The following is a 103,064-nucleotide window of genomic DNA, read 5'->3' on the forward strand; positions in this document are numbered from 1 at the left end:
TAAGATACAAATACATAACCAATGCGAACACTTGAAAATATTACTTTATGAGTCCCGCCAAGATATGAACACGTAATAAATGCGAACACTTGAAAATATTTTCAGGTCAAATTTGTTGAAATTCAGCGTGGCCTTCCGCATACACAAAGCTTTGTGGGTCAGATTTGTTGAAATTCAAGAGTCAATTGAAGAAAATTGAAGAGAAAGAAGTAGACTCGACAATGAATTTAGGTCGTCACACTTTAGAGATTAAGTGTGAAGTTGAGAGCATCAACATCCATGGATTTGGGGCTCAATCTTTCTTGAATTCGAATGGTAATGGAAGTAAATCCAGGAGGAGGAAGAACACATGATAACTTTATAAATATATCCTTCTATCTTTTGCTTGAATACACGCAACGTAAGCAATATTTCTGCCATGTCAGCACATTTTGTCACATTTTGACTTAATAGACAAAATCTCAACAAAATACAGTGAAAATCAAGTTTCAAGTTACAAAGTAACAATATTTTCATTACACGTGAAGTGGATTATGGTCTATTTGTAATCGTGTAAACATACAAGGTGGTAGGTAAGATACTAAGATTCAAACATCTAATGATTTTATGATTGAATTAGGATATATAACAATATCTCATAGCACCAATTATATAGTTGGTGATAGTAAAACAAGAAATTATTATAATCAATTGCAAATTCAACAAGTGGGATTAAAGAACAATAAACAAAATGAAGAACACAAACACAAGGATGACGATGTATTTATCATTTCTACTTTTATGGTGAGATTTTCTTGTCATGAGCAGGACTAAAACAATATATATATATATATATAAATTATAATTAATGTATAGGGTCGTCTTTTTCATGCAAAATTTAAGCCAATAAACAAATGAACGACAAGCATGCAACGTTAGTCTCTCAACTTGAAAAGCTTTAAATATGAGCCAAGTAAAACACAACATTCATTAAGATTGCATGAATCTCCTCATTTGCTAGGACAAGGAGGAGATCTACAAAATATTTTTAGTGTGATTGGAACTTGGTTATATCGTCATGTGTCATTACACAAGTAGAGAAATAATTGAAAAATCAATTATTTCTCTACTTGTACAATAAAGTATGACGTATCGCTATGTGTTGCGGACAAGAAAACCTCTTAATCAATTATTTCTCTACTTGTGTAATAAAGTATGACGTATCGCTCTGTGTTGCGGACAAGAAAACCTCTTGTCATTTAGAACTGGTATAATATGCTAGCAGAAAAAAAAAAAAAAAAGATATTTAGAGTTGTTTATTATTATTAATGGTAAATTATTCTACTAGGACAATGAGTCATGACTCCGAGCACCAAACATCCATCGATTGTCGAGAAAATTGGATGTCGGCTGGCTACTAGGTTCGAAGAAAATTTTCATTATTTTGGTAACACGTTTCGGTACATTAAATTCAATAATATAATTAATTAGATTTTTTAAAAAAAAAAAATTTGTGTTATTACATTTGATGTGTCCGGAATCTCTTCTAAATTCAAGGTGATGGTATAATCGAAGCAAATTTGAATTTGGCTGAAGCCGATTGGTCGGCTAACACAACCTTACCATCAACTTACTATTGAAGAAGGCAAAAACTCTGACATCGACATATTGACAAAACAAAATACAATATATAATAATAGTCCTACTTTTAATCAATATTCTGAAAATTGGTTTAGGCGATGCCTAGGCGCTCCACGGTGGTCACCCGCCGCGATTAATCAATAGTCGGAAGAAAAAGCGACAAAGAGAATAGGTGAGCAACGAGGCGGGCGACTGGGTGGCCTAGGTGGTAGTTTGGGCGTTTCAGATATTTTTTGCGAAACAGCTGGTTCTCTTTCTAGGTTCTGGTTCTGCATTTCAAACTCCTTTCCATCGAAGAAGACGAGAGGAAGAAGAAAGAGAAATGAGTTTCTCTCTCTTCCCATTCACACCCACATGACGGACAAGACATAAGACCACCCAACATTTTTGTTTAGTTGTTTTTTAAAAGTGATTCCAATGGAATTAGGAAATGCAACTGACATAAACATATATTAAATATTCATGTGGTACGCCCCACCTCCCATTTCTGTTGCATGTTATCTCACTTAAAAAATGCTTTCAACAGACTACAAATTTACACTACATATTTTTACTTTTCTTTTAAGTTCACTATATATTTATAATCTTTGAAAATATTTAGTAAGTACTACAAGCTTATAATCCTTTAAACTTTCATCTCATATTATCAAATTCACCAAAATATTAATAATATAAAATAATTTACTCAAATCCACCTTGTTTGCCTAGGCCCCCGCTTAGGTGATAGACCCCAGCCCACTGCCCGACTAACGTCTAACGTCTTTTAGAACCTTACTTTTTACATTTTATCATTAGTTTTTTATCTTATCCATGGGTTTCATACAAGTTTAATTTTTTATAAGTATCAATCGGCACTTATTTACAAGATATACAAGAAGTTTATCTAAATCCACCTAGCCCGTCTAGACCCCCCGCCTAGTCGTCTAGGCGCTAAGCGCCAGCCCGCCACCCAACTAACGCCTAGCGTTTTTTAGAACCTCGCTTTTAATTGCATTGATGCATTTTGTTTGATGACTCTATATTCTTCTCTGTAGTAATTGTTTCCTAATATATTATGTAATTGATATGTTGTTCTTAGTATAGGTTTCCTACTTAAATATGTATTGTTATAAGCTTATATATATATATATATATATATATATATATATATATATGGATATTTTACCAAAAGCGATAGAGTGATATTTCATTCAATATAATAAACAAATAAAACGGGTATCAATTAGGTACATAGCTCAGTGATAAAAAAAAAATTAATCTCTATATTATATAGAAGGAATTATATGTCTACACACTTTGTGATAAACATGCACAGTTGTTGTGTTCATATGTGGTATAATTATGTTGTATAGGTTACAGGTTCAAGTCGTGGAAATAACTTTTTTGCAAAACCAGGATAAGATTGTGTACGATAGACATTTCCCCAACCCCTCTTCAACTCTCGAAAAACAGAAAGCCTTGTTGGCTTAGAATCATCCTTTTAATTGATAGCTGATGAAATATGAACTTCACTAACGTTAAGATCAAACTAACCTAAAGATAACATAAGCTATTAATATTTATACTTATGTACGAATTATATACATATATCGGTCTCAACCTATATGATCATCATTTACCACGTATTGACTGATTGGTCATGGAAACAGTGAAACAAAATGTACAATATGTTCATGAATATTATACCTTGAATGAACTTGGAAAAAGACATCCCTATTTGGCTCTCTGGTTTTTTTTTTTTTTTTTGTTTAGTCAGAAGAATAAAAGTTCTTAAATAATTGAGTACGATCACCAAATCACCAATGCTTTCAATCCAATATTGCTCTACGTATCGATGCCTCTTGGTTTCAATCCAATTTTGTTGTACGTGTGTGCGATGTGTCGATCCCTTGTCGATGCATTGAACAATGCCTTTCGGTAAAATGAAGGATGGGAACTCCTACTTTGACTATCATCGTGATCTCTAAGCGAGATTTTTAGTTATCTATCCCCTTTAGCGTCAAAGCAAACCACTAGTCTCACACAATTATCACAAAATTTTCATCAAGTCTCATTAAGCATCCTTGACCTTACTGACGCGACTGCCTCTTGTCTCGGAATTATTTGGGTTCCTCATTTCCAAATAAATCATCATGCACTACTCATTGACAAAAAACAGAAGCTCGATCAAATCACATTTCCAAAATTAAAATGAGTTTTCGTGTCAATAACAATTTAATTCTTATTTGAAAAATACGTAAGAGGTTAACACTTTAAAAAATGGAGTAGGAATGAGACACTTCTACTTGTCACTATGTTAGTCACGATCAATCTTCAAATAAGAGAGGACTATGGAAAATGATCATCGTCGAATCCTTTTCTAGGGATCCCGTGATCGTTCATTGTACATCGTGCAATCAAAATTCATTTCAAAATTTAAAATTAAATATGAATAACACTTAACGAAAACTGACCGCACGATATACAATGAACGATCGCAATCACGGGATCCCTAGGATCTTTTTTCGAGGATGATACCAAATGGGTTTGATCGAATATTCTTGTACATGTGTGATGTATCGATCCCCCGTTGATGCATTGAACAATGCCTTATTGTTGTTTAAGGAAGTATAGTAGTTTCTCGACTTCAAAAAAGTTATTATTTACTTATTTGCAATACAACCGAAGTTAGAAAATGGTATTTTAAATTATGAAATAAATTTTGAAGTACTAATAACAGTTTTCGATTTATGCAAATAAAAATAGCAACGCCCTTTCGTTGTTGCAAAATATATTCAAGATTGACACTACAACAATCGTGCCTTTTTACTGGATTAGGCTACGTTTTCTTTTGATAAAAAGTTTAGGAGAAGGGGGTGCTATCCCATCTCAAGATCAAAGTATACCACAAGCTTCTTTGAAGATTTATAGAGGAGTCTTAGCTCATTCTTTGGTTTTTACATATCGCCTATTCAGAGAAATTATCAGTAACAAGACTCAAATCTAAGTCTTGATCTAGCAAAAAAAAGGATATTTACTAGTTCAATCAACTCTCGTTGGCTAGGCACTTTTCAAAGATTATCTCAAGTTTTTGATTTGAGAATAATCATCGTCAACTTCTCTTCAAGAAAAATAAAAGTTCGAAGTTGCACTTTTAGACCTGCAAAATGACTTCTCGAAGTACCAATAACAATAGAAAGGTTTTCGGATTTAACACTTACAGTTACTGTATTCCAGGTGTGTTCTAGGATTAATCAAAAGTTATATTCACCAAGTCAGTTGGTCACTCACAATTATGGGATGTATTCACGCCAAACACAAACAGCCACTCGTTACTTTTCACAAGCAACAGCCACTCATTACTTTTCACAAGCAACTGAGTTGAGATACTTTTTAGATCTAACTTCTCAGAGCCTACGGTCATCTCTAATCAAAGGAGAGTCAGGTAGCTCGTTTTAACCTTATAATCTTTCGAGAAATTAATATTTTAGTGAACATTGCCATATCATATTTCTTACTATCTCTAACCGAGGGACCAAAGGGTCATAGACCAAACATAACCATGTGACAAAAAATCATCGCCAACCAAATGGAACAAAGGATCATAGGCCAAACATAATTTATTATTTTAATTGAATTAATATGATTACTTAAATTAAACTACCTCAATAATGTTTCGAGATGTAATCTTAATAATTTTTCGGATAGAATTTCAAATAACACGTGCAGTCAGTTTTTATCAAATATTGTTTATGTTTAATTTTAAATAAGTATATTTAAAATGATTTCTAATTACACAATGTAGAATGAATAAACACGATTAATAGATCTCTAGAATTCTTACAAAGAGTATTTGACGAAAATCCGGATTCCTCATTCCAGAGGAAAAACAATTTAATAGACAGAAGAAATTCAATTCTGGCACCAATAATGTAGTCTCTGAAGTCTGAACAGTGTCACAAGTAAAACCAGTATATTATTATTTAAGAAAAAAAATTATTATATTTTAAAATAACAATTGGATGTGACTGTGAGTGTGACTGATGAGAGAGATTCTCTCTTTCTTCTTCAGACGGACATCCGAAATATCAGAAACCCAAATTGGAAAATCTGTGTTCTTCTCCTTCCTTCCTTCCAAAAAAGGGAAAAATCCGTGTTCTTTGCAAAGTTTTCACTGTTGAGCCCCTGCGCTCTTTGCAAAAAGCTTCAACTTCTCAGTTTTTGGGGGTTTTCTGTTTGGCTTCTTAGAAAATCCAGCCTCAAGTTTTGTGCTTTACTGTTCTCAGGTCAGACAAAATCTTCCATTTTCACAGCAACCAAACAGGAAATACCATTTCTTTTTTGCTAATGATTGGTGGGAATGCAACTGTTAATCCAATTGTAACTGAATCTTTCATTTTCACGGCAACCAAACAGGAAATACCATTTCTTTTTTACACTGTACGGAATGTGTTTGGGAGATGGAGGAAGTCGGCCCTAGCTGGCTGACTCCTTTGGCCAGCCTGTTGGCCTGATTCCTATTTTTTTGACCTGGTGGGGTCTACAAACTTTTTGATCTAATCCTTGAAGATGATTTTCATGTTATTTCGGATTATTTTCGACCATCTAACCTTCTGATCGGATCGGTTGAAGATGACCTAAGAACTAGAAAATTTAAACCCTTTAATAGAGATCGGGGTGTTTATTTTATGTGAAGTGGGATAATGAAATGATTTAGTGAAGATTGTCGTATTTAATTTGAGTGATCGAGATTTCTTGGTCTTTAGGCTCCGAATAATTAGATCTGGAAACGTTCTCAGTTTGTCAATAATTTTTTAGGACAAGGATTGTTTGCCCTCTCACTTCCCGTGCTCTCCCGTGCCCTCCTGTTTGTGTGGTCACGATTAAGCCACGTCAACATTTTATATTACTATTCATTTTTTGTCTTATCATCTTTATAAAAAAACAATATAAAATATTGACGTGACTTAACCATGACTATACAAAATTGGAGAGTACGGGAGGACACTGGAAGTAGTAGGGTAGACAATCGTTGTCCAATTTTTTATCCTAAAATACTGACAGACTGCAATACCTATCAGATTTGTCAGGGCAGGATAAAGGCAATTAAAGTCGCAGATATTCACAGATATTTTAGAAATAAAAGTCATTTATTTTGTTTTTAATTACATTTATTAATTTTATATTTCAACGGCTGACAATGCTGCCATGGCAAAACCTGATAGGACAGGAATTGTGTAGATTCCATTTACCTTTTGGGAGCATTTTTGATCATGTTTACCATCATATTTATCACTGTTATATGAGTTTGAATTTCGAGATTCTTGTAGTGAATAAGCAAATTTCAAAATTCAAACTCATTTAGAGATAATAAATAAGATGGTGAACATACATCACATAAATGCTGAGCAAAAATGCACTCTTTATCTTTTTTATGATTGGACATTGAATGTGCTTACTTTGTTTGCTTATATAAAACGCAGCAAAATGTTGCAAGATCGTGTCTTTTTCTGCATTCTACTTGCATCACCAAACTTCTGAGCCAAAGGCTGGTTTGGAGTAGCTTTTGGGATCTGGATCTGGGGTCTGGATTCCAAGAGGGATTCATCTTTAACACGAAGACTTCGCATGTGGTCATCCATCCTCTGATGCTAGTCCTGCTCTCGCCTAATTTCGCTTTTAACTTCGTAGTTCCGATGGAATCATGTGTAAGTTGGTATGATCACAACCTCATCCTGAAAGTTTGAACTTTGAGTGGTGAAGTACAGAGAGTAATCAGATTTTTTTGTTTTCAAAGGCGGATTCGGTACAAGAAACCGGTATCTGGTGGTCATATAGGGTTCTAAGTAGCCAAAATCTTAGGGTTCCAAGTAGTTGATCATATCGCAACGGGGATGGTTGATGCAGGCATGACAATGTCCTTCCACACACAAAACCGTCCACCTCTTCTTTTCGGACTTTTGACCAAAAATAGGACACAATACAGAACCAAATCAAGCTCTTTTGTAGCCGCAGTGCAAGTATCTTCAGTTCTGCAAACCAATGAGAGCGGAAATCTACCTGAATCGAAGAAAGTTCGGAATTCTGGCTTACCTCTAACAAGATGCCACGTACTGAGCCAACCAAACACCGTCGGCATCATTGGAGGGGTGTCTGTTTATTCAAGCCTCCTTTTCTTGGAGAAGCTTGTGTGGTGGAGTCTAAAAGATGGAGGAGAATGCCCGCCTTTCATCGTGTGCAGCGATCCAACGTTGTATAAGGAGCTTCCGATTCGCAGTTTGTTGCATTCACTCAAACGAAGTACTAGTAGTGCTCAAATCCTATCAAATAACTGGCCTGTCATCGAGAGTTTGTGTCGCAAGAGGGCGTTCCTCGAGCACTCTGGCGCTCGATGCATAGTCATGCCGTGTCACCTGTCTCATGCGTGGCACGACCAGATATCTGAGGACTGTTCTCTGCGCTTCCTTCATATCGGTGAGTGTGTTGCCCGGGAGCTCAGGGAAGCAAAGTTGAAGCCACTGGAAAAAGGAAGTAATGTAAGGATTGGAGTGCTTGCTGCAGATGCAACTTTAACGGCTGGTTTTTACCAAGAAAAGCTACAAAGTCAGGTACACATTCATCCTAATTTTGTTTTTCTTGCTAATTTATCAAATTATGTGAAAACCATGAAGATAACAATTCCGATTTTCTTCGAAAACATTACTTGTATTTTAAGTCACCCGCGAAAAACATATTTCGGTGCAATGGCAATGGACAGGGGTTTGATGTTGTGGTACCTGACAAGCAAACCATGGAGCATTTGGTGATTCCCACAATTGAAGCGATAAAAAGACGGGACATGGAGGGGGCACGAAACCTGTTAAGCATTGCAGTCCAGGTCCTGCTGGTGAGGGCGGTGAACACCGTGATCATTGCTTCGGACGAGTTGCAGGGCGTTCTGCCTCCGGACGATCCTCTTCTTAAGAAATGTATCGACCCCATGGACGCTTTGGCTAGGTCGACAATAAAATGGGCAAAGGCTACAGGCAAAAGTGGATAAGAGGTCGTAGCAACATGGCTAAATAAAATGTACAAAATCTTCGTGTCATTGCCATATTTCTCTTCATTTCTGAAGATATTTGCAAATCTTTAAATCAACTCAATTGAAACTTCTTGTAAAATCAACTTCTGGTTTGAAACATATACACAGATTTATGAGTTACAAGTAGATAACCAAAATGTCATCAGACAAGTTAAACAATACACTTTTACAACGATCGAATTATGTGAATCTCGAAGGGAATAACATCCAAGTCAACATATATCCAAGCTTCTTTTATTATCGAAAGACAAGTGGTCCAGGAATTTGGATCACGGATGAAATGAATTGAACCACGCTACAAATTCGAAGTGGAACCGCTAGTTTGTTTTAGACGTGCTGTGACACCATCTGTTGCATCCTGATAGACCCAAGAAGAGATGAGGTGATGGGCAATTGCGAATGGCCCGGGTATAAACATGGGTGCGAGTTCACCACTTTCAACATTGAAGTCGGCAGAGAAGTTCTGCCCTTTCTCAACTCCTTTGCACATCTGTTCCACCTTTGACGCCGCTGTTGTCTGCGCCTTCTTGTATTCAGCAAATGCCAAAGCTCTCTTTACATCTTCTCTACTGTGCCACTGAGCATCTGGTTGGACAAATTTCAAAGAAGAAAATTAGCACTCCATTTGATCGGATGCGTACAATGCAGCTTGTATTCAGAAAATATAATTTTTGTACTGAGTTCTATTACTTTTCATACAAAAAATAAATTCCAAAACAGAGCACAAAGTGGCCTCAGGAAGTCAAATTCATTATGAAGAAACGGCAAACGCAGTTTAGTTAAAACTGCAACGACAAGCTAATTTCCTGTGTACCTTCCAACTCTTCCTTGTCCACATTTATTTCCAGTGATTTTGCGTATGCAAAGAACCCAACCATCAACTGACATGGCATGCTATTTGGTCCAACTGGAAACAAAACCAAAATTGGAACTCAATCAATTTATTGGAAACAAAGAAAGAAACCCATATGGTGTGTGCAATTATCTGTAGTGAAACAGAACACAAACTTCGCAACATTCATACCAGGCCATGGCTGAGAGCTATGATAGACAACTTCTCCTACTTCAATACCAGTCTCTTCCCATGTTTCCCTCCTCACTGCTTCTTCTAAGCTTTCCCCTGGCTAAGGACGAGAAAAGGATCAAACTAATGAAACTGTTACACAACCCCCGAAAAGGAGTATAAATACTAATACCGACTACTATACACAATTAGCAGTGTCTGACATATTCCATAGAGTTACCTCTATAAAACCAGCTAAGCAACTCCACATTCGAGGTACAAATCGAGATTGTCTACTTAATAGAGCACGGTTGTTCTCTCTATCAATGACTAACATTATGACAACCTGTTGAAATGACACAATATGAGCTATACAAGAGAAAAGCACCAACTTGAAATGCAAACTGATGAAGCATAATCATACCGGATCAACACGAGGGTAGACCCGCTTTCTGCACAGCTCACTCGAACATTGCTTCCGCCTCCCAGCTTCCTTGGGGACTGTTTTTTCTCCACAATGTCCACAAAATTGTGATATACTATGCCATTCTAGCAAAGCCCTGGCCTGATCACACACCAAAAGCATACAACAATTCGAAACTATTTAGGAAAACGACTGAGATCATCACCAACTATTGCGCGCCAATACGAAAAAAGTTCAAAAACTCAATTGCTTCATTCATTAAACACACCAAAGACATTCACATTGCAATTCAAAGAACTTGATCTCACTAACATGTCAATTTTAGAATATTACACATAGCAAAGTACTAAGTGCTTTGGGCAGAAGCACTTACATGTCCAGCAATAGCCAATTCCCTCATAGCCCTGGCATCACCCCAATCAGTAGCCACCATAAGCGTCCTCAGCTCAACAAAACACAATCGTTTGCTACCCAATTCAGCGACCAAGCTACTCTCACTATCAGCGGAAACATCAATGGCCCAATAAACGAGGTCGTCTTCGGGCCGGGAACCCAGATACACCAGCGATTCTCCACTCAGCTGGACCCCACAATTAGTCAGGAAACCTTTACACTCAAACAAACTGATCCAACCCAGATGCCAATTTGGCGCGGAATCGCCGGCACCACCGCCGGAGGAAGCTAAAGGCCTGCCCTTTCTGAAAGGCAGAACCTTGAAGCTGAGGGAAGAGGGCAATTGGGCACCTTCCAAAAGTTGGGTCTTGAGGGTCTCGAGCGCTTGGGATGGTGAAAAAGGGTCGCTGGGACTTGGGGTCTTGGTTAGCAGGGGATTGCCGGCGAAGGCGTGGGACTGGAGGTTTATGGACATCGTGTCGGCGGCGGCGGTGGAGGCGGAACAAAGAGCTCTTCTGGACAGGATGTGGAGAGTGGATTTTCTACAGAAAGAAAGGAAGTGAGTGGAAGAAGAGAGGAGAGAGAACTTGACCATGCTTCCATTGGGTGGTGGCGGTTTTCGAGGAGAGAGAGGGAAAGCGAACGGAGGTAGGTGGTGACTACGAGGCTGGAGTGACGACAACTGTCACTGATTGAGACGCACAGCTGCCGAGCTGCCGGTGCCCGGTGCCGTCAGATAAGGCCACACACACAATGAGAATTTACAGAAAGCCCAAGTGGTTAACGGGAGCCTTCAATGTTTGGACTGGACTCTGCTTCGGGCCTTCTCAGAAACAGAGTTCTTCTTGATATTTCATGACCGATTTACGTAATTTTGAAACTATGATCGAAACGTTCATACTATAAATCTCTATAAAATCACTTTTACAAAAAATTATAAAATATGAGATCGTTTAGTCATTCAACTTTGTAAAAACAGATGCACGAATTCGATAAAAGAATTACGAACTGTCTTATTTATTTGCTACAATTGATTGAATATATGGTATTGTTTTCAATTGATTTTTTTTTTTGTTGCAAAGAATATTAATTTTTCTTTACATAGTAATTTAAAATATCAATGGTTCTAATCATAAGCATAAAGTTCCGTGAATTAGTCAATAGATATCTTGAGAAGAAACTCCTCCACAATCTTATGGAGGTAAGTTAATTCCTTTGTAGATACGAGTTAAGTAAGTGCGAGAGGTAGTCGAGTTTGAGTCGTCTTTATATTTTTTGGCTACAAACAAAGTGGGGGAGTTAAGTAGCAATCACATCTACAATCAAGAGCTCTTATTTGATCTTTTAAAAAATTAACAGAAAGTTTTGCGACATTATTACAACAATATCTACGAGGATAGAGGAACCAATACTACAAATAACAAGAAACAGAAACCTATAGACCTGACCAACAAACAATGATCAAACTCTGCAACCAAATCATCCTCAAGAGCAAAACTTTCGAAACTCGACAGCACTCTGGATTTTTTGAACCAACTCAAAAATGGCGCCGAGATAAGAGCTTGAACTCAAATTTAGCTCTCCACTAAGTTGTGCTGGTGCACCAGCGGGACATCATCAAGCCAGTCCGCATATATGCGATTGATCTTCTTGGACCCTTTCCATTTTAGCATGCCCTTCTTCTTCTGCCCCTCTTCTTCGTTTAAAGCAGGCAGTGCGGCTATTGCAGTTGCAGATGAGTTGACAGCAGAAACAACTTGGGGTGTTTGAAAGGGAAGGGGACTTAGAAATTCTGCCTCAATGGTGCGTCCACCGGGAGCTTGCAACTCTGAAATTAAAACTTCAATATTAGAAAACCAATATTAGCAACAAAAGGGCAGTTCCCACATTTTCTTAACCTTCTCTTTATTCACGTTCTTTAACATTTACAAACTCGATACACAAGTATTCTTAAAAAAAATCCCTAATCGTCTAATGACATGCCAATCACATAAAACAAATAAACGCTACACATCCATAGAAACATCTAATTACAAAGTACCTCTGTTACACGAAACATCTAATTACACGAAACATCTGTTACCCTGCATCCAAAATAATCTCAATCTATACATAACAACATTGCCAGTCCGGCTTATGTGTCGTTCAATTAACCTACGTACTTTAAGTAATAGCAACATTGGTCCTCTAATCAAATCCACAAACTGGAACAAAATGCCAGTACTCCTATTGCACAAGCTCACACTGATTCAGTTCTAAATACGGTTGTAAGCCTAACATTTAAAATTGATCATACTAAGCAGAGCAGCAAGAATAGTGATAATGTAAACTTAACATGCTTAGCACGAGGACTGAGAATTACCTGTTAGCCCGTGAGCAAAGTGACACTTCTCGCCGAAGGGGCATTTACCCGTTGTCTCCCATTTATTACATAACTTTGTCTTCCAATACACTGGCTTCACATTTCCCCGCAAAGCATCCATACCCACGTTTACAAGCCTATTTTCCTCAGGATGATTAGAGCCACCCCCATGAGGCACTGGTGGTCCTGTAGTTCCAATGCTTATTGCTGTGTTCTCCCTAAACCTACCAGAATCATCCCTAAACTTTGCCGGATCTTCATGAAGAAAGTTACACCTATCTCCATAAGGACACTCCTCCCCATTATAAAACTTTTTGCACAGCTTCATCCTGTGGATTATTTTCTGATCATCATCCCAATTACCAGACAATGGTCGATCTTCTTCACGCACAGAAACAAGTTCTTGCCAATTGGGCGGGGGATGGCGGATATCTTCAATGCCATGTGCATAGTTACAATTCTCACCATTCCTACACATACCGGATTTAAAATTTACACACAAACGGGTCTTATAGAAAATGTTGCTTGCTCCCTTGTTAACCGGCGCATTCGGCTGCTGCACCCTGATATTCATGGGAGGGTATGGCATCGGATTTGATTGGCTTTCTTCAGAATTCCTAGCCCGTTTAAAAGGTTGCTGCTCAAACTGAGAATGCTGGTCGTCCATGTTCTCAGAAAATGCAGGCGGCCAGCAATTAACTGCGTCACTGCCACCGCCATTGTAAGGCGTTTGCGGCGGCATAAATTGTGAGTGATCAGAAAAATTCATACCTCAGAAAACTACTCTATAGCCTAAACTTGCCTCTGTAAATCAATCAAATAAAGATCAAAACTTTCAAATCCCCCAACAAATCTTAAACAAATTCAATGTATGGTAGCAAGCAAGAATCAAAGAACTGTAACAGATAACAATCAAATCAACAAGCAGAGTCTAATTCAAGAAAACCCAAATCACAAAACCTGTGCAGAATCCAAAATTTCTTCACAAACCCACCAATCTTTGATTGATTCTGATGAGAGGGAGGATCAAAGTTCACAGCTTGGAGTTCCAAATTTGATCAAGACACCCAGATGAGAATTGGGGCTAAAAAACCAAATTGGAGTTGAAATTTGGAGGGAAGTGACGGAGTTCAAGAACTCTTGAGATATTTATATCAAAGGACAGGGAAAGAAGAAAACCCGGAAGCAATATGATTTGCAGAGAAGATCAAACCCTAGCCGCCAAAGAAACCCTAATTTGAAAACGAAAATCGATGACACTACCGACTCTCTTAGTCCCACCCACGACTTCTGAGTGGGCGAGGAGTCGTGTGAGAGAAGCCCTTAAAGCTTAAACCCCTAAACGCGTCCCAAAACCCTGCGATTTTGGGGTAATTAACCTTTGGTAAATGCACGTCACTGAGGAGAGGTGGGTACGTCACCCGCGGGGACTAGTTTTGTGGGCCATCCATCTTCGGCTTTCCACGTGCGTCTTCCTATGTTTCCACTTTCTCTTTCTTTTTCCATGTTTTTTTTTCTTCAAATTTACCATTCTTTACACTCTTGACCCGAGGGTGAAATAAGTGGCTCCACGCTAAAGATGGCAACAGATCGGTTTAGGAACAGAAGTATTATATCTATCTCCATAACTACGAAAATTAATCATATTCATAACCGCAAATTAATCATCTGATATTATTTATAATCATATCCACTTGATAACGGATTTCTCATCGGTTAACTGTTATATTCATCTTCGTTAATACAAAATATATTCGCCCAATTGACGCATGATAATTTAGTAAATATTAATTTCGTTATTAAATCTTTGATGTATAAAATGATTTAATTAATGGATCTTGCGGAACATAAAAATCGACGCTAAACATTGATAATGTTGGTTGATATTTGATATCTCGCATAAATACTATTAAATTCTCATAGATTTTTATTCATATAAAAACTTTTGATCTTTGCCACAAAATGCAACTCACACAATGCAATTTTTGTATTCTTAAAGTAATGGATTCGGTGAATAATAAATATACACATATATACATATAATTATATTATATATTATTCGGTTCAGATTCGGGTACGGATATGGATTGGGGACCCTTATAATCATGTTTATACCATATTTAAGGCCTCGTATATTTGGGCCTTGGGCCTTGTATTTGGGCCTCACACTAAAGCCCATACTTTGTAAAAGAGGAGGAGCCCCTTATTCTATAAAAGGGGACTCCTACCCTCATTCTAGGAGAGGCCTCACTCTCACTCTCGGAGGCCAATTCCTAGGCCTGAGATCCCCTCTCTCATCCTCAGAAGCTCTCAGAAGCTTTCACCCTCTCCCTCTCTATTCCCTCAAATAAATACATAATCAGTGTGGACGTAGCCCAAACCTTGGGGTGCTCTAGCTTCAAAAGCTTCATTTACAAAAGCTCTAGCTTTCAAAGACTTCATTTACAGAGCTCTAGCTTCAAAAGCTTCATTTACAAAAGCTCTAGCTTTCAAAGACTTCATTTACAGAGCTCTAGCTTCAAAAGCTTCATTTACAAAAAGCTCTAGCTTTCAAAGACTTCATTCACAGAGCTCTAGCTTCAAAAGCTTCATTTACAAAAGCTCTAGCTTTAAAAGCTTCATCTACAAAGCTTCACCATCAAAGCTTCACCTCGAAAGCTTCATCTACAAAGCTTCATCTACAAAGCTTCACCCAGAAAGCTTCATCTACAAAGCTTCACCCAGAAAGCTTCATCTACAAAGCTTCACCATCAAAGCTTCACCCAGAAAACTTCATCTACAAAGCTTCACCATCAAAGCTTCACCCAGAAAGCTTCATCTACAAAGCTTCACCATCAAAGCTTCACCCAGAAAGTTTCATCTACAAAGCTTCACCTACGTAGCTTCACCCAGAAAGCTTCACCATCAAAGCTTCACCCAGAAAGCTTCATCTACAAAGCTTCACCATCAAAGCTTCACCCAGAAAGTTTCATCTACAAAGCTTCACCTACGTAGCTTCACCCAGAAAGCTTCACCATCAAAGCTTCACCCAGAAAGCTTCATCTACAAAGCTTCACCATCAAAGCTTCACCCAGAAAGTTTCATCTACAAAGCTTCACCTACGTAGCTTCACCCAGAAAGCTTCACCATCAAAGCTTCACCTAGAAAGCTTCATCTACAAAGCTTCACCCATAAAGCTTCATTTGCTAAAGCTCTAGCTTTAAAAGCTTCATTTACAGAGCTCTAGCTTCAAAGCTTCACTTGCAAAGCTTCACCTACAAAGCTTCACCTACAAAGCTTCAGTGCAGGGTATACAAATACCGCCTCCGAACAACCGCCACTTCGGCCCATACATGGATTCAATTTGAAGTCTCCAGCCAACAGACTCTATTGACCGAAGACTTGGGGGAATACATTATGTACCATATATTGGGCCTCAACTGGGCCTCATAAAAAATACTTGGGAGACTCTAGCCCATCACTTATGTATTGAGGAGCGAGCCCTTATTCTATAAAAGGGACTCCTTCACTTTTAGAGAGCACTCATGAAAAATACTTGGGGGACTCTAGCCCATCACTTATGTATTGAGGAGTGAGCCCTTATTCTATAAAAGGGAATCCCTCACTTTCATTAGAGAGCACCCATTATTCATGTACTGAGGAGTGAACCCTTATTCTATAAAAGGGACTCCCTCACCTTCAAACGCCACAAGCCAAGCCAACCAAGGCAACATAAGCTACAAGCAAAGCGGCCTCACAACATGTGCTACTTCTAGTTGAGCATCATTTCAGATTGGGCACCGCCTCATATCGAGCATCAGTTACTTCGGCCCACACATGGACTGAATTTCAAGTCTCCAGCCAAAAGACTCTCTTGACTGAAGACTTAGGGGACTACTGTTTATACCATATTTAGGGCCTCGTATATTTGGACCTTGGGCCTTGTATTTGGGCCTCACACTAAAGCCCATACTTTGTAAAAGAGGAGGAGCCCCTTATTCTATAAAAGGGGACTCCTACCCTCATTCTAGGAGAGGCCTCACTCTCACTCTCGGAGGCCAATTCCTAGGCCTGAGATCCCCTCTCTCATCCTCAGAAGCTCTCAGAAGCTTTCACCCTCTCCCTCTCTATTCCCTCAAATAAATACATAATCAGTGTGGACGTAGCCCAAACCTTGGGGTGAACCACGATAAAATCCTTGTGTTCTTTGTGTTCTTCGTGTTCTTGAGCGTTTGTGCAGATTCACGGTCGGATTTACGTTGTACCAAGACCATCCGGTTTTGTGCATCAACAAATCATATCCAAAACCATAACCGAATAATATTCACGGTTTTTCCCCATACCCAAAATACACCCGAATTTTCATACCCAAATCCAATCCATTCGAACAATTACTTACGGTTATCGGATTTAATAGTTAAAATTGTCATCCATATTCCACACTCAACGTGCAAATAAAAGTAGAAAATGATAAGAAAAAAATAAATTACAAAACTTGAAAAATCACTTAATTTACATTAGAAAGTTTCACAACAACATAGTCACACTCCAAAAACTCTTTATACTTCCCATGAAAGTCGACTACTTTTTCAAATCTCTAATTCAACACCTGTCAAATAATTGATAAGGGGTGAGCCTACTAACTTTGTAGGACAATAACCACAATGCATTTAGCACAATAGATGCATGAATGTAGTGTTTCCTCGTCATCTATTATGTTCTTTTTAGTAAAATAAAATTAGCTAAAATAGGGTTTAACTGCTATATCGTCAATATTTGATCGGTATGTTATCAATTTTAAATCACAATGTGGTTAATATTTATTTGGATGAACTCAACAATTAAAATTTGAAGTTTGATCATTTTAACAATTTTTTCAAGCTTGTTTGGGAAGTGCTTTTGAAAGAGCTTTTAGAGAATATTTTTACATGCATGAAACACTAACTATGTGTTTTTACATGATTGATTTTCATTTTTATTGAAAATTAATTTCAAAAATATTTTCATTGAAAGTACTTTAAAAAACAATAAAAATAAAAATCGTTGTTGGCTTTTATATGCTCTGTATTTTTTTTTTTTTTAATATTCTAATATTATAAAACCTGCACCCTACGAAAATGGGGTTTTGGATTCAGGTGTTAGAGACATACAATCTATCATGATCGATTGACTTATAATCCACATTTACAATTTTATGCACTTTTTTTTGAGAAAAAGTCATTACCTTGGACCAAAATCATGAATACTACGTACATACGTTTTGCATATTTTAGTTGTATTTTATACGTAGTAGTCATTCCGTTTATATTTTAGGTATTTTAAATTAGGGTCTAATTTGAGTTGTAATGAGGGTTTAAACTAGAGAAAAAATAATTCAAGAAAATAGCATGGAGCATGGAGTTTCAGCCCACTCGACTCACTACGAGTCAAAACCTCATATGAAATTACAAGCGTGGATTTGCAGCAAAAGCCTGAAGGTTAATGCAACATTTCTTTGGCTATCACATCACGGTTGATCAATAATTGTAACAATGTGGTCGCGAAAGATGACTCTTAAAATAAGGGGTAGGAATTCTCCTTGCATTTTCCTCTCCCTCTTCTCTTATTTGAACACTCAAGAATAAGCCACATCATTATCTTATTTTACCTTCTTTGTAAAGAGAGAAAGAAGAAGAGGAAACTGAGAGAGGAGGGGAGGGAAAAAAGAAGATGAGGAAATCCAACTCCTAAAATAAGTTGTCAACTACGTGTAGTTTATTTGCCCATGCAACTCTAATATGGCTCTAATATTATTTTTTGGTGAAACAACATGGCTGAAATCTTCGAACATGTATGAATTGGCTATATCATCTTTGTTTGTTGTCGTGTTTGTTTTGGCCAGTATACAACAAGAAAACCATTCATGCACTCGTTTTATGAAACATATGTCTTACATTTACTAATTACTAGATCAAGTGAGAGCAGCAAGCACATGGCTCATGGGAGTCACCCGTTCCATGCAACTTTGTGAAAAAAGGTTATCTCAGTTGTTCTCATCGATCCCTGATTGGATGACGAGACACATGATAGCGATGGATTTCAATATTCTTCATTTGGACAACGCAAAGATGGATTTCAGTAATCCATCTTGAATGCATGTATTATTTGGGGTCATATTTTATATGTGGACTTGTATATATGGATAGGAGAAGACGGAGGAAGCCAAACATAATGAGTTCAGAATCTTGGATTCTAACTTTGATGATATATATGATTTTCAGCTTGGAACCCTTTTCCTGGACTAAAATATCAAGGAGTGTGATATTTACACACCTCATTTTACTTCTCACACATCTTTTTAATTTTCGACTGTCGGATTAGATGAATTAAAGAAGATCAACGGACAAAATTTATTAAGGGGTGTGTGAGAAGTAAAATGTGATGTGTGGATAGCACACCCCAAATACCAAAACAGGAAGAGTAAAAAAACTAAAAGTAATTTGAAGCCTGCGTTACGTGCTGGGGGAACTAATTCACCAAACTGGACCCTTTTGCTTTAAGAGTAATATGCAAAGCAAAGGAACATAAAGGTGTCGAGTTAGATAGAGTAAACCCAGAATCTTTTATAAAAGCCAAACAATGGAGCATGTAAAGCAAACCATAACAGCAACAGAGATGTCATATATCGCAGTATATCAAGACAATCACGTACTTTCATGCATTTGAAAAAGATAAAACACGTGACAATGCCAAGAATGCCCCCAAACTTGAGCACTAATTTAAAGTCAATAAAAGGGAACCCATGCATGCTTATGAAGTTTTTGAGGGCCAATTGGGAGTTGAAAACTTTTATACAAATTTAGCAATAGGGAGGGGAGAGGTCGCACTTGGTGCGATGACAAGTGCCTTCGTCCATGCGCGGTAGGTCTCGGGTTTGAGACTTGGGAGCAGCCTCTCCATAAATGGGGGTAAGGCTAGCCGATATTCACCTCTCCCAGACCCTGCATAAAGCGGGAGCCTTGTGCACTGGGTACGACCTTTTAGCAATAGGGAGGGGCAAGCGTGCATAAGATGGAATCAAATGTCTTTCTAGCTATAACGCATGATGGTGAGGCCTTGAGAGATTATAAATTTGTGTGCTTTGCTTTGCTATCAAATGAAATGCAAAAGTTTTTTGTCCAAGGAAAAGTTGAATTTGACTAACTTTGAACTTCCATATTGCGTTGCATCTATGCTTTATGAATCAGAGCATCTGGTTCTTATCTGCATAATTATTGGTTTCTCTGGATATTTGATGCTTAAAGGGTTCATAAATTATTGCAGTGAGAGAAGGCCTTGGTATATAAAGTGATCAACTCAAAGAGATTCCTTGAATCTAAAGGGGTGTATTCAATTGGGATTTTGAGGAATTTTAATTTTTTTAATGAATTTAGGGTATTTAATCAGCATTGCGATTCTCTGAAATTCAATGTGTATGCAATCAGGATTTTAAGATAGTTTATTAAAATCCTTAAAAATTTAGGTGTATTCAATTAGGATTTTGAAGAAGTTTATAACATTCCAAGTGTATTCAATTAGAATTGATTTTAAAGAATTTCAAAAAGTTGAGGAATTAGAAGGAATTTGGAGAGATTTTGTAGTGTATTTTAAGCATCCATAAATCTCACATCTCCCTATGAGATTTCGAGAGAATTGAATCAAAATTTTACATGAAATCTCTACAAATCAATTAAACTCTATAAAAATCTATGAATTTATAAATCTATTAAAATCTCTCCAATTCTCAATTGAATACACCTTCTAATATTTGTTAACTTTCTTTGTTTCCCCCCCTATTTTCTTTTCTGTTGAAACCCTAATTAAGACTTCCATTACTGTTGATCTTTGCAGCCACTGGCCCATTGTCAATGTTGATCTTACAAAAAGTAGTATTGTGTTCTCAATTCTATATGTTCCCCACGCACACACAATGAGAGAGAGAGAGAGAGAGAGAGAGAGAGAGTTGATACAGAAAACTTGGTAATTCCATTAAAAGAAGGGATTTTCTGGGCTTCATAGAAGAGCAACTTTGCCACAGAAAACTAGAAAACCCCTAATACAGTTTTCAGTTGAAGGCTATCCCTGTGAAAATGTGCCTTGAACCAGGATCACCTAACCTTATTTATCTCTAAAAAGGAAAATTTGGGGAAAAAATACAAGACTTGAGATGGGATTAGATGCGCGCAAATGCGAAAAGGGACGGTGCATAAAACTACATGCTCCATTTCCTTAAACAGCACCACCTGATCAAGTAGATCATGTGTTACAGACCTGCAACCAAGTAATAAACATTTGCAAATTAGATGCTGAGCCTCTTTTAGTTGTGCACATAAATTAACATATAAACGGTAATTTTGAAGTCTAATGCAAACTTATTACCGTAATCCTTAGGTGTTTTGCATTTGAAGCATTCCATTCGGCTGGCGTAATTGTGCACTCCACATCCAACTCTGATCCAATTCAAAATACACTCAAATTAGCAAACTAATTAAAGAAAATGACATTGCTAAAGAAGTTAAGGTTTTACCATAAATTTGTTATACGTTAGGGGACGTGTGAGGGTGTGAACAAATGTTCCACATCTTCACAAGTACTAGCTAGTAGCACACATTTCTTAGTTAAATGTGATGTTTCTATAAACAATGCTGGCAATTTAGGGTTTTAGAGTGTCTGTGGACTAATTAATTGTTGAATTTTTGGATTGCCGGACCCGCCTCACTCTAACGACTCAGAGGTTGATTCACGTTGGGCCCACTTGTTTTCAAGTTGGGTCCACTTGTTTTCAATGGTATCAGAGGTCGACTCACGTTCATACTTGTTTCCTTCAGGGCTACAAGCTCGTTGGCTTGCATGGGCCCGAACCGTGGGCTATGATACCAAGTTGAATTTTTAGATCGCCGGGCCTACCTCACTCTAACGACACCAATACTGTCCCTAAATTTACCACATGTCCAATCTGTCAGGTGTGAGGTTTTACCACAAAAAACCTCGGTATTAGTTAGAGTAAGGTAATCATATTTAAACCCATTGGGTTTTTTTAACCCACCGATGTGGGACATTTAACATTAATTACCTATTGCACATCCAGTCGCCAGATTTCCATCCAGGTGGGGCGCTGGCATCGGAACCATAGCCTTCTGCAGAAGGCATCATGCTGTAGGCAGCACCACCATAGTCATTTTTCATTGAGCTGCACCTATAGCAATTGGGTCTGCTGGCATAGTTATGAGCTCCACAGTTGCAATACCAGTCTCCAGCCAAGACCTCTGTCCGGTTGCATCCATATTTTGATGGATCAGGTCCGCCATACTTGGGGTACCCGCAACGTTGGCAAGCGTCGCGCTTTTTAAAGTTCACATGCTGGCATGCTCCGCACATCCAGTCTCCTCCTGTCCAGCTCATTCTTAATCCCCTCCTGCATATTTAACAAATAGTATAAGAACTAATTAGCACATATATAATATTAGCTACAAACCAACACTTTAGCTAGTTTTTTCATTTTGTTCTTCTAGAAATCTCAAAGAGGCAGGCTTCCTTCCATGTAAATCTAGTAGAGAAACTGCATTGTGCATTTGAGAAAGAATTTAATAGTCTATTAGATCCTTCCCCTTGTATCAATGTTCTATAACAGATAAGAGCTTGAGGTTTCCTCAACGAGTCCTATCTTTCTTAAAGACAAGACATCTTGCACAAAGGCGGATATATCTTTTTCAGAGACAGTGTGTCTTGCACAGAGGCAAACTCTATATATACACGATCGAGTTTGAAACAAAAGGAATGATGTGAGTTACAGAAACCCAAAGCAGGAGGAAGCGCTAGCTTAGCTCACCTGAAGGTAAGTAGAAGCTCTGAAGAAATGAACTGTAAACTGTACTAGCTGTGCTTGGCTTGTGCTAGCTTGTTGTAGAACACCAGAAGAAGAGAGGATTTGTCAAATGAGTTGGTTATCTTATTTGAACTGGCATGGAGATTTATATAGTGGTTGGTGAAACTAGGCTTCCTAAGTGGACTGTGAGACTGTGGATTGGGGGCCATGGATGTTCCTATTTTATTCTCTGCCAGCTTTCTTCAGATGGGTTTGTTTTTCCCTTAACAATATGCATGTGATTGGGATTCCTTGAGATTGTTTTTTTTCATGTAAGTGTTGGATAGTTACTTCTGCTGCCGGGAGTTAGCATTAAGGGAAGGGTGGCACTTGGGTTTCTAAAGGTTGATGAGAAAAACTAGCTACTTGGTGAGTGCAGGCACATATAACTTTCCCAGTAAAATTCTACTGGGGGTGACCCCCTTCCCCTGCCCCATCTTTACATTATTCTCCATGCATTATTGCAAACTTACACAATTGGCAGTTGGAACTTTTATTCTCCATGTCCTGAGTATATCAACAACTTCTAGATATGAAGGTGGTATGAGGGGAAGCTCCTATTTAAAATTGAAAGTTTGAAAGAGGCCCCAGGAATATATATTTCTTTTAGTGTTAAATCGGATATTGATTACTCATTAATATGTATTAAATAAATGGACAACAATAGAATTGTGAATTTGTGCCTAAAACATCTCTAATTATATTAATTTTCTACAAATAATCTTCAACAAGGACATTCTGGATAAAATCCAAGCAGTCCTCAATCCAAAGAAACTTCAACAAACATAAACGCCAACTTGGCCAAACTAGTTTTCACCGTATCAGTGGATTTGAGGGTGAGACATGCCCAACAATAAGTAAAGAAAATCATCCAAGTCTTGAAATCCACACCTAAACTTAGAAGGCTGAGATGACACTCCAAAGCCAAATGAACTCCATCTCGGTGAAAGAGGCAAACACTCAACGTTTTGGAATTTGAGAAGTTCAGCGAACAAAAGCTACAATATAACGAACATGAGGACACTCTTTGACAACAAGTAATGCCAACTCATTAGAGAAATTGACAAGGAATCAGCTAGTGGATAGGCTATCGGGTTTTCACCCATGCGTCTAGGATTCAAAACCCTTCATTCCCTAAATTATTGTAATAGTTTTCAAACCATCCTCCTTCCTATAATAAATTAATAATAATAAATTTTAAAAAAGTTTACATTAACGTCACACGCCAAGAGGTCTAATTCCCATCCAACCTAGCAAATACACCTTCCCTAGATGGAAGTTTACATGCAGGCTGTGGGTCAGTTTAAAAAAGGGCCAAATACTAGACAACTTTTTCCATGCTGCTAAATGTGTTTTTCACTTGGAATCAATACCTCCAAATGATCCATTGCAAAATTCGTCTTACCTTCTCTCTCGATTCCTTTTTGCCTTTTGGCCGGCAATAATTGAATTTGAAATGCCATTCGAAGATTCATGGCCACAATTGCTTAATTAACTCTAACTATACATGTCAAAGTTAATCTCTATGCATGTGAACATTAAAATTATATTTCCTTTTCAGATTTGAAAAAAATGAATTAAATATCAAGTCAAATTTAGAACACATAAAATAAAATATCAAGTCAGATTTGAAAAAATGAATATTAAAATTATATTTCCTTTTGGTTGTTTGTTTCAAAAAATATAATAACTAAAAACGGAAGTGATTATCAAACGAGTCTTAATAAAATATTGTAAAATTTGTGTAGTGAAACTCATAGGATAGATGAATTAGGAAATAATTAATTAAGAAGTAATTAAGTTAAATTATTTATTTGATTAAGAATATGTAAACTCAATAGTGAGGTGACTTTCGATCCTCTGCAGTTGGATGTCGGCCACGTGTTTGGAAATCGATCTCAAACAAGGCAAAGGAGGTGAGGCTCCCAAATCTTATAGCTAGCCTACCAACAAGTTCCGCCATTCATTTTGTTAAAAAAACTGAATGCTTTATTTGAGCAAATCAAATTGGAATAAGCATCGCGGCGGACCGACGCTGGTTATGCAGAATGAGCTGGAGAACCATAACCTGGTATTCCACAAAAGTGGTTTCAACCCAACGCTTTCTTGTCTAGGGAGACTGTTGCTTAACTACCCCATATTAGCATTCTAGGGTTCATATATGGCATGCATGCATGCTGTAAATCTAATTAAGGGGTTTTTCTTTTAATAAACCAACAATCTCTTTCCGGGAATTGGTGTATGTCACAAAATATTTACGAAAATTTGAGAATTCAACTATCCATTTTTATTCTCAAGCGGCCCATGTTTAATTAGACTCTTTGATCAACCAAAGCATTTTTCCTAGGTTAACCTGGGTCACGTTTTATGGTATATTAGTTTAATGTTATAAGTCAATCAGCTTAGCATTTCATGAATTGTATAGCAGAGACAAACGTGAATGACTAATCATTTTTCAGTAAAAGCGATATTTTATATTAATCTACACTAAAGATGAGAGAAGAAAAACCCAAAATGCAGCAAGTTAAAGAGGGATATCTTATATAACCACCACAACAATTCACAACATTAATCATTATTATATTATTTTTGTTTCAAGTTCATGCATGGGAGAATGCATGAATGGGATCAAACTAATTTCTCAAGGCATGCACTTGAATTCCACTTTTATACACCTTAATAGTCGAGTTTGGATCAAATTCTCAAGCAGCCCATGTTTAATTAGACTCTTTGATCAACCAAAGCATTTTTCCAAGGTCAACCTGGGTCACGTTTTATGGTATATTAGTTTAATATTATAAGTCAATCAGCTTAGCATTTCATGAATTGTATAGCAGAGGCAAACGTAAATGACTAATTATTTTTTAGTGAAAGCGATATTTTATACTAATCCACACTAAAGAGGAGAGAAGAAAAATCCAAAATGCAACGAGTTAAAAGAGGGATATCTTATATAACAATCCACAACATTAATATTATTATATTATTTTTATTTCAAGTTCATGCATGGGAGAATGCATGAATGGGATCAAACTAATTTCTCAAGGCATGCAGTTTAATTCCACTTTTATACACCTTAAGAGTTTGGATCAAATTATCAAGCAGCCCATGTTTAATTAGACTCTTTGATCAACCAAAGCATTTTTCCAAGGTCAACCTGGGTCACGTTTTATGGTATATTAGTTTAATGTTATAAGTCAATCAGCTTAGCATTTCATGAATTGTATAGCAGAGACAAACGTAAATGACTAATCATTTTTTAGTAAAAGCGATATTTTATACTAATCTACACTAAAAAAGAGAGAAGAAAAACCTAAAATGCAGCGAGTTAAAAAGGGATATCTTATATAACCACCACAACAATTCACAACATTAATCATTATTATATTATTTTTGTTTCAAGTTCATGCATGGGAGAATGCATGAATGGGATCAAACTAATTTCTAAAGGCATGCAGTTTAATTCCACTTTTATACACCTTAATAGTCGAGTTTGGATCAAATTCTCAAGCAGCCCATAATTAATTTAGACTCTTTGATCAACCAAAGCATTTTTCCAAAGGCCAACCTGGGTCAGCGATTCCGCGACCCACCTCCCACGTGTGTTCAGCATTATCAAAAAGGAAGAAATAAGCATATCTAGGGTTTTAGCAACCCCAATCACAAACCTCATCCAGAACAATAATATTTCTCAAGTAAATTATTTATGCAAATGAAAACTTACACATCAGATAATTCGCATTCCCTTTCTGACCAATGCAAATGATTACAGATACCAATATTTTGGTATACTCAAAATACGCTTACGTAGTCTAATTATTTTATTCAAATTATAATATTTAAGTTTATCTTTTTTTTTAATATATGTTAAAATAGGACACATCAACAATGTCGATCACTCTTATTAATCGAGTACCATAAAAATTTCTTATATTAATCGAGTACCATAAAAATTTCTTATAGCAGCATAACTAGGGTGTCCTCATATGCAGACATGTGAACGAATTACAAGTCCATGCAATCGGAGGTGGCAAAAAGATGCTTGCGTGTTGACCTATGATTGGATATTGGAGAACCTAATCACCACATTTTGATCACCAGACATGATGAATATGCCACGTGAATTAAAAAAAAACCTTGGACGGTGCCCCTTCAATCTTTATTCCCTCAAATACGAGTGACTATTTTCAAAAGGAAGGGAAAAGAAGGATGAGGCAATCTTCTCAAGGATGAGGAGAATCTACAACTCCATATCCCCAATTTCCCATCGACAGGCATAACCAGCAAAAAATAGCCGTGGCTTTAGAATTTTGAATATCTACACCTGTGTGGGTTGATATTTTTCAGATTGAAAGCACTCAAAAACCCTAATCACCACGATCAATCTCGTATAAACACCTTAATTGAAAAGTTTGAACAATACTAATCACTAACGAGTAATGACTGTGAATTCATTAGAGGACACATCAATTCTTAAAAGCGAGCTCTATCTTTCCTATCCTATCCTTTGGTCTTTGGTGGATTTTATTCAGATTTTAGAAACCTAAATTAAATTGCTCGTGATTCATATGAATCCTATCTTTTGCAAGGTCAATTATGGAATCAAAATGTATGGGTAACGAAGGGTGTTACCTAATGATTGGATTGGGTTATTTGATAACTTTTTTCGTAAACTTCTAGGTTAAGATTATGAATTGAAACCTTCTACACGCTAACTAAGAATAAAAACGATGCACTAATCCCATATTTGAGAATGTGAGTATACTAAACTAGGTCTCCATATTCCTGGTTATATTTAGGATGCTTGAAGATAATATACTGCATGAATTGGACTTCCCATGGCCATGCCTACCACGTTGGATGTGACCCTAGGGGTGGCACACTAACTCGAAGATAATTACTTTCTGCCTTTGCCTCATAAGAATCACGTATTCTTCCATATTTCAACTTTATTGCATGACAGTACACATTGACTTGAGATACTGTTGTATTGACATTTTAACATTTCTTTCTTGCAGTCCACTCTCAGAATCTCAATTTTGGAAAAAGGACTCCATACTATCGCAGTCGTGTGAAAACTATTTCTTATTATATATTGACAAACGAAATCGATGTTGAGCTCAACATGCGTCAACAATCAAGAGTATATAAGTCACGTGCCCAAACACAACTTACCTTGCATATTATTTTATGGAAATAGCTCGAATTTTAACCTAAATCAAAACCAAAAAAAAGATAACAAAAAAATTACTGATTTATTCTTCTTTTGTTCGGTTACAAAATGAGCAAGGGTGGGAGGCACTTTAGAGCAAATGTAAAACAACAAATTTGAATTTGACGACTTAAGTAGAAATTTGACATTATGAAAAACTTTCTACTTCACATGATATGTTAATTTTTTTTTTTGAACAAACGATATTATCTACACTAAAGAGAAAGAGGGTGAGCTTATCCTCACAATGAGCTAGAATTAATGTGGTTCAAATTCGCCTTTGGCGAAAATCAAACTTAAGACATCTAACTTATAAGTGAAGACGAATACCACTAGACTGTACTACAAGTGACTTTTTTTTTTGTAATATTTATAACTTGTTTATTGAAAAGCGTAAGCTCATGGTTATATAGACACAAAAGAAGCCATATTTATGGTGGATCCCATCATTAGTCAATTTGTAGAAGGAATTGGCATCATACTTGGTGGCCGACAATTTTTGACGCTAAACTCTCCTCCTTTAATCCATGGTATCGTTTGGTTCATCCTTTAGAGCCATTTTGTTCTAAAAAAAAAAATAGATTTTTTTTATCCGTCGTGGTATTTTGGCATCTTGGTTGGAGATTCTCTTACATGCCTATCAAAAAAATGGGTTCATGCTTCCTAGTGTTGAATCCACTAACGATGCTGTAAACTTAACAGGAAAGCAACCATTTTTGTAACCGTGAAACAGTTCTTAAGTTTTTTGACCAAAAAAAAACAGTTCTTAAGTTTACCACCACTAAACATCTTACATAGAATAATCAAATATGACCGAAATGATTAAAAAAAATAATTAAATAAAAAACAAGATTAGTCAATATTATTAAGAAGACTAATGTAGTAAATTTTGGCGGGTAACCTAACTAACCAACTGCATATCAAATTGTACCGGCCACACTACCCTTATCCCCCTGTTTTCCACAGTGCACCCAAATTCAAGTTATTCAATCATGGAGATTTCCTCTTCATCGTTGCCCATTCTACCCTGCAATTTCCATTTCCTCTCCGCCGCTGATCCGCCGTACAAACTCCTCCAAACCCATCGATCTCTCACCCTTCTCTCCAAATGCAAAAGCATCCAAAGCCTCAAACAAGTCCACACACACATCACCAAAACCGGTCTCCACAACACACACTTTGCCCTGAGCAAGATCATCGAGTTTAGCGCCGTTTCGCTCTTTGGTGACCTCTCTTATGCCATCTCAGTCTTCGAATCCATCGAGAACCCCAGTCATGTTATTTGGAACACGATTATTCGGGGTCATTCTTGAGCTACAAGCCGATAGAGACCATGGAATTCTATCTGCGGATGATCCTTTTGGGAGCGGAGCTGAATTCTTATGCGTTCCCTTTTCCTTTGAAGTCTTGAGCAAAAGATGTGGCAAGCCATGAAGGGAAACAGATCCATGGACATTTTTTGAAGCTTGGACTTTGCTCCGATGCCATTGGACTTGAAATGGATAATGCACGTTTCGTTTGATAAAAGTCTTCTGAGAGATGCTGTTTCATTTACGGCAATAATCAGCGGCTATGTATCAAGGGGTTCTATGGATGATGCTCGTATTCTGTTTGATTACCTGTGAGAGATGTTGTGTCTTGGAACGCCATGATTTCGGGCTACGCTCACAGAGGCCGGTTTGAAGAGGAATTGGCTTTGTTTGTGGAGATGCTGAAAGCAAATATCTCGCACAATGAGAGTATTATGGTTACGGTGCTTTCTGCTTGCTCTCAATCGGAATCTCTCGAATAGGGCAAATGGGTTGCGTCTTTGATTGAGGATCATGGACTTGGTTCAGATCTTCACCTCGTCAGTGCACTTATTAATATGTACTGAAAGTGTGGGGCATTCGACATAGCTCGGGGTTTATTTGATGGTTTGCTGCAAATGGATGTAATTTCAAGGAATGTAATGATCTGTGGTTATACACATAAGAGCCACTATAAAAGAGGCCCTGATGCCCTTTCGGTTGATGCTATACAATCAAATACAGAGCCTAATGATGTCACATTCTTAGGCATTCTTCCAGCTTGTGATCATTTAGGAGCTCTTGATCTTGACAAGTGGATATGCTTATATAGATAAGAACTTCCAGAGTTTTACCAATACCTCCCTCTGGACAAGCCTTATCGGCATGTATGCAAAATGCAGAAACATCGAGGCAGCAAAGCAAGTCTTTAATGGTATGGAAGCCAAACCTTGGCTTCTTAAAATGGGCATGCAACCCTTGATCTTTTCTCGAAAATGGAGGATGAAGGATTTAAACCAAATGCCACCACATTTGTGGGAGTTTTATCTGCTTGCAACCATGGTGGTCTTGTAAACCTTGGACGCCAATAATTCAGCTCCATGACCACGTATTATCATATTTCACCAGAACTGCATAACTATGGATGCATGAAAGATCTTCTAGGGCGAGCTGGGTTATTTGATGAAGGTCTTCATGAAGAGCATGGAAATGAAGCTAGATAGTGCTGTGTGGGGTTCTCTGCTTGGAGCTTGTAGACTCTACAGGCGGGTGGAGCTGCGTGAATATGTTGCCAAACATCTGTTCGAATTGGAGCCTGAAAATGCCAGGTCTTATGTTCTGCTATCAAATATCTATGCAGGAGCTGGCAGGTGGGATGATATGGCAAGAATAAGAACGTCCAGGCTGAATGACATGGGAATCAAGAAAGTTCCTGGCTCTACCTCTATTCAGGTCGATAATGTTGTTCATGAGTTTCTCGTAAGTGACAAATCGCACCCCTTAAGCAAAGAAATCTACAAGATGCTGGAAGAAATCAACAGGCGTTTGTATACGGCTGGATTTGTGCCAGATACATCGGAGGTGCTCTACGACATAGATGAGGAGTGGAAGGAAGTGGCTTTTAGTCATCACAGTGAGAAGTTGGCCATCGCTTTCAGTTTGATCAGCACGAAGGCAGGCACAACGATTCGAATCGTAAAGAATCTTTGTGTTTCTGGAAATTGCCATTCAGCTAGAAAGCTGATATCCAAGATTTTTAATAGGGAGATTATTGCAAGAGATGGCAACCGTTTCGACCATTTTAGAGATGCTTCTTGTCCATGTAATGTCAATTGGTGGTAAAAACCACTTGTACATTTTATATATATGCTTAGGCCATTAAATTGGAAAAAGAAGGGCCATTTTAAATCCTCTCTGCAGTTGAGGGTCTTAATTAATACAACAACAACAACAACAAAGTTTTATCCTACTAAATTAGGTCGATTGTATGAATTCTACAATGTCAATGCGCTTGGTTTGGAACAAATGACGCCTAAATCTTTTCTTTAACTTATGTTCATTTACCACCCTGACAAATAAAGTTACAATTAACCACCAAAACTGCAAACATTTTAACAATATGCCATCTAAATTAGGGTTTCATTAAGTTCCATCACGTGATTTATTCTGATCATAACCCTCAATTTATCTCACAAATTTCTTATTTCGTATTCATAAAGGATGAACTTTAGTACATAAACAAAGTGCTACAAGATTGAAAACCCATCTCTATTTATTATTTATATACAAGACGATGGGTTCATCTAGCAAACCATACGACAACAAGAACTTAAGCCCTAGTTAGTGATGGACTGATGCTTCGTGGTGAGCCACTTGATTGAATGAGTTCCTTCTTGCCGTTGCCAAAACAGTCTTGTCCGCCACGATGAAGTATGCCATTCCAGCCACTGCCATCAAGTTAACAATACTTGATCAATCCAACATATAAACTAATTATAATTACATTTAGGAAGAAATTAATAGCTTTTAAAGAAGATTATGATGTTGAGAATTAGGGTAAGGATTAAAGAAAACCTGTGGAGATTATGAGGGCCTGAGCAGTGGGGTTGAGATTAGTTCTTGCCCAAGGCAGCATCCTCACACTAACCAGCTACATATAAAGTATAGAAATTAGATGTAAACCCCAAAAAAGTAGTTTCTACGAGCCATTGTAATATAGGGAGAGGCTATAATATTCCGGAGTATTGTGTACTCTGGCACTTAGTGCCCACAGATTCAATTGAACGGTTGTTCAATTTTTTTTATAATTGTAAGATTAGATTTAAGCGCTTTAAGTGGCAGAGTATTCAATATTATGAAATTCTGTAAATTTTTCGTATATATAAATATAATGAGTTCGAAAACTTACAGTTGGAATGGCTGTGTCAATGGTAGCAACAGCAGCTGCCTTAGCTCCCGCTTTTACACCTTCTATTTATCAATTAAGGAAAGAAAAAAGGATTACACTTTCAGAAGAAATTCTAAAGATGAATTACTAAAAAATAAAGGAAAATGAATATTAGAAATAAATTAAATCTTGGGATACAAAACTATGAGTGTGGTCCGCAGTTCAAAAAGTCCTTCGTGTGCAATTTAGTATTTAGCAGCAACAGCAAGATGATAAAAAAACAATCTTAATCACATAATTAGCATATATAGCAGATTCAGTCTCCAACGAATGCTAAGAGTTAATACTATTAATGCATATATATCAAGTTGGTAAAAAAGAAAAGTATTTTAGCTAGTCGTATTAATTTGCATCTCTACCTTGTCACTTAAACTAATCATGTTATGAGAAAAATGAATAAAATAAGATATATAACCAATTACAAGACATACTCGTTATTGAAATGTGAGACAAAAAAAAAGAAACATGAGCATACCGCGAGAGCAGTGCTTAGCCAAGGCCAACTGGTCAATTGAGGTCTTCTCATAGGGAGACTGAGGCAGATTTCTTGCCATTATTAGAGACTAGCGGATAGTAAATTGGTAACTGAATAAATGGTAACTTTAAGAAGTCAGAAGTGAATGAGAAGGTTTCTGAATCTTATGGATGATCATTAGAGTGTTGGATATTGGGTAGATATTTATAAGGATTGTGGTGCACATCAGCTTGTTGAGACTGGGCGGGTACAGGTGTCGTAAGTGTGTTAGATGGTTTCACTGAATTCCGGGGTCTGAGTCACTTGGTATTAGTTTCAACTTTCATCTTTGGTTCTCCATATTTTTTCTTATGGTTATGGTTGGTTTGTTTCTTTTTCTTTTACTCCCCCAAATACCCTTGGTTTGTCAGGGATATTTAGATGATCTATCGGACGGTATCAGTGTAAATTCAATGTAGTCATGGAGATTCGGTCAGGTGAAGGGGCTTTGAGATCTGCACCTTATCTATTTGGGTGTTAGCATAAGGTGACACACGAATCTAAAAATATGACTTATTTTTTCAGTTTTGCACCTATTCTAATAGATCTAATTATAATTATTATAGAAATTCGACATGAAAATAAAGTTTCGGCTGTCGAAAATATAATATAGCGATATGCTATCCACACACCTTTTTTTACTTTTCACACATCTTTTGTTAATTTGTGTTTGTTGATCTTCTTCAATTCATCCGATCCGACAGCCAAAAATTAGAAATGTGTGTAAGAAATAAAAAATAGTGTGTAGATATCACACTCCTATAATATATAACACGTTTTAAGAGAACTATTACTCTCATTTTAAAGGATTCTTTACAATTTTCTATTAAGTACATTTTCTCGTTTTATTTTACATATTTAAAGTGTAGATGACTTTTATGCATCACTCAAGTCACTATCTCAGAGGAAATTGCTACTGGTTTGGACAAAGCTGCCCAAAAACGATGGGTGCACAAAAGGGCTTTGGTTCCGCATGCACATCAATTGTTCATTAGATTAGGACAAGTGTCCTAAAAACAAGGGCTGAGATCATCAAGTGATCTTCTGTTGCAGGCTAGCATTCAAAATGTTGGATGGGTTTTTATCTCTTTTCACAAGTTGCTGGTTTTTTCCTTGAGTGGGCGGCGGCCAGTGGTCTGGTTTCATAAGTTGTCCGTCTTTGCACCGCCAAAAGGCAGTGCACAGTAGCCACTGTGGGGTGGTAGTGGTTTCACTTCCATCTGACTGACGGAGATAATATTTACTTGTAATAAGGCAGAGGCAGTACGTAGCATAGAAAATCTAGCTACCAACTTAATCTACCTTATCATCAAACTCAATGGCCAATAAAAATAATAAAAACAAACCCCTGTATGATGAGAGATACTTTTTTATAACTACTGTGATTGAGAATGTCAATATAACATACAGCATTTCAAGCCAATTACATACAGTTAGACTTCACCTACAGAAAAAGTTTCTTCACAAACGCAGCCATGTCTTTTTCTCTCCCACGCATAGCCAATCACGTTAGGAAAAATGTAGACATACATTGTTTTACACCCGTAAGATGAAGGATGTAGCCCCCATTAACTTAGTGCTCATCATTGGTAAAGTAGTTAAAGGTAAAAATATTCTTAGTTTGATTCTTTTGTAACAATTAAGGTTGATTAATGTTGATATTTTTGTCGTAATATGAACAATGTACCAAGTCGACTAAGGGTTTAGGTAGCTCAGTTTGTATTTGTTTATTCAAAATTTCTGTGTTTCTGATCTTCCCCCAAAATAGTAGCTTATGAAAATGAAAATGTGAAAGCAACGGCACAATTTTGAATTTAGTTTACCAAATATTTGTTCTTTTGGCCAATGATAGTACCCATTTCCCTGGTTTATGAATTAGCCAGCTAGAAGTTTTCAAACTGGCCCTTATATCCGGTTAATTAGGCCTGAGCAGATACAAAATCGTTCTTGTCAAAGATTTGCATGAAACTTAAACAATTGCCATGCAGAAGCCCGAAAAGCAAACAGATCGAGGTGACCATATGAAATTCATGAGTATATATTATAACTTCTCATTTGGTGAAAAACCTGAAGAAGTCATACAAATACAACAATTTGAGAGGCTTTAGACTAACTTAAAGAAAGAATGAGAGAGACATATAGGTATCCTCACCATAGCTTAACATTGCCTATTTCCTACTTACAAATGAAAATGAATAGAAATTGCCAGTGCTCGTATTGCTAAATGTAGTGATCTCCCTATCACTTAAACCTTTATTGACGCCTTCATGCATATACAGTACGTTGACTTGGAGGCTTAAGTACAGTTCCCTCTCAAAAGCTTTATAAAATTTGCGTTCATAAATTAATGCTGAAAATTTAGTACATAAATACTCTAGTGCTATTAGATATTGAAACCCATCTCTATTTATTTATATTTAAAGATATGGCCGTTCACAGGCATGCAGCAACAGGAGCATAAACCCTAGTTAGTTAGTGATTAATTAATTCATGCTTCATGGCGAGACACTTGATTGAACGAGTTCCTTCTTGCAGTTGCCAAAATAGTCTTGTCAGCCACGATGAAATATGCCATTCCAGCCACTGCACGCCATCAAATTAACAATATTTTCTTTCAATTATAAACTAGTTATAATGATATTTAAGGCAGTAATTAATAAGTTTTTAAGAAGATTATGTGGAAAATTAGGGCAAGGATTAAAGAAAACCTGTGGAGATTATGAGGGCCTGAGCAGTGGGATTGAGATTGGCTCTTGCCCAAGGTAGCATCCTCACACTAGCCAGCTGCATATATATTAAGCACATACAAAATTAGATGTAAACCCTAAAACAGTATAACTTTTAATTTATGGAGCCTGGAATATGATGAGATTGAAAACCTACAGTTGGAATAGCAGTGGCAATGGTGGCAACAACAGCTGCCTTAGCTCCTGCTTTTGCACCCTCTGTTTATCCAATTAACAGTGAAAAATAATTACAGTCCCAGAAGAAATTGTAAAAGTGAATTACTTAAGTATAAAGAAAAGAAAATTAAATAAAAATCTTAGGATATATGGCTATGAGTATGGTCCCCCACAAAAAAAGTGAAATAGATTCTCTCCTGAGCATCTGCTCAGGATCCTACTAACCCACATACTTTAAAAAAACCTCCTTATTTGTAGCTATTGAATTTTCATTCAACAATCCTTATCTGTAGGTCAGTAGGATCCTGAGCAGATGCTCAGGAGAGAATCCATTTCCCTAAAAAGGGAGGCCCTATATACTTTATCCATTTTCAGAAGAAAAAGCCCATTTACATGAAATAATACAAAATCTTAATCACATAATTAGCATATCAGTTTTCGGTCTGCAAGTGTATAGCTGCTCATTGGCTCAAGGTCATGATGCTTAACATCATGAATCACCACATAACAAATTCAAAAACCATATTAATATAAATTTAGCCAATAATTAAGGGAATTATTATTAGCATTCTAAAAATTTCATTCTACACTCACAAGTGTATTTTTTTTTCCAATTATAGAAAGTTTGAAGTGCAAAGTGAGATTTTTGAAGTGTTAATAACAATTCCCATAATTAATACAAAAAAAAATTAATTAATAAAATGCATATATAAATCAAGTTGGTCAAAGGGAAAAAGTATCTTAGTTACTCCATGTTTATTTCTTTGTCTTTACTTCCCTTATCATGCAATGATAAGAGATGAAGAAATTAAAAGAGAGATACGATTGCAACGGAACCAAAAAGAAAAGAAAACATAAGCATACCATGAGAACAACGCTTAGCCATGGCTAGTTTGTCAATTGAGGTCTTCTCAAAGGGAGACTGAGCCATGTTTTTTGCCATTGTAGGAGATTAACTAGCTAGTTGTAAAAAATGGGTACTTGAAGAAATTCGAAGCGAATGAAGAAGGTTTCTAACACACTGGATGAGTTGAAATGTTGGATTTGGGTGGATATTTATAAGGATTCAGGAAGCACAGGTGTTGTGAGGGAGTTAGATGGTTTCACTGAATTCTGGGGTCAGAATCGCTTGTTTTCAGTTTCACCCTTGGTTGTTGGTTGGTTAGTTCTTCGGCTTTTGTTTCTCAACGTGCCCATGGTTTTGTCTGGGATATTGGGTAAACCAAATGATGGTTGAGGATACCAATGTGAACTAAGTACAGAGAGAGACTAATTTATTTCTTTACAATCATGTATCTGACAAATAATATTTTTTTAGACACGTAATAAATATTTATTAAACGGTATTGTAACTAAATTTTGGTTATATAAAAAGCGTAATGCCTTTTTTTATGGAATTGTTATTAGCACTTCAAAAATATTATTCTACACTCCTTACAAATGTATTTTTCTTTCTAATTATAGAAAATTTGGAGTGTCAAATGAGATTTTTGGAATGCTAATAACAATTCCTTTTTTTTTTCTTTTAAAAAAGCAGACAACTGATGGCAAATCACGGTTATTCACCCATTACGAATCCAAAGAGGCTATGAGGAATTTCACCCTGCCTATGGCCACATTCAAGCAGACTCACCAGCTTGGAGATCGAACCTAGGACCTCTTATAGTTTTTTGTTTATGAAGGAGCCACAGTATGCGCCCTTACCACTAGGCCACTTGCTATGGTTTAAAAAGCGTAATATTAGGTAGATTAAATTTATGGGTAAAATTTTCAAACTAAATGATTAGTCCCCAATAAGAAATAATCGTGTTAATTAACACTTAAATAATAATCCAATCATTAACTTCCATGTAATTTAGTTTACAAAATTTAATTTACAAATTTAATCTCTCTAGCATTACCTATATAAACAAAAAATATCTCCAAATGAAAGGGTTTTGAGATCTATAATGTTTAATTAAAGCATAGAGCATCTCCAACAACCTCCATAAATATAACTCTTCAAATATGAGTTTGTTGACCTATGTGGCAATTTAAAGAGTAAAATTTGCTACTTCACAATTTTGCTCTCCAACAGACTGTATAAATTTTGATATTATATTATATATTATATAGTACCTAATATGAAACAAAGTGGTCTCACGTTTTGTTGTTGTTTTGTAATAGAGATGTTGAGAAAAGACACATGATTATAATAAAAAGAACGTTTAAAGACTTGGTTTAAACTCTTTAAATCTAGAAAGTGTAGTACAAGTCCTAAATTTGAAATTGAGTAGCAACTCTCTTAGAACAAGGAAATCCTACTGGCTAATTTACATATTTAGTTTAAAAAAATAAATTTAACAATTCTACTGTAGATGCTCTTATATTAACCATTTGGTGTTACTAAGATGACCCACGAATCTAAATAAGACTTATTTTCTAAGTATTGCATATTATTTTATTTAAATCATCTTCAACTCTTGAGTTAAAACTTAAAATTTTTAACCAGAAAATTTAAGTTTTAACTCGGAAACAGTTTTTCTGCTCAAACTCTTTTGAGGTTAAATTTTTAGCTCGAGATTATTAAAAGAATGAATTTAGATTTTTTTTTCTTAAAGTAAATTTTAAAAAAAAATTATGTAGACTACCTAATTTAATTTTATGAACATTTTGACAAAAAAAATATTTAGATTCCAATAAATATTGAAAAATCACTAAACTGAGACCATGAACCTCGTGGAACATGATGAAAGAATATGAAACACATGAAAGATTTTTTTTTTTTATCCGTTGAATTTAAATGTGGACTGTTAGATTTTATTTTTTTTAGTGTTGGATTTAATCATATGTGAGCTTAGCAGTTGGATTCAATAATAAAACTAAAAAAAAATACACATGTAAGGTGAACTAGTCTACTAACCCGGGGGAAATTTTGGGCTAAATTTGCTTCAAAAATGAGTTTTGGGTTAAAACTCATATTTGGCCCAAGAATTTGAGCTAGTTAAGATAAATTTAGAACCTAAAATTTGAGTTTTACTCTAAATGTTAAGAGTAGGTAGATTCCACCTTTTATGAAATTCACTTTCTCTTGAGTTGGGAGTGGAAATTGTAACTGGTTTGGGACAAAGCTGCCCCAAAACCATGGGTTTGCCCTTGTGCTTTGGTTCCATACGCACTTCAATATTTGATGAGATTGAGACAGGTGTCCTAAAAGGAAGGGTTGAGATCACCAAGTGATCTGCTGTTGCAGACAGCATTCAAAAAATCCTGGATGGGGTTTCTCTTTCCAATCCATGGTTTTCCCTTGAGTTGGTCGCCGGTGTCTGGTTTCATATGTCGTCTGTCTTTGCACCGTCACAAGTCTGAGAGATTCTATTGTGCGACCGAGGAAATGTCATCTTGTATCTACACCTACCTTGCATAACGTGTTTCATAAAATAATAACTGTGAATATATACAAAGCCAGTATCATCAATTCGATGTAAGAATTTCTCTTACAAATCCATACGTGCTAAATAGAGACTATGGGTAGGTTTTGTGTATCTTTCAGTTGGTGGAGAATAACATTACTTGTAGTGTTATCTTACCTTATTGAATTAATTACCTTTTTGACCGCATTAAAACTCAAATACAATAAAAACTCAATGTCGTGAGAGAGACTTCTCAATCACAAATAAACTGATATTTTTTTCATCACATCAGTCACCTAAAAGAAAGATTGTTTTAATGCTTTTCCATTTCAAACGTTAACCAAGTGGCTAAAGGTAGGTGAAGTAGTTAAAGATATATTGTTAATGAAAAAGTAGTTAAAGATAAAAAGATTCTTTCATTTATTTGCTTTGGTACCCAATTAACAGTTGATTATTTTGATCAATATTCACAGTTGATTAATGTTTATATTTTTGCCATATTATGGTCAATGTACCATGTTGACTAACCAATCACTTCAGAAATATGCCTGACTAGCTGAGCTAACTTAATTTGTATATTTGTTTATTCAAAGTGTTTTTGTCTTCCACAAAATAGTACCCTATGAACATGAAAACATTGGAAAGCAATAGTTGTTCAGCGTTACCTTAAAACTTTAATTACATATATAATATTGGTACCATGATTGCGATAGTATTTTTTCTAAATTTGTGGCACATGCAAAATCTAGGATGTGATGACACTAGATGATGTCCGGACCAAAAAATAAAATTTGGTATAGGTTTCTTGTGATTATCAAAGTAATAATATTAGCCTAACATGGCTAATTAGTTTATTAAATTTTCGTATCAAATAATGAGTGATGTACTCTTTAAAATAATTTATTCAAGCATATATAGAGTGATGGGAGCTGAAATTTGAACAAATGGAAGACGGTCACAACATTTGATGAACGATCTTGTTGAGCGTACAAGTTCAATTTATGAGCATGATCAAATATTTGATAATGTAGAATTATAACTTCTCAAATAATTTGATTCCGCATCCTAATTAATTCTATCTTAATGATAAAAGCAATGGAACAAATAATGTGTGCTGTAATTTATACACAACAAATACATGAAAAACAAGAATTTTGCTACAAAGGACTGCGATTCTCTTCAAATCCTATAATTCTGAAGCCGGAGAGAGAGATGGAGAAAATGGAAGAAGATGAACAAGACAAGGTGAACAAGGAAAAAATGGAAATTGATGAACATGAGAAGGTGAAGATGGTAGAAGATGAACAGGAAAAAGTGAAGGTGCAGGTGCAGGCAGTGGCGAAGCCAGGATTTCTCGGGGGGAGGGGCGAATTTAAAACAGTGCAAGGTTAAAAAAAAAAGCAACAACTAAATCTTTGTATATAATAATGTCTTCCATAATTAATCAATAAAAACAAATTACAATTGTTGTCGACGAGGTTTCATGTCATGAAAACGTCGCATAATAGGCTCATTATCAATAAAAGCAAATACATCTCTCTCAATGTAAACAACCATGCTATCACTCAACCATTGATCTCCCATTTTATTACGCAATGGTGTTTTCACAATCTTCATAGCAGAAAAAGCTCTCTCCACCGAAGCGGTTGCAACCGGTAACACCAAAGCCAATGTAAGAAGCTTATACACTAACATATAGCTTTCACACCTCCCAGTCTTCACTAACTCTTTTGCAAGATCACTGATTCCTCTCAATGATGAAAACTCACTATGCATCTTCATATCTTGAATGTAATTGTCAAGTTGAATTGGAAGATTCATGAGGTCCATACGATCAAAATCTTGAGGATAAAGTTGGGCTAAACGAACAATTTTTTCTTTGTCAAAAGATGCAAAATTATTCACTGGACTCAAACATGCCATACAAAGAAGCAACTCGGTGTTTACCTCATTGAAGCGATCATTCAATTCCTTTAGTTGCATATCAAGGACTTGAAAATAGAAGTCTACACGATAGTAATGGAAGTTTGTGATTTTTGGAGCTTTACGCCTTGATTTTCCAGGTACGAAATGCAAATCCTCCATGTTAGGAATGACAATATCATGCTCCTCACAAAACTTTTCTACATCATGCAACAAGTCCCCAAAGTCATCATCTCTCAAGGATTGTAGTCTTTGCTTGCATACTTCCACTAACCCCATCGCATTCACAATATCTTGATCTTTCTTTTGCAATGCTTGTGATAACTCATTTGTAATTCCCAATATAAGTCTCATCAAGAAAAGGTGAAACACAAAATCAAAAGTTTGTATGTCTTTGAATAACCCAGTAGCTTCACCGAGATTATCTTGGTTGCGATCACTTTTAATCCATTCAACCACCTCCACCACGGCTTCAAACATAACAATAATACTAACTATAGTACCATAATGCGAGTTCCACCGTGTATCACATGGACGCATGAGGCTACTTTCTTGATTTAACCCTTTACCCGTTTCAAGATTACCAAGATGAAGAGCTTTTTGAATTTGTTCTTGTTGTTTCTCTCTCAATGCATCACGACGCTTGCACGAAGATCCAATAAGATTCACCAATCTATTAGCATTGATGAAGAAATTGGCAACATCCTCATTTTCCTTTGCCACAAATACAAGAGCTAGTTGGAGTTGGTGTGCAAAACAATGAATATAAAATGCTTGAGGGTATTTGTTCAAAATCTTTGTTTTAAGACCATTTAACTCACCTCTCATATTACTAGCTCCATCATAGCCTTGTCCTCGTAACTTGGACATACTCAAATTTGTTGTAGCAAACAATCTCTCAATAGCCTCTTCAAGTGAGCTACTAGTTGTAGAGGAGACATGTTGAACACCCAAAAACTTTTCAATTGCTTCTCCTTTTTTGTTCACATAACGCAATACCACCGCCATTTGCTCTTTATTGGAAGCATCACGTGATCCATCAACCAAAAGAGAAAAAAATGTACCTTCCATATCTTTAGTGATTGCATTAATAGTTTCAATAGCACAAGCACGAACAAGATCCTTTTGAATATCGGAAGAAGTATACTTGAGATTCTTGGGAGCATTCTCAAACACAACCTTTCTAACTTTCTCATTATGATCGGCAAGAAATTGCATAAGCTCTATATAATTACCCCTATTGCTCGATTTCAAAGATTCATCGTGCCCACGAAAAGCCAAACCTTGTCGCAACAACCATCTTGTGCAATCAAGTGCTCCACTCAATAAAGTATGATAATTAACGCGAGCTTCATCAGTTTGCTTGATCACAAATGTTTCAATGTGTTGTTTTTGTGTCATCAAGTCTTTAGCTTGTTGCATAGCTTTATTGTGAAGACTTCCAACACCTCCCTCGTGGACTCGAAAATTTTCGGGTCCTTTCCTCCAATTTGTAAACCCTTTTGTAGTGAAGACATCACTTCCACTACCACCCGCTTTATCAAAATCACATTTAAAAAGATAGCAATAACGGCAAAATGCAGCATCTTTTACTATACTATACTCCAACCACTTAAAATTATCAAACCAACCTATAATAAAACATCGATTGTCGCTAGCTTTCCTTGGCATGATGTGAGACTTAGGTTGACAAGGTTCCTTTTGAAGGTAGTATCTACGAATTGCTTCACGACAATTGAGTGGATAATCAAGCATTCGACGTCTCAGTCCAGGGTCTGCCGGAAGATTAGCTAATATTTCATCCAACTCAGTAATCTCACTTTGTTGTGCACTACTCGGAATACTAGAAGGAGGAGGAGGACTACCCGGAATATTTGAAGGAAGAGGAGGACTATCCGGAATATTTGGAGAAGGATTTAAGCACTGTTTCTTATAATATCGTTCCATTACGTAACTGTATAACGAAAGAAAAAAAAATATATCTTAGACTCTTAGTCCTATAGTAGACTACAAATTTAATTAATCAGTACCAACAATCATATCATATGAATAATCAATTTTTATTCTACAGTAGAGTATGTAGACTACGAATGTAATTAATAAGTACCAACAATGCATTTGAATGAGGGTTTTAGTTAGTTGAATTGGGGTTCATTATGTTAATGTAAATATAATATATCAGTCCTCTTTTTATGTACTTCAAAAAAAAAATCAATAATCATAGTATTCATATGAATAATCTATAATCAATAATCATATAATGTATAACCCTATAATCCTACATCAATTAAACAAAAATTTATATTCAATAATCAATTAGGGTTTGAAATAAATTTAATTTTTTACCTTAATTGGAATTTGGAATGGCTGTGCAGATGTGCTTGCAGTTGCAGTCTTGCAGACTGATGTGTCTGCCAATTGGAAAGTGAAATTTGCTACAGGCAGAAGGTTTTGTCGTGTGGGGTGGGGAAAAGGGGGGAAAAGGTGGGGTGGGGGACTGACGGGATGGGATATGGGGAATAGGGTTAAGGGGTTTTTAATTTGAAATAGAATTGAGATGGGGATGGATGGGGACCAGTGGTCCCCCGTTTATATATATATATATTTTTTTTTCATTCAATCAAAACGACGTCGTTTACCAAAAAAATTTAATTTTTTTTACCAGGCCCAAAACGACGTCGTTTTGGCCTGGATTTTAAAATTTTAAAAAAATCCCTCCCGGTCGTCTTCCCCGAGAGCAATCTGTTTCTGGTTTCAGAAATGGTGCTCCCCAGTTTCCGGCCGAACTAGGGGGGTTCAAGCGTCGCTCCTGCCTTTGTTTTCTGGCGAGCGGAGGGGCGAACGCCCCCCTTCGCTCCTACGTAGCTTCGTCTCTGGGTGCAGGTGAACAGAGAATTAGTTCCTAGCCATTCGATTTTTTATTGAATGAATAGATTTGAAGGACTCCGTGAATCCGGATGGAAGGAATCCTAAGAGGATCCTATTCCGCTACAAGCTCAACGTAGTTGTCATTGAAGAGAATGATAAGCAAGTACTACGTTGGTTGAATTGTTAAATCATTTCTGAAAGCTATGACAAAAGGCTGTTTTTCTAATCACAACAATGATATTTTGGCCATTGGATACTGGACTCGTAAAATGCAATACAGTACATTATATTTTGTCCAAAGAAATACATATGTATTAATTTTTTTTAATTTACATATTAAAAAATCACATAATTATGAATAAGGATACTTTGGATGTGGTCCCTAATCCTTAACATTCTTTTATTAAAACCTTAATGGTATTCAAAGTTTGATCAAAGTCCCTTGACTCATTATATTACTATTAATATTTATAGTTTTATAATTTTGACATTAATTGTTAGATATTTTATGAGATTTATAATCCTATAAATTTAAAATATCTCATTATAATAATATTAGAAACGGTTACAATAAAAGAATTCAAACATATTGATTGAATAAATGGATAAAAACTATGTAAAAATAAGAAATAAAAAATGGCAAAATAATGTATCCATAGTGTTAAAAAAAATTGGTACATTTTACAAAAAAATTGGTACATTTCACATATTTACATTAATAAAGAAGAATGGGTACATTATAAATAAATTAGGGTACATGTAAAAGGTTAAAAAAATTATGAGTACAAATGAATTTTTAAAAAATATAGGCCCTAAAAGAAATTAATACATGGGTACAAAAGAAAACTAAAAAGAAAATACTATAAATTTAAAAAAAAAATGTTGCAAATTAAAAGTGGGTACAAACTAAAAATATAAGTATATGATACAAAGTTTAGGCATAAAACATAAATATACCATATGTAATTTTTCTATTATTGATTAAATATACAATGTCACATGACGGTATACACATGGGTACAAACAAAAATAAAACTTTAAAAAATATGGGCACAAAAAGAAACTAATATATGGGTACAAATTAAAATTGAAAAGAAAATTGGTACAAATTAAAAAATATTTGCAAATTAAAAATAGGTACAAACTAAAAATAAAAATATATGATAAAAAATTTAGCCATAAATATAAATATACTAATTGTAACATTTTTAATACTAAATGAATATATTTAAAAATAAAAATATTTTATTATTCAAATAATTAATGATGTTATTAATACCCAAGGACCTTGATCAAAAATTAAAAATGAATAGGATTTTAATCAATGGAGTAACAAAAAGAAGGATGTGAACCTAATTTCTCCTTATGAATATAACTATAACTAAGTCTACCAGATATTTTGTTATCCAACCATGATATATGGTCCTCATTTCCTTGGTATACAACTAGAAACTTTAACATTCGCCATTCGTTTTCAATATATCCAGCTTAGGGCGAGCAGGTTCAAATGGTTGTTGTCAAAGAATTGCATGAAATTTAACCAAACGGCTCGCAGAAGTACAAAAAGCAAACAGAGCATGATATGAGTTCAAGAGTATCATTACAATTCCTAGCTTACTTCTTTTACTTGTTTGGTGAAACCGATAGCTAGCAAGGCCCATGCACATATATTCCGTACAATAAAGACTAGGCTTTAGATCTAATTTTAAAGAAAGAATGAGAGAGGGTGTAAATTTTATTATGCTTTGGAGTATTCTAACATCGGGATGCTCAAGAGCATCCTAAACCCTAAACTATAGCGGCCAAAATTACAGTCTATCAACTTAAAATATGTCGGAGCATATTGAAATCCATAAGAGAGAGAGGCGTCACCCAAGCCATAGCCAACCATGTCTCTTTCCTGCGCGTGCTGCTGCAAAGTACTAGTGATGAAGACTGCACGATCTCCCCCTCTGTTAGTCTGGATTTCCATCAATGGAATTGACAAAATGGCAAGTTCTTGAAAGCCAATGAAACCTCTATTGACCCTTTGTGCACATAGCGTTGACTTAGAGGCATACAGGCAGTTCCTTCTCAAAATCTTTATATATTATGCACATCATACATACACACATACGAACGAGTTATCAGATTGCACCAAATTAGCTGCATAGTATGATTACATGACAAGATTATAAAAATTAATCTCACTACTACTAGCCATATGCAGAAGGTTCTTTGAATTCAGACGAGATCGTGTGCAAACTGATGCACTGAGAACCAATGTAGGGCTGTCCTTCCTGTGTGTTGGGAAGATTGTCTGGGCATAGATGACTAGATTAATTCCAAATGCCGACTGATGTGTTCTCAGGAATTCCGTTTAGTGGTTCGGCTCGAACTTGACTATTTCAAATAAATTGAACCAATACTTTAAACTCTATTTGGTGAACATATAAGTGTTGAGACTCGATTATTATATAGGATAACAATTCAAAATACTATGTCTCGTTAAACTTTGTAATATTGGCTTGGATTCAATTCCGATCTTGTCCAGTCGTAGCCAACAAACGGAGGCTGGTTCTTGAAATGTTCCATACAACCACAACGCTAATCATATGGCTTGAACTGATTGGTTGATTTTTAAGACTTTGCTCTCTAATCGTACATTTTTGAATTAAATTATGCATAAGCTTCTTTAAAAAAGTGCTTGGATGGATATGGGGAAGAGGAAAAAGAAGTTAGCACTTTACATGACCAGAAATATCAGAAGAACAAAGAAGGGAAGGAAGCATGCATGATGCTTTTGTTAGTTTCTTTCTTGGTGAAAGCAGCATGTGAACTTGTGGATATGAAAGTCCCATATGCAAAAAGCAGACAATTTTTGTGAAAAAGTAAAAATAATGAAAGCAAAAACATGATTCAAGTTTTATTTTTTATTTATAATTTTTTCCATCATTGACAAAGAGTAATTATTGTCCTCACATGTCTTCATAGACTTCTCATGAAAATCACATTGGGACAATTATGGGATCCTTTACTTTTACATCCCTACTTGCACATACATTTATTTATCTTCTCAAAAGAGAAACGCTCTCATAAACTTACCTGGACGGGAGATACCTTTACAATGATATTTTTTTATGTAAAATGTGAATATAAATTTGCTTTGTGTTTTAGGGTTACCTATATGCATCATTAAATCATTAATATATCGAAGCAATAAAATTAAAAATATTCAACATGATGAGGGATCTGAAACGGTTCATCCCTCTCCTTCTTGCTTAACTTAGGCAAGTAATTTACTCTATTATTCCTAATCTTATTATGCAAATCGCTATTAGGGACATGAGGAGGCCTAACTGACCTAATCAAAGCCCAATTCACACCCTTAAAGAAATCATGCCTTTTGATCTCCACAGATCCCTTTAAGCTTCCAATTCTCTTTTTGGGATTCTTCACCAATAGCTTGCTAATCAAGTCTTGAACTTTGACCATCTCCTCAAGCTCTTTACTGCTGCTGACCACAACTCTTGGAAACCTTAATGGCTGCTTGAGTATGTTGATTAGGGTTTTCTCGTTGTTTTCGCCTTTGAAAGGCGTCCGCCCGTATAACATTTCATACAAAAACACTCCAAAAGTCCACCAGTCCACCGCGCTTCCATGGCCTTGCCCTGATATCACCTCTGGCGCCAAGTACTCGTGGGTCCCCACAAATGACTTGGACCTAGCGTGGATTGGTTCGGCCACCATTTCCGGGTTAAGTTCTTGATAATCATCATCATAATCATGATTAGTATCATGATGATCGTGATTAACATGATTACCAGCACCAACTTGTTCTGTTATGGTTGTGACTGTGCCCTTCTTTTCCTTATGGGATGCAGAAAAGCAAGAGAGCACAGGCTGCATGGGGGCAGCAGCACAATACGACATTGATGAGCTCTTTGCGCTCTTCTGGTTCGATTCTAACTCTGATTTTCGCCTGAGCAATTTCGGAACCACGTCGCATTTGAGGGAGAGATCAAAATCTGAGAGCATGATGTGTCCATCCTCTCTAACCAGCACATTTTCGGGCTTCAAGTCTCTGTAAACAATCCCCATCATGTGCAGATACTCTAGAGCTAACAGCGTCTCCGCCGCGTAAAACCTGAGATTAATTCATCCCAAAAATTGTAATTATTTCAATTTTATACGACTTTCACAAAATAAAACGAGGCAATAGTAATTGTCTAGCTAATAGTACTCTTTAGTTTCCTCATAATTTAGAAAACATGATAATGAACGTACATATAGCTATTTTTAAGGTAGTATGTTGTCAAATGAAACGAATATATCAAGAGAACATTTTCAGCTATTAATTACCGACTAAGTACAATTACAGGAAGTAAATTAATTGCATAGCAGAACTTCCGACTAAGATTAATACTGTTTGACGAGAGAACATTTCCTACTAACTACGATTAGTTAGATGGAGTTAAGTAATTACCTAGCAGATGAGATGCTGAAGCATTTTCGGGGGAGGCCTTGCCGGGCGACATACAAGTCACCGCCGGGGCAAAACTCCATAACCAAGCATGAGTAGTGAGAAGCATCAAACTCAGCATAGAGAGTAGGCAAAAAAGGGTGATCAAGCATGTCCAGAATCTCCTTCTCCATCTCAGCTCTGTGCAGCTTCTTCCTTATAGCAAGTGCTTCTCTGTCCACCACTTTCATGGCATAAAAGCACTGCGGCAAACCCACCACCGGGTTTCTTATCTGGCAAAGATACACATTTCCTATGTCTCCGCTGCCGAGCCGGCGGAGGAGACGAAAATGTTCTAGCCCAACTCGGCCTTTAGAGCTGCGGAGCCGCCTCATGGCTTCCCATGCAGCTTGGTTGGCCTTGTGGGGCTTGTGAGCCGAGGAATGCAGGCAGGCTTCAGTGGCGGAGGAGCAGACGGAGACCGAACTCGGCCGGCGGCTGCTGAAGCTCAGGTTGCTCATCCAGCTCCGGCTCGAGTCCGGAACCGTTATGGATGAGCAACTGCTATCATATTCCGATTCATCTTTGGTTGTCATGGCTGCCATTGTTGTGAAGAAGCAGAGAGAGAGAGTGTGTGTGTGTTCTGTTTGCTTTATCGGGCTTTTTATAACAAAGGGTTTGTGAGAACTTGAAGGCTATGAGGCTATTTAGCACATCAAAATATGTAATAGTTGTTCAAACAAAGTTACAAAGTGCTACTTTTGATAATAAAAGAAAACTTAGTGTGTGATACTACCGAATTACAATAATTTAGTATAATTAGTTTACGTGTTAATATATGAGTAGACGTTATTGTAGAATTTTCTCATTTTTAATCCATTCTCACTTACCAAATGTCGTATTCCACTAAACATGTGTCAAATTTTGGTAAATGTTAAGGATAGAAACTTTACTTCAACATAATTGTTTTATTTGGACAACTCTCACATTGAATGTGACGAGTCATGAAGTCAAATTGTATCATCATGCATGTAGTCGCTAACGTGTTTTCACTTCTGTTAGAGTGGTCTGATAAATGATGTAGTCGCTGTCTCTACCCAAGTTTTATCAAACTTAAGTGCCAAGTTATTGTTCTATGCAGCTAATGAAAGTCATCTATATACTTACCCATGTTTCCACAACATTTCACAACAATGCCATTGTTTTCACTTTTTGATGAATCATATGGGGTTCTCCCAAAAGATACATAGAAAGGGCAGCAAGAGGATGGCTATTTTGGTAAACCATTCCACTTTTGGAAATACACAGTGCAAGTCCATGGAAATTTATCTGGTTCACCATTTCCATTTCTTTTTTCTACAATCTCTAGGGTTTTAATTTCTTACAGCTGATCTCAACCAACCCAAGCTATCTACCTTCTGCCAAACAAAAGACTGCAGCAAATAAAGGGCTTTTAGATTGATCTTGTTCTAGGCATGCTTATCTCAGCTGACACCACCACTATGCTTTGCTTTCAAAAGTGACTTCCAAAACAAATGGTTGATGCATGTTTCATCATATTAAAATTATAAAACCAGCCAAACAAGGCCTTGTAACTTGTAATTTTCATTATTTATCTTATCTTTTTTTTTTTAATGGTGCTTTAATTAGCACCTTGTCAATTTCTCATATGTAAAAGGTCTTACATGGAAGTAATTATTTTATGATGTGATATTTCATGTCTTAAAATCTAACTAGTTGTATGTGCATGTCATTTGCTTCTGTCTCCCTGCAGTTTGCTGTATATATTTGTATTCTATGAATACTTTTGGGGTCTTCTCTACTTTTTCCCTTTCTGTAATCATCATTTGACACCTACGATTAGACATGTAAGAGTTTCATTAAAACTGCTTTTGTATCAGATACTTCCGCTCATAAGAGCGCTTATGAGCAGAAATTTTTAGCATAAACCCTAAAGTATTTAGTGTGATTTTTATGGACACAACATGTATTTCTTTAAAAAGCTGCTTTTACGATCCATAAGTACCTTTAAGGTTTTCTAAACACATTAGCTCTTCTAGAGCTAGTCCCAAACAAGCCCTAAGCCCGAATTAATGGGTCGAGTTGTTTTATTTAAGCGATATTCGACTATATATGTATAGCAAATTTGAACTTAAATTACACTCTTTTAGTATACTGCTCTAATTAACATAGCAACGATTAGAATTTTCGACAAGTATTTTTCTAATTGTATTTGTTTAGTGGGTGACAGATTTGTTACTCTGCCTCAGCAAATGTGCCTTTCCAAAGCTGGCGGTCAAAAAGCGTCGCTTCTTTCTTTTCCCGTTAAAAGCTTCGTTCCACCGTTTATTCAAGAACCACGATAAAAGTTCGCAAACCACGCCTACCCTCAACGACATGTCGTAGTGTTGGTATTTTACCACTGTTATCTACCAGTCTAACTTCTATCAAACAGTCAAATTGCATCCCCACCTTAAGAATCGATATCCTGCTCTGTAAAACAGTAGTTACTTTAAAAGTGAGGGACCTTTTGGTAAATTAACAGACAGGCCATAGGTCAGTGGAAAGGTTCTGGGTGCACCAAATACCCGTGCTTCTGTATTCATGTCCACCTCATTAGGGTTACGTGGCTGGTGCCCCTTTATACCTTCTGCCCTAATATGTTTATGACGTTCTTGTCATGCATGTGAACCCATGTAGACTGTAGGGGACCTGCATTTAGTTTATTTTGGTTATTCATGTTTGTGAGATTTATAAAGGGTAAAGAAGTCTGCATCAGCTCATGAGAGTATGAATGATTGATCCTAACACGTTTTCTAATAAAAAAAAGTTTAGGATTTGTATTTAGTCATTTGTGTGGAGAATTTAGGTCATAGAGAGTAGTGATCACGTGACATATCTAACCACTTAATATCGGCAAACATAAGAAGACGTTATAAACTATCGACATGTTGTGCATGCTAATTATTGACACAATCTGTACTTCAATTACATAATTGTTAATATCATGTTTGATAAACTCCAAAGTGAAAGTCTAGATGAAAAGTAAATGATTATGCGCGCGACCGCATCTTATTCAGTGATCCTCCATGTTAAATATACTTTCTTACACAAAATATTAGTTAACTTAAGTACTTAAGCTTGTGTGTATTCTCATTTGTAAATTAGTTCAAAATCCCCTCTAATAATAATATTATTATAATTTTTGATGTCATGCATCCCACCATTGAAAGACATCATATTCCAACCTTTTAGCTTTAGATCAGACAACAAAGATCACCCAATCAGTGTGATTGATACTTACCCCATCCATGGTGTTTGATCTTGTGGGACCCTAAAGCACAATTTATTTTAATTTTGTTTTTGTTCACAAAACGAAATAAATAGATTTTAAAGAAAAAAAAGCAACAAATATTATTCATGAGAGGGAAAAAATGGAAAAACATGGGTTTGAATTTGATAGATGAAATATATTTATAGGAGGATGGCACCAAATCCTGTCCCCTCTGCCAGTTTTAATGGAATTACTTTGGACTTTTCACAAACTCTTTGAAATTTTCCCCCGCAGATATCTTTTTTTTTTAATTAAATTAATTTTTATCCTTTTTTTCTGCCTTTTTTTTCTTTCAGTTCTGCACTTTTTCACCACAGGATCTTATCAGTTGCAGTGTTTTTGTTCCAATTTCAGGCGGCAAACCTAGCAAGAATTGCAGTGTTACAGAGAAGTGTATATATAGGATGACTCAAAGCTCCATCACTTGCCCCATACATTCCTCTCCCCTCACCAATAAAAGTTTCCAACAACATTGTCTTCTTTTTTCTTTGAGGTTAAACAAACAATAACAATCAAGTCTTACCCAATTAAGTGTAATTGGTTGTATGAATTCTAGAAAGCCACTACGTTCGGTTTTGCTTTAAGTCTTCTATTAGCTCCAAGTACTTTATATCCTTTCATGCAATACAAAACACATACTCTTCTTCAACTTATTCGATCCGACGGCCGAAAATTAAAAAGGTGTGTGATTAGTAAAAAGGATGTATGGATAGCACATCCCAAAACAAAATAATCTGTTAGAACTACGCTTGGTAGAACAGTATCAGTGAGGACATTAATTTTTCTGATAAATAATTTAGTTATATGTGTTTTGTTTTGCATGAAAGTTTGGTTTTTAATGTATCATCATGGACAAAATCTCTCATCATTGCAAGTGATCATGTTTGAAGATATTTCATTTCATTTCTTTATGCAACCACCAATTGATAAATTAATGTCAAAGAAGGGTGAAGCCTTCGATTATAATTCGAGATTAGTACGTATATAGATTAAAAACGACATACTTTTCTCTATAACGCGGGACAAAATTTTCAGATCGAGAATGTGAATAGCTTGTCGATGAGCACAAAAAAATCGGAAGAAAAGATACGATGAAATTGGAACCAACAATGTCGTTGTCTAAACTGTGAACTTCCACTCCTTCAATAATGTAGAGGGATCATAGACTGAGCAAAACATGGCCAAACTGACAACCCCACAACAAGACTTTACACAGTAATATATGAATATAGGAAAGTTTATGAACCCCAGCTAGGGTTTCTTAAGAAAAGGTTTGTTAAGAAGCATAAATTTCAGTGCAATTGGATAAAAATTTCAACGACGATATGGATACATATGCTAGGAATGAGGAACTACCTTTAATTTTTTTTTTTTATGTTTTTTACATTTATTTTGTTTTCATGATATGAGTTGGTTTAAACACCATTAATTTGATTAATACTTGATTAGAAATTATCTGTGATGGACGTCTATTTTGTTGTATACATAAGACGGATTTATATCGATAGCAAGTCAATACGTTTTAGTTATTGGTATCGGTGATTTACCACTACCATATTAACAATATGTATTTGTATAAATAACGGATGTCATGTCATGTCCAAAGAAGAATGGATGGGCTTTGGCTTTGGACTTCAAGTTGTCTTGATTGGGGCTTTTGGGCCCCATATAAGAGATGGATATTGCTAAATTTGTTGAGAAACTGTGTCTTACTCTTTATACGTGTATTATAGAGAAAATAAAAAATAAATATGTACATTTTGGTAGAGGATAAAATTCAGAAGAAAGTAAAAAAAGCAGAAAATGACCACCTCAGGTGGCTTCATCAGTTGGAACAAGAACGTATAGCTATACATCTGCACATTTACTTGGAACACAAGCAACGATTTACCCTTGGTTCGCTTTCGAAGCTGTTAACGTGCTTCTACTTCCGAAAATGTTAATAGATTTACAGAAGGCAATCGATTTAATGGTTGATTGTCAACCATTAATGGTTTATCAACCTCTGTCGTTAAATTCGAATACGTAGGCTGCTTAGGGTGAGGTAAAGTTGCTCCTTCATTGCTCAACATCGAAACAACATCCGACATGGTTGGCCTATCTTCTGCAGAGTCTTGGACACATAAAAGACCCACCTGAATGCAGAGCACAAGGCTTTTCATTGAGCTTGAATCTGCCAATGTCGAATCCATGAGCTCCGCGGCTCGCCCAGATTTCCATAAGTTCCAAGCCTTCAACAATTTTCAAATTTTAAACTTGGATAAATAGAATAGAGGGATATAACTTACAAGAATTTTATAAATTCAGAACCAAAGCATGTTGCTACTTACATGTCCTAGTAAGTTCAGGGAATGATCTGACTCATAAAAATTTGCGTTCTTCCTACCGCTTACAATCTCCAATACAATGACTCCAAAGCTGAACACATCGGATTTAGTTGAGAAAAGGCCGTGCATCAAATACTCAGGAGACATATAGCCACTGGTTTTAGTGAAAAGAGAAAGTGAGTTGTTAGTTTTATGAAAACTACATGCTGCATGACAAACACATGTCAAAAATACACAAATGCAGGCATGAAATTACTTACAATGTTCCAACAACCCGATTTGTTTTGGCTCGACATTCATTCCCTGATAAAATTCTAGCCAAGCCAAAGTCTGAAATCTTGGGGTTCATGTGAGCATCCAATAAGATGTTGCTAATTTTCAGATCTCGATGAATAATTCTTAATCTAGAGTACTTGTGAAGATAAAGAAGCCCTTGAGCAATCCCTTCGATTATGTGTATGCGCTGTCTCCAATTTAAAAGCCTTCGCCTTGATTGATCTGCAAGAATTGCAATTCAACAGCATGAGAGAACTAAACTGATAACCAAAAATAAAATAGGGAAGGGGCATAGATGAATTTGCACACCGAAAAGGAAGGAATCCAAGCTTTTATTGGGCATGTACTCGTATATTAGTATCTTTTCTTCTCGATGAATGCAACAACCCAAAAGCTTCACAAGACTTCTGTGCTGGAGCTTAGAGATTAACTGCACCTCGTTCTTGAACTCCACCGGTCCTTGTCCAGAACTTTTGGATAGCCTTTTGACTGCAATGTCATGTTGTTGTAATTTGCCCTGCAACAAACAACAGATACAGGTTTTTTTTTCATATAAACTTTGAACCTAATATAACTTCTCAAACTAGAAATCGATAAAACTCGTCGCGCCATATGCCTTATTGTTAGAAATGTAGTACAATTGTAATACAAACCTTATAAACAGGCCCGAAACCACCTTGCCCAAGCTTATTTGCAAGAGAGAAATTATTAGTGGATTTCACTATGAATGAAAAGCTAAGCAGTGGCAACTCATGATCCTTCTGCTTTCCAAATTCTATAAGATTTGGACCGCTGGCATTATCATCGGCACTCAACTGCGACAATAATAGCCTCATACTATCTCTCGTGCCACTGCGGAATCCATAAATTCCTGTTGTTGGTACAAAGAAGTCAGTTTACTCAACATATTAATTTGGCAACGTTTTACTGTTTGTTGGACAATCGATAGCGCAGTTAACGTACCTAAAGAGTTGCACTTTATCCATAGCAATAAGATTAAAATGAACAACACCAAAGGAATCACCATAATTGTGACAGCCAACAGCTTACTATCTGAGCAAAGAAAAAGAAAATGTTCTCTATCAGAATTTAGGGAGAGGAAAAGGAGGCTGTTCACATCTTACCATCTAAAAACTTTAAGGGCATTTGAATGAACAAAGGATACGTAGTTCCGCTGTTGATTCTTCCTCTAACTATCAAAGGTTGAGTAATTGAAAAAGCTTACCGGATTTAGAGGCGTTAGTACGCGCATAGATGGTGCTGTTTCCTGTCCTGACGATTTTTTGAAGATCGGTTTTATTTCCATAATAAAGTTGACATAGAGTTCCATCATCCGGCAAGGAATCATATGTATATGCAACACATGAGCAATTGTTCCTGCACAGTATCTCACAGTCATAGGGATCTATCCGAATTGGCCAACTTAAAAACAATGAACTCGGCAGCATTCCTGTGACACGTGAGAAATTATCTCCATCTGAGCAAGATGATGGCGTCCGCACCAAACAGCCATTAGAACTGCGTGCCATTGTGTCATTGCATAGTGAATAATCAACAATCGTAATCTCATTTCCTATCATCACGAACTCATCAATCAGCCCATCCGAGGCTACCACGAACCATGAAGGCATGCTACTATTTTTATTGCTAAAAGTAAGATAAATCTCGTTACTATGCCAAACGAAACTGTAGTTGAGATTATCCGACTTGCTTTTGAAGAATAAATGGAATTCATGGCCATCCCAAAATCCAATCTGTTGGTAAGCTCCATCGCTGCGCCAGACGTTGAACTGAGTGTGGTTCACTCGATCAATGCCTAGAGCATAAGGACCATCAGTAGGGTCAGAAGTGCTTGACCAGGACACAAGATACTGTATCCTCGACTCCTCAGTGTTTATGTTGAACAACCCCAACTTCATTCCAGGAAGAAATGTATCCGTCGGGTAATAGAAACTCTGCCAAAACGTGTCTCCTCCTTCCATCAGAACAAGATTTCCCGAGTCAAGAATCGTTGCAGTTGTGTTTTTCCCTGGTGCAACTGCTCCATAATTCACAATAAATGGAGTGCCTCTTCTGTCAAGGATCACCATGTTCCCATCATACCGGATGGTGAGATATACTTCGGAGGAACCCACCGTTCCAACGGAATCCATGAGGGGGCTGTTTCTGTTTGCAACCCAAACTGGCTTTTGGTTCTTGTCATTCTTGAACCAGATTCCCAAGTACGTGTTCGGCGAAGAAGGGGAGCTGAAAAAGCCTAGCTCAAACACTTCGCCGGCGGAAACCAAGGTTTGATTGCTGTACAAGAATTGTCCATGACTCAGGGTGTCCGATGCATGAGATAAACACACAAAGAAGCAGGTGAAAGTGCACAACAGAAGAGAAAATGTTCTCGATGTCTTCATGTCTAAAAAATCAAAGACAGAAAACAATTGTATGAGGGACTATGTTGTGATGAGGGTTGTTATACTAGGTGGTAACATTTGAGAGAGAGAGAGAGAGAGAGAGTCAAAAATGGTGGAGGGGTAGCAATTCTTGGCGTACGGCTTCTGTAAATTGATATCATGTGTTGGGAATTTACGTTTGGAGACTTGGAAACATGACAGGATAACAGCCCAACAATTATATATATACATATAATATACATATATATATATATATATATATTAATTATGTGTATTTAATAAAATTATATAGTCCAAATGAAGGAATAAACATAATTAACCTTAATCTTGACCAAGAAGTCCGGCAGAGCATCTCAAATCTAAGGAAGTGTTGACTGCTAGTTGGCCAATTAAGGTCAAGAACTTGAATCTTAAGCATTGATATTGTCAATAATATTCTAAAAAGGTCTAATATTCTTTTAGTTTGTTTGTCCCTACCTGTGTTGAGATTCTCCAAGTCCAAGACGGAGAACACATAGCACATAACCTTATGCGTTTTAAAGTATGATCATTTGGTCTTAAGCGACAGTTGGTCTTCATTTTGTTAAAAGACGTGTTTGAGAATCTGCTTAAAGGCCTCATACGGTACACCATTTGTCTAAAGCGAAAGAACGTGGCTCTTTTTCAAAATGCTCTAACTTAAGAGAATGAGATTCACTTCCGATTTCTGTGTTCGGAACTCGTGAATTGAGATATCTAAACGTTCAAAAGAGAGAAAGAGATCCAAGTTGTTCAAGTTTTTTGAATTTTTGTGAAGTATGCCAGTGCGACCATAAAATTGAAATTGAGTGGTCCGAATCTCTCGATCTACAAATCTAGGCACATAAATCCAAAGTGGATCATAATCCCAACTTAGGGTGCATTTGTCACTTAGTACTACAGTATGATGGTATTCATCTTCTCTTGTAAATGAGAGATCTAAGGTTCGAATATCGTAGATGACGATACCAAATTAGTAAAAAAACTTATAATCTATACTAAAACCCAAAATACTTTGAAACACTATTCACAATCACAATGTGCTGCCTGTTTTACCCCTGCTAAGTATGCATCATTACATTTTTGACAAGGACAAAAATGCTCTGCACTCATCTATTTCCTTCTGATTTCTTCTTGCCTGGTCATCGTTGTTTTATCCAATTGAAAATGAGTAAATTGTAACAATGGTCCCTTAACTTTAACTCAATTGGAACAATGATCCCTCAATAAAAAAATTCATTACCATTGATCCCTCAACTCATCAAAACGTGCAGTTATGGTCCCTCAACTAAAAATATATTACCATTGGTCACTCAACTTTAATCTAACTGGAGAAATGGTTCCTCAACTTTAACTCAATTGGAGCAATGGTCCCTCAACTTTAACCTAATTGGAGCAATGGTCCCTCAACTTTGGTCAAATTGTAATAATGGTCCTTCCAACATAACTTATTTTGACAAAATTCTGACGAAGTTGATGAAAATGGCCTTAGCTACACGTTTTGATGAGTTGAGGGACCCCAATTATAGCAATGGTCCTTCCAACATAACTTATTTTGACAAAATTCTAATGAAGTTGACGAAAATGACCATAACTACACATTTTGATGAGTTGATTGACCAATACTAATGGATTTTTAGTTGATGGACTATTGCTCCAATTTGATTAAAATTGATGGACAATTGCTACAATTTACTCATTGAAAATCTTTTGCGACTCCTCCTCACCAAGCAGCCACTTTGCTCCAGATCTTTCATATTGAAATTCCTCTCCTTCACCCTTTACATGTCGAATTTCACATCAACATCGATAATTGGACGATTCCTCCGACGCCTGCCATCAAGGTTAGTATGAAACTATTCCTACCTTATTGACCTATTGCATGTCAAAATCTGCTTCGAATTCGTGATTTAATATAATTGGGCTTTAGAAAAAAGTTCATGATTTTCTCTAATCCAATTTAACGATTAGAAATTTCGATTCTTTTTAATCTAAATTTAGAAATTATATTCGAATTTGTTTTACATTTGATTTAGTTGGATTTAGGGGTTGTGTTTTAGTGTTTCCTAGCCTGAGTTGTATATAAAGAAAAAGAGTGATTTTTTATGTTCTAAAATGTTCATCATGGTCATAGACACGAGTCTGATATTATCAAGTAAGATGACGAGTCCTCTTGCATTCGTATAATTACATTTGTGAGTTGCTTTTTTGGATTTTTGTTGATTTGTTTACTTATCTGGTATATCCGAGAATATATATGACACCGCTGAGAACATTATCAATTTATGCATGAAAATACAATGTTGGGGCCAATCTAATCATTTATTTTTTAGGTGAAATCCGATCAGGTCTGTCAGAAAATCACCCCGTACGCAACGGAGTGGATGCAAGTTTCTTGAATGCTCCTTTTATCGAGTCCCATCCTTATAAATAATGGAAACCCAAATAAAAGAGGGTTAGGATTAGGGATGGGCAATGGTTATGCGGGCGGGTAACCGCGGTTAATTTACCAATAACCGTTTATGCTCATACCCGCATAACTGTTTACCCGTTGGGTAATTGCCTAAACGGTTATACCCATACCCATAACCGCATACCCATTTAACCGTAACTGTTTAATACCCGTTTACCCATTTATTCTTTTTAACCCGTTTATCTTTTTTTTTTTACCATTACCCTTTTTTCACCCGTCTACATGTTTTTTAACAACTTGAAAATTAAAAAAAATTTGTCATAATTTTTTTTTTGACAATTAAACACCGTTATAGGTACATTCATCATACATTTCCATATTTTAATTTTTTAAGTTCTTATACCATTCCAATAATTGAAATAATAGTTTACGGACGATATTTTTAATTGTTACCAATGAAGGTAAATATAATATTTGCTAAGTATTATTGGGTTACAAAAATTGTTTAGAAGACATTTCTATCAATTTCACGGTTACCTGCAAGGAATTTAAATTAATTTGGCCAATTCCTTGATGATGAGAATCATCATTCCTGTAGTAGTGTTATTGAGAGAATGATCGATGAATTCCTTGCTAATTTATTGGGTGCTAAGTATTATTGGATCGATAACATAGTTTGCGTTAGTTTTACATATATAAAATAAATGGGTAAACGGTTACCCGTTTATAACCGTGGTTAATACCCATAACCGTCCATTTAAATTTCGCGGGTAAACGGTTATACTCATAACCATTTATTTATCTAAACGGTTGCCCATAACTGTAACCGTTTAATTTAAATGGGCGGGTAACCGCAGTTACCCATAACTAATGGGTATTTGCCCATTCCAAGTTAGGATCCCATCATCCTAACATTCCAAATTCCAACGGGTCTCCATATACCAAAACAAACGGGCCTCAGTTATCTGGTACGGCCCACTTCACCTGGATGACTTTGCCTTTAGCTTCACAGAGTTCACTCAACACCCTCCAACAGTTCGACAAATCGACTGAGTGAAACTCCACCACACCAACCATGTTTCCGAAGCAACTCCGCACCGTTGGCACAGCCGCCGCCGTCCTCCTCGGCGGAATCCTCACCCTCAACCTGGCTTCCACCGCCACAATCGGAGCACTCCGGTTCGCCGCCGAATCCAAACGGGTAAAAAGACCAAAAACCCAGCTCTTAACTTCCAAAATATCTTCTCCGTCTTTGCTGAATTGGTATCTTATCGCCATTTTATTGGTGGGTTTTTGCGGCAGAGAAAGGTTGCGCTGCCCTGTGTGGTTTGCAGAGGGAAAGGGTTTTATATATGCAAGCTTTGCAAAGGGAATGCCACCATTGAATGGTCGCCGCTGCACGATCCGATTGCCATCAACCCCTGCCTTTGCCCTACCTGTGATGGAAATAGGTAAATTCAACACTAATGCTCTTTGCTTCGATAATCCGTCGGAAAATTGACAAAAAATGCAATACGATATGTAACGAAGGTTAATGGTACTAATTGTGTCCACGTATTTTGTGATAAAATTTCATACTTGTGGTGCTCGTAGGGGGAATATAAACGTTTGTTGAATGTAATTAGCAGTGAGCTGCTGGTTCGTCTCTTTAAAATTTAACATTGCTTTGCATGTGAAATTTTGTGTGTTTTGATGTTATTTTTTAATGGGATTTTGCAGGGTGCAACGCTGTCTCAACTGTCTAGGGAAGGGATACAATTGAATAGTTGTATAATAAATGGCAGAATGGTTATTTCTTTAGTTCATAATCGTGTAATGTTACTCAACCTTATATCTTAGTGTAAAGTGTGAGGTTTTTACGAATGGGTCCTGTTCAAAATCCGTCTGCGGATTCAAATTAATGTAATAGTTTCGAATAAGAGAAGTAAGAAAAAGAAATTAGATCAACTAGTTCTCCTAGTCGATTCAGTTTCTTAATTTTTGGGTAGTTAATTATGAATTTTAAGGAAAAATTTGCACTTTTTCGATTTTGGCGACAACGTCAATCTCATCCTCTCTCTCTCTCTGCCTCCATTTTTTATGCTTCAGGTCCGTCTTCATTTTTTTTTAATTTTTTGGGTTAAACAGTCTGAAGCCCAACAAACAGGCCCACATCGAAAATATAAAAACCCAAACCCAACCCAACATAAAACAAAAGCCCAACATGCTTTCTCAATTCGATCATCCGACGTCGTGTTGGTTTGCTGTTTGCCAACCGCACCCGACGTTTCTGGTGTGTACATCACCTGCGGGCCCCACAATATGATGTCCCGCTAGGGTCCCACAAACCGTCCGGTTGGGGTGGTGTTCCAGCTTGAACTCCGCCGCGTGTGACCCACCAGCCACCCTCCTCGACGTGGCAGCCTCCCCTTAGTTCCCGCCTTGTCAGCAGAAACTGAAAAATGGATAAAAAGTGAGGTGCCGCTTTTGTTGTTTTCGGGCGGAATGAATCATCGGTGGCCCGCGTACACGTCGGTTCAGAGGCTAACTTAAACCCGATGTCGGCGTTTAAACTTATACGTGTGAGAATCCAAATCAATTTGGAATAATTAATCGATAGACGATTAGGGATAAGAACAAGAATAAGAATTAGAATTAGGTTGCAATTTTGGATATTCTTATTTTTGTTTTTCATAAAGTGCTTGCTTAGAATGATATTTAAAATGACTAAAAGCGTTTTGTAAATATTGAACGGACAACTAGTAAAAAAATTTACCCAAGTAAATGTCGAAAAAACGCTTGACTTGTGTTTTCTATAAGCACATAACTCATACTTTTTTATAAAAAGTATTTTAAGTGCTTTTGAAATCCAGAATTATTTTACCTAAAATGCCTTGAGTCTTTTAAAAAAAGCCCTTGAGTCATTTAAAAAACATTTCTAAATAGACACTAAGAGCTCGTTTAAATGTGCTTTTAAAATGACTATAAGTACTTTTAGAGAAAATATTTTTTGGTTCCAAAAGCATTTGAAGTACATTCTACAAGAAGAAACAGTTATGTACTTCTTTCAGAAAACACTTTAAGTGTTTTTTTTCAAGATTTACTAGCATTTTTACTAAAGATTGTTTCTAAAAATATTTTCACTAGTCATTTTAAAAGTACATCCAAATGAGTTCTAAGTTATTAGGGTTGTCATGTAAAAATGACCTTAAATTAGTAAGAAATAAGACTTTCATTTATAAATTTAATATTGAAAAGTTGTGATGTTTTTCAAGTGATATTATTTTTTATATTAAATTAGCTTGAATTTCACAAAAAGAAACAAATCTTTTGACATTATTTTTGTTTGACTATTCTTTAGAGGTAGTTTTTTTCTTTCACCTTACTTTTCATTTCCCATGCAAATTCCTTATGCCTTGAAAAAGACTGATATTCCAATAATTTCCAACCGTGTGCACCCGGCGCAATGTAGCGTTGATTAACTATCGTCAACTGTTTGCTTTGTGTGGAGGTTTCCTAACTGCACTAGAAGACAAAAAGGAGGCGGTTATCTCGTTAGAATACAACTGCCAACAGGCCAAATGGCATGTAATCATCCTAAGAGAATCCCTGCGTTCAATAAAGTAATGCCCTTGCATGGCTTCTTATTAACACAAATGCCACTCTTTATTTAAATTTCATAGTACCTATCTGTAAAATCAACCTTGAAGCATCATTTTCCCAACTAATAAATTTGGACGGTTAATTGATTACAAGAAAAGTCATGCATTTATTTTGTCAATGGAAAAGTGATACACGCGTATGAAATTAATGAAATATGGATTTAGGCTTGGCAATTTCTTATCTAATCTCTTTGGAATTAATTTATTAATTAGTTAGATCATTATCGGATCACCTATTAACAACTTGATAAGATATCAGTTTAAACATTATGAATCACAGTTTCTTGCATGGTCCGTTAACTCGACAAGAGTCATCAACAAATTGAGTCATTATCGGGTCACTTGTTAAGAATTCGTTAAGATAACGGGTTTGACAAGCCGTGACTCGTTAAGATAATGGATATGTCATGAAAATGACACGAAAACGACTTGTTTGCCAAGCTTAATTCAGAGTGTGTATATCTTCAGAGTCACTATTGAATTTTGTGCAATTGATATAAATGTATAAATTTTGTTTCTTAATAGAGACATGTCAAACGAAAAAAAAACTCAATACTCTTACCATTCAAGTGTTCACATGATTCATCTAAATCTCATGTATATTTTCTATCATCAAAGCAAAGTAGCACACTTGTACTTACAAAATATAAACAATGAAATCTTATCCACAAAATCACAACTAGACGCATATTAGACTCAGACTCAAACATACACCAAAATAAATTAAAATTACACAACAAGCTCCACCATTTTAGGGATGAGAAGAAATCCATGTCTATTGGATTAGGTTTAGGACCACAAAATCAGATCAACAAGAAAATTCCTATATTTTTTATGATTGGAAGGTTCTTATTTCACAAGAATCATAATAGGTGGGATTTTAACCTAAAAAAGGGTACCTTATCTTCCTAATTCTTCTGAAATTTAATACAAATAATTAATTTTTATTTCCAGCCACCTACAATTTCTTATATCACATATCAATTTCCATCAGTCCAAAAAGAAAAAGAATGAGGGAAAAATGTGAAAGAAGTCACATGATTCCCACACAATTTATTTAAAAAACACTAATTTTGGTTTTTTTAATATTAAATTAATTAGGTTTATTCATGAAATAAATATATTTATTTATACATAGCAATCTCATACAAGTTGTAAAACACAAAAAGCAACAAAAATTCATGAGGAAACAGAGTGGCAACATTGAAATTTCGAGAAACTCTCGGGGCAAAGAGTTGATATCCCCCCTGCTACTCCCATACAAGTACAAACGCATATCACACGCACATACTGTTTCTCAACACCCAAACATTCGCTCTCTCACTCCTCACTTTCTATCTCCATGACTACCATGAAAGAGCCACCTCTCTCCCGTCGCAGAAGGCCAACTTGCCACCAGCCCAAGAAGCTGAAGCTCGTCTGCTGCTTCAACGGCGCGTTCCATCCCCGCCCGCCGTCCGGGAAGCTCCGCTACGTCGGCGGCGAGGCCAGAATCGTATCCGTGGACCGCAACATCGTGTACTCCAAGCTCCGATCAAAGATTTTGGATCTTTGCCCCAACATTAACCCCTCAGTCACCCTCGTGTACCAGCTCCCGGGTTCCTGCTCCGACTCCGACTCCGCCGCCCCTCTCGTCATCGTGGCGTCAGACGACGACGTTCGGTGCATGATCGAAGAGTACGACAAGCTGGAGCTGTACGGTAAGTCCCCGAGGCTCTGGGTCTTTGTTTGTTGTAGCAATGGCAGTGATGATGTCAATGGTTATGTGAATTGCGTGAAAGGAGTGAAATTTAGTAATGGGTTTGAGTCGGGGAGCGAACATATAGGGATCCACCACCATTTGGGTGGCGAAGCTCAGGTAGAGGAGAAGGCGGCGGTGAAGAACTTTGGGGGCGGACGGTCCGGCGATGAATCGCTGAGAAAAATGGTGCTGAAACAGCAATTGCTTGCAAAGCAATCGGCTTTTCGGCGTCGTTTTGGTGATGGTGAGAGTGATGTGGAAATGGGGTTTTTGGGTGAATCCCAAAAGGGTGAATCTTTTGATAGCAGATTAGGGACTAATTGTGGTCATAATCTAGGGAGTTCTTCGGTGGCTCGGGCTAATCCGTTGAATCCCAGAGATGGGAATTTGAGGTTGAAAAGTAAGAGTTATGGGCAGTGCTATTCGGGGAGGTCGGGTCGGGTTTTGTGCAATGGGGTTGGGAGGTCGAGTCAGGCGCCGCCTGCGAAACCAGTACCGGGTTGTAACGGTTGTTGTAGTGATGCTAAGCAGGATTATAGAAACAATGGAATGGCTGGATGTGAACAGAGAAAACATTATGCCTCGGGAGTGGGGCGTGATTCTTTGGCTGGAACCACTGTGTATCCTGTGAAGTCTTCTTATAGTGGTGGTAGGGCGTGGGGCGGCTTAAGGAGCCGGATTCGTAACCATAGGTTTGGTGTGAATGAAGCTAGAAATAAGCGGTGTTATCAGTACCATGTTTGGAACCATAATCGGAGCAACATAGCTGAGATGGGGAGCCATCGAACAAGGCAGGGAATTTCAGCACGGAAATGCTACCAAGGGCTTAGGCCAAATTTGAACATTGCGAAGCAGGAGCAGCCTGTAAGAGTATATAATCCCAGTTTATGGAGGCAATGTTCTGGTTTCTCGGAGCATGTAATGGAAGAAAGACTGAGGATGATGGGTTCTCGCTCAAAGAAAGACAGCTACTTGATAGATAATCCGAGCGAATCCTATTCAGGTAATTGTGGTGCATATACTGGTATGGGAAATCAACCTCTCGTGAATTCTGATGCCATTGAGAGTTCATCTCCATCTTTGAAGACAGTGGACATTCTGGAAGATCGCCTAACTGGTTCTAAGTTTGGGAAGTGTGAATGTCCATATCAAACTTCATATGAAAATCTTCATGGAATGCCCCGTCATTGTGAGCTTGAGAAGGAGACGCGCCTAATGGACTCTCATGCAGTTGCGAACACCTCTGGCTTTCCAAGTGAAGTGGGATGTAGTAATGGATTGGAAGGTGATAATAAGTTGCCTGATGGGAAAGCAGTCATCGACGCTTTACACAATTGCAAAAACGGCATTAATGACATACAACTTTCATGTAGCGGAGTCCCAGCTTCAGTGAGTGTTTCTTTGCATAACCTTTCACTGTCATCATCCAAAGAAGTGGAAGCTCCTCAACTCTCTTCTCATGCCACCAGTGTTGTGTCTTCTGATGTCAAACATCAATCAAAGCCTATAGATCTCATGGATGAAGGAAAATTTACCCCAGATCATCAAGTCGATGAATCCAACGGAGTTGCACCTAATCCTGCCTCCCAGAATTCAGCTAAGAAAGAGAAGGATAATGTGCATGATGAGGAGGTCCAACAGGACCCTTCATCTGGTATCACCATTGATGAAAAGGTAGTTACTTGAAGACATTTTATCTCCTTTTATTACTCTCAATATATGAGAAATCAGAAGGAAAAAATAACGTTTGTTATAGGTTTCTAGTAGCTTTACCATTCGAAGTATACTTTACTCAGCTTCGACTTATGATTCTGTTTTCTTAGGCCAACAATAAAGTAATTGGTGGAACCTCCAGTGATCTGGCTGCGTTTTGTGCTCATCGATCGACTCGAGAGCTTCAGGTAGCTTTCGATCATATACAATTTCTGCTTTTATAAGCATGTGGAGCGTGAATGGAATGTAGGATTGATGTTTTCCACTTTCTTACGCAGACCATCAAAAGTTCTGACCTTGAGTTCATAAAAGAACTTGGTTCGGGAACATATGGAACCGTTTACTATGGAAAATGGAAGGGTTCTGATGTTGCTATAAAGAAGATTAAGCCAAGTTGCTTTACTGAAGACACAGTGAAGCAAGAGAGATTGGTAATTTTTTCATTCGCATTGTTCGGCATAAATATTAGCTGTGGGAAAAGGCTTTGTTGTTGTTGTATTGTTCGGCATAAATATTCCATTGAGTAGAAAGAAAGTTAGGAGAGGAGAACATCTCTAGATTGTTTTTTATGATTGCGTGCACTTTTATACCTGCGTGCTGTGTTGACTCCTGTTTATTTCTCTGCAGCTTGCTGATTTTTGGAAGGAAGCTCGCATACTCAGCGAGCTTCACCACCCAAATATCGTGGCATTCTATGGTGTAGTGTCAGATGGACCAGTGACGGATTTGGCAACGGTGACAGAGTACATGGTGAATGGCTCCTTAAAACAAGTTTTGCAAAAGAAAGACCGGTAAGATAGTTTTACAGCATAATACAAGGATTTGAAAGTTGTAGTGCCGTGACTGTCATTTCCCAATCTTTAGTATATAGCTCATAGACCTGGCAATGAATAATGGAGGAGATCATTTTCTGAAGTTGCATTTCTGATTCACAGGACTATTGATCGTCGAAAGAGGCTGATTATAGCAATGGATGCAGCTTTTGGTATGGAATATCTTCATGAGAAGAACATTGTCCATTTTGATCTGAAATCGCATAACTTTCTTGTGAATATGAGGGACCCTCAGCGTCCAGTGTGCAAGGTATGCAGCCCGGGAAAAAATATGGGTGGTTTTATTAGAATTTCTTCTACCTTTATTCTTGTTAAGAATATTTTCTTTCCGCTTGCTAATTTGAAATTTCAACTTAATGCATTCAGATTGGTGATCTGGGCTTATCAAAGATCAAGCAGAGGACACTTGTTTCTGGTGGAGTACGAGGTACCATACCGTGGATGGCTCCTGAACTTTTGAGCAGCAACAACAACTTGGTGACGGAAAAGGTGAAGATCAGTATTAATGACCAAATGTTTCTAGTTTTCATGTCTTTTTGTCGATTACAGTACTGTTTTTGAATGAATTCGCAGGTTGATGTGTACTCATTTGGAATTGTGATGTGGGAACTCTTGACCGGGGAGGAACCATATGGACACCTGCGCTCGGAGGAAATAATAGGTATTCATTAAGTTAACCTTAGCAAAATAGAAGTTCGACAACTGGATTGCTTTCTTCTTATGGGCGATCAAAATTTGCTTAAAGCATTTTATTATGATATTTTCAGCTGGTATAATAAAAGGCAGTCTCCGACCTGAAATCCCAAGCTGGTGCGATCCAACATGGAGATCGTTAATGGAAAGGTGCTGGTCATCTGATCCCAACTCTAGGCCAACCTTCTCAGAAATTGCAAAGGAGCTACGCACCATGTCAGCTGCCATGAACATCAAGTGACAAATATTCAAGCTCGCCTACACGCTCATGTAAATATTTCAGGATCACCAGGAGGAGGAAGTGCACATGCTGAGACATGGTTAAGTTTTGCCGTCCGCTGTCATGTGCAGTCTAATGAATCTTGCAGTAGGTTTAGTCACGTTGGGTGCCGTTTTTGCAGTTTTTGCACCGGTATGTGATAGGGCTAACAGATAGCGTATACAGACGGAGGCTGAATATTGTGAAGATTTCGGGGTCGGTAGCTGGATGGTCCTGAAAATTTTTCATATAGACCTCTGATATTTTTCTTTTCTCATGAATTAATATTCCACTTAAGATTGTGATTACTATACTGAAGATGGAGAATGATAGAATTGAATTAGGAAAATGATTTTCGCACTCCCCGGTCTACACTCCCTTACTTGGTTAATTTCCTCAATTCACTGTTGATTTGTTCAACGTTGTAGCTACAAATAAGAGGAGAAATGCAAGGAGATAAAAAGAGGGAGTGCGGAAATGATTTTTCGTTGAATTATTAGTTGGAATGTGGCATGATTTGTTTGTAGGGGGTGAGGCAGCATGTGCTTTTGGAAGGTCCATGCCCTTAGTTTTTCCTTGCTGTCTGTGGTTGCGGCCCTCAGAAAACAAGGTGAAACTGCAGAAAACCTTCCTGGCCCCGCCAGGCTTCCTACCTACCTATACAATTAGTTTTGATATGTCAAATAATCTGACTACAATTATATTGTTTCGAGCGTTAGATTGTTGCACTGCATGTGTACCTAGGGGTTAAAATGATTTACTATTCATGCACTCGAATTGAATTATTCCTCTACCAATGTTTTAGGATAAAAAAAATTTGAATGTGTTTTTTCAAGATAAGTACATAAACCTCTAATTTTTTGGTGTGATTTCAAACTAGTTTCAACGTTTTCCAACATTTTTTAAAAGTAACCAACGTATTGGAGTATCACTTCCGTTAAGTGCCTACGTGACATTCATGGTCAGACTTTTTTACTGATGTGGACAAATCTCATGAAGCAACCTTTAATGACGTGGCATTCATGATCAAATTAGTCATGACGTGATATTCGTGGTATTTAAAAGAACTATAGATACTAGACTAATTCATCGGTACTTCAGCGCAATTTCCGAGGCATGTCACTACAATTGTTGGTTTCTTAAGTTTGCAATCCAAGTGCAGTTTCAGACAAAAAAGAGGTCAGGGTTTCGAAGAAGTATTTTGAGGTTTGGCATCTATCGGGACCTATTTAATAAGCAGAAATCCATGTAGATTTGGAAATTATGAGATTTGTCCGCGTTATTAACAAAAATTTGATCATGAATGCCATATAAACACTTGGTTTTCTTAACTTCGGACTTAACGAAAGTGATATTTCTTATATGTTGGTTACTCTTTTGAAATTTTTGAAAAACAAAGAAACTAATTTGGTTCACATAAAAAAATTGGGAGGATTTAGGTACTTAATCCTTTTTTCTTTTAATACGAGTAATATTCTGTATTAACCTTTTAAAATGTGTGTAGATGCTCTAAATTCAGTGCATAGAAGGGAGCAAATCCACTCTACACAATGTGATTATGACCATGTTTGCATGATGAAGTGTCATTTCTCAAAGAATAATTTTTTGGTTGAGTGAATATTTCTTTGACAAAGAGTTGTGAAATATTTGTTCCGCTACTAACTATATATCCGAATTCAGGTAACTTTCTCGAAGTTTAAATTAGTAGCTGATTTAATAATAAGATTATTTGAACACTTGGCACAGTCCTCTTTGTGGACATTAATTGTATCCTTACACACTCGCATTAAATTATTTTTTTCATCGAAAACACACTTAGATTAATGAATTACCTAAATAATATAGGCTTAAACAACAAGAAAAATTTCCTAGGATTATCATTACACTATATATAAAGGAAGTCTCTCCCATAATTCAAAGAAACACGAAACTTGAAAGCCTACCTTCTCAGAAGATATCTGCCTGCATCCTTCAAGAATCAAAACACAAGAAGGTATGTATTATTAATCCTAATCAAGATTATAAAAGGCGCTAGTACAGTGGCGGATAAGAATTAGATTTAAGCGTCATTTCTTAGTTTGTCTAAGGATTTATCAGAATAGCGATAAGCCGCCTAATGTCTAGGCGGGAATTTATACAACAATGACCCTAAAAGATTAAACATTAGAGTCAATGGGCTGTGATTAACACATTTGTTAAACCTACAAATCAAATTTATTAATTTATACTCATCATTAAGCCCTTGATTATAATATTCTCAACGAAAAAGTCTCACCTTAATTTGTTTATTTTCTTTTTCTTTTGAAAATATTATCTATCCAAGTATAATACAAAGCTAAGACCATATCATCGCCACCTTACAATCTGCCTCCAACTCCAATAAAACGACGCTGATTTCTATAACTATACAAACTTTTGAAGATAATTATTAATTTATTATTAATACTAGAAAACCCTAGACGCCCAACAAGTGTGGCTGAGAGCGATTAAAATAAAATTACTTATTTTTAATTAAACTAGCATATGAGAATGCATAAAGTGTGTGAATTTATTTTTTATTTTTTTTGTTTTTGAGATAGAAGGAGAGAGGAAGGGAGTGATGGAGAACATGGGAGTGGGAAGTTTTATTTATTTATTTTTTAATTTTTTTAATAATTAGAGATATATTAGGATTACATATAGGTGAGGCTTAAAAAAAACAGCAAAATTTGGTTGTATGAAATTATATTTCTGCCTCATATTTCTTATTCATGTTATGTTTTAATTAGAGGGTTAAATTGGTAATTTCATAGAATTTTGGTTGATAATTAGTGTTTTATTAATTAGTAGAGATAAATGTGTAAAAAATGAAAAATTTATGCTGAATGTTTAGTAAAAAATGAAAATTTGTGCGGCATGTAATTACTAAATTGTTTATATATTTTTTTAATTTTTCGTGAGAGGGATAGAACAATATTTTTATAGAACTTTGATTGACAAAAAATATTCTATTAATAAGTAGTATGAATTAAAAAAAACTATAAAATAACAAAAAGTAAATTAAAAAAAAATTGAGTGTACCATAGTCGTCCACGTAAACTCACACATTATTATATTCATCGTCACCAGATATTATTAATTTATTATTACGTGTTATAACATAAATAATAATTGACGGTACAATAAATTTCATGATAAGTTTGATTTATTATTCACGGTGATATTCCGAATTAAAAAACTTCTCGAATACCGCAAGCCGTGTATATACATACAAATGATATGTAAGTAACGTATACGAGAGATATATATATTCCTCTCGGCTCCCACTTCCGTTTCTTTCCTTCTCGGCAGCTGCTGCTGAAACAGTTACCCTAGAAAGGCTGCTTCATCCCCTCTCTCTCTCCCCCCCTTTCTCTCTCTAAAGGCTTTATGCGATCATCTGCTCCAGCTAGGCTTTAGAACCTAGCGTCTCCGCCGAGTCAAATCCATTTGAATCGGATTTTCAAGTTGGGAATTTTGTTTTCTTCCGATTTCAATCTGGTAAATTTTCTCACCCTGTACCTAATTTGACCTCCGATTGTAGCTGGATCTGAATGCTTTCGGATTTTTGTCTCGGCTCGATTTTGGTGTTTTGATCGATGAAATTTGGAATTGAGCTGTTAGCTCAATAATGGTGGAATTTGAAAATTTGGGGTTTCTGATTTGTTAGGTAAAGCTGTGAAATTGATGTTGGTTTTACTTTTTTGATGTATTTGGATGAGGAAATTAAGGATTTTTGTTTTTGTTGCTTCATTATTCATGTTTGAGCTGGTAGTTTACGATTGGTGGGTAGTTTTGATTGGATTGTAACTATGAGCATGTTTTGGAATTGGGAAGAGCACTAAAAGTGCTTATTTCGATGTCTACAGGATCATAGAAGCGCTTTCTGGAGAAGCACTTGTTAAGTTCTTCTTCGTAAAGCACTTGGATTTTTTCTAACAAAATCATAGTGTTTCTAATAAAAGCACTTCTAACAAAAGCACTTATGAGCACAACTGCATCCTATAAGAGCAGTCCCAAACCAGCCCTATGAATTTGTTCGATATCATAGCTGAACTTTCAAGCCTGTAATCAACTTACAGAGTTTCAGTCCTTGTTATTACACTGTACCTTATGTTTTGGAAAGAAAGAGAAGCAGGTTATTACTTTGTAATTAAAGGAGAAGTACCAGGTTGATGCCGTATGATAATTGACAAAAATGGCCATTGTCTTAGTTATGCGATTGTATGAGGTGCATCCCTATGTTAGTTTTGATTTCTGGTTGTGGAAATAGATTTATGCTGATTTAACGGTCATCTTTGTGTTGTGAGTATTCTTTCTCTTCAATGACATGCGTTGAGGCTTCGTTTGCATCGACATTATCCTTTGTTTGTAATTGTTGTTTCAGTACTCAAAAGGAATACTTTCAAACTATGTAACAAGTTACTTTCAGTGTATTATCTTTTAACGGCCTCTGAGATCTCGGAATTGTGTGCTCATATGCATTTAATCACATGTGGTGTTGGCTTAAATTCTTGAATGTACTTGAAACTTTTCTTTTTGTTTGTTGAATATATGACATTTTTTTTTTTGTAATGTTGTCGTTGCTGCCCGATCTTGGTATGGACTTAAGTTCAACACCATCTGTAATCTGTAAAGTAGGTGGTTGTTCTCTTACTCATGTTAATGTGGCCTTTTTTCTGTTTCAATAGATCTGCTACTATCATATTGGGAGAGTGTAGGAGTCGGGACAGCGTGAAGCATCTTTGAGAGCTCAAAATGCCTAAGGATAGGAGGGGACGTTCTGTTTCTCGTGATCGGTATAGAGCATCTCCTTATCCATGCAGCTCCAGTCCTACAAGGCGGTTGTTGCCCAAAATTCCTTCAGAAACTGAGGACAATTTGAAAGAATGGGAAGAAGCCAGATGCCCCGTTTGCTTGGAGCATCCACACAATGCTGTTCTCCTAATATGTTCATCCTATGGGAAAGGGTGCCGCCCTTACATGTGTGACACAAGCTACCGCCATTCAAACTGTCTAGACCAGTACTGCAAGTCATTTTCGGCAGAAACCTCACCAACTATCCCACCAGAAGGAGCAACTCAGATTTCAGATACTCAGTTGTCTCCATCTGAAACTCTTGAATCAACAATTACTCAAGTGCAAAATGAGAGTACAATTGAGGATGAGCTCTCCTCCATGAATTCCGTATCTTGTGAGCATCACGCAGAGCCGAAGCTTGTGTGCCCCCTCTGCCGTGGGGAGATAACAGATTGGATTATTGTGGAGCCTGCTCGTTGTTTCATGAATGCAAAATCAAGAAACTGTTCTTGTGAGACATGTAATTATAACGGAACCTATGCAGATCTCAGGAAGCATGCGAGGCTGGAGCATCCATTAGTGCGCCCATCAGAGGCAGACCCAGAGCGACAGCGTAGCTGGAGGAGTTTGGAGCGGCAGAGGGATATTGCTGACCTGTTCAGCTCAATCCAATCTTCAGTTGGAGAGGATAGGGGTGATGATAGCAGTAGTTTGCCGGCTGATGACGGTGCGGGCTGGCTAACCATATTCTTTCTAGTTAGAGTAGTTCGACCTGGGTCCAGTTCGAGGAGCAGCAGCTGGTATGGAACCACAAGAACCAGAGCACAAGTTAGTATGAGAAGGAGAGCAAACAGACTATGGGGGGAGAGCTACGAGGGCGAAGCTGCATCTTCAACCGTAGAAGAGGATAACGAGTCTTCAGACGGTGACTCAGGTGTTAGGAGGCGCAGTGCGCGCCTCAGGCGACGGACAACACCAGACAACAACCAGCCATGATTGCATACGTTTGCGAGATCAGTGAATCTGTTTCTTTTCCATCGTCCTTGTTTTCCCGAAAGGTTTGAAAGTAAGTTTGGTCCAATTCTGTGTTCAGCAGCTATCAGTAGCTTACTGATTGTTCTTCCTTCACATTCTGTAAACGAACCAAAGATTATAAATATGATGCTGAGAGATATATTGAAGAAATGTATTTATGTGTTTATTTCGCAGGACATTGCGTATTTGTAATTTTTCTCCGGCAATTAATGAGAGTACCTCTTCGAACCGCGAGAGATTTACATGAAACGGGATGATATTTCTAACTAATCATGTGTCACTACGTCTTTTAGCTGTTTCATAGGAGAGGAATTTATTACGTAACGTTCTCGATTCAGTCTAAGGTTTTTTCTTGCAAGTTTTATGCTGAAGAGTAGAAGTGCTTTTACAGAAGCAATTCAAAAATTAGAAAAAAATGCAGAGTGGTCTCCCGGTCCTATACTCGTGCTGTACCATTACGTGAACCGGGTCCCGTTTTCTGTTTTCCAATCATTATTTTAATTTAATTGTCTTGTTGCAGTCAAAGGACGAAGGTGCCACTTCCTTTACTCAATTACCCCACGTGACCACCCTTGAGCAAATAAAACATCTCGCGAGAAAGCGCTCCAAAATTTCGCGCTATTCCTCAAACGCTGTCCGCGAAATTCAGTCCGTCAAACAACAACAACCAAAGAGTTTCCCATAAAAAAAAAATAAAAAAAAAAAACAACAACGACAACCAAAGTGGTTCACAAAAAAGCCATATGTCCAAATTTTTAAAAGTTCAAAAAATTACAGCTTCATGCTGTTGCTATTTCGAAAAAATTAAAATAAGAGTAAATTATATAGTAGCCATTTAAGTTTGAAGTCTATTACAATCTTATACAACATCTTTAAAACATTTCACTTTCATACCTCACGTATTATTTTATTTCAAAATACATCCGTTACATTTTCTATTCATTGATTTGTTAAGTGCTGACGTGACTGCCACATTTATGCCACGTGACCGCCAAATGTGTGCCACATGGTAAAAAATAAAATTTTTTTAATTTAAAAAAAAAACCTTAATCTTCTAAAAAAAAAGAGAAAATCCAGATCCCATCACCCCACCTCCATGAACCTTGAACAAAAAAACAAAAAAAACAAAAAAAAACCAGAAAACTCAGTTCCCACCGACACACCCTCCCCCCATATCCCATCAACCCCCCTAGCCAAAGTCCATATCTCACCACCCCCCCCCCCCCCGCTAAAAAAAAAACAAAATAATCTTCCATCCGTCTTCTGCACCTATCCTCCTCCCCTGCGCCCATCTCCACCTCATCCGCGCACCCATCTTCCCATCTTCTCCCCCCCCCGGGCCCCCCAACCTAAGCCCAACCTGCAACCCATAAAGAAGAGAAAAAAAAAACCCCAGCGCACTCACCCTTGCACGCATCCTCTTCCCTCCTCTACCCACCCTACTCATTAAATCCCCACTCATTGGGGAAGACGAATTCTGGGTTTCAAGGAAAAGGAGATGGGTTTTTTTTTTGTTTTTTCTTTTTCTTTTTTGGGTTGGAGGTAATGGGTGCGGAGGAGGAAGTGGAGGATGGGGTGCACGATGGGTTTGGGGAAGACGGGAGGGGGAAGAAAGGGATGGGTTGCAAGGAAGGGGGTTGGGGAAGATGAAGATGAGTTTTTTTGTTTTTTAAATTTAGAAGATTCAGGTTTTTAAAAAAAAAAATTATTTTTTTTGCCATGTGTCACACATTTGGCAACCACTTCATCACTTAACAGATTAATCGATGGAAAATGTAACAGATGTATTATTTTGAAATAAAATAGTACGTGAGGTATGCAATTGGAATGTTTTAAAGATGTTGTATGAGGTTATAATAGATCTCAAACCTGAGGGACTACTATGTAATTTACCCTTAAAATAAAGTGTATTTACTTAATAAAAAGTTAGGCCGTTGTTGGCTTTTTTGAGCCACCCTCTAATTGCCCGACGAATAACTTTTATATGGTATTGGACAAGTTAGTCGTTAATTTCATACCTTTGTATGTGTTTCTATAGGTATATATTGATAGGTACAATCGGCATATCTGCATTTGCAGTATCATTGCTCAAAAGCTATTGACATCAATAAACATACTTATTTGGAAGTTGTTTGCATATGTTGACAAGTGTGCAGTACGACTTGACAAACAACCTCATGCTTATCAAAGGCTTGATGAAATGTCAATTTGCATGCTACTTTGTCTAAAATATTTTGCGCCCTATTCTTACTAACATCCCAATATGTTTTTTGGATCCTCCATTGTCTAGAAGAAAAAATACATGAATCATATAAAATGATTTCAGTAGTTTATCGTCATCTAACTTCAATCAATACGTCATAATAACATTGAACCAATTCTATCTTTTAGATCTATCTTCTCGAAGTAAATGTCATCTATTACTATTATAACATGATTTTTAATGATACTTTCGCGTATCAGGTATTACGAAATCTTTAACCATTAAATCTTTAAAAAAAACTATGAAAATTAAAATGTGACAGGACAAAATGTCTGGAGTATAAAGTATTCCGAACACCGTGGAAATTTAGTGTTGTGAACGTGTGAAATAGTATAAACGCCAGTCATACAGATTTCTCCACCTTGTCATCGCCCACGATGTCTTTCCATTTTTGAAATTAAACTTTTTTTGTTTATATTTATTTTTCGTTTTAATTTATTCATCCAAAGTCCCAAAGCTTTCTATATTTTTCCTCATCTCGCCGGAAGACGGATCTCTGAACTGAAGGTGTCGCATTTAACATTCTCTCTGTCTCTCCGACGGACTGAGAAGGGGAGGAGAAGAACAAAGAAGCAAAATTGGAAACCTTTGTGGGAGCTTTTTCAGAAATTCGAAAAGAATTGGGGGTAAAAATGGGGTCGGAGAGCACCTCTCAACGCGGCGGCGGGGTTGAAAACAACCGCAAGGGCTACGAGACTCAGGTGGTGTTGAATGTCTACGACCTCACCCCCCTCAATAATTACACCGTCTGGTTCGGTCTCGGAATCTTTCACTCCGGTATTGAAGGTAAAATTTTTAGGACCCTTTCGAATCCTTTCCCTTTTTTTTCTTTTTTTTTTTTTTGAAAATTCTGAAAATTGTTTCCTTTTTGTTTGATTTTTCGTTTTTTATGTGTTTTGGTGATCTGGGTATCTTTCAATTTTGGTTTTCTCTATTGGATTTCTTTAGTTAATTTTTGGATTCGTTTGTTTCCTTTTCTGGCCATGCTTAATTACGATGGATATGCATTTATGCTCATTGTTTATGTGTTTAAAGATTGGTTTTTGAAGTAAAAAAAAAAAGTTTGGCACTTTCAATACTTACATAGAGAAGGAAGGATGCCGGGTTTTCGGATTTGTTTGATTCTTATTTGCAGTTTTGAAGTATGAATGTGCTTACATATTTGAAGTGTAGTTGTATTGTGTTATGTTATTGAGTACTTTGGCTTCTTTTGCATCCAATAGTAGTTAGATGTGTAGCAACATGAATTGAAAGGTTTGCACCGGGATCTAGAGCGATGCTGTTGTACACCATTTCGTATGGTGCAATGGTGATCAAGTTTTACAATGTGAAATGAATTGGTCAGCTTTTTTGTTCCTTTATGCTTGGTTATGAAGAACTGCTAATCGGAATGTGATGCATATCGTGGTGTGTAGGTTTTATGTATGAGTCCCAGTTGACTCTATGTATTATTGTACCGCTACCTTCTTCTGCCACGTGACGATCCTGGGCGTATCTCAGGATTAGGGGAGGTATTAGAGATAGATTTCTCGATGTGTTTGGAGATATTTTTCTGGTTGATTGAGTTTGGATATTGTGTTATTATAAGCTTCTATGAGAGTTGTTTTACAAATTGAACCGAATCTTGAATCAACCTTTCTGGAAATTGCACTGACCAATGAGTGACTTCGTTTAGTTGTCGTTCATTTCCTTGAGATGCAAATAAGGAGCAATTATGTTTAACGATATCATCTGTCTGTTGGATGAACAGTCCATGGCAAAGAGTACGGTTTTGGAGCCCATGACTTCCCAGTTAGCGGAGTTTTTGAAGTGGAACCAAGGAGCTGCCCAGGTTTTATTTATCGATGTTCCATTCAACTTGGTCGCATAAATATGCCTCCCTCTGAATTTCGGACATTTATTGAGAATGTTGCGGCAGAGTATCATGGGGATACCTATCATCTCATCACCAAGAATTGCAACCATTTCACAGATGAGATAGCATATAGGTTGACAGAAAAACGGATTCCTGGATGGGTGAATCGGCTTGCTCGTCTAGGTAAAGAGAACTTTCTACTGACTATTCTAGTAGTTCTATATTTCATTGGTATGTGTTAGCTGGAACTCATTTACGTTTGCAATCATTTTTAATTGATTTAGTCTGTGATATAAATCTTTGAGATGAATGTAATTACCGCATGAAATAGTTTCTTTTCTTGTTCAGGTAGGACTGTATGAATGTCTTTTAAAACCGCAAAATCAAAATCATATCATTTGTGAGGGTTGGATTTAGATGCTTTCATTTGTGTCTTCATCTTCTTATGTAATATTCTGCGTATTATTTATGTGCTGCCCTTTACTTCCCAAGGTGATTGGTAATTCTCGGAGACGTGCAATCACAAATGGGTTGATTTATTTCTCGAAGTGTTTTTAAGTCCATGTTTTCATTGTAATTTCAGGTGCCTTATGCAGTTGTCTTCTCCCCGAAAGCCTTCAAGTGACCACTGTTAAACAAATACCTGAGTACCATCACGAGTCAGGTGAGTTCCCTCGACTATTTTCAACTCAGTATTAGTGTCTGTATTCAGTGTGCTGATTATAGTTGTTACACCACTAACGTTCTTTCTGGGTCCAGAAGATGGTACTGAAACTCTATCAATCACAATGCCTCGTGAGTCAGGGGAAGTTGATGACGATCAAGAAAAACGCCTGCTGTCCCCACTGGCTTCACTTTCACCGGTGGCGGGAAGTGGAGATGTAACTTTTGTTAAAGAGGCTCAAAAGTGAAACAAACCCTCGACTTTTGCAAATAGAGGAAGTAGTCGCCCTTCGGAAAAAGAGCGGTTTGGCCAGTTATTGGTGTGCCTGTCATTGTTATGGATGGCTTACTTGGAAGGAAAGTACGTGCACCTCTTTTCCGAAAGAAAGCCTCAATTGTATTCATTATCTGTGCGCACAAGCGTTCAACTAGACGCATGTTTTTCTACTATTTTGGCTATTTTTTATTTAATTTTTTCAACGGAGGAATCCGAAATTAGGTCATAGTTTGGTATGATTTGTGATTTGTGCATGAGGGAAGGGAACTGTTTTTGCAAGTGGAAACGAATCTGAGTGTTTTGGTCTTTGATTTCTTCTGTAATTTTTCAAATGTTGGAATGATGCTACAAATTGTTTCATTTTGTCTCGCAAGAGTACTCATCCGCCGAGTTCAGATTTAATTTCTTCTGTAGTTTGACACATACGCAGAAATAACTCGACACGAAATTGCAATCTCAGGCACTTAAGAGGAATATCGACACATACGACATGTTCATAATTCGAATAATGAATGTCAGTTACACACGAATATCGAATTAACCAGCGTCACCAGCCAAATAATAACAGGACATATGGGTTGTGCTAAACACTTGAAATTATTGTTTGCTACATATTTCCCTTCTGCTTCCTCTTCCTTTGCCGTCACTCGAGTTTTTCACGGGCTCACTACGAAGAAGTCCCGTCAAGCCCCAACTTTGATCTTAGCCAAGCACAAACCTCGTCCATCTCTTCCGGAATTGTATAATGACCAAGCCTGCATGTACTCAAACAAATCATTCTTGTATTTCGTTGTCTCGATAAATTTATATGCAACAACTTTTCGACATAATCTAAGAACTACATACGCGTTATAGGATTTGAATGTCACGTCCTGAAAGCCATTGGACCTTAAGGACTGCGACGATTTCTCACCAAACTTGTAAGAAACCACATCATCACCTGCAATAAATCATATCCACAGCATTATGAACTAGGCCCGGCTTAGGATTTAAACCACAGAGCACCTACGCAAGAAGATGCTAGAGACAAGGATGCAACAAAACCTTTTCTTCGGTGAAGATAAATTTAAAAGACAAATAAAATGAGCAACATCTTTATAGTAGAGATAATCATATGCATACGTTTCCCATGACATAACAAAAGCGGAATGGAGGCAGCACGCCTTGCAGCGTCATCTACTTCTTCTAACTTCTTACTCAAGGTCCTGAAAGAGAATAGGGTTTGTAACTATAGGCACTTAAATACACTGCAAAAACAATCCAGCCGAGATAAGGAGTGTGAGAGGACAAACTTGGAACATGGAAGCCATCCGCTTAGTCCAACAACCGCACTCAGATTGCATGGGTATTGATTACCATTCCCATATTTTCTTGTAGAAAAGCAGGTCGCAGAGTATAGGGCAGTAGCTGCACCCATACTAAACCCTCCAACTCCAAGTTTAACTGTAACAGAGAAAGTTTGAAAGCGTCTATGGTATTAGAATCATGGCATTAACAGAGTTTTGTAGACGAGACATCCTGCATAGAGTTTACTTTGAAAAAACGCTACTCATAGTTTACAAGCTCGTCTTTTCAAAACATCTCATCAATCAAGAGGGGCAATGAAATTCTGAGCATCCGTGCAGAAAAAATAAAAAAAATGATAGCAGCAATTGGAGTTCATCAAATGCTAAAATCGAACAAGAAGAAACCTACTGTCATCAGGCTCTGTTGATAACAAATTTGCAACATGTGCTGCAGAAGCATCCAAACCCTCTACATCATCCGGAGCATCTTCTGAAAGTTCTCCAACATCAAACCCTGTTTATATCACATAATCACTTTAGCGGAGTTTATGACCTTCGATTCACCAAAAACCGAATGACATTTTCTTTTTCTGTGACTATAATCAGACCAACTGCTGAAGATACATTAATGTATTATTAATGAAAAAAATACTTACAAGCAGTCGAAGGAAAGCCACCAAAAATCGAAATTGGTTGAGTAGGAGCAGTTGGACAAATCCACTTAATCTGCATCGCATAATTATCACCATAAGTTATGATAGTAAACTATGAAAATTCAATTTCCAAAAGTTTGGACGTATTTATTCTTACATTTGGAAGAGGGAGGGATTCCAAGAGCTGGGACCAGCTGTCAGACAGAAAAATATAAATCTTAAACAAAAATTTAAGACTTCAAGTGCATTGTGCATACGTATAAAGAAAAAAGGATAATTATAATTTCTAAAGACCACATGATTCTCTAGTTTTAATTCGCAAAAAAAAATTTAAAAAAAAATACTATTCTCTTTTATGAAGGAACTTTGAAATTAATAAAAAGTCATTTAAATGAAAAACTTCCTCGGTTACTATGCAACCTTCAAAAAATTGGTAACATAAGCAATGAGGCCAAAGTATCACCTGGAACCATTATCGCCAAGGCCATGTAGCCAAACTACGGTGGCCTGGTGTTTGCCTTTAGGTCTGACTACATAGGTTCTTCCAAACTCAACCGCCCTTCTAGCAGTCCTACCACCTAAAATCATGATACAATCAATATAATGAGAAAGGTGCAAATAACAGAACCAATGAAACCTGAGGCAAATTGATAAGTATGAAAGATAGCCCAAAATTGTCAACAAGGAAAATTGAAGAACCATAAAAGCATGAGTGATCTCTTCGTTCCTTTGCTAGAATATTTTACAAATTTTTATAAAAGCATAGGATAAGTTTTCTTATTTTTGCTAGCTCTTAGATGGTGGATTGAGTAATAGTTTGGTTTAAGAATAAATGGGATCCTAGTCACATGCTTCTAGCTCATAGGATATACGAGTTGACTCGAACACGGCATCATTAGTAGACAGGTCCAGTTGGTGTCAAGTCGTTTGACACGATCAATTAAATTGGTAGGGTTAAGGTCAACAATCCTTTGACACAAGCAGAAAATTACACGACTCAGTGACCACTCATGGATATGGCAATCAGTATCAAAACTTCTTCACTAAATAATAGCTACGCAAAGAAAGGCAAACAAACTAACCAGAGCCAACAGAGGGACCAGTAGAGCTCATATTTGGTCCCTCAAGTAAATACCACTGACCAAACTCCTATGCAGCAAGTGTACAGAGCACAGATCCTGCAATGAAGAAACACCAAAAAATTCATATTAGCCGGCTTCTTTGTGGAGGGCTCCTAAAATTGCTTATTGATAAGCTTTACAACGAAACCCTAATGTTAAAAACATATAAAGTACACATAGTTAACATGTTGGAGCAACTCCGATAGCTCAAACAAGCAGTTGCATAAAATTACTTTGACAATGCTAGCAGACATTCATTATAGATTTCCATCTGTACCTAGATTTGCCACTGGCTTCTCTCTCGTGGCAAGGTTTTTTATCGTAAGTAGAAGCAGGCCGGACGAGGCTAAGGTTAACTTCCCTCCCCCGACCAATCATACGGCATCTTCCTCACCCTATCAAGTACGCGAATAACCCTAATCTGATCCGAACAACACTAACACAACCCCATTCGAACAATAACAACTCAGGGGTTCTGCATTTAGGAGTTTTGGTCTTCCCAAATGCCAAACAGATACACATGAGCCATAGGCTGCTTCAATCAATCTTTTCAACCATTCGGGCTAAAAAATCCTAAAATAACAAGAAAAATTGCATCTTTAACACTGTTCCGAACACCCCTTAATCCAGAAACCAAAAATAAAAAATTCCCAAAACAGAAAAACTAGAATCGTTACAAAAATTTGTAATATTTACCATAAATCCAGCAGAAACAATCCAAAAAATACAATTAAAAGTACAAAACAAAAATCCCAGAACTCAAAAATTAAAGCTTGGCTACTACAAAACAGCAAAACAGAAACCAGAAATGATGTAGAAGCATAAATACTGAATTTTTAAAATTAAGTTAAGCAAATTAAATAAAATTAGATAAAATTGAGCAGAAAATAAAATTGGGCTTTAGGGTTTTACGCCATTGATGCAGAGTCAGTTCATACCTCAAACAAGCCTTAGACGCTGTCTCCTTCCTCTTGCTTCCCCCATATATGTTCACCTCATGTTTCCTGTCGTTTGATGTACTGTCGTTTTGCGTCGAAGAATAAAATGATGAAAAAAATCTCATCCGTCGATCTAGGTAACACCATCGATGCGTGCCACGTGTCTCTGAAATAATAAGAGTTGAAAAGAAAATTCCAGAATCATATTTTTAAAAGAAAACCAATGAAAATGATTTAAAAAATTTAAATTTTTAACGAAAATGACAAAATAAATGGTAAAATAAATAGTACCATGATTGATCTTTTAATGTAAAAATATGGTTTTTCGTTAACCTGAACAGTACCATAAATTTTTCTTTAAAATAAACCGTACCGAGAACTTTTCGTTAAATTTCATTGCTTTAAAGTACTAAAAAATATTTTTTAAATTCAATCTTTAGAAAAAACACTAAAAATACTTTCTAATAAAACACATTATTGATCGAAATCTTTTAATAATTTTAAAAACAATTTCGAACGAGTACACAACATACTTTGAGACTAGAAATTGCTGGACATTGGTCCTATCTCAGTGCGATTATTTGCTATGCTGGTCCCACTTTCTTCATCTCATCTTGCCATTTGACCAAATACCCTTATAATTTACTCATATTTCAAAATCATGGGTCCCCATGTTGCTTAATATTGTTGTCTAATAATCTTTCTCATTATTGTCACTTAGTACTACGATCTAGTAGTTTTCTCTTTACTTCTAAGTAAGATGTTTTAGATTTGGTTATCGTCAAAGACGAATTTGAACCACATTATTGCTAGTCTATTGTGAGGCTAAGCCCCACTCCCTTTCTTTAGCGTAAATAATATTATTTGTTGTCGTAATTAGAGAGTTTAGCCCGCTTGACGGTATAAAATAAGTTAAACACGAAACTTGATTTCAAAGGTAAGTTACATGTCACAATAATTTTCAAAGGATTTCAAAGGACAATACAATAAATATTATTCATGAAGGGATGAGATATGAATTTGAATATCCACAAATTAAGAAGCAACCAATCAATCATGTTCATGGGTCTATCTTGGGGCTATCATGGACATTGCATTTCCATATGAACATGTTGATGTGGATGCATCATTGCTCTCTACTTCTTGTGTTGCCAAGGCTGCACTACCAATCTTTGCCCTCTTGTTGCCGTCATTCGTCTCGTCGTCCATCGCCAAAAAATCAACAACCACCATTTGGGTGTCGGGAGGCTCCTCCACGGGCGTCCGGCCCTCAAGCATCTCCACCACATGTGACATGGTAGGCCTAAGCCTAGCCCTCTCTTGTACGCACCATAGAGCTATATGAACAAGTTTTTTTACCTCCCTTTCGTCAACGCGTCCACTTTCGATCAGCCTTTGATCAACAACTTCCATAAGCTTACCTTCTCCCATTTTCTCGATCACAATTTTGGGAAAATACTCCCCTTTCCTCTGGGACTTGTTGGTGGCATTGCCCTTTTCGACGAAGCTAATGTTTCTCCGCCCTCCGATCATCTCAAGAAGCACCATTCCGTAACTGTACACATCTGTTTTTTCGGAAATTCCATGCTCCAAGAGCCACTCAGGAGCCAAGTAGCCCCTGGTCCCCCGAATCGTGATCATGATTCTACTCTCGTCTTTTCCCATTAGCTTCGAAAGGCCAAAATCCGCGACAATTGCTCTGTAATTCTCGTCCAAAAGGATGTTCTCTGGCTTCACATCAAGGTGCAAAATCCTTGACCTGCAATCACGATGCAGGTAAGAAAGCGCTCTAGCAACGTCAACTGCAACCCTGTACCTTGTGTCCCAAGGCAAGCACCCCCCACGTCGATTAGGCCTTCCCTTCTGAGAGAAAATCCAAGAATCCAACGATCCATTTGGGATGAAATCATAAACCAAGAATCGTGGTCCTGCAGGAACACAACAATACCCGAGAAGGCGCACAAGATTGATATGTTGTAGGCTTGTAATCGCCGCAACTTCTGACCTGAACTCCCTCTCGCCGCGCTCCTCTACATCGAGCTTTTTCACTGCCACTTGAGTCCCATCACTTAGGATCCCTTTGTAAACAGAAGCTGAAGCCCCTTTCCCAAGCAATGCCTCGAAATGATCCGTTGCATCCTCTATCTCCTTGTACCTAAACTTCGTGGGAACCCCCGCAACTTTTCGAAGAAAACTATACTCCATGCGAAGTTCCTTTCCTTCTGACGCGTATTTTGATTCCAAGAGCTTTCTCCGGCAATTGTAATGGTGTCTGATCGCTAGCCATACAAACACAGCAAGGATCACAGCAACACCTGCCCCGCAAATGAGGAAGAAAGTTGGCGAAAGTTTGAGAGTGATTCGCGCAACGAGTATAAAAACAACGAGCGCGATGATTGACGATGAAGCTACTATGTTAGCTTTTCTGTCCTCCATTGCAAAAGCTTCATCCTTGTTTTCGGATAAAGAGAGAGAGAAGGAGCTTTTGAGCTTTTGACATGATTCATAATCTTTCTGTGAACAACCACCATAGTTTTATACTTTTGAACAATTCATTATTTAATAAGAGGTCACCTAATATTTTGTTTAATAATTGATATTAATCGTAAATCTAATATTATAAGGGTTTTATCTGTTCGATTTTGAGCGAGTCTTGGCGCAACAGAAATGTTGCTCTTTTGTACCTGAAATGTCACATGTTCGAGTCATGGAAACAGCCTCTTTGCAAAGTAAGGGTAAGACTGCGTACGATAAATATTGTCTTGACCCTCGCAAGTTTGGGGCGCCCTTTATCTGGTCAATTATTTAGAAATATATATATTATGCAGAAAATTAAATCTCTTTCCGAAATCAAATGGCCATTCACACCTATAATATCCCATTATAATGCTAAGAATGACCTTAACTTTTACTCGTCAACCTTTTGGGCAAAAATTCATGAATCCGCATTGCTTACACGACTTGATGAAACACCGCCCTTCGTTAAACATGTTTAGCTAGTTCTTTTCTGCTGCATTATAATTCATTGGACAAGGATTGTCTGCCCTCCTAGTTGTGGTGCCCTTCCATGCCCTCCTATTTTGTGTGGTCACGGTTAAACCACGTCAATATTTTATATTAATTTTTTAATGAGATAATAAGACAAAAAATAATAAAAATATAAAATATTGACGTGGCTTAACCGTGACCGCACAAAATAGGAGGGCATGGAAGGGCACCACAACTAGGAGGGCAGACAATCCAAGTCCTAATTCATTTGTGGGATTTGGAAAAAGCCAATTACCATATGAAAGACGATGAACCGAACAATAATCTGACCTAGTCATCGACCATAAACAAATGTTAATTAGTTTAAATATATATATTGACTGATTCAATCCCTTAAGCTAAAGACAAGTGTTAATTACCATATGAAAGACGATGAACCGAACAATAATCTGACCTAATCATAATCTGACCTAGTCATCGACCATAAACAAATGTTAATTAGTTTAAATATATATATTGACTGATTCAATCCCTTAAGCTAAAGACAAGTGGTTTAACCCCTTGATTGCACTTTAAACAAAGTTTTTCCTTGATTAACACTGACAGAATTTGTATTATATTCGAGTTCTTGACAAAATCGGAGACTGCAAGACCGATTCCGGGGTATGATTAATTTTAGATTCAGGGAATCAGCAAAACATTACAGATAATGAAGAAACCTAAACAGTTCTTGTTTTGTTGTTGCAGCTAATTAATCGGGATTAACGGGAGGTTTAGACACTAAACAACAATGTGCAATGTGACAAGAACTTCCAACTATTTGGATTCATGTGACGTTGCATAGATTCTTTTGTAGGCCCCCTGTTTTGTTGTTGCAAACAAAACCATAGAAACAAACGGCTCAATTCTACTTGTTGAAATGATGGGAAGAAAGGGAGTGTGGGGGAGAGATTTGTGTATAAACACGACCTGATACACTATGTATAATAATACAATTGGTTGGAAACTTAAAATTTTAAACCAAATATATCATGATACTTAGTGTACTGGGCCGTAGTTCTAGCCGATTGAAAATTTTCTTAGAGGAGGAAAAAGCAGAGAGCTTGAGTGAGGTGGATAAAACACAATGCACGTTGTTTTTCCCTTCGTTACATTGGAGGGGTTTGAACTCGACTTATCATGATTCAAAATTTCAAATTCATTATTCTCCACTCTCTCACGACTTACGCTTCTATGCTATAATAATTATTATGATTGATTGAATAGTGTTAGGGAGACCATACTTATATATAATACCTATCATACCATTTTCTAATAGATGCAGAAGTCTATTAATACAAGTAGGTCGCACCTCTTTTAACAAGATGATAGATATAAGACACATAAATATGGTCTCCCTGTAACCCCATTAGCTCATCCTATTGGCCCTACTTAAAAAAATACAAAAATTTGAACAACCTTAATCTTTTTCTCTTTCCTCAAAGATCCAAATTTCTTAACTTCGGACTTCAAATACAGAGATCTAGAGCGAATCTCATTCCTAAAAATGTGATGGCCCTAACATTGTCCAATAATAAAATAGACCAATAAAGAGAAAAGCTTTCCATTATAGTAGTTTATTAAGGAATGTGTTATCCATACACCCCAAATTACTTCTCACACACCCCTTGTTAATTTTTGTCCATTGATCTTCTTCAATTAATCCAATCCGACGGTCAAAAATTAGAAGGGTGTGTGAGAAATAAAATGGGGTGCGTGGATATCACACCCCTTTATTAATAAGAAAATGCAAGTGGCAAGCTGAATGGTGAATAGAGAGCAGCTGGAGGCAAAAGGACCCCATTGCTACATCGACGTTGCCCTAAAACCCTAATACCAAAAGCCCTGCGCCCCCCCCCCTCCTCTCTCTGTGTCTCTTCCCCGAGTGAGAGAGGATTTCATTGATCACTACCAGTCCGCCACCACCATTTCCTACACTAGCTACATGGGGAGCCACAGAAACGGCGGCCGTGGCGGGGACCAGAGCGGCACCAGCAATGGCGACGCTGGCGGCGCCCCCGTGGACAAAGGCGTCGACTTCGCCAACTACTTCTGCACCTACGCCTTCCTCTACCACCAGAAGGAGATGCTCTCTGATCGAGTCCGCATGGACGCTTACTACAACGCCGTTTTCAAGAACAAGCACCACTTCCATGGCAAGGTACAACATCTCATGAGCTCACTACTTAATTACTCTTTTGCCCCCTGTTTCATTGCTCTAAGAACTGAAAAGAACGAAACTTTACTTGAAAAAGCTATAAATTTTGCCATTTGTTGTTATGCTGTAAAATATTTGGGATTAATTTGGTTTTAAGGCCGGAAAGAACGAAAATTTACTGAAAAAAGCTGTATTTTAAACTCGGCTTTGCTTTGAGTAGACATTTATTTCTTTGGAATGTGAGAATTTTGTCAAACTATTGAAGAATTGGGATTAATTTGGTTTTTTGAACCGAAAAGAACGAAGCTTTGCTGAAAATGGTGTATCTGTTACTCACCTTTGCTATGTAGTAGGCATTTGTTTCTTAGGAATGTGAGAATTTGTTGTGCTATCGATAATTTGGGATTAATTTGGTTTAATTGTGGAGCAGGCTGTGTTGGATGTGGGAGCAGGGAGTGGCATTCTCGCAATTTGGTCAGCGCAAGCTGGGGCGAGGAAGGTTTATGCCGTTGAAGCAACTTCCATGGCCGAACATGCACGTGCAGTTGTAAAAGCGAATAACCTTCAGGACGTGGTTGAGGTGATTGAGGGCTCCATGGAGGATGTTGTCCTGCCAGAGAAAGGTTTGGCATTGTTGAAGAATTTGACAATTTTAGTTTTTTAATGTTGTTTTGATTAGTGTCATGCTTATGTGATTCTGTACCGGTGCACAGTGGACGTGATCATTTCTGAGTGGATGGGGTATTTCCTGCTGCGTGAATCGATGTTTGATTCAGTGATATGTGCACGTGACCGGTGGTTAAAGCCAACCGGAGTCATGTAAGTATTCCTAGCATTTACATCAGATGTTGCAAGCACACACTTCCATAATTGGTACTTTGTGTCTGTAGTCTAAAGTTTGGTGAATTTTGTTCTACTGAGTACTGAAAAAGATCTGTATTTTTCTGAAACTCAACACTTGCATCTGTTAATAAGTCATCAGAATGCATCCCCATATGACAAGATTATATAAGTACTTGTCGGAAAGGTTTCATGTCTTTTCAAAATGTGGTAATTTGTCTTTTCGAACTGTGATTTCACCAATTCTTTATCTCCTCGTTTTTGGTCCTTAGATTTGAGTCTTGGAGTTTGCTTGTAGTATGATGGGAATAATCAGTATTGTCTGTTGGAGACAGGGAAATTTATCTTGACCCCTTCTAGTTTTAGTATGTTAATTAGGCAATCCTCAAATTGTTTACAGAATATTTTAGATTATAACTCAGAATGAATTTTTGGTTTCACAGGTATCCTAGCCATGCTACTATGTGGGTGGCACCTATTAGGACTGGATTGGGAGATCAAAAGAGTAATGATTATGATTCATCTATGGACGATTGGGAACGTTTCACAGATGAGACAAAAAATTATTATGGTGTTGATATGAGTGTTCTAACAAAGCCTTTCTCGCAAGAGCAGAAGAAATACTATCTTCAGGTAATTTCTATAATTATAGTGTGTTTAAATCATCCTAGTCTGTTTGATAGACTTGTATTTTATGTTAAACATTGTTGTGCGATGTTCATCCAGGCAGAGCGTGTGTATACTGTGTATATAGTTATAGTTGGGCTTGTCAATTAATGCATGCTCCTTCTGGTATCCAACATCTTAAACTGCATGCTATGAAATTTCTGCAGACATCATTGTGGAACAACCTTCATCCACATCAAGTTATAGGGACAGCTGCTTCAATAAAGGAGATTGATTGTTTAACTGCCTCAGTCAGTGACATCCTCGAAGTCAATTCGAACTTTTTGTCAACAGTAACTCTTCAGAACACAAGGCTCTGTGGGTACGGGGGATGGTTTGATGTTCAATTTCGAGTAAGTTGATCTTTGCATCCCTTTATCTTGTAGATTGAAAACACTATTCAATATTTTCATGCTCAATGTAACATGAAACTTATCCTCTTCTGGCGTACCAGGGAAGAAAGGAGGATCCAGCTCAGGAAGAAGTTGAGTTGACTACTGCTCCTAGTGTGGACGATGGCACTCACTGGGGCCAACAGGTTATTCTGCCAAAAATCTTTTCCTCATATTTTTGTAATTGTCTAAATCAATATGCTGTAGTGCGATATAGTAGGAAGATGTATGTATTTCTATAAGATAACATATCAACTTTGCAAAGCTTTACTTCATCTATCTGTATCACCGTTAGTGTAGTTTTGTGTAATTAGGGTCCAGAGAATTTGTATATTGACAGGCCACTGAATAAGTAGAACATCGCACCTAACTTCGTGTTGCCGGTGCACTACTATTCATGATGTCTTTTCAACTGTTCTCTTCACTTATACATTGGCACACTTGCCGGAACCAAATAATGAGCAAAGGCATGACAAACTTATGTGGAGCATGTAGATAGATTTTACCAACATTTAGCTTCTATGGAATATTCTTTGACATAAAGTTTCCGTTACTATGTTCTAGGAAATCCAATAAGAAATTGATTTCTTGCTCTCATCTTTGATTACAGCATCTAATTTCTTCCATGCTTGTCCCCCTTGTTTATTGAACAGGTTTTCCTGTTGAACCCTCCGGCTCGCATCACTGAAGGGGATAAACTAAATGGTTCTTTCTCAATGAAACGATCAAAGGAGAATCATAGATTAATGGAGGTTGAGTTCAGCTGTGAGATTCGACAGCAGTCTGGCGAGTTAGTTCCACGTTTCACAAATAGATATTTCATAGAGTGACCGGAGACACGGATCCTGTAAGACTGGATTGTAAGATGTGATCAGTCCTACAAATCATATTTGCAAGTTTTGTGGGAGTTTTGCAGCAGTTTCGCTATACTCGAATATTTGTTATGTCCTAATCTTGTGATATTTTGAAGCCAAGTTATGTCAATTTCATCAGAATTGGGTCCTTATGGTCACATTAAGTTTTGCAGTGTCATACCGGAGAACGTTTGAACCCCTTTTCCGGGTTCTGTTCAAACGCCGATACAGCGCAAAATGTATCAAACACCTTTCGAAAATAGACGAGGAAGGGAATTTGAACTTAGGTGCAAACGAACTGGTATAATCCACATTTGTATTTTTTTTTTCAACGTCCATATTTGGTTATTCATGACTTTCGACTCAAATGTTCGATTCTTCTTATCCATTAGTTGATACTATACTCTCTCGACTAATCTTTTGTGTTTCACTTTACTTAATACTTCGTCAACTGAGTTGAGAGAAGCGTTAATTTCACTGATATCATAGTGGTTCTTTGATCGTTTCAGTTTGTTATCTCCATTGAGTCACATGATTTTGACCCAAACGTCCTAGTCTTCTTATCTATTAGTTGATAATGTCTTAAAATAAAACAAGTGTATTACATATGACAGCCTGCATAATTTGACTTTTTGGTTCATCACATGCCTGCATGCCTTTAATTGTCCTGGAAGAAGCTGATTTTAAGCTAAGTTGGCATTATCTCATGCTACTTCCCTGCATTTTTGGCTCTGCAAGCAAAGCTGTTATCCTTTGATCTTCCAGCCTTTCCTACCGATCCTAGCAAGCTCCATTATATATACTAATTATTTTCCTCTCCTTCTCTGCTATAAGGTCTGGTAGCACTTTGTTCTTCTTGTTCTTTATCGTTTTCGATCACCCGATTACCCCTTCGCCTTCTTGTTCCGAAAATGCATAGATCGTCGAGCACTGCCCGAGCCTCGGAAGAGTTCTTGGTGAACTTCTCGCCGGCGTCTCTGTCCCTGGCCTCAACTCCGCTTCTAAAAATCGCAGCAGCTTCCGAAGACTTGCCGGTGTATTCCAATGGAAACTCAGACCATGCTACCAAAAAGGAAATTGGTCTGCTTCATAACCCTCCAGGAGGAGAGAATGTCATTCATCTAATTCCCGTCGTTTTGTTTCTCTGCGGTTTTATACTTTGGATTTCCTCTCATCCGCCTAAAATGTAAACTTAATTATCATGTCGTTATATGCAACTTAAATATGTCGTCTCTTTAGCAGACATGGTCGTAGTCACATTAATTAAAGCGAGCGTATGTGCTCTCCCAACTCACGTATGCACCACTCGTTTCGTTTGCTCTCTACTGAAAAAGAGGTTGATAATACGGAAATAATGTAATCACTATTATTACTCTCACATCATATGATCATGAGTCATGACATTGAGACAATGATATTTTCTAGCTTTGATTTCTTGTCTTTTTATTTTATTTTATTTATTTTTATTAAGAGATCAGCTAGTGTCTTCGCCACGGCAGCCTATTCTTTCAGGGGTCGAAAAGACTCATAGAAGCATTCCGTCCTCCTCTAACCACCATTGTCTGATTCACGACCTGCAAGAATCGAACCTAGACATATCATGTAGAATACCGACCTGAAATTTATTCTCAATCACTGAGTCACCTCGTAGTGGTTTGATTTCTTGTCTTTGGTTTTGCCGTAAATTTATACTTAATTAACCAATTTTTGGTTGCTCATGCTCAGATATTTACAAGTCAATCAAATTTTTGGTTGCTCCTACAACTGCAAGTCTGCAAGGTTGAATGTTGGGAGGCATTGGGAATTGGATGGGCTTGGTCAAGGACCAACCTCTTCCCAACCCAACCACAGGTCCACAAGGCTTTCGATCTCCACTCTACTCTAACTTACCACATTGCCCCAGCATCCATTCTACACTTTGGATGGGACAAGGATTGTCTATCATTCTTGTTTCCGTGCCCTCCTATGTCCTTCTGTTTGTGTGTTTACGGTTAAATCACGTCAACATTTTATATTACTATTCATTTTTGTCTTATTATCTTTACAAAAAAAAACAATATAAAATGTTGACGTGGTGTTTGGGATAAAATCTGAACTTTGGGCCAGAGAGAAAGCCGGCCCAAACCCAAGGCCCAGAGGAAAACTTAGGAGGCAGGAAAGAGGCTTTCGGCTGGGCACAAGTTACAAAGGCCACCTGCTTACCTGCTCAAAGACCACAGGGGGTAGGTTATTCAGTCACTGCACAGCCCAATAAAGTACTTTATTGATGGCATTCATGTAAAAAAGCTAGTGAGTCATCACCGAACCGCATTCGGGCAACCTCTATTGCTACAGGAACCCAAGCTGAAGTCGTCTATAAAAGGAGGAAGAGAAGACAGAATTAAAGACACTCAAACAAACAAACAAAAGCCAAAACTCTGCTCAAGCCAGATTTGCCTTCAACGAAGCTGTAGTCAGCACAAGCCTTCATCCCATTCGGGATAAACCTTCCCAAACCCCTGTAATAGCTCTGCTACCTTGTTCATGGTGGTATCGATTCATTTTGTATCCTCTTCTCCCCCGTCAACCCCTCTAAAAGCTTTCAGACCTCTGACAGAGCCACAAAGATAGATTTTGTAAGAAGTTCAGCCTTGGCCGATAAGGTTCAAACTTACCCGACTATCTTTGCTCTGTCTTTGTCTTTTCTTTCTTTTAAAAGCACAATAACATGTTATATATTCCCAGTTATATACAAGTTATTTCTAGCAAAGTCATAATGAAAATGAGTCTTCAGCACTTGGATCTGATCTGAATCGTGTCAGAGTTCAAATCAGATCTAAGTCTTAAGCCCGGCGGGCATGTAATTTAAAGATCAGTTTAAAAGTCCTTGGCCTCAAGGCATAAAAAAGAACTCTATGTGGACTCAACCCATCCACGACAATCCTTGATAAGCGAGAAGTCCGAAGTTACTTGGGGCGCAAGTAATCAATCTATTTCTCCGTTTTGTTGCCATTATATTTTGATTCATAGAAAAGGCTTAAGCAGGGAGTGAATTCTGATAGAAAGCCTCAAGGCCTACACCTAAGGCCCCACGAAGGCATCTATTTAGCTTCATTTCATGTTGTGGTCTAGTTGGTTCGAGTATAAGGATTAACTCTGATGGGAAGCCTCAAGGCCTATACCTAAGGCCCTACAAAGGCACTCATTTGGGTTCGTCCTACCTCTTGGATTCAAATAATCAAAAGTATAATAGTGATAAGACTCGGGCAACCATAAAAGACCAAATATGATACATCCAAGCGCTGGTTTAGTTTGACAGGAAGCCTCAATGCCTATACCTAAGGCCCTACAAAGGCACCTGTTATATCTAACTTGGTTTCTCGGGCGTATACATATTCAATCAAAGCTTAACACCCATTCAACATCTGCCATACTGAAGATGGCAGTGGCACGCCTGAGCACGACAAAGTTAATCTTGATTGTGAGCCTTAAGGCCTACATCTAAGGCCCCACGAAGGCACCCTTTCAAATTAACTCTGTCCTTCTCTTTCAGAACTGCCCGACGAGCCTTGCCCGAAGTGTGTCTTGCTCGACCAAGATCTGCCCGACAAAGGCTTGCCCGAGCGAGCCCGAGAAGAAAGCAGAAGTACGACAGATATCCTCAACCGACGCCATTCTCCCAGGGGAGCTGTGTGCTCGTCCGCCAGGAGATTCCTGCGACGAACATAGTTTTGGCACGCCCGGTGGGATTCTCTGATCTGAAGATAAAGATAAACATGCCAGAAGATTTACAGAATACATTGTTTCAAATGCTACAGAGACTGAATGGAGCCTCCCTAGGCTCTAGAAATGAGACAGGTTTGGTTCCTCCCAAAGGAGAAAGACACAGGACTACCCAACCAGATGAGATAGTCATAGTCAACCCTGTGTTGCCCTTTTCTGAAGCCCCGGTAAACATGCTCAACATGACATGGGCAGAGAAAGGAAAATGGAAAATTATAAGGGAAGAAGAAGAAGGGAAACTAGCCAAACGACCTACGGAAGGGATAGGCAAACCATCCGAGTACCCAAAGGCTGCCATAATCAAAGGGCTGGTTATGTGTAGTAAATGCCAGTGTGAATGTGAACTCGAGATTCCCCCAGCTGGAGTCCTTATTGATCACGAGTTAATTAAAAGAGAAGCCCACGAAAGGCTTAAGCAGGCAACAAGAAAAAATACTTCCCGAAGCGTTTTTCAACGTTTAGGAGGTGATTCCCAACCCAAGGCGTTGTCAGAAGTATTTCGAAACTATGAAGTTTCTGACAAGGCAGAGGACATGGAAGCCAAACTCCAAAGAAGTACAGAGCAGCTTCAAAATGGCCAAAAGGGGAAGGAAGTCAAAAGAACTGATGGGATAGCTAATCCTGTTAAGAAAGCAACTCCTGCATATCGTGGGCGGAAATGGTATGTAGTTGGAAAAGATGGGCAGCCCACCAGACCAATGGGAGCATCCATGGTCAGAAGGGTTCAAAGGCAGCACAAAGCCTACATGAATTCCCTGATGACCCCCATCACCTCTGAAGCCTCAAAAAATCAAAAGCCAGAAAGGGCAACATCTGGAAGTAGTAGTCAGCTTCGTTGGCGAAGTAAGAAGGAAGTAGAAAGGGCCAACGGCAAGACGGAGGGTATGGGGAATCATGTGCCACAAAGCCAACATCCTGGCAAGTATAGGATCTTAAGAAGGGCTCAGGAAGATCTGACTATGATGCCAACACCTGGTTGGAGGCCAGGGCCCACCCATGAGGAAACTGTTGCATCTGAGAAGAGACCAACATTTCTGCCTTTGGATCCGTTTGGTGAGGTTCCAAAGCAAGCGCTGTACGGAGACATGAATCAACCACAACAGGAAGGGATACCAGAGCCCTTACTACCAGCCGATGCAATGGCCTGGTTAGACGAGTTCATGGATCACATTGGGAGCAAGAAGGAGGACTTGCTCGAACCTAGCAACTTCCACATCAACATGACGTATGTATTATCCGCCATGTTTGGCGCCAGGCCTGACCAGCCCGCTACCATGGAAGGTGATTATTTAACAACTGAGCCGATGATGGCTCACGTCAATGTGGAGGTAGTTACAGAGAAGGACTCAGGCAAGGTTGAATCCTCAAAAGTACCTAAAGGTGGTCCCCTACGGATTTACACAGATAAAATGGTGTTCAGCCGCCCAAGTATTTCGTTGGCCAACCACCTGAAGCCTATATACGTTTCAGCTCATCTGGAATGTGTACCTTTCAAAAGAATTTTGATTGATGGATGAGCGGCTGTTAACATATTGCCAGCCAAGCAGATGAAGAGAATGGGGAGAAGCACTGAAGATCTTATTCCCACAAACCTTACAGTCTCGAGCTTTTCAGGTGCCATCACCAGGACTCATGGGATATTACCTTTGGAGGTAGATCTGGGATCCAAGAAAATAATGTTGGCGTTCTTTGTAGTAGACTGCACTTCCACTTACGGGGCCCTACTTGGAAGAGATTGGATTCATCAAAGTTTAGCCATTCCTTCTACTCTTCATCAACAAGTGGCTGTATACCACGAGGCAAGTACTGAAGGATCAAGCTTTTGGGAGTTGGTAGAGGCCGAATCACGGCCGTTCCTCCCCTCAGCTAATGTTGCAGAAGCAAGTTTCTACAATCCCAACGTGGGAATCTTGAAATGTTTAGGAGCTGATGAGAACGGCCACCCTACCAAGGTGACGGCCCGAAAGCTTCTAGAACAAGGGATGCTCCTTACCAAGGAGGAGTGGGAGAGACCCTGTCTTATACCAAACTCTCTATACCATCAATGATCGAACAAAAGAAGAAAGATCAGGTCATGGCAGTCAGATCCCTGATTAAAAGACTGTTGGTGTATGGAAAGGGAAGAAGACAGGAAGAAAAGCTCTTGGATAAAGAAGAGCGGAAGTGGCAGGGGAAAGTTTCTACCAGCCAGCAGGAAAATGAGGAAGAATCTTGCACAGAGGAGTTAGATAAGGCCATTCAAATGGCCGAATGCGTCTACGATATAGACGAGCCAGACGGTCTGCCCGAGAACCCGGAGTTAGTTGAATTTTTGTGTGCAGAACCTGATAAGCCACCTCCAGAAGTCCAGGATCCATTGGAAGTTATTGATCTAGGCACAGAAGAGGATCCGAGACCAATTCAAATCAGCGGTTTATTAAGGATTGAAGATCGGGCCAAGATTATCTCTCTTTTGCAAGAATTCAAAGATTGTTTTGCTTGGCATTACACCGAGATGCCAGGATTAGACCCAGCCTTGGTGAAACATAGAATGCCCATCAAGGAAGGATATAAACCTGTCAAGCAGGCACCACGAAGGATGTCAAATGAGATAGAAGAAAAAGTCAAAGAAGAAATTGAAAGGCTGGTGAAAGCTGGCTTTATTAGACCAGCCAAATATGTAGAGTGGCTAGCCAACATTGTACCCGTTTTAAAAGCTATAACAAAAGCAGTACGGTGTTGTGTTGATTATAGGAATATTAATAGTGCCACACCAAAGGATGAATATCCCATGCCCATGGCTGACTTATCCATAGACGCTGTAGCAAAGCATAAAGTTTTATCGTTTATGGATGGAAATGCCGGTTACAATCAAATAAAGATGGCGCCAGAGGATATTCATAAGACAGCTTTTAGATGTCCTGGTCATGTGGGGGCATATGAATATCTAGTCATGCCATTCGGGCTCAAAAATGCGGGCGCCACGTATCAAAGGGCAATGAATGCCATTTTTCATGATTTAATTGGCCAAAGCATGGAGGTGTATATCGATGACATTGTGGTGAAATCTAAGACAGAAGAGCAGCATCTCGTGGACCTCAAGCAAGCATTGATGAGGATGCGGATCCACCAGTTGAAGATGAATCCAAAGAAATGCGCTTTTGGAGTAAGAGCGGGCAATTTTTTGGGATTCTTGGTGCATCAGAGAGGTGTGGAGGTGGACAAAAATAAGTCTCGGGCAATATTAGAGTCACTTCCACCTACCAACAAAGTACAGCTTCAGAGATTGCTAGGTAAAATCAACTTCTTAAGGAGATTCATTGCCAATTTGGCGGGCAAAATCCAGCCACTAACTCCGCTACTGAGATTGAAGGATAGGGAGAATTTTGAGTGGGGGCCAACCCACCAGCAGGCATTTGATAGCATCAAGGCTTACTTAACTTCCCCACCAGTGTTGGTGCCACCTCAAAGGGGAAAGCCATTGAAACTATATATTTCTGCATCGGAAAGATCAATTGGGAGTCTACTAGCCCAGAATAATGAAGGAGGAAAAGAGCAGGCTGTGTATTACCTCAGCAGAATTCTGACCGAGGTAGAAACAAGATATTCTCCGGTGGAAAAACTGTGTTTGGCTCTATATTTTACTGCCAGCAAGCTAAGGCATTACATGCTACCTTGTCATGTGCACATTATCGCCAAAACAGATGTGATAAAGTATATGTTGTCAAGACCTATGCTAGCAGGGAGGATTGGGAAGTGGATTCTAGCATTATCAGAATTCAGTTTTCAGTACATACCCCAGAGGGCAGTCAAAGGCCAGGCAATTGTTGACTTCCTGACCGAACATCAGGAGTCTCAAAGCGAGGAAATCAATATCCCGGGAAGTTTAGAAGTTGCTAATGTATGGATCCCACCAAGAAGTGATGCTTCGGGCAAAGAAGATTGGATCCAGCAAGAGATAAGGAGAGTAGCAGGTCTTTGGATTACACCTTGGAAGCTATATTTCGATGGATCATACACTCAGAAGGCAGCAGGAGCTGGAATTGTGATTATAAACCCTCAAGGGGTTTATCATTACTATTCCTTCCTACTTGATTATCAAGAAAATACCAATAATCGGGCGGAGTATGAGGCATTGATTATCGGCCTGGAAATCCTGATGGACTTGGGGGCAACTGAAGTAGAGATCTTTGGTGATTCAGAGTTAGTGATAAATCAACTAAATGGCGAGTTCAAATGCAGACATATCACTATGGCAGGGTACTATATGGCAGCAACACAACTGCTAAGTTTGTGGGAGTCTGAGATATCAGTCAATCACATTCCTAGGGGATCTAACTTGGCAGCCAATGAAATGGCGCAACTAGCTTCAGGAGTGCCAATGCAAGAAAGGAGGTATGGTGTTGATCCAAACAAGAAACCTTCCCTCTATCTTAAATCGGAGGTTCAGTCTGGATGTAATGGTTCTAGAGACCGAGGTGGAAGATTGGAGGACACCTATTATTCAGTATCTGAAATATCCTTCTTCACCCACAAGTAAGAAGAACAGGCAGCAAGCAACCAAGTATGTCTTGTGGACAAAAAATCTGTTGAGAAAGACCTCAGATGGGTTGCTATTAAAATGCTTAGGCCTAGAGGAATCCATGAAAGTAATGGCCGAAGTACATGAGGGAATATGTGGAGCACATCAAGCGGGAACAAAGATGAGATGGTTACTCAGAAGGTATGGTTATTTCTGGCCCGACATGGAAAAAGATTGTAAGTCCTATGCCCGCGGATGTGAAGAATGTCAGAGACATGGACCTCTCCAGCACGTACCATCAGTACCTCTCAATCCAGTGGTCAAGCCTTGGCCGTTCCGAGGATGGGCAATGGACTTCATCGGGCAGATTTATCCGGCCTCTAGTAAAGGACATACTTTCATAATTGTGGCAACGGATTACTTCACCAAATGGGTAGAAGCATCGGCAGTAAAATCCATAACTTCAGCCGTGGTCAAGAATTTTATTGAGACCAAGATCCTGCACAGGTATGGGGTGCCTGAAACTATAGTAACGGATCGTGGGCCATCTTTTATTTCAAAGGAGGTTGAAGAGTTTGCAAGCAAATACAAAATAAAGATGATCCAATCCAGTCCATACTACCCTCAGTCAAATGGGCAAGCAGAGGCTAGCAACAAGATCTTGGTCAACATTATTAAAAGGATGGTGATTGATAGTCCAGAAAGGTGGCATGAGATGCTAGGGAACACGTTGTGGGCATACCGGACTTCTAAAAGAGCGGGGACAGGCACGACTCCTTATGCCTTGACTTTCGGGCAAGATGCAGTGCTTCCTATGGAAATCAACGTCAGTTCCGTAAGAATTCAAAACCAATTTGGGTTGCATAGTGCAGAATATATCGAAGCCATGTGTCAAGGTATTGAAGATCTGGATGCAGCCCGAATTGAAGCCTTGAACCAGATTCAAGAAGGAAAGATTGCTGTTGCCCGAGCTTATAACAAAAGGGTGAAGTTAAAGTCTTTCAAGGAAGGAGATTTAGCGTGGAAAACGGTCCTCCCGCTAGGCGCTCAGCTGCGTGGCTTCGGGAAATGGAGCCCGACATGGGAAGGTCCTTTTATTATTAGTCGGGTTTTGAACAAAGGAGGATATTATCTGGCAGACCTCGAAGGCAATGAGCAGAAACACCCTATTAATGCAAAATTCTTGAAGAAATATTGTCCTACATTATGGGATGTTAGGGATTGTTATATCGAAGAGGGAGCAGATTGGGACGGACCTTAGAAATTCACATACGGTATTTTGTTCATCCAAACATTTAAAGAAGGCAGAGATGCAGAAATAGATAAAAATATTTATTTCATGTCGACAAATTGATGAGATTACAAGATACCAAATCGTATGTATTACATTTTATCCTCTCTGAAAGTATTAGTGTCTTCAACTGGTTTCCCGCTATCTTCTTGGTTGAACCCAATCAGGTGATCGAGTTGTGCGGCCAACATGAGCTTGGTAGAGGACCCTCCCACAAGATCTTCACCATATATGATGATGAAGCCCGACTTATCACCACAAGTTGTGGGAAGATCAGTCATCAAGGGGAGACCTCCTGACCAAGGGTGTTGGAGGTAGAGGGGTGATCGACCAAAGGTGTTGGAGGTAGCAATCATCAGGTGAAAACTTTCTTTTTTCTCACGAAAGGGGAGTTTCAGGAAACTCCACTCAAAACCTGAGGAACCCATTTCTCAGTGGGGAGACGGAAGGATTCAAGGTGGATGAAGGGTGAAGACCAAAATGAAGAAGAGGTGATGATTTGAAAAGGGTTCCCAAAGCCGGAATTTATAAAGAACCAGAAGGCAGTTTAAAGGTCGCAAGAAGCTCAAAGGGCACGCATGCTGTTATTCATTTAATGTTGGCGCTTGGGATCCCAACCTTAACATCAATTGAAGGGGGCACTGTTTGGGATAAAATCTGAACTTTGGGCCAGAGAGAAAGCCAGCCCAAACCCAAGGCCCAGAGGAAAACTTAGGAGGCAGGAAAGAGGCTTTCGGCTGGGCACAAGTTACAAAGGCCACCTGCTTACCTGCTCAAAGACCACAGGGGGTAGGTTATTCAGTCACTGCACAGCCCAATAAAGTACTTTATTGATGGCATTCATGTAAAAAAGCTAGTGAGTCATCATCGAACCGCATTCGGGCAACCTCTATTGCTACAGGAACCCAAGCTGAAGTCGTCTATAAAATGAGGAAGAGAAGACAGAATTAAAGACACTCAAACAAACAAACAAAAGCCAAAACTCTGCTCAAGCCAGATTTGCCTTCAACGAAGCTGTAGTCAGCACAAGCCTTCATCCCATTCGGGATAAACCTTCCCAAACCCCTGTAATAGCTCTGCTACCTTGTTCATGGTGGTATCGATTCATTTTGTATCCTCTTCTCCCCCGTCAACCCCTCTAAAAGCTTTCAGACCTCTGACAGAGCCACAAAGATAGATTTTGTAAGAAGTTCAGCCTTGGCCGATAAGGTTCAAACTTACCCGACTATCTTTGCTCTGTCTTTGTCTTTTCTTTCTTTTAAAAGCACAATAACATGTTATATATTCCCAGTTATATACAAGTTATTTCTAGCAAAGTCATAATGAAAATGAGTCTTCAGCACTTGGATCCGATCTGAATCGTGTCAGAGTTCAAATCAGATCTAAGTCTCAAGCCCGGCGGGCATGTAATTTAAAGATCAGTTTAAAAGTCCTTGGCCTCAAGGCATAAAAAAGAACTCTATGTGGACTCAACCCATCCACGACAATCCTTGATAAGCGAGAAGTCCGAAGTTACTTGGGGCGCAAGTAATCAATCTATTTCTCCGTTTTGTTGCCATTATATTTTGATTCATAGAAAAGGCTTAAGCAGGGAGTGAATTCTGATAGAAAGCCTCAAGGCCTACACCTAAGGCCCCACGAAGGCATCTATTTAGCTTCATTTCATGTTGTGGTCTAGTTGGTTCGAGTATAAGGATTAACTCTGATGGGAAGCCTCAAGGCCTATACCTAAGGCCCTACAAAGGCACTCATTTGGGTTCGTCCTACCTCTTGGATTCAAATAATCAAAAGTATAATAGTGATAAGACTCGGGCAACCATAAAAGACCAAATATGATACATCCAAGCGCTGGTTTAGTTTGACAGGAAGCCTCAAGGCCTATACCTAAGGCCCTACAAAGGCACCTGTTATATCTAACTTGGTTTCTCGGGCGTATACATATTCAATCAAAGCTTAACACCCATTCAACATCTGCCATACTGAAGATGGCAGTGGCACGCCTGAGCACGACAAAGTTAATCTTGATTGTGAGCCTTAAGGCCTACATCTAAGGCCCCACGAAGGCACCCTTTCAAATTAACTCTGTCCTTCTCTTTCAGAACTGCCCGACGAGCCTTGCCCGAAGTGTGTCTTGCCCGACCAAGATCTGCCCGACAAAGGCTTGCCCGAGCGAGCCCGAGAAGAAAGCAGAAGTACGACAGATATCCTCAACCGACGCCATTCTCCCAGGGGAGCTGTGTGCTCGTCCGCCAGGAGATTCCTGCGACGAACACGTGGCTTAACCGTGATCACACAAAACAGGAGGACACGGGAACAAGGAGGGCAGACAATCCTTGTCCCTTTGGATGGGCAAGGATGTGGTATTACAAGTCAATCAAATATTATCATACTTTTATATTTCTCATGTTATATTGCATTATGAAATATCTTATTATAGAATTCTAGATGCATGGAAGTTATTTTCATGCTCGGAGTCTCTTTTTAGCCATTTTCTCACCTGAGATGATATCAAAGAATGACGTGGATCCATCATCCATGCAACAATACATTAATGTGTCGTAGGAGGTCATATTTGTTGTCTATAACATGAGAGATTTTTCCATGTGACAAGAATATGGTCTAGTACATCAAATGTCATAATACAAGTAGTTAGATACTTGAAAAAAAAAATTCTAACCACTTGTATTATAAGTTAACACTTAATATACTAAACCGTATTTTCGACACACTGAAAATTTTCTCTATATATAGAGAATAAGAAATATAAAAGTGACAGAAATTAATGATGTTGATGCCTC

The 103,064-nt window shown here is 37.8% G+C and overlaps 16 protein-coding genes and 1 pseudogene across 22 annotated transcripts; 7 read left to right on the forward strand and 10 right to left on the reverse strand.

The window, feature by feature from the left end:
• The first annotated feature begins 7,094 nt into the window (after nucleotides 1–7,094).
• LOC126593301 (uncharacterized) lies at nucleotides 7,095–8,763 on the forward strand. Of its 2 annotated transcripts, none has more exons than XM_050259341.1 (2): nucleotides 7,095–8,207; nucleotides 8,315–8,763. In XM_050259341.1, exons 1-2 carry the CDS (start codon nucleotides 7,494–7,496, stop codon nucleotides 8,636–8,638), a joined length of 1,038 nt encoding a protein of 345 aa, XP_050115298.1. In that variant the 5' UTR covers nucleotides 7,095–7,493; the 3' UTR covers nucleotides 8,639–8,763. The 2 variants fall into 2 exon arrangements, with proteins under 2 accessions (XP_050115298.1, XP_050115304.1); XM_050259347.1 differs by having other exon boundaries at nucleotides 8,357–8,763.
• On the reverse strand, nucleotides 8,727–11,250 carry LOC126593286 (nudix hydrolase 19, chloroplastic-like). Its single transcript, XM_050259318.1, has 6 exons — nucleotides 10,481–11,250; nucleotides 10,108–10,248; nucleotides 9,925–10,029; nucleotides 9,705–9,804; nucleotides 9,495–9,587; nucleotides 8,727–9,265 (listed from the first exon to the last, which is right to left on the reverse strand). The coding sequence occupies exons 1-6, from the start codon at nucleotides 11,093–11,095 to the stop codon at nucleotides 8,976–8,978; spliced, it is 1,344 nt and encodes a 447-aa protein (XP_050115275.1). The 5' UTR covers nucleotides 11,096–11,250; the 3' UTR covers nucleotides 8,727–8,975.
• Nucleotides 11,251–11,817: 567 nt separating this feature from the next.
• LOC126593332 (zinc finger CCCH domain-containing protein 39-like) lies at nucleotides 11,818–14,208 on the reverse strand. Of its 2 annotated transcripts, XM_050259380.1 has the most exons (3): nucleotides 13,857–14,208; nucleotides 12,863–13,569; nucleotides 11,818–12,328 (listed from the first exon to the last, which is right to left on the reverse strand). In XM_050259380.1, exons 2-3 carry the CDS (start codon nucleotides 13,527–13,529, stop codon nucleotides 12,075–12,077), a joined length of 921 nt encoding a protein of 306 aa, XP_050115337.1. In that variant the 5' UTR covers nucleotides 13,530–13,569; nucleotides 13,857–14,208; the 3' UTR covers nucleotides 11,818–12,074. The 2 variants fall into 2 exon arrangements, with proteins under 2 accessions (XP_050115337.1, XP_050115330.1); XM_050259373.1 differs by having other exon boundaries at nucleotides 12,863–14,208.
• A 6,614-nt stretch (nucleotides 14,209–20,822) lies between these two features.
• LOC126593395 (RNA-binding protein involved in heterochromatin assembly dri1-like) lies at nucleotides 20,823–23,054 on the reverse strand. Its single transcript, XM_050259462.1, has 4 exons — nucleotides 22,689–23,054; nucleotides 21,933–22,274; nucleotides 21,239–21,309; nucleotides 20,823–21,130 (listed from the first exon to the last, which is right to left on the reverse strand). The coding sequence occupies exons 2-4, from the start codon at nucleotides 22,259–22,261 to the stop codon at nucleotides 21,123–21,125; spliced, it is 408 nt and encodes a 135-aa protein (XP_050115419.1). The 5' UTR covers nucleotides 22,262–22,274; nucleotides 22,689–23,054; the 3' UTR covers nucleotides 20,823–21,122.
• A 5,874-nt stretch (nucleotides 23,055–28,928) lies between these two features.
• Nucleotides 28,929–31,140, forward strand: LOC126593264 (pentatricopeptide repeat-containing protein At1g08070, chloroplastic-like; annotated as a pseudogene).
• Nucleotides 31,141–31,408: 268 nt separating this feature from the next.
• Nucleotides 31,409–32,908, reverse strand: LOC126593403 (early nodulin-93-like). Its single transcript, XM_050259472.1, has 4 exons — nucleotides 32,648–32,908; nucleotides 32,134–32,195; nucleotides 31,800–31,875; nucleotides 31,409–31,672 (listed from the first exon to the last, which is right to left on the reverse strand). Exons 1-4 carry the CDS (start codon nucleotides 32,724–32,726, stop codon nucleotides 31,566–31,568), a joined length of 324 nt encoding a protein of 107 aa, XP_050115429.1. The 5' UTR covers nucleotides 32,727–32,908; the 3' UTR covers nucleotides 31,409–31,565.
• Nucleotides 32,909–34,700: 1,792 nt separating this feature from the next.
• Nucleotides 34,701–36,727, reverse strand: LOC126593422 (early nodulin-93-like). Its single transcript, XM_050259494.1, has 4 exons — nucleotides 36,454–36,727; nucleotides 35,570–35,631; nucleotides 35,395–35,470; nucleotides 34,701–35,269 (listed from the first exon to the last, which is right to left on the reverse strand). Exons 1-4 carry the CDS (start codon nucleotides 36,530–36,532, stop codon nucleotides 35,175–35,177), a joined length of 312 nt encoding a protein of 103 aa, XP_050115451.1. The 5' UTR covers nucleotides 36,533–36,727; the 3' UTR covers nucleotides 34,701–35,174.
• A 3,329-nt stretch (nucleotides 36,728–40,056) lies between these two features.
• On the reverse strand, nucleotides 40,057–42,851 carry LOC126587918 (uncharacterized). The gene is made up of 2 exons (XM_050253023.1): nucleotides 40,590–42,851; nucleotides 40,057–40,095 (listed from the first exon to the last, which is right to left on the reverse strand). Exons 1-2 carry the CDS (start codon nucleotides 42,849–42,851, stop codon nucleotides 40,057–40,059), a joined length of 2,301 nt encoding a protein of 766 aa, XP_050108980.1.
• Nucleotides 42,852–46,939: 4,088 nt separating this feature from the next.
• On the reverse strand, nucleotides 46,940–48,887 carry LOC126593271 (protein kinase PINOID 2-like). Its single transcript, XM_050259295.1, has 2 exons — nucleotides 48,238–48,887; nucleotides 46,940–47,898 (listed from the first exon to the last, which is right to left on the reverse strand). The coding sequence occupies exons 1-2, from the start codon at nucleotides 48,816–48,818 to the stop codon at nucleotides 46,977–46,979; spliced, it is 1,503 nt and encodes a 500-aa protein (XP_050115252.1). The 5' UTR covers nucleotides 48,819–48,887; the 3' UTR covers nucleotides 46,940–46,976.
• Nucleotides 48,888–53,237: 4,350 nt separating this feature from the next.
• LOC126593260 (receptor-like serine/threonine-protein kinase SD1-8) lies at nucleotides 53,238–56,695 on the reverse strand. Its single transcript, XM_050259268.1, has 7 exons — nucleotides 55,376–56,695; nucleotides 55,114–55,203; nucleotides 54,804–55,021; nucleotides 54,460–54,667; nucleotides 54,135–54,372; nucleotides 53,878–54,028; nucleotides 53,238–53,778 (listed from the first exon to the last, which is right to left on the reverse strand). Exons 1-7 carry the CDS (start codon nucleotides 56,553–56,555, stop codon nucleotides 53,461–53,463), a joined length of 2,403 nt encoding a protein of 800 aa, XP_050115225.1. The 5' UTR covers nucleotides 56,556–56,695; the 3' UTR covers nucleotides 53,238–53,460.
• A 3,235-nt stretch (nucleotides 56,696–59,930) lies between these two features.
• Nucleotides 59,931–60,978, forward strand: LOC126593414 (protein BUNDLE SHEATH DEFECTIVE 2, chloroplastic-like). Its single transcript, XM_050259482.1, has 3 exons — nucleotides 59,931–60,187; nucleotides 60,289–60,437; nucleotides 60,706–60,978. Exons 1-3 carry the CDS (start codon nucleotides 60,062–60,064, stop codon nucleotides 60,746–60,748), a joined length of 318 nt encoding a protein of 105 aa, XP_050115439.1. The 5' UTR covers nucleotides 59,931–60,061; the 3' UTR covers nucleotides 60,749–60,978.
• Nucleotides 60,979–63,911: 2,933 nt separating this feature from the next.
• LOC126593254 (uncharacterized) lies at nucleotides 63,912–68,174 on the forward strand. The gene is made up of 8 exons (XM_050259259.1): nucleotides 63,912–66,042; nucleotides 66,192–66,269; nucleotides 66,360–66,512; nucleotides 66,709–66,872; nucleotides 67,017–67,164; nucleotides 67,281–67,403; nucleotides 67,488–67,575; nucleotides 67,682–68,174. Exons 1-8 carry the CDS (start codon nucleotides 63,970–63,972, stop codon nucleotides 67,846–67,848), a joined length of 2,994 nt encoding a protein of 997 aa, XP_050115216.1. The 5' UTR covers nucleotides 63,912–63,969; the 3' UTR covers nucleotides 67,849–68,174.
• A 2,991-nt stretch (nucleotides 68,175–71,165) lies between these two features.
• LOC126593317 (uncharacterized) lies at nucleotides 71,166–73,968 on the forward strand. 2 transcript variants are annotated; one of them, XM_050259356.1, is made up of 2 exons: nucleotides 71,166–71,385; nucleotides 72,576–73,968. In XM_050259356.1, the coding sequence occupies exon 2, from the start codon at nucleotides 72,643–72,645 to the stop codon at nucleotides 73,678–73,680; it is 1,038 nt and encodes a 345-aa protein (XP_050115313.1). In that variant the 5' UTR covers nucleotides 71,166–71,385; nucleotides 72,576–72,642; the 3' UTR covers nucleotides 73,681–73,968. The 2 variants fall into 2 exon arrangements, with proteins under 2 accessions (XP_050115313.1, XP_050115318.1); XM_050259361.1 differs by lacking the exon at nucleotides 71,166–71,385 and adding an exon at nucleotides 71,393–71,554.
• Nucleotides 73,969–76,311: 2,343 nt separating this feature from the next.
• Nucleotides 76,312–79,137, forward strand: LOC126593385 (deSI-like protein At4g17486). Of its 2 annotated transcripts, none has more exons than XM_050259450.1 (4): nucleotides 76,312–76,768; nucleotides 77,733–78,020; nucleotides 78,421–78,501; nucleotides 78,600–79,137. In XM_050259450.1, the coding sequence occupies exons 1-4, from the start codon at nucleotides 76,615–76,617 to the stop codon at nucleotides 78,746–78,748; spliced, it is 672 nt and encodes a 223-aa protein (XP_050115407.1). In that variant the 5' UTR covers nucleotides 76,312–76,614; the 3' UTR covers nucleotides 78,749–79,137. The 2 variants fall into 2 exon arrangements, with proteins under 2 accessions (XP_050115407.1, XP_050115398.1); XM_050259441.1 differs by having other exon boundaries at nucleotides 76,314–76,768; nucleotides 78,597–79,137.
• Nucleotides 79,138–79,241: 104 nt separating this feature from the next.
• LOC126593364 (acyl-protein thioesterase 1-like) lies at nucleotides 79,242–82,869 on the reverse strand. Of its 3 annotated transcripts, none has more exons than XM_050259421.1 (10): nucleotides 82,776–82,869; nucleotides 81,799–81,894; nucleotides 81,180–81,294; nucleotides 80,874–80,910; nucleotides 80,720–80,789; nucleotides 80,473–80,577; nucleotides 80,070–80,220; nucleotides 79,900–79,982; nucleotides 79,624–79,717; nucleotides 79,242–79,532 (listed from the first exon to the last, which is right to left on the reverse strand). In XM_050259421.1, the coding sequence occupies exons 2-10, from the start codon at nucleotides 81,827–81,829 to the stop codon at nucleotides 79,445–79,447; spliced, it is 774 nt and encodes a 257-aa protein (XP_050115378.1). In that variant the 5' UTR covers nucleotides 81,830–81,894; nucleotides 82,776–82,869; the 3' UTR covers nucleotides 79,242–79,444. The 3 variants fall into 3 exon arrangements, with proteins under 3 accessions (XP_050115378.1, XP_050115386.1, XP_050115369.1); XM_050259429.1 differs by lacking the exon at nucleotides 82,776–82,869 and adding an exon at nucleotides 82,750–82,772; XM_050259412.1 differs by lacking the exon at nucleotides 82,776–82,869 and adding an exon at nucleotides 82,115–82,730.
• Nucleotides 82,870–83,718: 849 nt separating this feature from the next.
• LOC126593278 (probable receptor-like protein kinase At5g20050) lies at nucleotides 83,719–85,770 on the reverse strand. The gene is made up of 2 exons (XM_050259304.1): nucleotides 85,460–85,770; nucleotides 83,719–85,289 (listed from the first exon to the last, which is right to left on the reverse strand). The coding sequence occupies exon 2, from the start codon at nucleotides 85,209–85,211 to the stop codon at nucleotides 83,844–83,846; it is 1,368 nt and encodes a 455-aa protein (XP_050115261.1). The 5' UTR covers nucleotides 85,212–85,289; nucleotides 85,460–85,770; the 3' UTR covers nucleotides 83,719–83,843.
• A 1,781-nt stretch (nucleotides 85,771–87,551) lies between these two features.
• LOC126593294 (protein arginine N-methyltransferase PRMT10-like) lies at nucleotides 87,552–90,870 on the forward strand. Its single transcript, XM_050259330.1, has 7 exons — nucleotides 87,552–87,963; nucleotides 88,391–88,583; nucleotides 88,674–88,779; nucleotides 89,244–89,433; nucleotides 89,634–89,819; nucleotides 89,921–90,004; nucleotides 90,512–90,870. Exons 1-7 carry the CDS (start codon nucleotides 87,748–87,750, stop codon nucleotides 90,686–90,688), a joined length of 1,152 nt encoding a protein of 383 aa, XP_050115287.1. The 5' UTR covers nucleotides 87,552–87,747; the 3' UTR covers nucleotides 90,689–90,870.
• Nucleotides 90,871–103,064: the final 12,194 nt, after the last annotated feature.

This window comes from Malus sylvestris, chromosome 2 (assembly GCF_916048215.2).
Source record: "Malus sylvestris chromosome 2, drMalSylv7.2, whole genome shotgun sequence".
NCBI classification, from domain to species: domain Eukaryota; kingdom Viridiplantae; phylum Streptophyta; class Magnoliopsida; order Rosales; family Rosaceae; genus Malus; species Malus sylvestris.

Bases quoted from the DNA above. Each gene is read 5' to 3' on its own strand.
- LOC126593301 (XM_050259341.1), top strand. From the start codon at position 7,494: ATGGTTGATGCAGGCATGACAATGTCCTTCCACACACAAAACCGTCCA. The intron at 8,208-8,314 runs GTACACATTCAT...TTGTATTTTAAG, and splicing joins AAGAAAAGCTACAAAGTCAG to TCACCCGCGAAAAACATATT.
- LOC126593286 (XM_050259318.1), bottom strand. From the start codon at position 11,095: ATGGTCAAGTTCTCTCTCCTCTCTTCTTCCACTCACTTCCTTTCTTTC. The intron at 10,030-10,107 runs GTATGATTATGC...TCATTTCAACAG, and splicing joins TCTACCCTCGTGTTGATCCG to GTTGTCATAATGTTAGTCAT. The intron at 9,588-9,704 runs GTATGAATGTTG...TTTTGTTTCCAG, and splicing joins TAGCTCTCAGCCATGGCCTG to TTGGACCAAATAGCATGCCA.
- LOC126593332 (XM_050259373.1), bottom strand. From the start codon at position 13,631: ATGAATTTTTCTGATCACTCACAATTTATGCCGCCGCAAACGCCTTAC. The intron at 12,329-12,862 runs GTAATTCTCAGT...TTTTAATTTCAG, and splicing joins CTTTGCTCACGGGCTAACAG to AGTTGCAAGCTCCCGGTGGA.
- LOC126593395 (XM_050259462.1), bottom strand. From the start codon at position 22,261: ATGAGCTGGACAGGAGGAGACTGGATGTGCGGAGCATGCCAGCATGTG. The intron at 21,310-21,932 runs GTAATTAATGTT...GAATTGGATCAG, and splicing joins GGCGACTGGATGTGCAATAG to AGTTGGATGTGGAGTGCACA.
- LOC126593403 (XM_050259472.1), bottom strand. From the start codon at position 32,726: ATGGCAAGAAATCTGCCTCAGTCTCCCTATGAGAAGACCTCAATTGAC. The intron at 32,196-32,647 runs GTATGCTCATGT...ATTGATAAATAG, and splicing joins GGCTAAGCACTGCTCTCGCG to AAGGTGTAAAAGCGGGAGCT. The intron at 31,876-32,133 runs GTAAGTTTTCGA...CTTTATATGTAG, and splicing joins TTGACACAGCCATTCCAACT to CTGGTTAGTGTGAGGATGCT.
- LOC126593422 (XM_050259494.1), bottom strand. From the start codon at position 36,532: ATGGCAAAAAACATGGCTCAGTCTCCCTTTGAGAAGACCTCAATTGAC. The intron at 35,632-36,453 runs GTATGCTTATGT...TTGGATAAACAG, and splicing joins GGCTAAGCGTTGTTCTCATG to AGGGTGCAAAAGCAGGAGCT. The intron at 35,270-35,394 runs GTTTTCTTTAAT...GATGGCGTGCAG, and splicing joins GGCCCTCATAATCTCCACAG to TGGCTGGAATGGCATATTTC.
- LOC126587918 (XM_050253023.1), bottom strand. From the start codon at position 42,851: ATGGAACGATATTATAAGAAACAGTGCTTAAATCCTTCTCCAAATATT. The intron at 40,096-40,589 runs GTGAAAACACCA...TATAAATTACAG, and splicing joins CTTTTTCTGCTATGAAGATT to CACACATTATTTGTTCCATT.
- LOC126593271 (XM_050259295.1), bottom strand. From the start codon at position 48,818: ATGGCAGCCATGACAACCAAAGATGAATCGGAATATGATAGCAGTTGC. The intron at 47,899-48,237 runs GTAATTACTTAA...AATTAATCTCAG, and splicing joins TTCAGCATCTCATCTGCTAG to GTTTTACGCGGCGGAGACGC.
- LOC126593260 (XM_050259268.1), bottom strand. From the start codon at position 56,555: ATGAAGACATCGAGAACATTTTCTCTTCTGTTGTGCACTTTCACCTGC. The intron at 54,373-54,459 runs GTGTGCAAATTC...CAATTCTTGCAG, and splicing joins CTTGGATTCCTTCCTTTTCG to ATCAATCAAGGCGAAGGCTT. The intron at 53,779-53,877 runs GTAAGTAGCAAC...AAATTGTTGAAG, and splicing joins CCCTGAACTTACTAGGACAT to GCTTGGAACTTATGGAAATC.
- LOC126593414 (XM_050259482.1), top strand. From the start codon at position 60,062: ATGTTTCCGAAGCAACTCCGCACCGTTGGCACAGCCGCCGCCGTCCTC. The intron at 60,188-60,288 runs GTAAAAAGACCA...TTTTTGCGGCAG, and splicing joins TCGCCGCCGAATCCAAACGG to AGAAAGGTTGCGCTGCCCTG. The intron at 60,438-60,705 runs GTAAATTCAACA...GGGATTTTGCAG, and splicing joins CCTACCTGTGATGGAAATAG to GGTGCAACGCTGTCTCAACT.
- LOC126593254 (XM_050259259.1), top strand. From the start codon at position 63,970: ATGACTACCATGAAAGAGCCACCTCTCTCCCGTCGCAGAAGGCCAACT. The intron at 66,043-66,191 runs GTAGTTACTTGA...CTGTTTTCTTAG, and splicing joins GTATCACCATTGATGAAAAG to GCCAACAATAAAGTAATTGG. The intron at 67,165-67,280 runs GTATGCAGCCCG...TAATGCATTCAG, and splicing joins CTCAGCGTCCAGTGTGCAAG to ATTGGTGATCTGGGCTTATC.
- LOC126593317 (XM_050259356.1), top strand. From the start codon at position 72,643: ATGCCTAAGGATAGGAGGGGACGTTCTGTTTCTCGTGATCGGTATAGA.
- LOC126593385 (XM_050259441.1), top strand. From the start codon at position 76,615: ATGGGGTCGGAGAGCACCTCTCAACGCGGCGGCGGGGTTGAAAACAAC. The intron at 76,769-77,732 runs GTAAAATTTTTA...TTGGATGAACAG, and splicing joins CTTTCACTCCGGTATTGAAG to TCCATGGCAAAGAGTACGGT. The intron at 78,021-78,420 runs GTAAAGAGAACT...TTGTAATTTCAG, and splicing joins GAATCGGCTTGCTCGTCTAG to GTGCCTTATGCAGTTGTCTT.
- LOC126593364 (XM_050259421.1), bottom strand. From the start codon at position 81,829: ATGAGCTCTACTGGTCCCTCTGTTGGCTCTG. The intron at 80,221-80,472 runs GTAGGTTTCTTC...TCTCTGTTACAG, and splicing joins ATCAACAGAGCCTGATGACA to TTAAACTTGGAGTTGGAGGG. The intron at 79,983-80,069 runs GTTTGTCCTCTC...ATTCTCTTTCAG, and splicing joins GGATGGCTTCCATGTTCCAA to GACCTTGAGTAAGAAGTTAG.
- LOC126593278 (XM_050259304.1), bottom strand. From the start codon at position 85,211: ATGGAGGACAGAAAAGCTAACATAGTAGCTTCATCGTCAATCATCGCG.
- LOC126593294 (XM_050259330.1), top strand. From the start codon at position 87,748: ATGGGGAGCCACAGAAACGGCGGCCGTGGCGGGGACCAGAGCGGCACC. The intron at 87,964-88,390 runs GTACAACATCTC...ATTGTGGAGCAG, and splicing joins AGCACCACTTCCATGGCAAG to GCTGTGTTGGATGTGGGAGC. The intron at 90,005-90,511 runs GTTATTCTGCCA...TTTATTGAACAG, and splicing joins GCACTCACTGGGGCCAACAG to GTTTTCCTGTTGAACCCTCC.